The sequence below is a fragment of the Coenobita brevimanus genome, chromosome 44, assembly GCF_032717465.1.
Source record: "Coenobita brevimanus isolate Jiangsu-jjx chromosome 44, ASM3271746v2, whole genome shotgun sequence".
Classification (NCBI taxonomy): Eukaryota; Metazoa; Arthropoda; class Malacostraca; order Decapoda; family Coenobitidae; genus Coenobita; species Coenobita brevimanus.
The window spans coordinates 7,571,034-7,715,212 of NC_136997.1; the positions used below are offsets into that span (position 1 = coordinate 7,571,034).

At 45.2% G+C, this 144,179-nt stretch overlaps 1 long non-coding RNA gene across 1 annotated transcript; it reads left to right on the forward strand.

The window, feature by feature from the left end:
- Nucleotides 1-30,809: 30,809 nt before the first annotated feature.
- On the forward strand, nt 30,810-90,241 carry LOC145398125 (uncharacterized). Its single transcript, XR_013897071.1, has 3 exons — nt 30,810-30,906; nt 50,906-50,988; nt 90,226-90,241. It is a non-coding gene; the product is annotated as an uncharacterized LOC145398125 (long non-coding RNA).
- The last annotated feature ends 53,938 nt before the right edge of the window (nt 90,242-144,179 follow it).

Below are 144,179 nucleotides of genomic sequence, written 5' to 3' on the forward strand. Positions count from 1 at the left end.
CATGGGAAGTCTCTTTGGAAATTAATGCATTTTGGTCTCTGCTTTATGTGAAGAGGAAGAGATTTCATTATTTTTGGATTCTGTCTCACCAGCGAATTTAATAACGCAAGATGAGTTAGCAAGAATTTTTAGAAATAGAAGAAAAGTGACGTTTTTGGAAAACTCAGACTTAAATTTATACACAGTGGATGGTAAAGAAATACAAGTTATTGGTATGATTGAGTAAAACATGAATTTCACAGAGTCCCCAAAATCATTCACTACCACCTTTTACGTAGCAGAAAAATTATGAGTTAGAGGAGATATGCTGCTTGGACTTCACACAGTGAGAACACAAAATATAATACTGATGCCACATTTCAATGCAATTCATTATGACAGCGAATTCATAGATGAAACTTCATCTCCTGATAATACAACCAGCAACTATAGGCAAACTAGCGTCACAAGAACGATTACACACAAAACCAACATGGGGGAGTCCGACGTACAACTTCTCAAAGAAAATGGGCGCGTAGACCACCTGCCACAACCCAAACCCCACTCCTCACTCACTCGCTCACGTACAGTACAGTGCAACCGTGACTCACCCACTTACCCAGCCAACATAAATTATGATATAAATTTACCACCAAAATCATTTATGCAGGTTACTAAAATACCCGCCGCCGCCGAACCACTCACCCCGCCACCCCCCACCCCACCACCGAGCCACCACCACACCACCACCCCAGGAGGACACCACGGCGGGGTTAGTGACCCAGGACAAGAGGGTCACCAGGACACCTATCTCCAGAGCCCCTCTTCCCCGCAACTGTCACAACACCAGGTGAGCGGCAAGAGGCAATGACCATGCAGGTGGGGCAACCCTCAGCAGGTTCGGGGTGGGGCTGATCAAGAGTCAGTCCCAGACAACCCCGCGGTACGGCCACCGTACGTACCGGGGAAGGAGAGGTCACTGTACGCCCTTCAGTTGTTTCCCCCTGTGACACGGCCATCACGGCCACCGTACGTGAAGGGGGAGGGAGTGGCCACCGTACGCCCCTCCGTCACAGCCACCTCTGGGGACGGCCTCGGGGCGTTAGTTATCGAAAGCGCCCCGACTGGCGGAGAGAGGAATAGTGGAACTGCGATCACAGCCACCGTACGTGACGGGGAGGGAGTGGCCACCGTACTCCCCTCATCCACTATTACCTCCTACTATGGGAGTAATGCCTCAGTTACTTCCCAAAGGGCAGGCAGGCCCACGGCTACGGCCTTAGCGCGTACAAGGGTAGATAGACCCTTGGCTACGGCCTCAGTACGTACCGGAGAGGGCGCTGCCCCTGTGCACCCCTCTCCTGCCTTTTCCTCCTGTGGGAATAACACTGCGTTCACGGCCACCGTATGTGATGGGGAAGGAGCGGCCACCGTACGCCCTTCAGTTACTTCCCAGCAGGTGGGCAGGCACACGGCTACGGCCGCAGTGCGTGCAAGGGTAAGTAGACCCTCGGCTATGGCCTCGGCACGCACCGGAGAGGGCGCTGCCCCTGTGCACCCCTCTCCTGCCTTTTCCTCCTTTGGGAGCAGCACCGCATTCACGGCCACTGTATGTGACGGGGAAGGAGCGGCCACCGTACGCCCTTCAGCTGCAAGCCCTAGGAGTCACGAAACCGCGTTCACGGCCACCGTACGTGACGGGGAGGGAGCAGCCACCGTACGCCCCTCATTCGTGACTCTGAAGGCTCTCCCGGAGCAGGAGGTCCCTTGCGCGGCCGACCCCTTGCCTCTCGGCTGCGTGGGACGCCCTTTGTCTCCCCATAGGAGCAGTTCCCCGGAGGTGCTGTCGGAGTAGTGGCGTGGCCCAGTCCAAGCCCTACCACTTACCCTTGGGATGTCCCTGTCCCTGATGGACACCCAACGGAAGCAACACCGCAGTTCACCCCTGATGGCGTTTCTTCCCAGAGGCAGCTGCAGTCCCCGGACTCCTAGGTCTGGCCAGCAGCCCCCAGGCCCAGACAACCCAGGCTCTCTCTCTCCTCAGAGCCAGAGGCGCCAGGCCCGCCTCCTGCAGCTGTTCGGCCCTTGTCCTGAGGGCCACCTCACAGGTCAAGGCCCCCAGACCGGAGGGCCTCCCTGCACCCCACCGGCACGGCCCCAGTGTGAGGGCCACCTCCCAGGTCCAGGCCCCAAGATTGGAGGGCCTCCCTGCACCCCAGCAACGGCTACCACCCGGGCAGTGACGCCCCTACGGACAGTGCGCTGCCCCCTTCAGGAGGGCTCCCCATAGGGCCCCTCTCTCATGCCCAGGATGCGCAGGAGGTGATACCCAAGGAAAATACGGGTACGTAGTGACACTAATAAGGCAAATACAGTGGACAATCAACACAGTAGTGTCCAGTGACAAATAACAGAATAAAGGCCCAAGTGATATATAAATAACTATAGTCACACTAGTGCACAGTGACCCGATACCTGGCAGAACAGAAAAAACTGATAACTATATACAGGGGGACGTATAGAAATCGTGGGTTAGAACAGAGGCCTGCGGGGTTCATCAGAAACTTGTGACCTAGTGCTACTGTGACTCAGTAACTCTCGCGAGTGTCGCGATCCTCATCCTACCCCCTTATGGTAATATTCATTCCCCCCACTCTTCGTCACGTCCTCCCCTAGTGAAACGAACTCAGTATATAAAAAGCCATCTCTGCCAAGGAATGTTATTTGGTTACAGTAATATTAACATCAAATATTCCTGTACAAGTGAGGAGTGACCTATTGTGTGTGTAATCCTACCCATTTGTATTAAAGGCTAATTCTGTGTTTCCTGTCTCTATACATATCCAATATCTCTTTGTGTATATTGTCACGGTGTAAGAGTTAAAGTAATAGATGTGTTAAGGTGTACTTCCTGGTTTTTATGTCCTGTTCCTTTGTGGGTGCTTTACTTCCGGTCCGGAAAGAGGACCCCGCTCAGTAGCTGGTGTTCTTAGGACGAGAGGTCGGACTAAAAACACCCAGCATAACACTGGTGGCCAGCGGTGGTTCTGGATCCGAATAAAGCACGGAGGAACGATAAAAGAAAACTTGCACAATGGCAGCCAAACCTCATATCCAATTGCCAAAATTCAACCAGGAGTAATATGACATAGATGTTTACTTGGATATGGTCAAACCCCTTTTATATATCGGGTTCGACTCTGACAGAGAAGAGATAGCCATCACTCTACCTAACCTGCGAAAAATAATCGCCACTGTCGCAACAAAAGTCGTCCCAGAACTAACATGGGATCAATTTGCCCAAATTGTGAAGCAGGCTGTTATGCCTTCTATGGACAGAGTTGTCGCTCTCTCTCAGCTCGATGCTCTTGCCTATGATGGTAACTTGGACGACACTTTCGTCCAGGCACAGTGACTCATCACCGCCGCTTATCCCGACGCAACCACAAATACTTGGGATTTGCACACCTTCAATGCCCTGCTGAGAATTCTCCCTAGCACAGTCAGGGAGCATTTCACCATCTACGATCCCTCGGGGAATATGGATCAAGACCTACAACTCATCCGATGCCTCCTTGCCACCCGTCCCACACCGCAACCCATACAAGCGGTGAGCAAACTCCCCACCACCAAAACTCCACCACCAAAAATCAAACCACTGCCCCACCCACCCACCACGGACCTGTCTCCAACGATTCCCAGGGCTCACCCACAGAGAAGGCTCCCCAATCCCAGGGACCAGGGCAACCTTATCTCTATTAATCCCTGGGAATTCACGGCCTGCAGTTGCACCTGCCCCTGCACGACATTAGGGAACAACTCAAAGCAAATAGACGCAGAGCCCTTACTCAGGGGCACAGGAAGGTATCCTCTCTGGAGGACGACGCCCAGGAAGATGACGCCCCACCCCCAGTCTACCCAGGACCAGATGGTGAGGAGCATAACGACCACATCACCACTCAGCAGATGGATTTTTAGGCCCGCCCCCGCACCTCCCCACGGTGGCAGGGGCCACCTCACATCACTACAGACCCCAAGTCTATGACCAAATTTGCCTGAACAGGGTCAAGGCTAGACTACTGGTGGACACGGGAGCTGCCAGGTCATGCCTGTACTCTCACTTCTACTTCCATCACACTTCCGCTTTTGGCCCCCTTCTCCCCACCTCAGCCAACCTCGTAAACGCAGGGGATGGCCCCCTGCCTATCCGTGGGGAAACCCGGGCCCTTCGGACCGACACCCATCAACAAGTCTCCACCACTCACCCTTTTATCATATTTGACTCCACATGCTGTCACTATGACGGATACCTTGGGCTGGACCTCCTTCAAAAACTCCGCACCAAGATCGACTGTTATCAACGCCGCCTTCACTTCAGTCCAGTCCCCTCCCTCAGAAACAAAAAAGAAAACACACAAAAAAAAGTACAACAAAACAACACCAACACCAACACCACCACCCACAAACCCCACACACACACATACCTTCCACTAACACTCACGTCCCCCAACACCTCTGCACATGCAACACCACCCCAACCTCACCCGACACACCACTCCCCCACTCCCCATCCCCATCCATCCCCCCACCTATACCAACCACCTCCCCATCTTTCCCTGCCTCGATTGCCTCCACCATCACCATCCCGCCCCATCACGAAGCTTGGGTGGAACTAAACAGACCCTCCGGTACCTCCATCCTTTTCTCCCCATCCCTACCTACCAGACCGCTCTCCTCCTGTCTAGTATCCCCCACCTTCCTCCCCCCCCAGGCCCGAGCGATCCGTATCGCTAACCTCGCCACAACACCACTAACACTACCTAGAGGACTCATCATTGGCGACACAGAGGAAGCCGAGCCATGCCACGCACCACCTTCTCACCATCCAACCCTGCCGGACCTCCCCGCGCACCTATCCCCTTCCCAAACCAACAGCCTCCAACAATTACTCCTGGACTTCCAGGACCTATTCTCATCTGGCCCAACAGACCTCGGCCACACCACTTACCTCAGTCACAAGATACACATGACCGGACCACCCAATCGCCAACCATCTCACCGCAAAAACCCTAAGCAGCGAGCAGAGGAAGACCGGCAGGTCCAGGACATGCTTGATGCTGGCGTTATCTCCAACTCCACCAGCCCGTGGTCCTCCCCCGTCGTACTCGTGAGAAAAAAAGATGGAACCATGCAATTCTGCATTGATTACCGTAGAGTAAATGATGTCACCATCAAGGATGCCACACCCCTACCCCGAACTGATGACTCCCTCGACTCCCTGTATGGCTCCACCTGGTTCTCCATCCTCGACCTGCAATCGGGATACTGGCAGGTCCCCGTTCACCCAGATGACAAACAAAAGACCGCCTTCTCAACCTCAAACGGGAAACACTACGAATTCAATGTCCTCCCATTCGGACTCTGTAATGCCCTGGCCACGTTCTCCCGTCTGATGGAATCCATACTAAGCGGCTTAACCTGGGAAATCTGTCTGGCCTACCTAGACGACGTCATTATCTTTAGCCATACCTGGGTCGACCACCTCCACCGCCTCAAACAGGTGTTCCTATGTATCCGCCAGGAAGGCCTCAAACTCAAGCCCACAAAATGCGTCCTAGCTGAACGATCCGTCTCCTTCCTAGGACACGTGATCGGAGCTGAGGGCATCTCACCTGACCCCGACAAACTCCGTACCATTGCCGAAATCCCTCTACCACGAAACGTCCACGAAACCCGGGCCTTCCTAGGCCTTACGTCGTACTGCCGACAGTTCGTGAAAGGGTTTGCAGACATAGCCAAACCACTGCATGAGCTGACAAAAAAGGGCGAACCGTTTGTCTGGACCGAAACCAGAAAGACCGCATTCAGCACCCTCAAATCACTTTCCACCTAGTTCAGCAAGTTCTGCCTTATACTTGGGATTTCACCTTCCTGAGTTAATAGTATATCCACACAGTGTCACAGGCATTATTACCGCAATAGGTCATGTATATCAAATTCCCATATACAGACAGTATAGTACAGTATATCCATTCCATCAGGCGCGTGACATATATGACGGCATATATTCAAGTTTTTAAGCCTAAGGATTCGCGTGATATAGATGAGGCTCTAGCTAATACAATAGTTACGCATCACATAGAACGAGGCCCTAGCTAACCTTAGACTATGGACATGTCACATAGGACGAGAGTATATGATGATCCACTCTCGACAGGGGGGGAAGGGGGTGAGGGGATTAGTGAGTCTAGGGTGGGGTTACTCGTGTGGGGGGACCGGGGACTGGGGCCTGGGGGAAGAGAAAGAGAGAACACACTGGAAGGGATCACACTGAGGTATACTGCCCGGTGGGGGGTGGGGAGAGGCACTGCAGGGATTGTTGTCACTTTTGGGGAACCGACCCGGGGAAAGGGATGTTGAGCACTCTGCGTACAAGCTCATGGGTAGAGTCCACTATGACAAACTGAAGGGAGATAACACCGCGGTTGCAGGGAGGAGGGGGAGGTGTACGGGGGGAGTTGAAACACTGGGGAGGGTTATATAGCACTGGGGAGGCACACCGCGAGTATGGGAAGGAGGTTCACTGGGGGAGGGATCTAATAGCACTTGGGGGGAGCAGATAGTCAGTGTCTGGTACTCACAGTTCGTGCAGAGGGGAGGACACGACCCACGGGGCAGAGGGGCCTACGCTGGGAGCTTCAACTGGCGGCTGGGTGTTGGAGGTGAGCCGCCCGGCGAATCGTGTAGGGGATGGTGGTCCGTGTAGCCACCACTAGTCCGAGAGGAATGGATGGGTGGTGTGTAAGGCGGCTCCCTAGCTGCGATGGCCCAGCTGGAGGCAGGGCTTTCTGGGTTAGGGCCGAAGAGGGCCAGGAGGCGTGCTGCTTGGTGCTGGCCCTTAGTCGTTGTCGGGGTCCTGGGAGAAGACCTGGGGAGTCCTGGGCCTAGGGTTGGCCAGGAGGATGTCCTTACTGGGCTGTCATCTCGTCTGGCAGGGGTGGCCGTCAGGGAAGAACTGTGGCCCCCTGCACCGGGAAGGGTTGACCACCACAGCGGGTGTCTGGGGAGGCCCTCTGTCCCCTGGAGCTGCAGTCTCAACTGAAGGAGGCCGTCAGGGTTGGACTCCGGCCTCTCATCTGGCACAGCCTGTCAGCACCTGGGGAAGGCGAGGCTGCAAGGACTGCACACCTGGCCTCAGGGACGTCTCGCGTGGTCTGGTCTCGGGTGAGGAGCCTGTAGGGGAGCAAATCCAGGAGCCTGGGGACTGGCGGAGGGAGGGTGACTGAGGGCCGAGCATCCTGCTTGGCGGGCCTGTAGCGCCCTGCTGAAACTCAGGTCCAGGGTATGTGAGGGAGGTCCAGGGGACTCTCCCTCCATCAAGCAGCCCCGTTGGGCACTGCCTGGGCTCCTAGACTCCTAGAGGAGGCAGGAGAGCGGGGGGGAGTCAGAGGAGACTCTCCAGGATACCACCGACCCAGGCAACTGGGAGATATTGCCCGCTGGGCTCTCCCGGCCACAGCCACGGATCCGGCAGGGTCTGCACTCCAGCCGTAGGGCTTGGAACTCCTGCCCGTGACGGTGGGAAGAGATCAGACGAACTTTCACGGCTTTTACCACAGCTCCGACGGAGCGTGCCCTCCTTCCATAGTGGTCGGGATTCCTGTCCCGGCACTGATGGGAGAAGAGGTCGGACGAACTCTCTCGGTTTTTGCCACAGCTCAGACAGAGCGTGCCCTCCGTCCGGCGGGGAAGGTTTTGTCCCAGCGACGGGGAAAGAAAGATGTCAGACGAACTCTCTCGGCTTTTGCCACAGCTCCGACGGAGCATGCCCTCCTGCCATAGAGGGATAGCAACCCTTGAAGCTCCTCCTGAGTCCTCTATTAAATAGGAGGTTGATTCAGGGGACTCGTCATCCAAGGGTGTAGTTGGGAGCTTGTTAATACAAGTCTCACCCCGATTCTGGTGAGCGTTCCCACTGCTGAAGAGTAATGTACTTTCCCTGCACACTGTCGGGTGGTCTGGCTGCGGGGAAGAGGGGAGGCGGGTCACGGGAGAGATATGTCTCTTTAACCTGGACAGTGAGCCAGGTAAGCCAGCCTCTCTGTTGTCCCCTTGTGAGGTGGGTGTCACCCCCTCAATCTCTCCTCCTGGGATGGTGGTGTTGGGCTCACCCCGCCGTGCGGGGGTTTCAGTTCTAAATGGTAAAATCGTTTGGCAGCAAGAGTAAAACTGTATATCATCGGACTGAAAAAAATAGGCTTCTGACATCACTTTCTCTTTCAGAGGCTCTGAGGCTTACCTGATCATCATTTGGTACATGTTTTATGATTTATTTTACCATCCCTTCCAAAAATTGAAGGAACATGATTCTAAATGGCACTGAAGACTTGTACGACTTCTGTCTATATTACTCATTAATATCCTCTTGTACGTTAAATGATGCAAACTGTCGATATTAAAATATACAGTGCATACCCCTTACGGAATTAAAGCATCTGGCAATAGATTGTTGATGCAGTGCCAGGAAACATGGCACTCGCAGAAGTGAAGAATGCTGTGAAGCTCCATCAGGCAGAGTCTACTTGTTAATGTAAATGTAGGAGCTCGTGTCAACGAGTGGGTTTTTGGAGGATTAGATTCCCTCCCTGTAAAACTGTTAATTCATAGTTAAACATCCACCCCATATAGGATTATGGCATCTGGCTGTAGGTTAATATTGTAAAGAAGCCGTACCATCTCCTACCTTTCTAAATACACAGTGTTCCTGTGTTATCTTCTGTTATGCTCTTAATCTCTATAAGCATCAAGCTGTACACCTACTCTACTATGATCAGTAATATATTTCCTGTGACTGTCACTGTCTTACTTTACACAATAAAACTATGACCTCCTTTCTAGAGTCCTCAGACTATTTTCATGTATCCCATTTCATTTTCTAACCGGCTACTAGCAGAGTGCAAAAATATATTTTGTTTGCCTAGTATGTCTGAAGTATATACTTAGGTAAAGTTTAGGATTACCTAAAACTGTTACTTATCCTCGGACAATAAAAAAAAAAAAAAATCTTTCCACACCCCACTTTAGGATGCCACCGGGAAGGAAGTTTGTTCCGATCTGAATGTGTATTTTCTTGGGAGTATGCACTTTCAGGTTAACAGGTAGCTAGGAATAAGAAATATAGAAACTGTGGCAACTGCAAAATAATTGTGTAGTCACAATGTTAAGAGTTTATGAAAAAAGAAATGGATAAGAAAACACTTTTATCATAGAAAACAACATTCAACATTTATTCGGTTACAGCATGTAGTGCTGGTCTCGGGTGTCTGACCTTTCCTTTCCTCCTTCCTCCTTTCTTTCCCTCCTCTTCTGTCGTTCTTAACTTCATTCCTTCCTCGTCCTTTTGTCTACGGGTGACCTTAAACTCTCTCTTCTATCTTTCCTTCATTCTTTCCTCTTCCTTCTGGCTATGGATGACTTTAGACTGAGTGACAAGCCAAATGGTTTCCTTTACACATTACGTAGCAGCACATTAAGAACCTGACCCTTCGGCAACCACGTTCTTCTCCAATCATGTTTAACCTTCGTCTGTTTTTGTAAACACCAAGGAGGTTTAATGGGTGGAGGCGGCGTCAGGTGGGATGAGTGAAGCCTAGTGACCTGACCGCCCGTCAAATTGTTGTAGGCTTAAGGCGCGTCAGGGCATGTCATGGCTAGGCTCAAGGAGGTTTAGATTTAAGTTAGCTGCAGGTCAGAGAGGAGATACCTTTCCTTCTCTAGGCTGTGTGTGTGTCCGTGAAAAAGCCCTGTCTGTTGTACTGTAAATACCTGTACAGAATATTATCGTGTAGTGACGGTAAATACGTCTCATACACCTACATTTATCTTATGCGGACATCATTACACCTAACACAATCCCTACCAGCTGCATTGCATTTGGGTGTAACGAAAAAGGAAACAAGAAATCTGATCCATCCATTACCTTTCATCAGTAAGTAACGATTATGTGATATTTTAAGGTAGTTTATAGGTACTGTGATTGTTTTATGATGGTAAAAAAAATAACGTTTCCTTTCCATGCTGCTGTATTCTCAGAAACATGAATATAAACATATACATACTGTATAGAGTATATACCGATATAAAAATACAATATTACAACATATTACGGTATATATCCTAGGTTACCCTACGCCAAGCAAACAAGCACGTTTATACTCTAAACATTTTGCCCCTGAGGATTTTGATAGGACATCTTCATCAAGAGTAAGAATACGAGAGAATGTTGTCCGAAGCATATATGAGGCATTTCCTGTTCATCTGCAAAAGAAAACACCATGAAAGAAAGACTCCCAAAACTCGTAATGTTTCTGGGTCATCTTCAGCTGATGCTGTATTTTCTACCCCTACTGTGGTGGCAGAAGACAAAGAAGAAGTTACTTTAGCACCTTCTCCAATGAAAATTTTAAAAAGGAAACTAGAAGAGACCGAGGAAAAGCTTGTGAAATCCAAGAAAAAAATAAACTTTTGCAGCAAAAAACAAGAAGACTGAAAAAGAAAAATGCCGACTTGTGTTCTGTTAGTAGTGCCTTAAAGGAAAAAAAAAAAACTAATCAATGAACAAAGTTTATTTGTTTTAGAGGCCTGTGCTGGTGGAGTGGCTGACCTAATGAAAAGACAAGTTGCAAAGAACAAAGGTGAACCAATACCTGATCAATATGGCCCTGCATTGAGAAGTTTTGCTCTTACTCTAAACTTGTATTCACCACGACCATATAGGTTCGTTAGAAAAACCTTTGATACATGCTTACCACATCCACGAACACTGGAGAAATGGTATAACACAGTAGAGGTGAAACCAGGGTTTACTGAAGCAACATTCCTTGCTCTTAAGCAGAGGTCACAGGAATTCGCATAGAAAGCTGATGTTTTTTCTTTACTTATGGATGAAATGGCTATTCGTCACCATGTTGAATGAGATGACAATAAATATAGTGGTTTTATTGACATGGGGACGGAATTAGATGATGACTGCTGGCCTGTTGCTAAAGAAGCACTCACTTTAATGGTTATTTCACACAAGTCTGGTTTTAAGTTACCAATTGGATATTTTTCGATTGATGGCCTTGGAGGAACTGAACGTAGCAACTTAGTTCTTCAAACTATGAGTAAGCTTCATTCTGTTGGGGGTGCATGTTGTATCTAATTTTTGATAGTGCAGCTTGTAATTTAAGTATGATGAAAAATCTTGGTTGCAGTTTGGAGCCAGAAAATTTAAAATCATACTTTGATCTTCCTGTTACAGACAAGCCAGTCTGTGTTTTTCTTGACCCATGCCACAAGTTTAAGTTAGTAAGAAATTTCTTAGGTGATTTGGGGAAATTATTAGACTCAGATGGCAACATGATTGAGTGGCGATTCATTGTTAATCTCCACCAGTTACAAGAAAAAGAAGGTCTTCATCTCAGAAACAGGCTAAGGACATCACACATTGAATACATTAATAGAGAAAAATGAATGAAAAATTAGACGTGCAACTACTGAGTGACTCAGTTGCTGATTCTCTGCAGTTTTGTGTGGATGAGAATATACTGTACATGGATTTGAAGGTTGTCAGGGAACAATAAAATTCATTTGCACCCTTAATGCACTGTTTGATATAATGAATTCTCGGAATCTGTGTAGTTATGGCTGGAAGCGTCCTTTTACAAGCAGGTAATAATTCAGAGATAATGGGGTTCATTGCAAGTGCAAACTAGTATCATAGATCTTTAGCTGCATCTCCTGACAACGTGCCAATGGTTAAATCCAAAAGAAAGGCTGGATTGTGGGATTTCTAGTTTGTTGCGAGAGTCTCCTGAAGATTAATGAGATGCTAATAATTTCCCCAAAGCCAGTTCTGAACTATTTCTTAACTTACAGAATGAGCCATGATCACATTGAACTTTTTTGAGGCAATATCAGAAGTATGGGAGGATGCAACAATAATCCTTCAGCTCGCCAGTTCACAGCAGCCTATAAAAAAGAAATGCTTCACAATGACATTGAGGAAGTGTCACGAGGAAACTGCCTAGCTTTAGAGGATATACCAATTTTGACGGCTTCTAGTAATTATCTAAGTGATAAAAATGCCGATGTTCCTTCAAGTCTATCTATCTATCTATCTATATACCTAGGCTGCTTCCCCCAAGGAAAGGGAGGTAGCCGAGACAGGACGACTCACTCTCCATTTACTCATCCATTCAAACACATTCATTCGCATCTTAGCCCCAAAGGGGAGAACGGACAGATCCTCACTGCATCACACAGCACAAGGGTCAACTGCGCAATGCAATCAGTGACATCCACAGCAGGGCCCGACAACAGAACTGGTTTACCTCTGCCACATCATAACAGACCCATCCCCTTACCCGCACCTGACCTGACTAGCTGATCAGACCAAATGCGGGAGAATATCCCCTCAGGGCTGCGTCATCACTTATTCATTCACAATTTCTCTCCATTTATTTCTGTCACGCACAGCCACTCTTCCTTGCTCAACAGACATCCCTCTCGCATCCAGCGCTCTCTTCACACTGTCCATCCATCCTATTCGTGGTCTTCCTCTCAGCCTTACACCTCTCACATCAGATCTAGTTATCTTTTTCACCAATCGCTCATTATCCATTCTCTCCATATGCCCAAACCATTGCAACACCCTCTGCTCAACTCTACCAGCCATCTCCCGAACAACTCCAGTTCTCCTTCGCACTTCATCATTTCGCACTCGATCCATACGCGTCACTCCACACATACTCCTCAGACATCTCATCTCCATTACATTCAAACTTTTCCTCTCTGCTACACCCATATTCCATGTTTCAGCCCCATATAGTGCAGTCGGTACCACAACACCCTCATACAGCCTTCTCTTTACATCCATTCTAAGTGAACGACATTTAAACACTTTTTTCATTCCTCCCAGCACCTTTCCTACTTCATTTATTCTAAACTTCACTTCTGCATCTATTCTTCCTTCAAGTAGAGTGATTAATACCTCTGTGGACAAAAGCAGACTTCTAGATGATGATGATGAGTGTCTATGATGTATTAGGAATGAAAAATGGTGACATTGTTTCTTCTGTGCTATCACCATATTCTGCAAAAATTGTTGCACATACATAGCAGGATTTGTATCACTGAAACTTAACAGAGCTTTGAAGTGTGAACGTTGCTGCATTGCACTGTTTACCGAAAACTGTGGTAATTCTCATGCACTGATTATTAAGAAAAACAAGGGAAACCTGTCATTCCTCTCAAAAGACGTCATAGATATATGTTGCTTAAGTGAAAAGATAGAGAAAAATTCATTGCTTGCTAAACAAATACACCCCTATGCAGAGCTTTCAAGGAAAAATTATGACAAAATTGTAACTTATGTCTTATCAGAGTGCTTAGAAAAATCTGTATTTCCAAGCTTGACAGAACATGTCAGACAGTGACCCTTTAAAGAATCATATTGTGTTCTTAATCAAAGCAGTAACGGAGACATATCTCCAGGTAAGATACAACTATGCTGGCAAACAGTTTACTGCACGACAATCAACTCTGAAAGATATCAAGAGCAGAACTGCAATGATTAAGCTACTATTATTCAGTGGGTTATAGAGCTGATGTCAGTGAATTGTTCATGTTAATGTAGTCATAGCATGCAGTAAATGGATCACAGTAAGGTCATCGTTTCATTTAAACAGCTAAATGAATAATATAAATAAGTGTGGGGAGTATACTAGTAATAATAGTATGGGGTGGGTAGCTGCCTGGAGCAAGTAAGCCTACAACAATATGGCGAACACGCCAGCGGCTGGCTTCACCTGACAACGGAGCGAGCGTCTCGTGCCGCCTCCACCCTTTAAACCTCCTAGTAAACACTCTCAGTGGCCTTTTCTCAAATCCGGGACTGTCCCTCTGGTGCGCATGCGCAAATGTATTAGAGAAATGTTAAGAGGTAAAATCTACAAACTAATAAATTACAGGTAAGACAATGACTGTCATGTCAAAAATCGGTGTTAAAAATGAATAATGATCAGGACTTCATATATGTATGGGATCAGCTACAATTTCCAACAATCAAAATAGCATATATGCAAAGAGAATTTGTGAAGTACTAACATTTAAGAAGCGAGTCTACCATCGTAACTCATGAAATTGCACAAATAAATAAGATCCTTCATATTGGTTGTGAGTTTTCCAAGTAGTATTCTATTATTCACAGTGATATATGCCATTGTTATATCTCACAGTTCGACAAGGGAGTAAAAATAATCCACAAATATTACATGCATGGTAACTGGTAAGGAGCTGCCGTAGGACCAAATTAGGTAGCTGACGGTGCGCTGAAAGTTCCCCATTCCTCTGTTATTTCCCTAACTCTGTCATTAAGTATCCTACTGTAAACTTTTCCTATTACACTAATAAGATATGCCCCCATGATTACCACACACTTCTTTTTCCCCTTTCCCTTTCTACAAGGGAATAATTATACCTGACTTCCAATCCTCCGGGACTCTACCTTCCTCCCAGGCCAGTCTGCACATCTTCCACATCCATTCCACTATTATCCCCCATGCTTCAGCATTTCAGCACACACTTCATTAATCTTCCACATCCATTCTATTACTATCTCTCCCCCATGCTTCAGCATTTCACTACACACTCCATCAATTCCTGGGGCTTTCTCCATTCTGACTTTCTTCATTGCTCCCAAAACTTCCATCCTACTGATTTCTTCCTGTCTTCTCACCTCCATCCTTTTCCCAGCCATTCCCCAACCACTTATACTTGCATTACTTTCATTCTGTATGTTCAACAATTCATTAAAATGTTCTCTCCATCTGCTCACTTCTCCCTTCTGAACTAATAATCTACCATTTTAATTGTAGAGGTGCCAACTATTAATTAACTACAATGCTAAATACAGTTAGATTACATAATGATATATGCAAGGCGACTCTAACTAAAATTAATCTTAGTTTTGATTAAACTAAAGCCAAGCCAATATTCCCTTTTATCTGTGTAAATATGTATTAAATGCTCATTCGTTTTCCACGTGAGGCTTTTCATATTCGTTAAGCAGGAGCAGTTAGGTCAATGGAAATTTCCAAAACATTTACATGTATTTACAATGTAGTTGTCCACGAGGGTTAAATGCAGTAGCATTTAATTTATAATAATACGAATTATTAAAGAGAACGTAATCTCTGGGTTATAAAAGCTCTTGAATAGTTATTAACGGTCTCCAGGTTTTCTCTGCTTTAACCAGGGATGACTATTTTAAAAAGTAAAGAGCACAACTGCTCTGGGGGAAAATATTCCCCACATCCTCCTTTAATGCTTGATTTTCCTCCCTGAGTCTCCTATTTTCTTTCCTCATGTCTTTTACTTTAGTATTACATCTCATGCAATACCATATGGGTTTGCCACCAAGCCGGTCCAGCATCCCATATTATTCAAGAGACAGCTTGACATCCATAAAATGCCCGCCGTGCCCGCCGCTGGACCTCCCACCTCACCACCCCCCACCCCACCACCGGGTCGTCACCGCACCACCACCCCAGGAGGACACAACGATGAGGTTAGTGACCCCGTTCAAGAGGGTCACCAGGACATCACGATCCTGGGCCCTTGTTCCCCGCAATTGCCCCAACCCCAGGTGATCAGGGAAAGGAGACTACGTTGCGGGTGGAGCAATGGTTGTCAGAATAGGGGTGGGACTGAACCAGTTTCAGTCCCAGGTAACACCGTATTGACGGCTATGTTACACCCTCTAGGGCAGGAGGTCCAAGGGCAGGAGGCCCAAGGCTACGGCCTTACAAAGTGTACGAAGGGTAAGGCGACCCAAGGCTACGGCCTTACAAAGTGTATGAAGGGTAAGGCGACCCAAGGCTCCAGCCTTAGTACACCAGAGAGAAAGAGTTGTCCCAGTGCATCCCTCTCTTGCTGTTCTCCCCTTCAGGAGCAACTAAGCGCCGATAGTCTATATATGCGGCGGGAAAGGGACGGCCTAGTACGTCCGTCAGTTGTTCCTGATCGGATAGATCAGCTTCCAGCTACGGCCAGAGTACGGACCAGGGTAAAGAGCCCCTGCTACCGTACGTGTAGCCCTTCCCTATTACGGGAGCAACACCACGCCGACGGCCCATACACGCGGTGGGGAGGGGACGACCTAGTACGCCCTGCAGGTGTTCTCAGTAAAACGGGTAGGCACTCGGCTCCGGCCGGGGCACGTACCAGGGTAGAGAAGCCCCTGAAGGTAGTCTCAGTCCGTATTAGAGAGAGTGTGGCCTCTGTGCCCCTCGCTCCGGCTTGTCCCCTTCTACGGGAGCAACACCGCACCGACGGTCTAGATACGCAGCGAAGGGACGGCCTCGTACGCCCTGTAGGTGTTCCTTGTATGCCAGGCAAGTCCACGTCTACAGCCAGAGTACGTACCAGGGTAAGGCGACCCAAGGCTTAGGCCTCAGGACGTACTAGAGAGTACACGAGTGATGTGAGTCCTTCTCCAGCCTCTTTCCCTTGTGGGAACCCTCTGTCACCACCCGGGAAGTTAGCCCCGGAGGAGACGCTAGAGTGGTGGCAAGGCCCGATATCGGACTTACCGCCTACGCCCGGGAGTTCCTTGTTCCTGTCCGAGCCCTGTAGGAGACGTTGCCGCAGCCCAGTCCTGACGGCGCCTCTTCCCCTTGGTGCCCGCAGTCCCAGGACGCCCCAGCCAGACTCTCCAGCTCCTGACGAAGACGAACCGGGCTCCCTCACTCCACGGAGCCAAAGACGACAGGCCCGATTACTCCGGCTGTTTGGTCCCAGTCTCGAGGGCCACCTATCAGGTCGAGGCCCCCCAGACCAGAGGGCCTCCCTGCACCCCACCGACGCGGCCCTAGCACGAGGGCCGCCTCCCAGGTCGAGGCCCCTAGACGGGAGAGCCTCCCTGCACCTAACCTACGAGTGTGACCTGGAGCGAACATTACCCAGGAGATACAGGAAAACAGTGACCCCTTCCCCCCCTGAGTCAAGAACAAGTCGGGAAAAAGAACAGTGCACCGTGACTAAGTGAAGAACAGTGTAGTTGATAGTAGCCCACAAGAACTCAGTGTTGGCAGGGAAGAGAATGAACTTTGTTGCAATTATCCCAGTCCCCCCCACATAAGAGAGTTTTCTGTGAACACCTGAGGTAAGGGTGCACGGGCCAGTCAAAAGCCTGAGTGTGAGTGTCTCCGTGACAAGGTGACAATGTTGAGTGTCGCTATCTGCACCCTACCTCATTTATAGTAATATTTCCCATACAGACTCCCAATCTTGTTTATTCCCTATGTGAACAATTCCATTTATATCCTCCCCCAAAGTGACGTATAAACAATACCATAGATAATTCACGATCTCCCTGTATGAACATTGTAGTGTGTGCTAAGTGTAACTCTATTTTATGGTGCTGAATATTAACTCTGTGTCTCTGTTCCCCTGTATCTCAAATATCACTCTACGTGTATTGTTACAATTAGAATTACGGTAATAGATGTGTTAAAGTATACTGCCTGGTTTTTATGTCCTGTTCCTTTGTTGGTGCTTTACTTCCGGTCTAGAAAGAGGACCCCGCTTCAGTAGCTAGTGTTTTTACGACGAGAAGTCGCCTTAAAAACACCAGCATAGCACTGGTGGCAAGCAGTGGTTCTGGATCCGAGTAAAAGCACGGAGGAACGATAAAAAGGAAACTTGTACAATGGCAGCCAAACCGCACATCCAATTACCGAGATTCAACCCGAACCAACGCGACACAGAAGTATATTTAGATACGGTCAAACCCCTCCTAGACATAGGGTTCGACTCAGACAGAGAAAAAATTGCAGTCACATTACCTAACCTAGGAAAAATAATTGCCACTGTCGCACCAAAAATCGTCCCAGAACTGTCATGGGATCAATTCTCACAAATAGCGAGACAGGCTTTCACGCCATCAATAGACAGAGTTGTCGCCCTCTCTCAACTCGACGCCCTCACCTACGACGGGAACCTGGACGACACATTCGTCCAGGCTCGGCGCATCGTCAGCGCCGCTTATCCCGAGGCACCTACAAATGCCCGAGATATACATACATTTAATACCCTGCTGAGGATTCTCCCTAGCACAGTCAGGGAGCACTTCTCAATCAATGATCCCTCAGGGGACATGGAAAACTACCTACAACTCGTCAGACGTCTCCTCGCCCCCCGTCCCATACCACAACCACTCCACGCGGTGACACGATTCCCGACAAAACAAAGCCCTCCACCCAAACCTAAGCTACCGCCTCACCAGCCAACTACAGAGCCACCTCCTACTGTGCCCAGGGCTTACCCGCAGAAAAAGGGCCCCAACCCCAAGGAACAAGGTAATCTCATCACTATTAATCCTTGGGAGTTCACGGCTTGCAGTCGCACCTGCCCTCTGCACGACATAAGAGAACAGCTAAAGACTAGCAGGCGCAGAAACTTTCACCAAGGGCGCAAGAAAATCTCCTCCCTAGACAACGACGCCCCGGAAGACGACGCACCGCCAACACTCTACTCGGGAACGGACGACGACGACCACGACGACCCCACTCCTCAGCAGATGGATTTTTAGGCCCGCCCCCGCACCTCCCCATGGTGGCGGGGGCCACCTCACATAGCTACAGACCCCCAGTCTACAACAAGATTTGGCTGAACGGGGTCAAGGCACGATTACTGGTAGATACGGGAGCAGCCACATCGTGCCTCTACTCCCACTTCTACTCCCGCCACACCTCTGCATTCGGCCCCCTTCTCCCCACTTCAGCCAACCTCGTCAACACGGGGGATGGCCCCCTGCCTATCCGTGGGCAAACACGGGCCCTTCAAACCAACACCCACCAACGAGTATCCACTAACCACCCATTCATCATATTCGACTCAACATGCGATCAATATGATGGATATCTTGGGCTGGACCTTCTCCAAAAACTGCACGCCACCATTGACTGCCATCAGCGCCGCTTCCACTTCAGTCCAGCCCGTCCCAACCAAGCATCAATCAACAAGAAAAAAAATCTCATCGAAGAAAAGGCAAGAACACCCCCCCTCTCACCATGCAACCACACACAACCCCCAAACATTCACCTGCCCCAACCCACCTGTACATCATACCCCAACCCAACCTCACACAATGCCTCACTCCATCCCCCTCCATCACCACCCCCCACCACACATAATCTGGACCCCTCCCCATCTTTTCCTGCCACTATCGCCTCCTCAGTCACCATTCCACCCCACCATGAAGCTTGGGTAAAACTGAACAAACCTTCAGGTACCTCCATCCTCTTCTCACCATCCATCCCCACCGGACCACTCTCCTCCTGTTTAGTAAGCCCCACCTTCCTTCCCCCACATGCCCATGAAATCCGTATCGCCAACCTCACCACAACCCCACTAACCTTACCAAGAGGACTCATCATCGGCGACACAGAAGAAGCCGAACCATGCCAAGCACCACCCCCCGACCATCCCACTCTCCCCGACCTACCATCACACCTATCCCCTTCCCAAACCAACAGCCTCTGACAACTCCTCCTGGACTTTCAGGACCTGTTCTCCTCCGGCCCAACCGACCTTGGCCACACTACCTATCTCAGCCATGAGATACACACGACCGGACCTCCAATTCGCCAACCATCACGACGAAAAAATCCAAAACAACGGGCAGAAGAAGACCGGCAGGTCCAGGATATGCTCGATGCCGGCGTTATCTCCAACTCCACTAGCCCATGGTCCTCACCAGTTGTACTCGTACGGAAGAAAGATGGGACTATGCGCTTTTCCGTAGACTACCACCGAGTCAACGACGTCGCTATCAAAGATGCTACGCCCCTACCCCGAATCGACGACTCGCTTGACTCCTTACATGGGTCGACCTGGTTCTCGACCCTAGACCTACAATCGGGTTATTGGCAAGTCCCTGTACACCCCGACGACAAACACAAAACCGCCTTCTCAACATCAAACAGGAAGCATTATGAATTCAACGTTCTTCCCTTCGGACTCTGCAACGCCCCTGCCACATTCTCCCGCCTGATGGAGTCAGTTCTCAGCGGACTAACCTGGGAGACTTGTTTGGCGTATCTGGACGACGTCATCATTTTCAGTCATACCTGGGCCGACCACCTCCACCGCCTCAAACAAGTGTTCCACCGTATACGCCAGGCAGGACTAAAACTAAAACCAACAAAGTGCGTTTTGGCCGAGAGATCAGTCTCTTTCCTTGGACATCTAATTAACCCTGAAGGCATCTCCCCGGATCCAGAAAAACTACATGCAATCGCCGACATTCCCCTACCTTGTGGCGTGCACGAAACTAGAGCCTTCCTAGGCCTAACATCATACTACAGGAGGTTCATCAAAGGATTTGCAGATATCGCCAAACCCCTACATGACCTAACAAAAAAAGGCGAGCCGTTTGTATGGACCGAACCAAGAAAAACTGCATTCACCACCCTCAAGTCCAAGTTAACCTCTGCCCCAGTAGTCACTTTCCCAGATTACAACCTCCCATTCCGCCTGTATACCGACGTATCACTCATTGCCATAGGGGCTGTCCTTGCACAAGTACAAGATGGCCGTGAACATATCATCGCCTGTGCCAGCCACACCCTGAATCCTGCAGAAAGAAACTACGCGGCCACCAAATGCGAGTGCCTGGGAATCATCTGGTCCCTTGAATACTTCCGTTCCTATATCTCAGGCACCCATGTGTTAGTCATTACAGACCACTAATCCCTACAATGGTTACGTCAGTCAAACACCACCAAAGCAACAACTTATACGATAGCGAGAGACACTCGAGGAGTATGATTTCGAGATCTCATACCGACCAGGCAAACTCCACACAAACGCTGACGCCCTGTCCCGTCTACCAATCAATGCAATCTCGGCAGAGCCAGACCTAGTCCAAATGTGGCACAACAAACAACGCCCTACCTGCATCCCACCGAACACATTCGCTAAACTCCACCCACATGGCGAACACCTGTTCAATCCAAACGGACACATCGTCCTAAGCCCCACCACTGCCCACGACACCATGCTCCACCTCCATGCCCATAACGGCATCCACCTGGGAACAAAAAAACTCCTACAAGTCTTCACCGACATGTACTGGACCCCTAACCCATCCACCATCGCCAAGAATATCATACAATCCTGCCGAGCCTGTGCTTTAGGAAAGGACATCACCCGTACACCCGGTCCTTCAGGAAAATTAACAGCACAGAAACCGTGGCAACTACTTTCCTTAGACGTCATCGGCCCCCTCACACCCAAAGCAGGGTACAAATACATAATCACTTTTGTGGATGTATATTCAAAGTTTATCATCGCATGCCCCGCCAAAGATCACAGTGCGGTATCAGTTGCCGATACCCTCACCCGCCACGTCTTCCCATATTTTGGTATTCCCCAAGCACTGCACTAAGATAATGCCCCAGAATTTACTGGAAAAGTCTGGGAAGAACTGGCGAACATATTCGGATACCACATCTCCCACTCATCCCCCTACTGGCCTCAAGGTAACAGCATCTGCGAGAGAAGCCATTGCTCCCTTATGAACCAGGTCCGTACACGCATTATGCAAACAGGGAACGAAGACTGGCCTGCCCACGTCAAGATTATCCAATGGGGTTTAAACACATGCCTACGAGAAGACGGGATAACTCCACATGAAAGAGTTTTGGGGGAATCACCACTACTCCTACCACTCCGCCACCATCTACAGCCACCCACCCCACCCTCCACTACCGACCCTCTCCACCACCTCAAACGCCGCCTCCACCACCTACACTCTCAACAAGGCCTGGCACCCGACATGACCCACTCCAACCCATACAAACCTGGTCAGTCCGTAGTCGTTGCAAACCTGCCCACCCCCTCCAAAACCTCCCTCTGATTTAATGGACCCTTCAAAATTGTTTGAGTACCCAATGCATACCAAGTCATAATAGATCAACAGGGACAACACCGCACATACAGAAATTGCCACGTGCGACCCTTCCACCCACCCACCACTGACCACCCACGCGCCCGGCCTACCTGCACCCCTGACCGCACACCCGTCCATCCCGACCTTTTTCAGAATTACCCCCCAAACTCCTGCTCCTACTCCTTCTCACCCCCTCCCTCCAACTCACCAACAACCAGCCCACCCCCCAACACCCCACCACCACCGGCCGAGACCGCCACCACTTCACAACTCACAACTCACCTCTTTAACACCTGTCCACCCACCATCTCCCAACCTACACCGCCCATACCACCCACATCACCACCATCGCCCAAAGCCACCACCCCCGAAAACCTCACCACTCACCACCCCACCACCTCTACACCCACCACCCCCTCCCCCCTCCCCCTTGACCATTCTCATTATACGTGCCACACCGCACCCCCACCCGCCTCCCCCCCTAACAGCCACACGGCCTCACCATCACCACGTGCACAACGACCATCGGCACCCACACCCACCATCACTACCACCACCACCAGATCAGGATGCCTCTCACGCCCACCCTTGAGGTACACCCCAACACCTCCGCCCATCACACGCCCATCCCGGCACCCACCACCTCCACATACCCCCCCTCCCCAAACACCTCCCCCATAACCCTCCCCCTCCACCAAGCATGATGGAATCTTCCCAAGTCCCAATTCCCCAAAGGACAACGCTCCTCCCACCGAATCAGTCCCCATAAAACCACCAACCTCCCGTCACTCTCCAGCATTCAACTTTCATCTCTCCACCAGGCACCATTCCCCAAGATGAAGGCAACGAGAGTGCATTGGCCACCCTACGACCGCCCTCAGGCCAGAATCCGGAGCACCCAACACCTGCTCCAGCTCCTACGCCAGACTGACCATCCGTCCTCCCTCCGGCTCAATCTCAACCCCCATCAGGAGCCCAACACCTTCACCACCCACTGGGCCAGCCTCACCCAACACCTCACCCCGGCCCACCAGACATCCACCTCCACCACCTACCACCTCCAGTCACGGGGTCGTGACTTCTACGACGCGGAGGGTGGTAAAATGCCCGCCGTGCCTGCCGCTGGACCTCCCACCTCACCACCCCCCACCCCACCACCGGGCCGCCACCGCACCACCACCCCAGGAGGACACAATGGTGAGGTTAGTGACCCCGTTCAAGAGGGTCACCAGGACATCACGATCCTGGGCCCTTGTTCCCCGCAATTGCCCCAACCCCAGGTGATCAGGGAAAGGAGACTACATTGCGGGCGGAGCAATGGTCGTCAGAATAGGGGTGGGACTGAACCAGTTTCAGTCCCAGGTAACACCGTATTGACGGCTTTGTTACACCCTCTAGGGCAGGAGGCCCAAGGCTACGGCCTTACAAAGTGTACGAAGGGTAAGGCGACCCAAGGCTCCGGCCTTAGTACACCAGAGAGAAAGAGTTGCCCCAGTGCATCCCTCTCTTGCTGTTCTCCCCTTCAGGAGCAACTAAGCACCGACGGTCTATATATGCGGCGGGGAAGGGACGGCCTAGTACGCCTGTCAGTTGTTCCTGATCGGATAGATCAGCTTCCGGCTACGGCCAGAGTACAGACCAGGGTAAAGAGCCCCTGCTACCGTACATGTAGCCCTTCCCTATTACGGGAGCAACACCACACCGACGGTCCATACACGCAGCGGGGAGGGGACGGCCTAGTACGCCCTGCAGGTGTTCTCAGTAAAACGGGTAGGCACTCGGCTCCGGCTGGGGCACGTACCAGGGTAGAGAAGCCCCTGAAGGTAGTCTCAGTCCGTATTGGAGAGAGTGTGGCCTCTGTGCCCCTAGCTCCGGCTTGTCCCCTACTACGGGAGCAACACCGCGCCGACGGTCTAGATACGCGGCAAAGGGACGGCCTAGTATGCCCTGTAGGTGTTCCTCATACGCCAGGCAAGTCCACGGCTACAGCCAGAGTACATACCAGGGTAAAGTGACCCAAGGCTCAGGCCTCAGGACGTGCTAGAGAGGACACGAGTGAAGTGAGTCCTTGTCCAGCCTCTTTCCCTTGTGGGAGCCCTTCGTCACCACCCAGGAAGTTAGCCCCGGAGGAGACGCTAGAGTGGTGGCAAGGCCCGATATCTGACTTACCGCCTACGCCCTGGAGTTTCTTGTTCCTGTCCGAGCCCTGTAGGAGATGCTGCCGCAGCCCAGTCCTGATGGCGCCTCTCCCCCTTGGTGCCCACAGTCCCAGGACGCCCCGGCCAGACTCTCCAGCTCCTGACAAAGGCGAACTGGGCTCCCTCACTCCATGGAGCCAAAGACGACAGGCCCGATTACTCCGGCTGTTTGGTCCCAGTCCCGAGGGCCACCTATCAGGTCGAGGCCCCCCAGACCAGAGGGCCTCCCTGCACCCCACCGACGCGGCCCTAGCACGAGGGCCGCCTCCCAGGTCGAGGCCCCCAGACGGGAGAGCCTCCCTGCACCTAACCTATGAGTGTGACCTGGAGCGAACATTACCCAGGAGATACAGGAAAACAGTGACCCCTTCCCCCCCTGAGTCAAGAACAAGTCGGGAAAAAGAACAGTGCACCGTGACTAAGTGAAGGGCAGTGTAGTTGACAGTAGCCCACAAAAACTCAGTGTTGGCAGGGCAGAGAATGAACTTTGTTGCAATTATCCCAGTCCCCCCCACATAAGAGAGTTTTCTGTGAACACCTGAGGGAAGGGTGCGCGGGCCAGTCAAAAGCCTGAGTGTGAGTGTCTCCGTGACAAGGTGACAATGTCGAGTGTCGCTATCTGCTCCCTACCTCATTTATAGTAATATTTCCCATACAGACTCCCAATCTTGTTTATTCCCTATGTGAACAATTCCATTTATATCCTGCCCCAAAGTGACGTATAATCAATACTATAGATAATTCACGATCTCCCTGTATGAACATTGTAGTGTGTGCTAAGTGTAACTCTATTTTATGGTGCTGAATATTAACTCTGTGTCTCTGTTCCCCTGTATCTCAAATATCACTCTACGTGTATTGTTACGGTTAGAATTAAGGTAATAGATGTGTTAAGGTATACTGCCTGGTTTTTATGTCCTGTTCCTTTGTTGGTGCTTTACTTCCGGTCTAGAAAGAGGACCCCGCTTCAATAGCTAGTGTTTTTATGACGAGAAGTCGCCTTAAAAACACCAGCATAACAATCCATTATGGAACCATGTCCTGCAATTGTCACATTTTAAGCCATACTGGCCACCTCTCACCTTTCTGTTGCAGGTTCCATACAAATCCCCCACCTGTTCCTCAGAGTCCTCATCTGATCCGGCGTTGTTGTGTCTCCTATTTTGTGTGAGTTCCATATTTTCTTCATATCCTTGCTCTGTCCTATTTGGTCTTGGGTCTCTTCTTCCTCGATTACTCATTATCTCTTTTTTTTTTTTTTTGCAAATGTATCGATTTTCGACAGAGAAAATACCAGTGCAGCCAGAAGCAGATCCTTTGAACCTTGCACAGTTTGGTCCAAGATCAGTATTGTAATTACTGGATACAGTAGGCTGAGAATCTCAAAGGTGCATTTTCATACACACGTTATATGAAGATTAATCATATAATTCTGAAGTATATCTGAAATACCTGTGTCGCAAGGTGAGCCGGACACCACAACCCCAGGAGGAGAGTACGGGGGAGTGATACCCATCCCACTAGGAGATGACAGGGAGGCTGGCTCACCTGTCACAGCTTCCAGACTAAAGCATCTTATATCCCTCGCGCCCCGACGGCCCTCTTCCCCGCAGCCAGACCACCCAGCAGTATGCAGGAAAAGGACACTACACTCTGGCAGAGGGAACGCTCACCAGAATCAGGGTGGGACATGCAAAGGCAAGCTTCCAGGCAGACCCTCAGATGCCGTGTTCCCTGGATCGGCCTCCTATTTGATAGAGGACTCAGGAGGAGCCTCAAGGGCTGCTATCCCCCACCAGGAACAGCAGACGCGCCATTGCGTCCATTAGTGCTGTCTAAGGGACAGGAGTCCCATAACCAAAGGCCAGAGACCAGCCTCCATCGGAGCTGTGGCAAGAGCCGGGCGGATCCATCGGGCGCCTTCTCCCTGCCCTCACACCAAAGGCCAGAGAGTAGCCTCTGTCGTAGCTGTGGCAAGAGCCAGGCATATCCATCGGGCGCCTTTTCCCCGCCTTCGGGACAAGGGCCAGAGAGCAGCCTCCATCAGAGGTGTGGCCATAGCCGGGCATATCCATCGGGCACCCTCTCCCCGCCATCAGAACAACGGCTGGAGTGCAGCCTCCGTCGGAGGTGCGGCAATAGCCATACATATCCATCAGGTGCCTTCTCCCCGCCGTCAGGGCCTGTGGAGTCCGGAGAGTCAGTCCCTGACTGCTCTCCCTCAGTCCGTCCCCAGGCTTCGGTAGAGGCAGGCACCTCCTGCCACGACCACCCTTCCAGTGGCGAAGTGAGGTGTCCTCTGCCCATCTCTCTCCACCAGAGGACAACTCCTGTCTCTTTTCAGGGACCCCACCAGAGGCCAGAGCAGACGTGACATCCCCGAGGGTCGGTGTCCTGTCCCTGCAGCCCCTGGTGTTGTCGAACTCCTCCAGGGTGAAAGGCAGCAGATCACCCCTGACAGCCTCCCCCCGATGGCAAGACTGCAGCCCTGCTCAGACGGCCGCCCCGGCAGGATGCCCCAGCACCTTGCCCCGGGTGTCACCCTCTCCATGCCCGACCCCAGCCGGGGGCCTCCCCAGGTCCTCCTCCAGGACCCCGACAACGAAGAAGGGCCGGTGTTGAGCAGCGCACCTCTTGGACTTCTTCAGCCCTAGCCCTGAGAGCCCGCCCTCCTGCTGGGCCGCCGTGGCTAGAGAGCCACCCCATACACCACCCACTTTCTCCTCGAGGACTTGTGGCAACCCTGTGGAACACTCGCCCCTATACTACTCACCGGGCACCCCACCTCCCATGCTGGGCTGACACCTGAAGCTCGCGGTATAGGCCTTCCTGTCCCATGGGCCTATCCTCCACTCTGCCAGAACTGTGAGTAGTAGATTTCTGTTCGTGCCCCTCCCAAATCCTTCCCTAGTGACTTGGCCCTTATGAAGGTCCTCCCCCTGTCCCCAAGCCCTAATGATACTCTCAACCCTCCCCAGTGCGACTCACCCCAGTGTACCCTACTGCTTGTGCGGAGTGCCCGATGCCTGTATACGGGACAGTTTCCCTACAGTAACCGCCCTCCCCAGTGTTCCTTGCTCCCTCACAGAACCACAATCCCCAGTGTGATCCTCCCCAGTGTTCGTGTCCCTCCCCTGTCCTGCTCTCTCCAGTGTACTCACCCTCCCCATACCCTCCACCCCCTCTCCCATAGCGGTTAGTGCGAGGTACTGTGTCTTTCCGTCCCCTGTATCGCGTGTGTAGAATAAGGTTAGCTAGGACACTATCCAGGCCTTTCGGATGCATTATATTGTCTAGGAACTTGTGCCTGTCACACGGACACCTAGACCCAGGGGTCAGGCTACATAATCATCTCGGAGGATATACACCTGTCATACCTAACGCCTGACATTATATGGTCTCTCCCCCCATAGTGTGTTAGAACTAAGACTAGCTAGGGCCTCAAAACTGTCATGCAGATAAATTGTATTAGTTAGGATCTCGTACCTGTGACACGGATACTTAGGATTAAGGACCAGAGATATACAGTCCTACGCATCAGAGTGAGGATATACTGTGTATTGTCTGATATCCCTGTGCAGCCTAGCTTATAACACTGCATATCAGGGAGGTGTAATATCGTGTAACGGGTAAAGCCTCTGTCACACGAACGCGACTCAAGGCCCGACCGTGGCACAGCTCAAGATCATAACAGCTTTTGTCATTGGTCGTCCCTTGATTCTCTGACAAAGCCCGGACTCTTGAGGGTGGTCGTGAGCCGCTGGGATGTCTCCTTGAGCCTCACAACTTGCCAAAAGTCAGGTCACAGTTGCATCATAGTCGGGAGTGTCGTAGGTCAGTCCTGAAGCAATCTTAGCTCAATCGGATGCGTTGTGATGCATTTGTTGCGTGTCACCATGCAGTCGCTGACAAAAAAAAAACGTTACGACTGCATAACAAGTCACCGACCATGACCAGACCACGATCAGACCACAACCAGACCCTGAGTCGGGGGAGGCTCGGAGGGGGTGTTCGTGCATTTCCAGAATGCGTCACTCAGTCGTATTGCATTTTTGGGTGGTCGTGGCTGACAAAAATCCATTAAAATTTCACATTTGAAGACTCGTTGCTCTGTCGCCTTGTGGTCGCCTTGTGATCTGGTCGCGTTCTTGAGAACGTCACGACCAGTCATTAGGCAGTTATGAGCAGATTTGATTCAGGGCCAGTTGGGAGGCATGGGAGCCAACTAGGACATGACCTTGAGTCCCGTTGTGGTTGGGCCATGAGTCACGTATGTGTGACGGGCTTAAGACTTGCTGAACTAGGCAGAGAGTGATTACTGTGTAATGCTAAGTGTTTTAGGGTCAGCTTCCCGTCCCTCTAATGCCTAGAGTGCAGTTGGGTTCTCTTTCTAGACTGGAACTTAGACATATAAGAGAGAGGCAGGACACAAAAACTCAAGGCAACAACGTTACATGTGTATTGCTAAATTCTACAGTGGAATGGGCAGATGTCACAAATACAGGTATACTGGATAATTCTATTTCTAAGGCCTAGATATGGGGTGTTAGTATCACGCAGGATACTACTCAGGACAAGATCATGTAAGGTGAATAGCACTTAGGGCAGAGAGGTTATGCACTATTATTGTACGAAAGTCTAGGTTCTGTGTACTGGTGGAGGTAGTGGCAGTATTTCACTGTGGGTAGGCTAACGGGTTTGTTGGTCGGGTCGTTAATTATCACTTTTGCACTGGGACCTCCATAATTATGATCTTTCTGTGAGGCGGTGTCACCATCTGGTAGTGTGTTCACTGAGATAGACCCATATTTCAGTACCTTGCCGTGTTCACTGTTTCACTGTTATCTTGCTTATTCCACCACTCTTTTATATTATTACTGATGCTTTTCTCACTAACTTCCCCTATTCTGCTATCTCACTGCTCTGCCCTTACTTCACTGTGTCACGGACACTATGCTTTCACTATCACTCACTTTTGTGTCTAGGCGTAGTGGCGATCAGGTACAAGGGTGGCGGAGGAGACTCAGCCTCGCTACTGACAGGGCTGAGTTCCACCAGGGGCCTGTGTATTCAGGGGCCACGGAATCACACGTAGGGGCATCCGGGGCTGCTGGTGACAAAGGGTCCCGTGCTTTCAGGGTTTGGGGTGGTAGTCTGGCCCTCAGGGCTGGGGCCGAATAGCTGCCTGAACTTCTCGCTCAGGTGCCTGACGGAGGAAGAAGATCTCCAGCGTTGGGGTGTAGGGAGGTCCCGTCTGGGGGTCCTGGGGGCAGTCTGGAGGTCCCAAGGGCTGTGGTCCCCAGCGGTTGGGGACGCTGTCAGAAGGGGGCTGCGGTGTCAGCTTACATCAGGGTCCATCAGGCGAGTCCTCTCAGGAACTGGCTGCAGGGAGAAGAGCCCGGTGGTAGTAACGGGGCCTCTCCAGTACTCCTTCAGGCTGGGGGCTCCCTCTGGGTCATAGGTTGGTGGGCAGGAATCAGCACCTGATGGAGGAATGCTTACCAGCCATCTCCTATCATAGGGCCCGGCTACTGGCCCTGGCCTTCTAGGGGCGCGGCTACCGGCCGTCGCTAAGGCCCGGCTACAGGCTGACTCAGGGGCACCTTCGGAGTGGCTACTGGCCGTCTCCTGACGAAGGCGGGAGCGGCTACCGGCCATCTCCTTGTTACCTCCAGAGCGGCTGCAGGCCGTCTTCTGTAGGAGGGTCGAGCGGCTATAAGCCGTCCCTTGAGGGGCACCTTCAGAGCTGCTACTGGCCGTCTACTGACGAAGGCAGGAGCAGCTACCAGCCATCTCCTTGTTGCCTTCGGAGCGGCTGTAGGCCTTCTCCTGTAGGAGGGTTGAGCGGCTACCGGCCATCTCAGGGGTGCTGAGTGGAGCTGGAGTAACAGCTCCACCCCGTGGTTGTTGGTGGTCGGCTCGCCCGGAAGGTAGTCTCGTATTCCTGCTATGGTAGCGGCGGGTGAGCTCTTCGTCACAGGGGCGCGCGGCCCGGGCGGACATACGTTCCTGTCGTCCGGAGCCCAGGAGCGCTGTATGTGTTCCTCTGTGGGCTCCTTCTGGGGGAGTTGGGTTGCCGTCGGTGATATTACACTGCATTTTATATTGTATTTGTTATTTTGAGTCATTGCAGTTCCTTTGTTTTGATCATAGAACCTATTCGCCTTATGTTAATATATGAGAGTGCTTTTGATCCGTGGTGTTTGTATTTTCCTTCATTGCTGACACTGACCCGGTCGGGAATAAAGAGAGAACTGCACCATGTCTGGAACCGAGGAGTCGGGACCCAGGATATGTTGCATAACAATATTGATCGTTCACTTAAGGTTATTAGACATTTATATAAATGCCAGTGTCTCGTATGTAACCTTATATTAAACGATGAAGTGATAGATCATACATCGCCTGATTCGCGTTTCTCACCTGGTTTACTCACCTGGTTCAATGTATTTATATTTTTTCAGTTAATACCCACTGCTTGATGCCATATTTTACATTTATTATAAAAACAATAAACCACCATCACTTTGATAACCACATGATTCGAAAACTTGTGTACTTGCTAAATAAAGTGACATGAAAATAAATGACGGGGAATCGTCCTGACGGCGAATCGTCTTGTTATTGTTGTGACGGCGAATTGACAGTGGCAGCCGCCAGTTGTCCTGAAACCCTGACGCCTGGTGCTGGGGACTTTTCCTGGAACCAATGGGGACGTCCAGCGCCTAACGGGTACGGGGGCTGGTTGTGAATACAGTTTTTACCACTAGTAACTCACAGTTTTGGGCAGAGTACGCTTTACTTGAAGCAGCAGAAAGACCTCACCAATTCAATTCATATTCCTCCAGTTTGTTTTCTGACTATTTTCAGGGTGGTAAATTACCTTTTCCTGCTGAAAAAATTCCTGTTTTTGTCATTGGTAAATGTACGCTTTACTTGAAGCAGAAGAAAGTCGTTACCAATGTATTTAATATTCATCCAGTTTGTTTTCCATATTCTGAATGTTTTCTATTTCAGTCTATTACCAGACGCCTTGTTGCCTTAATCCCGTAAGGGGTGGCCACAAACAAATCGCCTGCATGTCGCCCTGTAGCCCGCCTTTTCATTGTCCTGTTCCCAGCTCACATCCCCCTCTCTCATGTACAGTACCTCTCCACTCCATCCCTCCATCTCATCCTTGGCCTCCCTCTCCCTCTCCCCCCCTCCACCTCACTCACATACACTCTTCTCATCAGTCTCTCACTCTCCATCCTCTCCACATGGCCAAACCACCTCAGTGTGTTTCTGAATATTTTCAGGGTGGTAAGTTACAAGTTCATGCAGAAAAATTTTCAGTAAATTTTTACAAGTTGCCAATACATCCCCCAGGTTGTGCAGTATATTTTTCTGGTAGTTTTTGATGAGATTTGAGTGATTTTGACCTTCACTTTTGTTGGAAATGCTTCATTTTGCCTCGTTTCCAATCATGAACTTTGATTGGATGAGGGGGTGAAATGAAGAATTTTCAACAGAAAACAAAGGCAAAAATAACTCAAATCGCACTAAAAACCACCAGTAAAATACGTACACTGCACAACCAATTAACCTAACCAAACAGACCTAACCTAACCAAAGACCTAACCTAACCTAACTGACAAAACACAGAAAAATCACTCAAATTGTGTAAAAAGATCCCAGAAAAATATAATGCACAACTGGTTAACCTAACCAAATAGATCTAACCTAACATAACCTAGCCTAACCTAACCTAACCAGACCTAACCTAACCTAACTGACAAAAGAACGGAAAAATCACTCAGTCGCATCAAAACCACCAGAAAAATATACTGCACAACTGGATAACCTAACCTAACACCTAACATAATCAAACCTAACCTAACAGACCTAACATAATCAAACCTAACCTAACCTAACCAACAAAACACGCAGAAAAATCACTCAAATCGCATAAAAAGACCCCAGAAATAATGTACAACCGATTAACCTAACCAAACAAATCTAACCTAACCTAACCTAAGTGTCAAAAGAACAGAAAAATCACTCAAATCGCATCAAAAACCACCAGAAAAATGTACTGCACAACTGGTTTACCAAGCCAAACAGACCTAAACTAACCAAACCTAACCTAATGTGCTGCAGCAGAATACTTACCTTAGAGAAGTGGTTCTTAACCATTTTACTACCATGTCGCCTCCAGTAGTCGTTCCTTCCCTCCACGCCCTCCTTGCATCTTCAACCTAATTGATAAAATTCCCTCCCAGATTTTAAGGGGGAAAAAAAAAAAGGGTGGTTTTAGTCTTTTTATTGGGCATGATTTCTGTGCAAACAATATACCCAGCTTACTTTCTTACCAGTTTAATGAGATACTTGACACTGCTTCTTAGTTACCAGATCTTGAATGCATGGTTCAATGCCAGAGGGTGCACAACATAAGTCCCCTTCCGCATATTCAGCCAGATTCTGTACTTCATTTCGACAGCAACGAGCATGGAAAATGCAGCTTCACAAAGATACATGGATCCAAACATTGTCAGAATCCGAAGTGCTTCATGTGAGATCAGAGGGTAAACAGGAAGGTACTTGACCCAGAACGTCTGAAGAGCCAGTTCTTTGAAGTCTTCCTCAGCTGAGGATACCCAAGAAACTCCTCTTGCACTTCATCTGAATAATCAGCTACTTCACATTGAAATGGGTTCCTGATGAATTTCCAGGCTTCACATTTCTCATCCCTATCTGGAAAGTATCTGATGAATTCTGCTTTCAAGTCAGTCAGATGAGTGATTATTATTTTTTTAAACTCAGAATCAAGGTAACTGTGATTGAGAGCAGAATCCAAGTTACGGTACCAAAACAGGCTGTATTTCCATCCTGAATTTGACATTTCCAGAGGTCAAGTTTAGCCATGAAGGGTTGAATGGTGTCATGGTGCATGATGATGTTGATGGCAATCAGCGCTTCGAAGATGTCCACAAGGTAAGCTAGAGATAGCAGAAAGCCTTCAGACTGGAAATTGTCATGGAGATCTGCCTTCTACTGTAAATCCAGAAATACTGCTAATTCTTCTCGTAGTTCATAAAGCCGTTCAAGCATGTTTTGAATTTCTTTCATAATCATCTTGATATTAACCACACTCTTGTTAAGATAATTACAAATATAATTAGAGAAATTCCTACTTTTTCCCCTTCGCTCGCACCCCCCCTGGAATTTACTCATTCCCCCCCTAGAGGGGCATGCCTCCCAGGTTAAGAACCTCTGCCTTAGAGAAACGAGTAAATTTTTACAAGTGGACAATACACTCCCCAGGTAGTACAATATATTTTTCTGACGGTTTTTGATTTGATTCAAATGTTTCTGACCTTCCGGAAATACCTCATTGTCCCTCTTTTCCAATCATGAAATTTGACTGGACAACTAGGCCTAGGTGAAATAAAGCATTTTTTGATAAAAATGAAGTAAAGAAAACTGAACTTGCATCAAATACTACCAGAAAAATATACTGCACCACCCATAAACCTAACCGAACAGACCAAACCAAACGAATCAGACCTAACAGTCTCACCGAACACACTAAAATTAACCAAACCTAACCCAATATACCTAACCTATCCTAGGGGAGTACGTAACATAACCTCACCAAACACACTAAACCTAACCTAACTTACCTAACCTATCCGAGGGGAATGCTTACCCTAGAGATACGATGGTCCAGGACGAGGGTCATCAGGGTTGTCGTCGTCTTCTGGGAGTAGGCCTAGTGGAATAGCGGCAACAGCACCAGGTTGTTCACGTGGCTGATCTGGCTGTGGTGGGTATAGTGCGGCTGCAGCAATAAGGAAGTGGTGTAATGTTTGCTAAGGGTTCGCTTGAAGAAACAGATACCTAGAGAAGTACAGGTAACTCGCACGGAACACATGGGTTTCGTTCCTACCGTGCCGTGTTAGGTGTGAAATCGCGTATATTTAAACTACTCCGTATTTTGCTCCCTAGACCCCCCAAATGTGTTGTTTTGCTGTTATCTGTCACTGGTAATCACTAGAAAGCACTTTAAGTGGTTAGAAGGTTTATTTAATGTTATAACTCACAAATACAGTACTCCAGAGCAAAACTTCAACACACAAATACTGTACGTAAACACAAGGAAACATTCCGACGCCGATCATAGGTAATCATATAAATCAGGTTAACTGGTACCAGTGCTTTAACTTACAAGTACATACCAGAACAGTACATATTTAACTTAGAAATGCAGTACTGTGATATCAAATGATTTCAGTACATAATCTGTTAGGAATGGCTGGAAAAAAAAAATGTTATGAATACATTTTCACCTTTTTAACATATGTTTATGGTAGTTTTGAGTTATTTTTTACGTTATCACTGTGCCCATGCTTGGAAAAGGGAATGAAAGAGTTGAATTTTCAGTCCTAAATGAGAAAACTGCACTTCCTCCAAGGCTAGACTCTGCCAAAGGACAATAAAGTGGAGGGTCAATCCGATGAGCAATAAGGAAGTTGTGTCACAACTTTCAGCTCCCACACCATGAGAATGGCTAAAAATAGAATCGTAATGCAGTTTCAGAACTAACAATAAGTCTAATTATTACGAATACAGATACAAAACAGAAATAAATACGTTTACAGACGGGGAAAACGACGTACTTCTTCCGTCATAACATGTTCATCTTTATCATTTTACGTTCATCTTTATCATTTTACCTTGTTATTTTCGCAATATATATTGCTGTCTCGTAAACAGGGTGGTTGTTTGTGTTTTGCAAGGGAGGAAAAAGGTTATATTTTCTGTCTGGGTCGAGATAATGGGTGTAACTATGTGTGGTTAGGCATGGCCACGAGCGAAAAAATCGTGCATCCACTCCTCACGATAGCGGGTGGTGAACTGACAGATGATACATGACTCGAGGGGGTGAAGTCAAGGTCAGTCTCATGTCCCAGATTTTCGTTCACTTCCCGAAAGTTTTCACAGTTTTCTACAAGTTGCATTGCATCAATTGATCCAAACCATTACAGCAAACCTGAGCAAATAGGTAAAGATACCAAGACAAAAATGTATTTTTCTCTTATTATAAGTCTTTAACGAACAAACAAAAAAGGCAATATTCCGACGCCAATCATGGGTAGTTATATAAATCAGGTTAACTGGTTACAAGGCTTTATTTAATGTTTTAATTGCTTACAAGTACATTCCAGAACAGTAAATATTTAACTTACAAATACAGTACTGTAGAAAAGCAGTACAGTAAGAGTTTAACGAACAAACAAAAAAGGCAGTATTCCGACGCCGATCATGGGTAATCATAAATCGGGTTAACTGGTTACAAGGCTTTATTTAATGATTTAACTTTATTTAAGTGCTTACAAGTACAATTCATACGAGAACAGTAAATATTTAACTTACAAATACTGTACAGTACTGTAGAAAAAACGAACAAATAAAAAAGGCAATATTCTGACGCCTATCAGGTAAACTGGTTATAAGACTTTATTTCTTGCTTTAACGTTATTTAATAGTACTTTAAGTTGCACATAAACTTACCAGAACAGTACAGTACTGTAAATATTTAACTTACAAATACTGTGCTACTGTACTCGGGAATGTCTCACTCACTGAATAATTTCCCGCGTAGATCGTCACGTAATCAAAACAAACCGCGCGCTGCGGTGACGTTCGAGGATTTGATCTTTCAAAGGCCTCTCCTGTGTTAATTTGTAGTTTTCATAATGGTTTTTTAATCTTACGTTGTCTTACATGTATCCCAGCCCTTACCGTGTATAATTGCGAGCGCGTTCCGTGAGATCGTGTTCCGTGCGAGTTACCTGTACTGTTCAAAATATTCAGTCCGTAGTCCAGGATGCTTAGACCACTCCTTTACATCACGCCACAGTCTTTAAGTGGTCTGCGTATTGATGGTAGGGTCGTCTGGGTCTATAAATGCCTCCTTGTGGTTAATCACACAATGCGTGTACCCCTTGTCCGCCAACCATCAATAGGCAGCCCAACTGTCACTGTTAACGATGTTACCTGACCGAATGAATTTTTTGATAATTGGCACAAGGGTTGCAGAACTCCTGTCAAGTACTTGATCCCCTTTCACTAAAAGCACCAAGAAAAACTTTTTTCCAAGCCTTTCAAACCCTCCAAAAAGCCACACATCCCTTAGGATTCTCCCACGATCATATTTTGCCCTAAAAAAAAAAATGTCTCGTCAATCTCGACGAGAACGCCAGTTCCCCCAATGAGTGGCTGGTTCTGTAGCCACGAAAGGGTCACTTCTGAGCAAAAGCTTCGCCAGTCCACACTTGTCTTTGTCGACCACTTGAAACGTGATAATAACGTCGTGGTTTCAGAACTTTTGAATCCAGTGGTTTATGAACAATATAATTTGCCAGGCAGGAAGGTGTGTGTTGTCCAAAAAAACTTCCTTTGTAGTCAAACACACAGAAACTACACTGGACCCGTTTCTTGGTTTTTGCGTACTTTTTGTACCAACCACTGTACCACTGATGTTTGTCTCTTCTAAATTTACACGGTTCCTGACAATCTGGGCAATAAACTTCAGAAGGTACTACACCGTGTCTTCTAAAAAACTCAATAGCCTCCTCAGGAGTGGAAACGCTTAATCATCCGTAAATAATCAATATCACACCCGGGACACACAGCACATCTTTCTTCTTCAGAGGCCATACCGTGAAGGATTTGAATTTTCCATCCAGACTGAATCAAAGACTGCAGTTCAAATTCATTGGCAGAATTCCATCACTTGACCTAAAGAAGGTCTATGAGTGGGTGATACAGACCTATGAGACTCATGCGTAGTCGAAGGGAAGAGAAACACACGTACGAACACACGCATTTTTTACCTGGAGTGGCTGAATGAAGATCCAAGGTAGTTTTTTTTTGGAATTTTAAATTAAATTCATTACCTCTGAAAATATCTGTTTCCGAATAGGGTTATGGGGGTTCAGTATGGTCCTTAGGGACTATACTATACATTAATGGTGCTAAAATTCCAAAACTGCGTATTGTCCACTTGTAAAATAATACCGAGAAATGATGGTCCAGGTTGTGCAGTATATTTTTCTAATGATTTTTTATTCATTTTGAGTTAGTTTTGTCTTTGTTTTCTGTCGAAACTGCTGCAATTCACCCCCTCATCCAGCCAAAGTTCATGATCAGAAAAGAGGCAAAATTAAGTATTTCTGACAAAAATGAGGGTCAAAATCACTCAAATCCCATCAAAAACTACCAGAAAAAATACACTGTGTGTTTTCAATAACTCAACAGCTTCCTCTGGTTCCAAGTGGAAACGCTTAACCCCTTCTTTACCAACCCCTCCCCCGAATGTAAACACTACCATACCGACCTGACGGCTCCCCCTCCCGTAGTGTGAGGGGTAGTGTATGTTTTATTACCACGTCCAAACTATTCACACTTTGTTATTTGTTTGTATATTGATGATCTCATAAAGCCAACGTGATATTGCCGTTGCAATGAAATGATTATAAAATAACTCATTATATAAGTTTTCATACCTTATGCTAAAGTACTGTTACCCAGGTAACTACAGTACAAATTGGCTTGAAAAGAATGTCATGCACAGATGGATGGCTTATTTATTTACCTTGTAAGTTGAGTTGATTTTGGACGATAAATAACGGTCTAATTATGTCGATAAAGTAGCGATGTGCTGTGGTGCGCTCTAAGGCAGACGCAAACTGGTGAAGCCAGGGCATATGCGAAAGATAGGAATAAAATAAAAGAAAATGGAGAAGGAAGAGGATGTAATGTATAACAAAATAAACAAAAAGGAAAGCCATAATAACAAACAAAATAAAGGAAGTGAAAAGTAAACTATGAAAGAAAAAAAAAAAAGGTAAGTGAAAGACAAGAGAATGAAGAGAAAGAAGGTAGGAAGGAGTGCATGTTGGCTACTGGCTGTGCCAGGCCTGGAAATGTTCTGGAGAACATAAGCCAGGCTGTTCATTGCATGCAGGGCAGTATTTCCTAGACCACTTTGTTCGCCCTTCAGCAGTACATACTCTGCATCTTCATTGTGGCCGACGACGTGTTGCAGTAGCAGGTATGGACATGAGTCCATGAGTTAGCTGTGGCTGTGCAGCATCAGAGGTGCTATGTTGTGCACCTGTAGGTGGGGTGTATCTTGTTCTTTTTTGTTTTTTCTTAGGAGACAGTATTTCTTCATTTGCAGTGAGCAAGGCAACATAACCCAGACTGTATTCATACAAAATTTCATGAATAACAGTTTTCAGGAAGTCATGGTACTCAATACTCCTAGTACATGCATGTAGGTTTTGGTATACAATGCGAGCATTCGGTACCATTCTAGTTACCATGTGTAATCCTAGCTTTTTGAACCATGCGAAGGATTTCATTGTGGGATCGTAGGGTTCAAGTACTTGATCCACAAAATCTACAGCTCCCATCTGCTCATTGCACCTCTGAATAGGTAGGGGCTTCTTGACCATCTTTACGTTTCCACCTCTCAGATGACGTGTGTGCTCCACATAACCAGCCTCATACTTAGTTGTGATAACTTGCACAACTTTACGATCACAGTACTTCATAACAAGAATATCCTCCTTTCTCCCAAATACACCTTGAGGCATTTGAAGTCGCTGGGATGAGATGTTCTTTGGTACCCCTCTGTTTGGACGAATTGTCCCAGTGGTTAGTGTCTTCTTACTAAGTAAAAATTCAGCAAGATGAAGAGAACTGTACCAGTTATCTAGTACTACGTGCCTCCCTTTATTGAGCAGAGACTTCATCAGATAAACAGGGACACGTTCAGACTTGCTGAGAACTGCAAGCTCAAGATCCTGCAACATTTCATCATATAGGCCAGTTGTGTAGAGACAAAAATTCCACGTATAACCTCGGGCATTTGGAGAACTTGGGCAGAGTGAAAACTGTTTCAGGCCAAAACGCTTCCTCTTGGTTTTGATATACTGGCGAAAATGCAGACGTCCTTTATACAGAATGAGAGATTCATCCACTGCAAAATTTTCCCCAGCAGAAAAATATCCCATACATTTCTCATGCAGCATCTGGAAGAACATTCCAATCCTTGACATGGGCTTTCTGGGAACAGCATCATCAGGATGTGAAAACCTAAGAAATCTGAGGATCTGAAAAAACCTGTTGCGGCTCATAACAGCTGCGGTAAAAACAGGTGGACCTCGGCACAACACAGATGAGCTCTAGTAATGAGACAAGCGAGGTAATTTGTTCAATCCCGTGGTTAGTTGTAAGGCAAAAAACACAAACAATTCATCAACTGTCACATCTGTCCATTTTTTCCCCATAAAGTTATTTGGATTCTTTGTCGGATTGTCTCTGAAAAAATGTTCTGCACGAGTATTTGTCCACACACATAGCGAGTTCATTACATCTTTACTCATAAACAGCTGGAAGCAGTCAAATGCAGTCATTGAATGTGATGCATGATGTGTAACAATTCCTGGATGCACATCCACAAAATCCTCTTCCACAGTAGGCAGAACGTTAGGTCTGGCATCTCCAAATGGATCAGACAAAAGCATGAAGTGTGTGGACACATGTGATGGTGATGGGGACCTTGACCCACTTGTTGCCGAGAGTGTGGCATCACTAAGATCCCTAATTTCCTCCTCCTCCTCACTCACATCAACTTCGCTATCATTTTCAGGTTCATAGTCATCATCACTGTCATCTGCTGACACATCAGACACAGTTGCATTATCATCTGATACATCCAAATAAGTATCATCGGGAATAAACTCGTCACTATCAGAATCCGCCAGTGACGCCATGAGAGAAAAATATCCTGTACACCCTCTCTCGTGGTCAAGTGCATGGTAACTGACTTTTTCAGGCAGGCCAAGGGGTGTAAATTTTGCCGTATGCTAGTGGAAAGTATTGTACGATATCTGTAGTAGAAATTATAAATAAAATAATAATTGGTCCAGTGGTTACATCACAGTTGAGTGAGCAAGCCATTGGTGCCATCACAACTCAGTCATGACGTATCTTATGATGTCAGAATTCGTCAGAACTTCGTCACAGTCTTTGTTGTCAAAACACAGAGCTGTTGCTAACATGAGGTCCTCAAAAACACCCTTACCGGGCTACCCTGAGGCCCATATGTTGCCATTCATTAGAGGGTGTACCAGGGTACAACGGTTGCAGTTCCGGTATCTCACGGGTGTTTACAAGTGACGTACTGGGGTACATTAAAACACATTTTCGGTAAAGAAGGGGTTAATAATGCGTAAATAATCAATATTACATCCAGGGGACAGACCACGTCATACTTCCTCGGAAGCCACAGCAAGGAGGATTTGAATTTTCCATGCAAAAGTAATGAAAGACCACGTTTCAAATTGATTGGTAGAATACCAGCACGTGATATAAAGTGTGCCTATGAGTAGGTGAAACAGACCAAGCAGACGCATGCGCAGTCGATGGAAAGAGAAACACACTTATGAACACACGCATATTTTACATGGACTGGCTGAGTCAGGACCGAAGGTATGGTTTTTTGGGAAATGTTGATTAAATTCATTATCTCTGTAAATATCAATTTCCAAGTGGGGTTATGGGGTTCATTAGCATTCTTAGGCAATATACAGTAAGCTCACCCCAAACACGTTCTTGCCGAACGCGCTCGCAATTATTCATGGTAAGTGCTGGGATATGTATAAGACAACGTAAGATTAAAGAACCGTTACGAAAACTATAATTTTACGCAAGAGAGGCCTTGGAAAGACCAAATCCTCGAACATCAGCAGATCACGCACGGTTTGTTTGGATCACGTGATAATGTGATTCGCTGTACTTCTTTTCCACAGTACTATATTTGTAAGTTAAATATTTACATTACTATTCTGGTAAACTTATGCACAAGTTAAAGTACTATTAAATAATGTTAAAGCAGGAAATAAAGCCTTATAACCAGTTAACCTGATAGGCGTCGGAATATTGCCCTTTTTATTTGTTTGTTAAAGATTTGCTGTACTGCTTTTCCACAGTACTGTATTTGTAAGTTAAATTTTTACTGTTCTGGTATGTACGTTAAAGCACTTAAATAAAGTTAAAGCATTAAATAAAGCCTTGTAACCAGTTAACCTGATTTAAATGATTACCCATGATCGGGACCAAGTCAGTTCGCCATCAGACAATTCCTCATCAAAACATGGACGATTCCCCATCAGGACAATTCGCACCCTGGAGGATTCCCTGTCATTCTAGAAATATACATATTAAGTAATCAATACTTTTATAAATACAGTATGGTTATTATTATTTAATACTTTAGTAAGTATATTCAAGGGGATCCATCAGAGTTTATGGTCAGTTGCGTAGGCTTTGGATATTATTTAGTAGGTGCATCTTTAGCGAATAATTGATTTGTTTCTTCCTCACTGTAGTCGCCTTTGAATTATATTCTAGCGTCACCCATAGCTGTCTTCATTAATGACGGCGAATTGTCTTGTTATTGTTGCGACGGCGAATTGTCCCGAAACTGATCAGTGTCGGAATGTTGCCTCGTGTGTACGTATTTGTATGTTGAAGTTTTGCTGTGCGGTACTGTATTTGTAAGTTATAACATTAAATAAACCTTCTAACCACTTACAGTGCATCATATTGATTATCAATGGCAGATAACAGCAAAACACCACATTTAGGGGGTCTAGGGAGCAAAATAAGGAATAATTAAAACTTACGCGGTTTTGTGCTGAATGCACCACGTTTGGAACGAAACCCATGCATTTGGGGCTACCTTGCTGTACTGCGCATTTATGGTGGTAATATCCCAGAACTACATATTGGCAACTTGTAAAATAATAACAAATTTTCCTTGTTATTATCATCACGTTCCTTAGCCCCTACACCGCGAGCATGTTTATCGATGTTTTGCGTGTGCCGCGGGGTTATTCGGGCTCCGACAGACTCTCAAAAAATATTTGCCAAAAATCAGTTATTAGTCCTAGAATATTAAAATTACATATGCTTATGGCACATACCTTCAGCTTTCTCCTGGAATGTTTGTTGAGCCTTCGTCAGTTACCGTAGGACTTGTGGAGACCTCTGAAGTTGGGTAACGAAGTCTCCACTTTACACTTCCCAACAACCTGTAATATGATTACCAAAGCCAGATATTAACACTATAAACACTACTCTATGATTTTCAAGTAGTTTGAGATCCATACTCCAAAAAAAAAAAACACTGTGAAAGCAATGAAAATTATGAGCGCGTCTGACCGTCGCACTTGCGCTAGTTCGCTCTTGGTACTCTGTCATTTATTATTCATAAAACCCCTCACACTTTATATTTCTATTACTATATAACACTTATATATATCTACAGTCTTTATCCATAAGTTTCCTTCAGTAGAATTAGTTTATTGTCACTGTAGGGATTCAATTTCTTTCAGTAAAATACGTAGCATTCACTTTCTCATCCTGTATACTAGCATTGAGAGTGAATGTCACTTTCATCTTCACTCTCATAACTGATAGTATTCAGACATGCTAGAGTGAAACTTTCACTTTCATTACTCCTAGGGTATATACTTGTACATGTATTCTTATAATACTACTCGTTTACATTTCTGTTTACGTTCTCTATTTTATTTAAGTTATTTACATTTCTATTTTATTTACAGTGTTATGCACTGTCACTTGAAGTAACTTATAAAACTATTTTCCATTGTTCTCGTATATTTACATTCATTACTTTCACTTGCTGTTTACACATTATTTACACATTATTTACAATTCCACTTGCACTGTTTTACTCAATAGAAAGATCGTAGTCACTCTTTTATCAATTGTCAGTCCTTTACCTCTTTCCACACGAGGTTTAGTAGGGGGTAAAGGTCACAGGGCCCTTTGGATGAGGGTGAAAAAGTCCCTGAAGTCAGCAAGAGGAAACAGATGTACCTCCACTTCGGAAGATGAGAGTGAACTGATAAGGGAGGGGTGGGGTAGAGGCCTACTTAGGGGATATTCAGTACTACCAACATTAGCTCTTGAAACAGCTATGTATAGCACTGAAATGATTGGCAGGAAATATAGACAATACTTTATAAATTAGGTAGTTCCAGGTGAATGTAAATATCACTTAGGCTTCTCCCTTCCCTCCTTATATGTATATTTATTACGAAAATAGATTATACGGCATATTTCAAGGGGAAGAAAACAGCGAAAATTAGCGAACGAGTGCACGTGCGGTGTTGTCAGGTGATAATTAGCCAATTCCAGGTGTATGGCACTCTCACTTACCTTATTTCTTTCTTGTATATATTATTTGGTATAAGAATAGGGCATAGGGCTTATTTCAATGGATGAAATCAGTGAAAAATTCCAGGGAAGATTTACTTAGCGTAGCACGGCCGAGCAGGCGAGAGGATAGGGTAATGGAGGGGGGGTAGGGAGGGGAGTCAAGAACGGGGAGAAATGGCTAAATTGTCAACAATGGATGGGAGTACAGATGAGATTAGGAGTGCTGACTAGCGTTGGACATTGGCAGTACTGATACTCGTAGATGATACAAGCCCCCACTTGGAAGCCCGGGTGAATTCAAAATAACACAGAATCACAAAAGCGACGCCCCGCAGTATGATCCCTTGCTCCCAAGCGTCACGAAAGTGACGTCCCGCGGTTAAGGGGTTAACCCTTTAACCGCGGGTGTCATCCCAGAATGACATTGCAAAAACTGGACCAAACCGCGGGTGCCATTCTCGAATGTTTGTGAATATTTTGAATACTGAGCGTTTTTTCTGTGCGCCAATTGTTTCAAGGGAGAGTAGCTATTAAGTTTTTTCACTCCAGCCGACCCCCCACCTCCCTCCTCGCACCCCCCGGGCCCCCACCTCCCACCCCCCAGGCCCCCCACCCCACCCCTGACCAAACACACATCAGTATCTGTCCAGCTGTGTGAGTGACAACACCGCTGATGTGGCAGTGAAGTGCAGGCAGTTACAGCGCCTTTTACCTGCCTCAGTGAACACAGAGTGGGTGTTTATCGTATGTGCAGTGTTCATATATGTTTATAGTATTATTATCAGAATGAGGTTGGCATTTGGTAATGGTGTGTGAGCGAAAAATAGTGATTACAACACCGCTGATGTGGCAGTGAAGTGCGGGCAATTACTGTGCCTTTTACCTGCCTCAGTGAGCACAGAGTGGGTGTTTATCGTATGTGCAGTGTTCATATTTGTTTATAGTATTATTATCAGAATGAGGTTGGCATTTGGTAATGGTGTGTGAGCGAAAAATGGTGATTTTAGATCGCTCACTTCTAATGGCACTGCCCATCCAGTGATAGTCAACGAAATCATGAAACCTACATCATTGCAAAGCCGAAGGTTAGTACTTTCCAATGGTACCTTATTTTTCGCTCTAGATTTATTCTGTGCAGAGTTATAAAGGTTTAAAGTTTGTTTACATTTTGGCTGGAACCCCCGCGGGAGAGGCCAGTCGGGGCAAAACAATGCCCGCGGTTAAAGGGTTAAGCTGTACCAACAATTGTGTCCTACTTAATGAGAGAATGATACTGGAGGTTAGGTTCGGTTGAATTATTAGGTAGCTACAGTTAAGCTAAGTTATGTTAGGTTTAATTAACCCCTTAACCGCGGGGCGTCACTTTCGTGACGCTTGGGAGTAAGGGATCATACCGCGGGGTGTTACTATTGTGATTCTGTGTTATTTTGAATTCCCCCGGGCTTTCAAGTGGTGGCCTGTATCATCTATCAGTACTGCCAATGTCCAACACTAGTCAGCACTCCTAATCTCATCTGTACTCCCATCCATTGTTGACAATTTAGCCATTTCTCCCCATTCTTGACTCCCCTCCCTACCTCCCCTCCATTACCCTATCCTCTCGCCTGCCCGGCCGTGCTACACTAAGTAAATCTTCCCCGGAATTTTTCACTTATTTTTTCATTCATTCATTGCCAGACGCCATGTATCCCAAACGGTGTGGCCAGAGGCTTAGAGTTAATTGTTTTACAGAGAGGGACACTAATCCTCCACCAGCCCCACTTGACACCATTGAAATAAACTCTATGCCCTATTTTTATACCAAATAATATATACAAGAAAGAAACAAGGTAAGTGAGAGTGCCATACATCTAGAATTGGCTAATTATCACCTGACACTTCACGTGCACTCGTTTGCTAATTTTCGTTGTTTATTTCCCCTTGAAATATGCCGTAAATCTATTTTCGTAATAAAAATATATATAAGAAAGGAAGGAAGAAGCCTAAGTGATATTTACATTCACCTGGAACTACCTAATTATTGCAGGCCACCACATTGTATTCTACGCTAAGTAAATCTTCCTTGGAATTTTTCACTGATTTCATCCATTGAAATAAGCCCTATGCCCTATTCTTTTACCAAATAATATATACAAAAAAGAAATAAGGTAAGTGATAGTGCCATACACCTGGAATTGGTTAATTATCACCTGACAACATCTCACGTGCACTCGTTCGCTAATTTTCGCTGTTTATTTCCCCTCGAAATATGCCATATAATCTATTTTCGTAATAAATATACATATAAGGAGGGAAGGGAGACGCCTAAGTGATATTTACATTCACCTGGAACTACCTAATTTATTATGTATTGTCTTGGTTTCCTGCCAATCGTTTCATTGCTATGTATTAGCAGGTCTCACAGGGCTGAAGTTGGTAGTATTGCACTCACCCTAGCCAGGCGGCAGGAGCCCACCACTATCAGTTCACTGTCGTCTTTCAAAGTGAAAGTATGTCTGATTCGCTCCTACTAACTTCCGCCGCTTTTTAGCCCCATGCAAAGAGCCCTGTGACCTTTACCCCCTACTAAACCTTGTGTGGAAAGAGGTAAAGGGCTGACAATTGATAAAGAGTGACTACGATCTATTGAGTAAAACAGTGCAAATGGAATTGTAAATAATGTGTAAACAGCAAGTGAAAGCAGTGAATGTAAATATAAGTGAACAGTGGAAAATAGTTTTATAAGTTACTTCAAGTGACAGTGCATAACACAGTGTAAATAAAATAGAAATGTAAATAATGTAAATAAAATAGAGAACGTAAATAGAAATGTAAATGAGTAGTACAGTAAAAGTCCCATTATTCGGCAGCTGATTATTCGGTAGATCCAACATTTCGGCAGTTTTGAGAAATAGTCCCATTTACGAAAATCTTTGATTGTTCGGCAGATGTCCGGAATCATCTCGGCAGTCCAGGAAGTGTTATCTGTGACTTGTAGGCCTAATGTTTCATTACACTTCTGTATGTTCACTAATTTCTATACTTTTTCAGACTCAGGTATAGTATTATATTGATTACAATATTGGATAGTATCATACAGTACAGTAACCACCCCCTCCAAATTAGCGAGGGTTACGTTCCAAGCCCCCTCTCTAATTCTTGAAATTCGTTCATTCTTGACGCATTCCTGAATGTGTCATTTACTGGTAATTGCGTAGCCCATGAACCACTGATACTGTAATGCATTACCCATAAATAATGGTGCTTGTTAAATCAGTTTCCCCATTGTTTTTAGCTGTACGGCTGTGACAGCTCTAGTATTTTTATTCCTCAGCATAATGGAGGAAGAGACTGTCCTGTTTAACTAAACCTAATCTAACCGAGTTTATCTGTACCTAATAATTTAACAATACCTAACCTAACCTAAAGTCAGAAAAATACTTAAAAATAAACTGGAGGAATATGAATTGCTAAGGTCTCTCTGATGAAAGTTAAACGTACATTTAGCGCTCATTCTTTTGTTCATTTTTGTGTTTAATGTGAAAGAGAGTACTGATGCAAACAGTAATATATCCCATTAACCCCTTAATAACCTCCGGCACTGAACAACCCTTTACAGTACTGATGTCAGTGATATCAAGTCAGTGTGAGCTATAAAGAAAATTGAACAATTATGGAGAGGGAACGAAGGTCACTGGTACGTTTACACGACTCTGTGCTAAGATTCCAAGCAGTCAGGCGGTCGGTTAATCTCAGATGTTTTCGCCCATTTGGTAAATGCCCCGTAACTTTATAAGTTTTTCTGTGACTCATAGCGAATCATAGCATGGGTTTGGAGAGCTAAATAACATTGCTAGGCGAGCCAGATGATTATCTTGACGTCTTTAAGAAAAGCAAATTGATAGAAGAATGGAAGAAACTTACTCTACGTACTCAGAGGGATTAAATTTCTTCCATTTTCTTAAAGATGTGAAGATAATCATCTGGCGCACCTAACAATGTGTTATTTAGTTTCCCAAACCCATGCTGTGATTCACAGGAGAAGTTACAAAGTTACGGTGCATTTACCAAATGGGCGAAAACATCTGAGATTAACCGACCCTCTGACTGCTTGGAATCGTATCGTAGAGTCGTGTAAACATGCCAGTGACCTTCGTTCCCTTCCCATAATTGTTCACAGTTTTTTACTGTAATGGGTTGTTCAATGCCGGAGGTTATTAAGAGGTTAATGGAATACATTACTGTTTCCATCAATACTCTCCCTTTCACATGTAAACAAAAAAAAACGAAGAAAAGAATGAATGCTAAATGTACGATTAACTTTCATCAGAAAGACCTTACCAATTCATATTCCTTCACTTTATTTTATGCAATTTTCCGACTATTTTATTTTGTGTTTGGAAAAAATACTGTATACAGCACTCACTCCAAACATATTTGTAATAACATAAGTAGTGATGAGTTCACCAATACAAGTGATGTACTGAGTTGGTAGGTAATATTACGTATCATTTCGGCCATCCAGGAAGTGTTATCTGACTTGTATGCCTACTGTGTCATTACACTTGTATATGTTCACTAATTTATATATATATATATATATATATATATATATATATATATATATATATATATTTCAGATTCAGGTACAGTACTGTATTGATTGCAGTATTGTACAGTATACTCTCTCCAAACAGGTGTAATACCATAAGTGGTGATGACAGTGTTCAACAATATAGTTAAGCTACTGAGTGGGTAGGTTTTTGATTATTCGGTAAATCCAATATCTCGGCATCATCCTGGTCCCATAGATGCCGAATAATGGGACTTTTACTGTATTATAAGAATACGAGTATATATACTAGGAGTAATGAAAGTGAAAGTTTCACTCTAGCATGTATGAATACTATGAGTTATGAGAGTGAAGGTGAAAGTGACATTCACTGTCAATGCTAGTATACAGGACGAGAAAGGGAATGCTACGTATTTTACTGAAAGAAATTGAATGCCTACAGTGACAATAAACTATTACTGAAGGAAACTTATGGATAAAGACTGTAAATATCTATAAGTGTTATATAGTAATAGAAATATAAACTGTGAGTGTTTTTATGAATAATATATGACAGAACACCAGCGGCGAACGATCACAAGTGGGATGGTCATACGCCCTCATAATTTTCATTGCTTTCACAGTGTTTTTTTTTGGGAGTATGGATTCCAAACTATTTGAGAATCATAGAATAGTGTTTCTAGTGATAATATCAGGCTGTGGTAATCATATTATGGGTTGTCGGGAAGTGTAAAGTGGAGACTTTGTTACCCAACTTCAGAGGTCTCCACAAGTCCTACGGTACTCGACGAAGGCTCAACAAACACCCCAGGAGAAAGCTGAAGGTATGTGCCATAAGCATATGTGATTTTAATATTCTAGGACTAATAACTGATTTTTGGCAAATATTTTTAGAGAGTCTGTCGGAGCGCGAATATGCCTGCAGGAGCCGCAAGAAAAAGCAAAACAAGCCCGCGGTTAAAGGGTTAAATACAAAGGTTAGGATAGTCCTTTCCACCATTACGATGACATATCAAATAATTTGTCACAGCAGAACGTGGCTGAAAACAACAGAGAAATATTTACCAACAAACCTTTAACCCCTAGGCTGCTGAGAGCTTTGAGCTAAGTCATGCCCTGGTGCGGCTGTTTTCTGTTAACATTCGTTAAGAGCCTTATGAGAGGTTTGTAGCAGTCTGTTGACCCATCCTTCTCAGATGTTTGCAGCACCCAAGGGGCTAATTAACATGCCAGAAATAATCAGAAAACTGTAACACCATTAGGAAGAAGATGAACTGATTTGGTAAGGTGCCTTTACTGCTTCAGAATTGTAAACCATGGGGCGGATTCTGAAAGCTCAAAAATCCTCGCAAATCCACCATCTTTGGGCATAAGAGCAACTTTTTCACTTAAGTGCACATTCTGGAGCCCTAGAAAACAAGCACAAACCCTATGCTGCGTTGTCAGTTCTCCTCTTAGAAGTTGCGCCATGTGAGGGGCAGTCCAGAGTACATTGTAAGCCTTATAACTCTCCTATTTTTAAAAATGTTGTAGTTCAAACGTCCCCCCAATCACGCATCAGTTAATCCTTAAGTGCATACAACTATCGCAATTCTACAAAAAATAATGAGCTCAAGTGACAGCGGAACGTCGTAGACTACGCCAATATACTACTGTACATCGGAGCAAGTACTACTTCGATGTTGGTGGTAAAACTAGCATTGTCGGCCAACATAGCCTCTACTACAAACAGATTACAGCCTAATGACATAATGTTCAGAAAAATTCGATTAAACAAGCCAGTGTCAATAAGAAACATATAAAAAATATGGTGGTTGCCTACATGACATAATGGTCAATAAATGAATCAGCGCACTTATTTCTTCCTCTGAGAAGTTCACTGCCTGTCTATACATAATATTTTGATGGTCCTTCACTGCTTCAGTACCGTTGTGGAAATTATGACTGGCGATGTGGAAACATTGTCTGCTACCACTATGGCATCATATTCTGGTGTACAGTGATTGGTTACTCAGGTTTAAACAGAGAAACCTTTCACTCCTTGATTAGCCAACACTTGCACTGGTATGGACTACAGTTTGCTGGTGTTGGTCTTAAGACTGTCGTACAACACTCTCCAGAATACCACTCGTCAAAACCTTGTATGCCTAATCACAAAAGTTCTCGCAGATTTTTTCGTAATCCAGACACCTTTCAGAATCCGTGACCACATGTTTACCTTATCATCACGTTCCTTAAACAGTACCTGCGATTGTTTGTTTCTGGCATAATGGAAGAAACTCACTCAATATACTCTAAGGTGGGTTTTTGTGTCCCAAATTCCCAAATGGAGCTTTGGTTAGGTTAAATTATTAGATGGGTACAGTTCAGCTAGGGTAGGCTTAGTTAGACACTTAGGATAGGACAGTCCCATCCGCCATTACACTGACGAATGAAACAAGGGTTATCACGGAGGAACAGCTGAAAACAACAGGGAAACAGATTTAACAAACATTTATTTCCCTGACTATAAATAATAATAATAATTTAATTGGCAATCAGGAACAAAAAAGCTGATTTGGTAAGGTGCTTGTACTGCTAAAAGTAAAGCGTATGTTTACCTAGAGTTGTTTGTGCATATCTTCTTCCTCTACCAAAATATCAGGCATTGTGTGTTTTTTTTTTTACCACTGCATAACCATATTATGCTACTTAACAAAAATGCTGTTTGGCCCAGAATTTGTAAATTCACACTTAAGTACAACTACTGTAGCTGAGGAATTGGTTACTACTGTATTTTTTCAGTAAATTTTTATGATTATGTGTCAGTCAGTGACAGAAGGTGCTGTTTAATATTAATGAGAGTTGGGAACACCTTTTTTATTTCTTTCTATACAGGGCAGAATCCAGCTTTTAAAAAAAGAGTGGGGAAGGGAGTGATTCCAAGCGGAGCCACCATGTTTGAATTCGTGCTTATTGAGGTAAGCTTCTGGGAGACACAGGACCATTTGTTTTAGAGTTTTCTTATTTTGTTTCTTTTTCTTTACCAAGGCCCCTTCATGTTTCTTTGAGTATTTTCTGGTATGTTTTGAGATCTCACTGTTTCTTATTTCCTTTATAAGTGATAAATAACATTTACAAACCTGTGCAAACCTAACCTTAACTTTTGTGACTTCAACCAGTCCACTTTATTTTAACGTACCCCATTTTTTTTTTACCAACTCAACCAAACTTATCCAAACCTAACCAAAATTATCCTTTATATAAGCATACTGGTACTGTAATTTCTTTGTGTATTGATGAATCATTTTCATACACACACCTTTTCACCATTACAAAGTCAAAATTTATTCACATATAAATAGATAGATAAATAGATAGGTAGATAAAATTGAGGCATGTCTCCTTGAAGACTACCCATTACCAGAGCCCTTGAAATTTTTCACAATCCAGTATTAATTGAAATGGTTGTATGAGAACAGTTATGTAAAATATGTATTTCATATATTGATACTGGTTTTCAGCCCATTACTGGTTGGCCTAATTATACCAAAGTTGCCTTCTCCAAGTTGATCATTTTTTTTTTTTTTTTTTTAAATAAAAAATTCCCTTTTGGTACAAAAACAAACATGCTCACAAAAATATACTGAAGTACTGAGTCAGTAACTCTCAAGAGGTTGGTCTTGAGAGCTCTGTACTGTTCATTAACACTTCCGTCCACGACTCCTGTTCAGCCAACACTCTCCTCGTCTCGCTGTACAATGCATCCCGTACTAAGTGGTTTTTCGACCTTCCTATTTTCCTCCTAGGTGCATAGGTCCTCTTTTTTCATCACCCACTCCTTGTGCACCATGTCACGTATCAATAATTGTGTTGCTGCACACATTCCTTGCTTCCTTTAACTTTAACATCCCTCACCAACCTCCTGTCAGCCCTCCTGACTAGGAAACAGTCTATCGGGGTGCTGTTTCCCCTAGACTTATACGTAATCAACCTAGTCTTTCTTTTCCTAGTATGTGTGTTGCACACATTCATGTTCATTGCCTCCCCAAACTCAAGTATCCTGTCCTCTTTCTTGTTTCTCGTACCATATGCACATCCCCCATGTAATCCTTCATATCCTTGAGCTGCTTCACCTACATGACCATTAACATCCCCTCCTAATACTACAATCTCATCATCCCCCATACCAGTCACTGCACGTATTAAGTTATCCCAACATCTCTCCTTCTTTGCTTCATCCAGGCCTGCCTGTGGAGCATATGCCGATGCAATTGCAAACACCATCCCACCGAAGAAGATTTTCACTACTATTATCCTATCACTTACTGTCATAACACTCTTGACATATTCTAACCATTTCTCTCTAACCAACACACCCACACCTCCATATCCATCTATCCTACCCTGCTAAAACAACTTATAGCAGCAATCCCTCCCAGCAGTCATTCTGCCTGATCCACTTCTATACCAGACTTCTTGCACACATCCCACATCAACCCACCTCCTACTCATTACCTCAACCACTTCCCCCGCTCTACCCCTCAAATTTCCCACATTCCATGAAGCCACTCTGATCCCTCTAGGTGATTTAATGTCCTCGTGCTTGCTTTGAATTACATTCTCTAACTTGGCTAATGATGAGATGGAGGGATGGAGTGGAGAGGTATATATATGTGTGAGGGAGGTGTGAGTTGGAAGCAGAGCAGTGAAACTGAGGGGGACAGGGCTACATGGAGAAGATTTGTTTGGGGCCACCCCTTAAGTGTCTGGCAACAGACAGATAGATAGATAGATAGAACTTGGTCATAATCAGCAAAATAAGAAGGGGAGAGACATGCCACATGCTCCACCCACTGCATAGTCCCAGGCCCAGGCAATGGATCTGGGACCTCTAGCCCACCAGCCTTGACCAGTGGCTGTGGTAGTGGCCTTGGGGCACCCTGCCAGGACAGCTGCAGGGACACCCTCCAAGCAAGGCTTGGCGCTGTAACTGTGCCGCCATTATACACCCATTGATAGGGCAGCCTCTTGGAGCGCTACTCCCAGGTTCGGGCCCCCCTCTGTTGGGCTGCAGCGGCAGCCCGGGAAGCACAGGTTTGTGCCCCGTCTTACCCCGGCCCCACGATCTATGCTGGCAGAGCCCTCATCACGCCTCCTCGTAAAAGGTCAGCCACTAGGTAGTGGGGGCAAAGTTTTCTGGCTGCATGCCCTTGCTGGTGTCAGCCCCTGTGACGTAGTGGGGTACGTTGTGTGATATGTAAAATGCATGTGGTGTAGTGTATGAGATAGTTGGAGGAAGTATTTGGAAAGTATGCTGGTCTACTCTGCATGTTAGTGTCACACTGAAAAGGGGATGGTTAGGTAGCTAGTGATACAGGAGCTCCAGCTCTCTCTATCACCAGAATTCCCATTCCTCATGGGAGTACCACCCTGATTGGGTGGTGCTACAGCCTCCTCCTACCAGATACTGTATGTTTATACACTTATACCCCACTGTTCGACAGGGATGCGTTCCATAAAAAGTTTTTGAATATCATATTGGTCAAACAACAAAATTCGGGGTACTTACACCAAGTCCGTGGCCATCACGATGAATAACCTGCCTCCTCTTAGACTCTGACAATAATAAGGTGCACTTGAAGCACTTACAGTAATCCAGTGTTGTACGGTACTGCACTTATACCTTTCCACTCTGAATTCTAATTTCTTAACAGTGCGCATTGTTCTTTACACTGCACAACACTGGAAAGTCTTGTGTGGTCTAGTGGCAAGATTTTGCTGTTAATGCACTGTCAGAGTCCGAGAGTATGTGTTGCTGGTGGCTGAAGGGTGCATCACTGGGACATGGTGATGAACTACCCACTGCAGACGACTCCAAAGACAGTGGGGATTCCACCGTGGCTGATGTGCTGTGCTGTGGCTCGGAGATGGAAGGCCTGTCTTAGGGAGGCAGCGGTGTGGAGCCAGGGCTGGACACGGCGGGGGTCAGAGGCCTGAAGAAACTGTCAATGGTTGATTGTTCTAAGGAACAGCAATTCTGGCGATTGATGATGCGCTGCCTGCAAGCGCGCACTTCCTTCACAAGTCCCAAGGGCCCCCTCTCCCTGCCACAGTCCATGTGTTCTAGGTAGTCGAGAATGAATTCACATGCTCCCGGAGTGCGCTTAGCTTGGGGATGGCTGGAGTAGTGGCACGCTGAGAGGAGTCCGCATCATCGTTGCTGTCCTTGTTGGAATCTTCAAGGTGGGTACTTGTACCGGCATCAGAAGATGCAGTCTCGATATCAGACATGATATAATTCCCAGGATTGCCCTCGTTGTCATCCAACCTCTCACCCACTTCATCCACATCAATAACTTTGCCAGCTGCACGAAGACATGCATGGAAGTCATCCACGTCAAAATTTAGAAAATCGTTCACCACACGGGCTCCAAGAAGCAGACGACGCCAATCATTTTCCAGAGTATTGACAGAGACTTCTCTCCATGCACTGACCTAGTTGTAGATGGCAGACTTGATGTTGTAATGGCAAAGGTTTTCCAAAGTCCGCTGGCCTCGTGTGTCCTGTCCCTCCCTGCGCTCGTCCTCGTCCTCGAGAACAACCATCACCTCATCCAGGAACTTCCTTCAGTACAGCTTCTTCTTTGCCACAATCACTCCTTGGTCCATTGGTTGGATGAGAGCAGTCGTATTAGGTGGCAAAAACATGCACCTAATGCGGCCATTCTCAGCCACCAACTCCTTGTCGGACAGATCCGCAGGTGCATTGTCCAGAAGAAGGAGGGCCTTTACCTGGCCATGCGGGATTCCCAGTGTCTTCGTCTAGTAATAGATGACCTTAAGGAAGTGGCAATGACCAGGCTTTGAAGATCTTGGCTGTGAACCAAGCCTTCGCAGAATGGTACCGAACGACAGGAAGGACATCCATCACTTCACAAAGACACCGAGGCTGCTTTGCACCGGCTTGAGCTGGTGCATGCCACTAGCATTGGTACAAGACAAAGCAGATAACCATTGCTTGCAAAGCTTGGGGCCAGGTAAATGCTTCTCTGTCTCCTCAGCTAGAGTGTTCGTTGGCATCGAGTGATAGAATAGACCAGTTTCGTCAGCGTTGTAGACTTGACCGAGAGTGAGGCCCTCCCTGTTGATCAAGTGCTTCACCTTCTGCCAAAACTCCTCTACTCCCTCCTCGCTGGCATCCAGAGCTTCGCCATGGGCCTTACGGTTGGTAAGGCCATGCCGTAACTTGAAAGTGAAGAGCCAACCCTCAGATGCTTTGAAGTCTGGGGTGTCGTGTAACCTTGTTAACTTCTCAGCCGCAGCCTTCAGCTCCGTACCACACACCAGCACACCAGCAGCACATTGTTGATGATACCAAGTCAGTGTGGAGCGGTCGATTTTTGCAAACCAGAGAGTGAACATAACTTTCCTCTCCACGTTGCATTTGATGTTCGATACAAAGTCAGCCGTGTACTGGGTAAGCTTGTCCTGGGATCTTTTGATATCAAACAGTGTGGAGCGGGCCAGATTGAATTCATGGAAGATGCGTGACGTCGACCATCCCACCTCCACCCTGTCCAATATCTCCCTCTTCTTCTCAAGAGTCAGAACCACTCGTTTTCTCTTCTCAGGCAGCGGGGCCATCATTGCACTAAGGAAGAAGAGGCAGGAGAGGAACATCAGTACCTGCTGCAGACAGGGCACCGCTACAAAAGCAAGCACGTGGGCAGCCATGGTGACGAGCATGCACTCATGATGATGGATGGATGGGAAATGAGGAGGAGGCAGTGGCGCCCTGCCGGACGTCGGAAAAACTACGCAGCAATACACGGCTGATCCGTGCCACACACCAAGTTCAAATTTTAGGTGAAAAAAAATCAGATTTTTTTTTATTTTTTATTTTTTATGTTTGGGGGGCAATTTTGGGGTTATGAAGTTCCGGGCCCAAAATGTCTGGGTAGTGGGGTGTCCGGATAGTGGGCTTCTGGATAATAAAGGGATAACTGTGTATGTATATATATATATATATATATATATATATATATACAGTAATCTCTCTAATATCCGAATGCCCAATATCTGAACATCCCCACTAACCGGACATAATTGTCCTGGGATCCAATATTCCCAAAATGGGCCAAAAACCACAAAAAATTCGAAAAAAATCTGTCTCTATTTTCCCTCCCGTAATTTGAAATTCCCGCCTGGCGCCGAACAGCTGTTACACCATGGTCCCTTCACCCCTTCCTTCCTTCCTCCCCCTCCCCCCTCCCCTGTTAGGGTTGCCATTTGGTATTTTTCATTACCAAGTGTGGGCCAATTTTGTAATGAAAAATTTGTTTGGTAATGAATCATAATAATGCATTACCAAATGGATTTTTTACATGTATGAGGATACACAGGATGGAGATGGTGGATTGTTTGCTCTCTCTGATTATTCTGCTACCCTACATAGTGTGAAAATAATCAACATGGTGTTAATTATAAGGTGAGTGATTACATGTATTTCCACTTGTATATATAATTAGTGAAGAATAAATGCTAGCTTTACGAATTTGGTAATGAAAAGTTAAATTTGGTAATGAAAGTTGAGGAGATTGGTAATGTGGCCGTTGCGATCTGGCAACTCTGTTACCCCGCCATCATCAACAGTCACAGTCTAACTCCGACTGAGAGCAGATGCTCATAGCATTGCAAGCCACAGGTGCTTGTTTTTTGTGAATAAACAGTAAATAAACTGCAATACCTCGCCACTAGAACACACAGGAATTTAGTGTTGTGCAGTGTTAAGAAATTAGAATTTAGAGTGCAGAGGATTAACTGTGGACTGCAAACTGGCGGTTCAAACCAGTCGAGGAGCAAGGGACTTGTAAGTACTGTACCTAGAATGTTTAATATTGTATAAACTCGCCTCTAAAACCTCATTTTATGGTTATTTTGCATTTATTTCGGTCTTTTATGTCCCTTATTGGTGTGATTTGGGTCTTAAATAGGTGCAATGCATGTCCAGAGGGAGTTGTATAGGTGTTTTTCTGAGTTAGGGTCCGTAAGTACAAGTCCATAAGCTGGGGCCCAATATCCGGACAGGACCACTATCCAGACCTGCCTATTGCTCTATTACATCGGATATTGGAGGAATTACTGTATATATATATATATATATATATCTATCTATCTATCTATTTTTCCTGACGCCTCAATCCCGTTTGGGGTGGCCACAAACAAATCGCCTCCAAGTCTCCCTGTCCCCCACCATTTCACTGCCCTGCTCCCAACTCAAACCCCCCCCTCTCTCATATACCTCTCCACCCCATCCCTCCATCTCATCCTCGGCCTCCCCCTCCCTCTTTCCCCCTCCACCTCACTCACATACACTCTCTTCGTCAGTCTTTCACCCTCCATCCTCTCCACATGGCCAAACCACCTCAGTGTGTTCCTCATAACGCTTCCTATCACATCCACATCCACACCACAACGCTCTTTTATATCCTCATTCGTCAGCCTGTCTCTCTACGTGACTCCACAGGCTCCTCTTAAGTAACTCATTTCCACTGCTCTCACTCTTGACTTGTGTCCTTCCAACAATGTCCAAGCTTCACTTCCGTACATTAGAGTTGGTATCACAATACTGTCATGTAGTAACTTTTTCACTTCCATGCTCACTTCCCTGTTTCTTATCACTGCTTTCAAAGAACCTGCAACCTTTCTTCTCTGCTGCACCCTTTCAAGCACTTCACCCTCCAAACCTCCATCCTTACTCATCACACTACCCAAATATTATATATATATATATATATATATATATATATATATATATATATATATATATATAATATATATATATATATATATCTATATCTATATATATATATATATATATATATATATATATATACAGTAGAACCTCTTTGGTCCGGACCCCTTTAATCCAGATTTCTGTCAATTCAGACAAAATTTATAAATAATAAGCTCCAAAAATATGTTGAAAGTAATTCTAAAGTCATTTTCAGTATCGCCGCGGAAAGCGATCGTCATACGTTTAGTCTCGGATCATTCTAGGTCGCAACATGGGCGCCTGTTTAAACACACGCTAGCATTCGTTCCATCAACTAGTTCACCAACCATTTATATTTTTACGCTGTATTTCAAAAGTTAATCCTCCTTATCATGCCCCTTAATGCAAGTGTAGATTCTGCAATGAATAAAGGTGTTAAAAGGAGGAGTTTGCTTACACAAAAATGGGTCAGAATATTCTGCAGTGTTTAGTGATTACTGTAGGCTATTTTTTGTACTTAAATGTGCTTTACTTGTACATCAAACATTAGCTTCTTGCCCATATGGGTATTATCAATATGCCAAAGATGACAATGTATTTTTTGCCTACATAAGTTTTATTTTTATTCCAAATATTACAGTTAATTAATTAATTAATTTTTTTGCCTACACAGGCCTTAGTCACTTACTACAATTTAAAATGTAGGCTAGTTTCTTGTCATGGCCTTACCTGTAAATTATGCAATACAAAACTATCGTACATGGTTAGTTTTGTTATTTTAGTATCCTTTCATCTTTTGCAGTTATGTAGGGTTGACATATGCCACATATGTTAATAATTAACAAACATACCATATGTAGATAGTTTTTGGTATGAACTGGAGATTACCCTGATGGTCTGGACAATCTGCTAATTCGGACAACCCTTCCCCCCTTATAGTCCAAATGAGAGAGGTTCTACTGTATATATATATATATATATATATATATATATATATATATATATATATATATATTATATATATGTATATATATAGGTATAGATATACATATATACATAAATACACTGTATATACATATACCTGTATGTGCATAAATATATATATACAGTAATCCCTCTACTTTCCGGACGCCCACTTTCCAGACATCCTCACTTACCGGACATTGTGGGCCTGGACCATCGAAACCGAAAATGGCCAAAAAAAGAAAAAAATCCCCCCCAAAATCCGAATTTTTTCCCATCCGTAATTTGAAATTGCCACGCGGCGCCAAACAGCTGCTTACACCATGGACCCTTCACCCCTTCCTTCCTCCCCCCTTCCCCCTCCCCCCTTCCCTGTCAGGGTTGCCATTTGTTATTTTTCATTACCAAATGTGGGCCAATTTGGTAATGAAAAATTCTTTTCGTAATGAATCAGACTAATCGGATTTTTCACATGTATGAGAATACACAGGATGGAGATGGCGGATTGTTTGCTCTCTCTGATTAATCTGCTACCCTACATAATGTGAAAATAATCAACATGGTGTTAATTATAAGGAGAGTGATTACATGTATTTCTACTTGTATATATAATTAGTGAAGAATAAATGCTAGCTTTACGAATTTGGTAATGAAAAGTTAAATTTGGTAATGAAAGTTGAGGAGATTGGTAATGTGGCCATTGTGATCTGGCAACTCTGTTTCTCCGACATCAACAGTTACTCTCTAACTTCGATTGTGAATAGACACAGGAAGCCACAAGTGCTCGTTTTTTGTGAATAAACAGTGAATATACTGCAATACCTCACCTCTAGACCACATGGGAATTTACAGTGTTGTGCGGTGTTAAGAAATTTGAACTTAGAGTGCAAAGGATCAACTGTGGAGTGCAAATTGGTAGTTTATCTGGCGGTTAGAACTGCAGTGGTGCAGTTAAGAACAATGTGCAGTGTTAAACAATTATAACTCACAGTGCAAAGAATTACGTGCAGCACAACACTAGATTACTGTACGTGCATCAAGAGTATTTTCACCACTGACAAAACCTTAGAAAGGCAGCCACTAACATGATGTAAGTACCTTGGCTGAGGTACAGTCACTTCTAATTCCTCATTCTTTGGTTCCTTTTCATTTACTTCATGCTTTATGTCCATTATTGGTGTGATTAGGGTCTTAAATAGGTTTAAATAGGTGCTATGCATGTCCGGTAGGGGGTTATTTAGGTGACTTTCAAAGTTAGGGTGGGTTAGGGTCTATAAGTACCAGTCCAGGAGACTGGTGCCCACTATCCGGACAGGACCACTTTCCAGACGTGCCTTTGGCTCTGTTACGTCGGATAGTGGAGGGATTAGTGTATATATATATATATATATATATATATATATATACAGTAATCCCTCTAATATCCGGACGCCCAATAACCGAACATCCCCACTAACCGAACCTTATCGTCCTGGGATCAAACATTCCCAAAATGGTCCGAAAATCCAAAAAAAATTGGAAAAAAAATCGATTTTTTGCCGCCCGTAATTTGAACTTGCCGCGCGCGCCGCGTGAGAGCATTGTTTTGGTTCGTCATTCCTCCGACGTCCGATAGAGCGCCGCTGCATCCTCCGCACTTCCCGCCTGTCTCTCACCGCGACAAGACCTACGCTCTTCGCCATGGCTGCCCACGTGCTCGCTTTTGTGGTGGTGCCGTACTTGCTGCAAGGCCTCCTGCTGCTCTCTGCCCTACTCTTAGTGTGTGTGATGATGGCCCCGCCTCCTGAGAAAAGGAAGAGAGTGGTGTTGACTCTGGAGAAGAAACGGGAGATATTGGAGAAGGTTGATGCGGGTTGGTCTTCCTCTCGCATTCTCCGCGAGTTCAACCTGGCCCGGTCGACTTTGTTTGATATCAAGCGTTCCCGAGACAAGCTCATGCAGTACACGGCTGACTTCTCGTCGAGAAGCAAACGCAACGTGGAGAGGAAGGTTATGTTTACCCCCAAGTATGCAGAGATCGACCGCTCCACGTTGATTTGGTATCGACAGCAACGTGCAGCTGGTGTGATGGTACGTGGAACGGAGCTGAAGGCTGCTGCTGAGAAGTTTGCAAGGCTTCACGACGCCCTAGACTTCAAGGCATCCGAGGGTTGGCTCTTCGCTGTTCAAGTTGCGACATGGCCTTACTAACCGTAAAGCACATGGCGAAGCATTGGACGCTAACGAGGATGGAGTGGACGAGTTTCGGCACAAGGTGAAAGGCTTGATCGACAGGGAGGGCCTCACTCTCGGTCAAGTCTATAACGCTGACGAAACTGGCCTATTCTATCGCTCGGTGCCAACGAACACTCTCGCCGATGAGACGGAGAAGCGTGTACCTGGCCGCAAGCTTTCTAAGGAACGGATATCTGCTTTGTGTTGTGCCAATGCTAACGGCATGCACCGGCTTAAGCCCGTTATTGTTGGCCGTGCAAAGCAGCCTCGGTGCCTTCGTGGGGTGATGGATGTCCTTCCTGTCGTATGGTACCATTCTTTGAAAGCATGGTTCACAGCTGTGATTTTCAAAGACTGGTTTCACCATCACTTCGTCAAGGAGGTCATACATTACCAGACGAAGACACTGGGAATTCCTCGCGACCAGGTAAAGGCTCTCCTTCTCCTCGACAATGCACCTGCCCACCCGTGCGACAAGGACTTGGTTGCTGAGAATGGCCGTATTAGGTGCATGTTTCTGCCACCTAATACGACTGCTCTCATTCAACCAATGGACCAAGGAGTGATCGTGGCAACAAAGCGCCTGTACCGTCGGAAGTTCCTGGACGAGGTGATGGTGGTTCTCGAGGACGAGGACGAGCGCAGGGAAGGACGTGACACTCGAGGCAAGCGGACTTTGGAAAACCTTCGCCGCTACAACATCAAGTCTGCGCTGTACAACTGGGCTAGTGCATGGAAGGAAGTCCCTGTGAAAACTCTTGAATATGGTTGGTCTCGTCTGCTTCTCGGAACAGATGTGGAGTACGATTTCCTAGGGTTTGACGTGGATGACTTCCATGCACGGCTACATACGCACGGCGACGATGTTGATGTGGACGATGTTCGTGAGTGGTTGGACGACGACGAGGGCGATCCTGGGTATCAGACGTTGTCTGATATCGAGATCGCATCTTCGGTTGCTGGTGTCAGTCCCGAACTTGAAGATTCTGACGATGCATTTTAAGGCGATGATGATGCAGACTCCGCCCAGCAGGACACTACTCCAGCCATCCCCAAGCTGAGCGCACTCCGGGAACATCTAGAGTTCGTCCTAGACTACCTGGAACACCTGGACTGCGACAGGGAGATGGGGCCCTTGGGACTCGTGGAGGAAGTGCGTGCTTTCCGGCAGCGCATCATCAATCGCCAGAATCGTCGGTCCTTGCGTCAGTCAACGATTGACAGTTTTTTCAGGCCCGTGACCCCCGCTGTGCCAAGCCCTGGTTCCACTCCGTTGCCTCCCCAAGACAGGCCCTCATGCTCCGAGCCACAGCCCAGCACATCAGCTACAGTGGAGTCACCGCTCGACGTGAGTTTGCGGCTGTCTTCAGAGTCTTCTGTAGTCTGTACGCCATCACCACTACCCACCGATGCACCCCTTGGACGCCTGCCAGTGATACTCTCGGGCTCTGACAGTGAATAAACAGCAAGAACTTCTCCACTAGACCACACGGGAATTTTGAGTGTTGTGCAGTGAAAAAAACGGTGTGTTGTGTTAAGGTTTTCAAGTTGGGAGAAAAGACTAAGTAGAAAAGAAATTTAACGTAACTAACCTTCTTTGTTTTGGCTTTGGAAACTTAAAAAAACTTGGGAAAAGTTAATGTGCAACGCTTAAATTTAATGGAACATTATTTGGACTAAAGTGAACACTGTGAAAAGAACGGACTTCTGTGTGTTAGTGACTAAGTTCAGTGCAAGACTTCAGGAAGAGTGTAGTGCAAGTGCTTCAGGAAATCGTTCTTACTGTCAGAGTCCGAGAGGAGGCGGTTATTCATCGAGGTGGCCAGGGACTTGCTGTAAGTAGCCAAAATGTTTCATGTTGTACTATTTTCCATACTATATTTACCAGAATGTTTCATATTGTATTTTTTCCCATACTATACTTACCAGAAAGTGTCATACTGTACTTCTTTCCATACTAAACTTACCTCATGCATGTGCAGCAGGAATGTGTTTTTCAGAGTTCGGTTAGGTTAGGTTCGGTTAGAGTCCATAAGTACCAGAATGTTTATTAATGTATGAACATACTTCTAAACCCACATTTCATGTGTCTATTGCATTTATTTCAGTCATTTATGTGCCTTATTGGTGTGATTAGGGTCTTAAATAGGTTTAAATAGGTGCTATGCATGTCCGGTAGGGAGTTGTATAGGTGACTTTCTCTGTGTTAGGGTCCGTAAGTACAAGTCCATAAGCTGGGGCCCAATATCCGGACAAAACCAATATCCGAACCTACCGATGGCTCTATTGATCCGGATATTGGAGTGATTACTGTATATATATATATATATATATATATATATCAATCAATCATTTCCTGTGGCACCCCACGGGATGCATAGGGTCTCAGTGAACTCTCTCCACCAATATTTGTCTCTTGCCATCTCCTTCAGGTCCCAGCAACACTCCTCTCCTGCTTCTTTTTTCATTGTCCTCAACCAGGTTTCCCTCGGCCTACCTCTACCTCTTCTTCCTCTAGCAATCCACTCTGGCACATCCTGTATTAAACAACCTTCTTTTCTGTATATGTGCCCCAGCCACTTCCAGCGAGACAGTCTCACATATTCATTAACTGGTTCCACTCTCGTAATATCCCTTACTCTTTCATTTGTAACTCTGTCTTGCCACTTTACCCCAAGAATCCTTCTCAGTATTTTATTCTCAAATCCTAATACTTTCTGATCTGTTGCAATTGTACTGTACCATGACTCATGCCCGTAAATTAAAATGGGTCAAACCATGGACTTGTAAATTTTCACTTTAGTATGTACCGAAAGCATATTATTATTCCAAACAGATTTCAACATTCCAACAGCTCGCCAAGCCTGTCTAATCCTCTCCTCAATTTCATTGTTTAATGATCCATTAGATGATACAATCGTTCCCAGATATTTAAAGTTTTCTACATTCTTCACCACATTATTCCCAATTACACAATCGATTTGGTTCTCCACGTTCATATTAATAATTTCAGTCTTTCCACAATTTATTACCAATCCCACTTTTTCTCCTTCCTCCACCAGACAATCGAGCACCTTCTGCATCTCGTAAATACTTCCGCAAATCAGTACAATATCATCAGCATAGTCCAAATCCATCAGCTTCTTATTTTCTTTCCAGTTAATTCTTGCACCTGTTCTCCTTACAACCTTTTTCATAACATAATCCATAACCAAAACAAACAACAATGGCGAAAGAACTCCTTCTTGAATCACTCCTGACCTAACTTGAAATGGATCACTCAAAGAACCACCCACCATTACCTTACAAAAAGTACCTTCATGCAGGCTTCTAATAATATTTACAAACTTTTCTGGTATACCATAGAATCTCATAATTTTCAACATAGCTCCACGTGAAACACTATCAAACGCCTTTTCAAAATCCACAAAACACATGTTAAGTGGCATTTTCATCTCATTAGCTTCTTGCATTAGATGCCTTACAATAAAAATCTGATCATTACAACCTCGACCCTTTCTAAATCCCGCTTGTTCTTCTCTTAAAATTTTATCAATTACTGGCTCTATTCTGTTCAAGAAGATTTTGGAAAAGCTTTTGCAACTACAGGTGTCAAAGTTATCCCCCTCCAATTGCCACACACACTTAAATCTCCCTTTTTTGGTATTTTTATAATCACTCCATTTTTCCACTCTTCTGGAATTCCACCATTATCCCAAGCCACATTAAAAAGTTTCAAAAGCGCATTCATCAACTCGTCATTTTCCACCTTAAGCATTTCAGGGAATATTCCATCCTCACCTGGAGCCTTAAAATTCTTTAACTCCTTTATAGATTTTGCTACCTCTTCCACAGTTATATCTCCTGTTTCTATCTGCAAATCTCTCTTGGCTGGCAAAATGTCCTCTTCAGCTGGGATTGGTCTATTTAGAACAGATTCAAAGTGCTCTTTCCATCTTCCTTTTATATCCAAATCTTTAGTCATCAAATTACCATTTCTATCTCGTACAGGTATTTCCTTCCTTCTCTTTTCAGTCCCAGTTAACTCCTTTATGGCCTGATACGCTGCTCTTGTGCTCTGACCGTCATTTTTCCTTAATTTAATTTCTGTCTCTGTCGCCTTTTCATCATATAGTCTCCTCTTATCACGTCTAATGAGTCTTTTTACTTCAGAATGTAAACTCAGTACTTTGCTCTAAGTTCAGTACTTCAACTACCTGGCCATCAACATGTTGTTCTTCACTTCTTAACTTAGCCACTTTCCTTTTCTGAATTACATTCCATGTTTCATCTGACATCCACTTTTTCCTTCTTGCTTTTCCCTTTTTCTTAATAGTAATCTTAGCACTCTCATGCAAAACCTCTTTTACCTCTCTCCACATTTGATTAATATCGTTGTCTTCAGATTCCATCAAAGTCTGCAGGACTAGAAACTTGTTTCTATATTCGCACCGAAACTTTTCCCTCGTGCTCTCATCACTTCTCAGCTCATCAAAATCATAATTATTACCTCCTGTACAATTACCATTAACGTTTCTCCTAAGTTTTATTTTAATATTTGACACAACAAGTTGATGATCACTACCTATATCTGCCCCCCTCCTTACACAAACATCTTGCAAATAATTCCTATGCCTTCTGCTAATTGCAATGTGGTCAATCTGGTTTCAATATTTACCACATGGTGAAATCCAAGTAGTCTTATGGATTTATCTATGCTCAAAGATAGTTCCACCAATTATAAGGTCATTTGCCAAACAAAAGCTTGCAAGTCGCACCCCATTTTCGTTTCTTATACCAACACCCTCCTTACCCATACAATCTTCAAAGCCATCCCTACTACTGCCAACAATCGCATTAAAATCACCAATGCAAACTAACACATCATGTCTTGCCACTCTATTCACTACATCCTGCAGCTTCTCATAAAAGTCATCCTTCATTTCATCAGCAGCCTCATTTGTCGGAGCGTACCCTACAACCATACTGATATTACCATAGTCAGATTTTAAGCGAGCATAAAGCAAGCGCTCATTAATTGGTTCAGACTCACATAGTGCCTTGCAAGCATCTCTGCTCAGCAGTAAGCCCACTCCTTGGTAATGATTTCCATCACTTCTGCCAGAAACCAACATAGTAATACCATCTTCCAAATTCATTTTAACTCCAAGCAACCTCGTTTCTGTAAGAGCACAAATATCCATCTTGTATTCCTTGAACACTGAAATAAGCTCTTCCATTTTACCAGCCTGATTGAGAGTTCGAACATTCCAGTTTCCTATTCTTAAGGTTCTTTTTGGATTTATGAACTTATTTTTACACCGTGGGATTCTTAGCACCCCCTGCCCACTTAAGGGCTGCACGGAACTGAGGGCCATTGCTTCGTCACCAGAGTTCATAAAGATTTCTTATATATATGTTATATATATATCTTATATGTTATATATATATATATATATATATATATATATATATATATATATATATATATATATATATATATATATATATATATATATATATGCACATATATACACACAGTAATCCCTCCACTTTCCGATGTAAAAAAGCCAAAAGCATGTCCGGATAGTGGGTCCCTTCCTCCCGGACTTGTACTTATGGACCCTAACCTACCCTGACTCAGAAAAACACCTATACAACTCTCTCTGCACATGCATAGCACCTACTGTATTTAAGACCCTTATATATATGTTATATATATATATATATATGCATAGCACCTATTTAAGACCCAAATCACACCAATAAGGGAAATAAAAGACTGAAATAAATGCAAAAGAACCAGAGAATGAGGTTTTAGAGGTGACTTTACACAATATTAAACATTCTGGGTACTTACAACAAGTCCCTGGCTCCTGGACTGGTACTTATGGACCCTAACCTACCCTAACTCAGAAAAACACCTCCCTACTGCACATGCATAACACCTAAGACCCTATTCACACCAATAAGGGACATAAAAGAGTGAAATGAGGTTTTAGAGGTAAGTATGGAAAATACAGTACAATATGAAACATTCTGGGTACTTACAAGAAGTCCCTGGCCATCTTGATGAATAACTTGCCTCCTCTCAGACTCTGAAAGTAAAAAGGAGTACCTGAAGCACCTGCAGTACACTGTACATGAAATCTTGCACTGAACTTAGTCATTTGCACTCAGAATTCCAGTCTTTCAACACTGTGCACTCTAGTCTTACTTGCGCTCCATTGCACCATAATGAAATAAGTGTTACACTCTGCACTTAAGTCTTTGCACTCATAAATCCATTTTCTTAACATTACACACACAAGTCTAATTTGCGCTCCATTGAACGTCAATGAAATCAGTGTTGCACTATGCACTTTAGTCTTTGCACTCACAATTCTAATTTCTTAACACTACGCACTGTTTTCTTCACTGGACAACACTGTAAATTCCTGTGTGGTCTAATGGAGAGTTCTTGTTGTTTAATCACTGTCAGAGTGTGAGAGTAGCTGAACCAGGTGGCTGAGGGGTGCGTCGCTGGGTCGTGGTAATGGACTGCCCACTGCAGACTACTCTGAAGACAGGCGCAAACTCACATCCAGTGGTGACTCCACCGTGCCTCATGTGCTGAGTTGTGGCTCGAAGGATGAGGGCCTGTCTTGGGGAGGCAATGGTGTGGAGCTAGGGCTGGGCACAGTGGGGGTCACAGGTCTGAAAAAGCTGTCAATGGTTGATTGATGCAAGGAACGCCGATTTTGGCGATTAATGATGCGCTGCCTGAAGGCGAGCACTTCCTCCACAAGTCCCAAGGGCTCCATCTCCCTGTCGCAGTCCGGGTGTTCCAGGTAGTCGAGAATGAACTCTACGTGTTCCCGGAGTGCACTCAGCTTGAGGATGGCTGGAGTAGTGTCACGCTGAGAGGAGTCCGCATCATCGTCGCCGTGCTCATTGGAATCTTCAAGCTGGGTACTGACACCTGCAACTGAAGATGCAATCTCGATATCAGATATGGTCTGATACCCAGGATCGCCCTCGTCGTCATCCAACCACCCATGCACTTCGTCCACGCCAACATCGTCGCCATGCACACGTAGATGTGCATGGAAGTCATCCACGTCAAAACCTAGGAAATCGTATTCGACATCCGTTCTGAGAAGCAGACGAGACCAACTATTTTCTAGAGCCTTGACAGGGACTTCCTTCCATGCACTGGCCCAGTTGTAGATTGCAGACTTGATGTTGTAGCGGCGAAGGTTTTCCAAAGTCCGCTGGCCTCCCGTGTCCCCTTCCTCCCTGCGCTCGTCCTCGTCAACAACCATCACCTCATCCAGGAACTTCCATCGGTACAGCCTCTTCGTTGCCGTGATTGCTCCTTGGTCCATTGGTTGGATGAGAGCAGTCGTAGTAGGTGGCAGAAACATGCACCTAATGCGCCCATTCTCAGCCACCAAGTCCTTGTCGCACGGGTGAGCAGGTGCATTGTCGAGGAGATGGAGGGCCTTTACCTGGTCGCGCGGGATTCTCAGTGTCTTCGTCTGGTAATGGATGACCTCCTTGATGAAATGGCGGTGGAACCAGTATTTGAAGATGTGGGCAGTGAACCATGCCTTCAAAGAATGGTACCAAACGACAAGAAGGACATCCATCTCCCCACGAAGACACTGAGGCTGCTTTGCATGGCCAACAATAACGGGCTTAAGCCGGTGCATGCTGTTAGCATTGGCACAACACAAAGCAGATATCCGTTGCTTGGAGAGCTTGCAGCCAGGTACATGCTTCTCCGTCTCCTTGGCTAGAGTGTTCGTTGGCAAAGAGCAATAGAATAAACCAGTTTCATCAGTGTTGTAGACTTGACCGAGAGTGAGGCCCTCCCTGTCGATCAAGTGCTTCACTTTGTGCTGAAACTCCTCTATTCCATCCTCGTTGGCGTCCAAAGCTTCGCCATGGGCCTTATGGTTGGTAAGGCCATATTGTAATTTGAACGCGAAGAGCCAACCCTCGGATGCCTTGAAGTCTGAGGCGTCGTGAAGCCTTGCGAACTTCTTAGCAGCAGCCTTCAGCTCCATGCCACACACCAGCACACCAGCAGCACGTTGCTGTCGATACCAAATCAACGTGGAGCGGTCGACTTCAGCATACTACGGAGTAAACATCATCTTTTTCTCCACGTTGCGTTTGTTCTTCGACGAGAAGTCAGCCGTGTACTGCATGAGTTTGTCGCGGGATCTCTTGATATCAAACAAAGTAGACCGGGCCAGGTTGAACTCATGGAGGATGCGTGAGGTTGACCATCCCGCGTCCACCTTGTCCAGTATCTCCCTCTTCTTCTCCAGAGTCAAAACCACTCTCTTCCTCTTCTCAGGCAGCGGGACCATCATCACACACACTAACAAGAGGCAGGAGAGCAGCAGCAGGGCCTGCAGCAGGTAAGGCACCACCACAAAAGCAAGCACGTGGGCGGCCATGATGACAAGTGTGCACTCACAACAAGAGACGGGCGGTAAATGGGGAGGATGCAGGGGCGCTCTAGCGGACGGCGGCGGAACTACGCACCAAAACGCAGCTGGTCTGTGCTGCGCGCGCTGAGTTCAATTTACGGGGGGAAAAAAGTAGGATTTTTTTTTAATTTTTTACGATTTTTGGGCAATTTTGGGAATATTGGATCCCAGGACCAAAATATCTGGTAAGTGGGGATGTCTGGAAAATGGGTGTCCAGATAGTACAGGGATTACTGTATACAGTATTCCCAGGACCAAAATATCTGGTGAGTGGGGATGTCTGGATAATGGGTGTCCAGATAGTACGGGGATTTCTGTATACAGTATTCCCAGGACCAAAATATCCGGGAAGTGGGGATGTCTGGAAAGTGGGTGTCCAGATAGTACGGGGATTACTGTATACAGTATTTCCTTGTAATTTGATGCAATTTACTTCGATGCCTCGTTTTTCGCGCTAGGAAAAAGTTTCCGATTGTTTCATACTTGGCTAGTTTCCCTGCACTTCGATGCTACAAGCCGGCAGCTGACACTCAGCAAATGATGTTTACCGATGCCCAGTCTAGGCACTGTCCATTTTTCTATGCAACAGTTTTCCATGATCTTTATGCAGTAGGTCCAGCGGGGCAGTAGACACACATGAGTTTATTATTGTTTATGATCATAACGTACAATCTTCAGCCGTGTCGTGAATACACAGCATGTCCATCGGGGCTGTAGACACGTGAGTTTGTTATTGTTTATGATCATACCGTGCGATCTTCAGCCGTGTTATGTTATTATTTCTTAACAAAGAATCGTTACATGTTTCTCGTAACACTATTTATTTTTGTTTTGATGGACAAATACATGAAATGGATGTAAAATAAAGCTTATCGACATTTAAGGAAGGAAAGAATAATAACTGTCCCAATGCAGAGATGGTAGACTCAGCCCACCAATTTTTTTATTCTGTTTGACTATATTACAGCCTCTCTTCCTTGTAGCAGTGAGTAAAATGTTGTTATAATTTCTCCCTTCCTTTTAGTGACAAAGAGGGCACATAAAATGACCAGGGTTTAGTTGACCGACTTTGATGTCAAAAATTAAATAATCTGGTGAAAAGTGGCAGCTTTTCCTTGGTTAGTGACATTGGGAAGTAGCCCGTCCACCCTCAGCACACCTTCACTTGCCACTCAAGCCAGTCTTCACTATATCTTGTAAGGATTTTTGGTGTTGCAGCTCTTTATAACAGTTTTAATGACATTTCAGGTACATGTTTATTGTGTTATGCTGTTTTAGCACAAGTAAACACTCTTCATTTATTTTTGGGTAGGGCCTGTTTGGTGTTATAGCCCTTTCAGATAGGGTAGGTACATGTCATACTGGAACACTCCTTAATTTTTCCCATTGATTCTTAACTTCACATTTCGACGTTTCATGGTTCGCGAGGTTTTGGCAGAACACCCAGGCAGTGAAAAATGAGGAAATACTGTTTATATATATATATATATATATATATATATATATATATATACGGTATACTGGTACAGTATATATATACCGTAAAGTGGGGTGACTTCGGACTTGGGGACGACCGGACATTCGGAAAAAAATGTAAACCAATTAAAATACAGAGAAATCAAAATCTGGTTGTGAAAAAAATATGGGTATTATTGAAGGAGAATGTTGTAGTTATAATTTAGATAAAATAATAATGTAATCCCATTTACACAGTTTGTGTAAATATTGAATACGTCATAATAAAAGGCATGCTTTTTTTGTATCGGTCAAACTTCTACTGAGCAGAAAGGATGGGAAGGTGTGAAGACATGTGACCATCACTAGAATGTCGCAAAAACATTTGCGATACCATACATACAGTTACTTTGGCCTCAGCGTTCGTAGTTCAAGGTCCACAGGCCCAACAGCAAATTTTTTTCTTTTTCCAGATTTAATGGGGTTACTTCGGACAGGGAAAGGAAAAACATATATAACTTCCAACCTGTGTGCGTGCATGCGCAGACGCACAGACGCACACAGACAGTACAGCATTTCTACCTAACTATACATAGCAAGCATCCTTTCAATCATGACAACATGTGTCACTTGCTTCATTCTTAAGAAATCTTAACTATGTAAGGCAACAGATGTTGACATGATTTGGGGAAAGCTTGCTCTGCATTACTAGGTGAAATTACTGTATATTAAAGTTGCCTTTCTTTTACAGGGGGCAAAATGCTTAGGAAATACGTCCCAAAAGTGCGAAGTGAAAAGAGGAACTATACTAGCAAAGTAAATAAAAACCGCATTAAGAAAAACAAAGATGACATTGAAAAAAAACACCTGAGTGTGTGTAAGGCAGCTACAAAATGGAACTTAAGTAAAAGTACCTTATATGAATGAATTTGGGACAGTGTGTAGGAGGAGAAATCTGAAAGTTAATGTAAACAAAAGTAAAGTTATGGTGTTTGAGAGGAATGAAGTCACAGAGTGTGCAGTGAGGTTGGATGGTGAGGATATGGAGAATGTGAGTGCATTCAAGTACTTGGGTAGTGTGATGAGTAAGGATGGAACTTTGGGGGATGAAGTGCATGAAAGGGTACAGCAGGGAAGGAAGGTTGTTGGTACACTGAAAGCAGTGATGAGAAATAGGGAGGTGAGTATGGAAGTGAAGAAGTCACTGCATGATAATATTGTGATCCCTACCCTGACGTATGGAAGCGAGGCATGGACCTTGCAAGAGGGGAACAAGTCAAGAGTGAGAGCAGTGGAAATGAGTTACTTGAGAGGAGCATGTGAAGTGACGTGGAGGGACAGGTTGACGAATGAAGAAGTGAAGGAACACTGTGGGGTGGATGTGGATGTGGTTGAGAAGATTAGGAGAAATACACTGAGGTGGTTTGGACATGTGAAGAGAATGGAGAATGAAAGACTGACTAAGAGGGTGTGTGTAGGTGAGGTGGAGGGAGGGAGAGGGAGAGGTAGACCGAGGATGAGGTGGAGGGATGGAGTTGAGAGGTATATGAGGGAGGGGGGGGTGAGCTGGGGGGAGTGTAGTCAAATGGTGGGTGACAGAGCGACTTGGAGGCGTTTTGTCTGCGGCCACCCTTTGTGGGATTAGGGCGTCGGGCTATAGATAGATAGACCTTATATGACTATCTAAAGGTAAAGCACACCGAAGCAGCTGGTGGACAGACTGTGTTGTCATCAGTAGAAGAGAAATACTATTGTGACAGAATGATTACATTGAGCGTTTTCTCAAACATGTCGGTGGAACACGTAACGTGTTCATTAACCCTGCCATAGGTGATTGCTGTGATGTTGACAAGGATGACATTGTTAAAATATTGCCAGAGCCAACATTTGACAAAAAATGTCATATGATATTCAATGTGGATGTCAATAGCTGGCCTGTGTAAGAGAGAGAGAGAGAGAGAGAAAGAGAGAGAATTATTGGGTAATGAGGCTCAACATGATCAATAAGTTTCAATTAATAGGTGTAGAGGAAGGGGATGAATAAGAAAAGTGATAATCATGTGATAAAAATATTTGTTTAATTTACAGGCTTTAATTTCGCATATCATTACTATAGCAAAATGGCACAATGAGCCATAAATTACTCAGGCTGTAATGTATTATGTCTGATGCTATTTATTCATCCATCCATCCATTGCCAGACGCCATGTATCCCAAACGGGGTGGTCAAGGGCTTAGAGTTGATTGTTTTACAGGGAGGGGCACTAATCCTCCACCAACCCCACTTGACATGTAGGGACGCCAACAGCATCTGGTGTTCCCAGGCGGTCACTTACCCAATTAAGATTTATTTGCTTTATCTCAAGAATATTACTTTTATTATTATTAGAAGTTGTGTCACAGGTGTGCCTTACATATGCAAGGTGTCATTACATGTATTTCACAAAGAAAATCATCTATTTTTTAAAGTTAGAAAAGTTCCTACACGTTCCGTGTACCAGAATTCAATTGTGATAAACACATGCGTGGCATTTCAAATACACACATGTTTATGTCTCCAGTGTGAGAAAAGGAGTGCGAAATAAATTATAATCTTAATTTAGTCCTATAGGGGTTACAAAAATATGTTTTTCACAGTTTCTTTTTCTAAAAACCTCCATCAGTGTCTGAAGTAACCTCAGCAGTGTCTGAAGCCATCGCCAAATACACGCACTCCCATTTAAAGGGCAAAACCATTGACTGTCTAAAGTCACCCCACCCCAGCCTGAAGTCACCCCACATCAATTATGACTTCGGACAGCATTATGAATATTTTTTTAAAATACAAGCAGAGACCTGAATTTTTTACACCTGCCTCACCATAAAGCTACGCTCTTAAACCACACATTCATGCAAGAAATAATCTTGTTAAAGCTTAACATGCTGAGTTACGGCTTAGAATTGATAAAAATCGTCCGAAGTCACCCCCCTTTATGGTATATATATATATATATATATATATATTGTTACGGAACAGAGAAAGATAACGTACACTTTAAGTGAGAATACTAAGAGTCACTACTGTCCCGTAAAGTTCCAGGTTCAAAACAAAAGAGTTAGGTAAAATTACAAGTTAAAGTTTAATGCTTAAATTAACAACAAAACATTCAGGACTCATAAGGATAATGTAATGGCAAAAACAGGTTAAATATATGGTTAACTGCAATAGCCTCTACTAACACGAAATTAGCAAGAGTAAATTTATCTAAGTCAGCCCTGATAAAATGAGATACCAGATAATACTCAGTGAATGCCAGATAAATAATTACAGATACAAACTATTATCAAAAATAACTAACACAACCCAACATTAATCAAAACCTCACTAGGCCTAAGAATTAACCTTATGCTACACAGTACAAGAAAAAATACAACAACAGTTATACTCAAATTACACACAGCTGCTAGATGGTTGGAGATTTCTTGAGCACTCACAATAATAATATCTGTACAGGGGAGGACAGAGATGTGAACAAAATGAGGAGCAGATCTAAGTGGCAATGAAGCAGAGACTGAGCTCATTATATAGGGGCCAGCAGAGCTTGATAAAACTTGTAAGAAGGACGCGCAAATGAAAGCCATGGGGACAAATAGCTGAAAATCCCGCACTGAATAACAGAAAGGACGACTTACTCTACTATAACGGTAGAAGGGGGGGACTGAGGCAGAACACGCTCGTGATCAAACATGCAGCAACTGTGCGTTAAAATTACACAAAGGATGATGAAATCATAGGCTATGTAACACCTCCCCACAAAGAAAAAAGAAATTTACAAAGGAAATTTCTTATTATTCTAAAACAATCTGTATATGGCATTACAGACCATGCAAAGGTCTTTCCTAATATTACAAAACATGAGATCTCCCTAGCACGTTCAGTCATAGGTACTTGCCAGTATCCCTTTAACAAATCAAACTTACTTATGTACCTAGCCTTTCCGATCTTGTCTATGCAATCTTCCACACGAGGGAGAGGGTAAGTGTCTGTTTTGGTTATCTGATTAACACGTCTGTAGTCGATGCAAAGCCTCTGTGACCCACCTGGCTTAGGGACTAGAGTGACAGGAGAACTCCACTCGCTCTGACAGGGCTCAATCATCTTGTGGTCCAACAGGTAGCCAAGCTCCTTCTGGATGAGAGGAACTTTCACTGGGTTCACACGGTAAGGAGGCAATTTAATTGGCTTTGCGTCTTCAACATCGACATCATGCATCAACACAGTGGTTTTTCCTGGAGTAGCACGGAACACTTGCGGGTACTCCTGCAGTAATGCCGAAAACTCCTGCCTTTCCTTTGGAGGTAGATGAGAAAGCTTAGTCTGGAGATCATTCATGATATCAGGATTCTTCCCCAAACTATCACTCAGGCTCATACTGCATGGGAGAGCTTCACTTGCAGACTCGGGTGGAACAGCTACAGTGCAGACTGGATTATTTTCGTCCCGCCTGTGATATAACTTTAGCATGTTGATGTGACATAGTTGCTTGCTCTTTCTACGATCTGGTGTGGCGATGACATAGCTGACATCACTGAGTTTCTTCTCCACGAAATAAGGGCCACTAAACTTGGCTTGAAGAGGTTGCCCATGAACTGGTAGCAGAATCAAAACCTGATCTCCTGGCTGAAAGTGGCGTAACCTGGACTTCATATCATACCAAGTCTTCATCTTTTCCTGAGCAGCTCCTAAATTCTCTCTCGCCAGCTGTAAAGCAGTGGACAGCCGTTCTTTGAACTTCATCACATACTCCAGCAGGTTGACGTCATCTTCCTCCGACAGCCAGCATTCCTTGAGTAACTTAAGGGGTCCTCTTACTTCATGGCCAAACAGTAGTTCAAAAGGTGAGAAGCCCAGTGATTCATTTGGAGATTCTCTTGCAGCAAACACAACGAATGGAAGACCTTTATCCCAGTCTTTCTGATGTTCCAAACAGTATTTCTTGAGCATCGATTTGAGTGTTTGATGATATCTCTCCAACGCTCCTTGGGTCTGGGGATGGTAAGCTGAAGACGTGATCTGGGTGATGCCCAACTCTTTCAGAGACTGCTTGAAAACGTTTGACATGAAATTACTTCCCCGGTCTGACTGTACCTCCTTAGGCAGACCAAACTTTGTGAAGAACCCCAGCATTTCCTTAACCACGTTCTTTGCTGAGATGTTTCTAAGTGGAATGGCTTCAGGATAACGAGTAGCCATATCAATCATGGTCAACACATAAGAAAATCCTGAAGAAGTCTTAGGAAGAGGGCCCACAATATCCACCAACACACGGGTGAAAGGCGCCTCAAAAGGAGGAATGGGAACTAGAGGTGCAACCTTTTCGGTCTGATTACACTTCCCCACAACTTGACTTACAATACCAGGAAACATCCCTGAAGATACCTGGCCAGTAGAAGTGTTTCAAAATGCGTGCCACAGTCTTCCTCACTCCAAGGTGTCCTGCCAAACTGGAATCATGAGCCACTCGAATGATATCCTGCCTACAAACACGAGGTATGACAACTTGATGTACAACCTCCCATTCACAGTCGGCTGATGCTGTTGGGGGTCTCCACTTCCTCATAAGTACTCCTGACTTTACATAATAACAAGTAGAAGCACCGGCTGACTCTTCTTCACTGTAAGCAGAGTTAGCTAGACCTTTCAACTCAGGGTCAGCAACCTGCAACTCAACCAACTCTTGACGAGACAAATTATCAAAACTACGGGGTACTGCCTCATCTGGTGAGTGGTCCAAATTAGCAAGAAAAGTGTCAGCTAGGATAACATCATCATCATCATTATCCTCTAAATCACCAGTAACTTTAGACTTAGCCCTAGTGACAGCACATGCAGGGAACACATCAGGGACATCACAATCCTGGGACGCAGCCACTGGCTCACTAGACAACTGAGGAGCTGGACACACTTGACTTCCACCAATATCATTTCCAAGTAAGAAAGTTACACCTGACATTGGGAGTGTCTCAACCAACCCAACCATAACAGAACCATTAACAAAACCAGACTCTAAATTCACTCTGCACAGAGGGACAGAGAAGTAATTATTCCCTACACCTTGTAAGATTACAGTTTCATCAGAGGAATTAACATTAGAGCCTAGAACACTGGTCAGCATAAGGGATTGGCAAGCACCTGTATCACGATATATTTGAACTGATTTCCTGTCATTACTGTCCAGAGGACTGACAAAACCATCAGACAGGAAATTAGCACATGAACTCTTGAGAGTGTCACCCACGTTACTGCTCAAAAGAGGAGCTCCATCATGAGAATTTAAGTTACCCCTCAAAGCAGGTTCAGTTAACTCAGTTAAAGAATTCTGGGAACTCTCAAGAGTGGACACTAGACCAATTGACTGAATATTTAAAGACTCCTTTTTGTTCACATCACGCTGTCTCCTGAAACATCTCTCCGTAGTATGACCAAGCTTACTACAATAAGTACATTTACTTTTCTGAAATCTAGAGGTGAAGCTGGTATTTACTTCCTGAGAAACATCATCCTTATTCTCTTTCCTGTTACCTGTACTCTGAGTAGAGGCAACGTACTTACTCTCAGCTTTCCCTTTTTCTTTAGAATATCTCTTGTGAGTGAGAACATACTCATCAGCTAAAACTGCAGCATCAGACAAATTATCTATTCTTTTCTCATCAAGATATAGGCTTACATCTTTACTAATACACCTTTTGAAGTCCTCCAGCAAAATCATCTGCTTAAATTTGTCAAAATCAGAATCCACATTCTTAGAATTTAACCACTGCTCTAACAAATCTTCTTTGATTTTTGCATACTCAACATGGGATTGCTTATCTTGCTTGTAAGTTGTCCTAAATTTTACTCTATAAGCTTCAGGAACAAGCTCATAGGCCTTAAGAATCAAGCTCTTAACTACATCATAATTATCAGATTGATCCTGAAGCAAAGATGCATAAGTTACTTGAGCTTTACCGGTGAGAACAGTTTGAAGGAGTACTGGCCAATACTCCTTAGGCCAATTAAAACCTGTAGCTACCCTCTCAAACAACTGAAAATACTTTGTTAAATCAGATTCATTAAAAGGAGGGACAAGTTTAACATTTTTAGCCACATCAAAACCGCAACGTTGGGTCTGGTTAGTACTTGGATGGGTGACCGCCTGGGAACACCAGACGCTGTTGGCATCCCTACGTGTCAAGTGGGGTTGGTGGAGGATTAGTGCCCCTCCCTGTAAAACAATTAACTCAAAGCCATTGGCCACCCCGTCTGGGATACATGGCGTCTGGCAATGAGAATGAGAATGAGAAAACCATCAGAGCTAGATGATCCAGTTCCACCTTGTTTCATGCGATACTCATGGTCTGCCTGAATCCTAGCAATTTCAACTTGTGCCTCAGCCTCCCTAGCACGGGCCTCCTGCAGGGCTAGCTGTAACTTAGCTAATTCAATCTGCGTTTGCTCATTTGGAGGAGTTACATTAAACAAGCTTTCATTAATCATGGCAACAATTTGATCTTTAGACTGATGAGAGCGAACAACAAATCCCAATTGTTGAGCAACAATCTTAAGTTCATTCTTTGTTCTGTTTTCTATATCACACACTGTTTGCACATTTGACAAAAAATCTTTGGCTTCATCAAGTGTAGAAATAGTAGCCATCATGAATATATCACAGTCACAAAATATCAAACAATATCCTTATGATAATATCCTGAATATCCTGATATGAGGTCGCCAAATTTATGTTACGGAACAGAGAAAGATAACGTACACTTTAAGTGAGAATACTAAGAGTCACTACTGTCCCGTAAAGTTCCAGGTTCAAAACAAAAGAGTTAGGTAAAATTACAAGTTAAAGTTTAATGCTTAAATTAACAACAAAACATTCAGGACTCATAAGGATAATGTAATGGCAAAAACAGGTTAAATATATGGTTAACTGCAATAGCCTCTATTAACACGAAATTAGCAAGAGTAAATTTATCTAAGTCAGCCCTGATAAAATGAGATACCAGATAATACTCAGTGAATGCCAGATAAATAATTACAGATACAAACTATTATCAAAAATAACTAACACAACCCAACATTAATCAAAACCTCACTAGGCCTAAGAATTAACCTTATGCTACACAGTACAAGAAAAAATACAACAACAGTTATACTCAAATTACACACAGCTGCTAGATGGTTGGAGATTTCTTGAGCACTCACAATAATAATATCTGTACAGGGGAGGACAGAGATGTGAACAAAATGAGGAGCAGATCTAAGTGGCAATGAAGCAGAGACTGAGCTCATTATATAGGGGCCAGCAGAGCTTGATAAAACTTGTAAGAAGGACGCGCAAATGAAAGCCATGGGGACAAATAGCTGAAAATCCCGCACTGAATAACAGAAAGGACGACTTACTCTACTATAACGGTAGAAGGGGGGGACTGAGGCAGAACACGCTCGTGATCAAACATGCAGCAACTGTGCGTTAAAATTACACAAAGGATGATGAAATCATAGGCTATGTAACAATATATATATATATATATATATATATATATGTATATACAGTGCTCGTCAGAAGTATCGAGCACCTATGGCAGGGCGCGCAGTACTTTTGGCCAAAAAAGAATAGCCCGTTTTTGGTACTAAAAATTGAGCTAGATGTTTGGGCCGCTAACATGACGTCACGGCAGCTTGAGGCCTTACTGCGCTCTGGTTGGCCCCCGCCTCAGTTGCCTACGGGCTGCGTGAGAGAGAGGAACTCCGCTGTGCCTCCCTCTCTTTTACCAAGTGTCCTGCAGTGTTTTGGCTTTCGCCACTTTGTTATGGCCCTTACCTGTGAACTTTCGAGTGAAATCATATCACAGATCATTGCTCTAAAGGAGGCAGGCCACCCCACGAAGGAAATCAGTGAATTGGTTGGTGTGGCTCGATCGACAGTGCATAGGTGGTGCGCCCGTTTTCAAGTGGAGAATAGTGGTGACGCTCCCACAAAGAAACCGCGGTCTGGTAGGCCCAGGAAAATTTCCCCGAGGTCTGTTAATGTTTTAAAACGTGCAGTGGAGTCTGATTCTCATGTGAGTGCAAGGAAAATTAAGGAGAGCAACCCAGAAGTGTTTGGTGAGGTTTCTGTGTGCACGGTGTTTCAAAGAGTCCATGAACTTGGTTTCACAAGTCATAGGCCTGTGAGAAAGCCTCTTCTTACATGTTACCAGCGACTTCGTAGGCTTGCCTTTGCTAACAAGTACCTTAACTGGGGTGAGGACCAATGGTTGTCAGTGTTGTGGTCTGATGAGGCAGCGTTTAGTGTTACCTGTAATCGAGGAGCGCGCGTGTACCGGTGCAAAGGTAGTGACCCAGTTGACCTCTGTTATGTAGAGAGCACAGTTAAACACCCCGATTCACTTAATGGTATGGGGTTGTTTCTCAGGGAATGGTTTGGGGAAGCTTGTTGTGCTTCCCAAGAACTGCAGAGTGAATCAGGACGTTTATTTGGAGCTTCTTTGTGATCATTTACCTGAATCCTTTGAGCTCACAGGTGCACGAGTGTTTCAGCAGGACGGTGCACCTGCTCATAAAGCCAAATCGGTCACCAATTGGCTTTGTGACTGCGAGATATCATTCATGAAAGACTGGTAAGGTAATAGCTCAGACCTCAACCCAATAGAAAACCTCTGGTACCTCGTAAAGGAGAATCTCCAAGGGAAGGACGTGAGCTCCCTTCCTAAGCTGGAAGCAGCCATTTGTGACTCCTGGGAAAAAATACCACTCCAGTACCTCAGGAACCTTGCCCTTTCACTTCCACGACGTCTCAGGTCTGTGAAGAAACGTAAAGGATACCCTACCAAGCATTAAAAGTAAATAAAATGCATTATTAAAATGTTTTTTCAATGTTGAAAGGTTTGTTTCGTAGGAGGGATGCAGGGCGCTCAATACTTCTGATGAGCACTGTATATATATATAGTGTGTGTGTGTGTGTGTGTGTGTGTGTGTAACTCTGTGCATAGGCCCAGTAGTCATCCTACATACCATATACATGTCACCACTTTGGTGTTAACACCCACCATCCTTATTGAATACATGCTAGGGCTGTCTCACACAGGACTGGTGTATTGATATTATCAGGGGTATTTTTACATGTCGGTGAGTCTTCTGGAGATCGGTAAAGTCTGAGTTTATGAAATTCAAACCCTTAACCCCTAAAGTACTAAGGTCGATGATTGACGTCATTTCACAATTTTTTAAATGGGCGAGGAATGTCGATCATGCAACTTCCACAAAAAACTGGTGGCAGCTTGCACCACCCCGGCTGTGGTGTAGATGGCTTCTGGCCAATCAGAACTAAGTGTTGCACATGTGGGAGGGAGGATCCAGGCCTGTACCCAGGTGGTGGGGGTGTATCCTCACCTCCCTCTTGCCACATCCCTCTGCCCCACCACATTGTTACTACCCTACCTCCCTCCATTCTTACCACCACCACCACCCCTCCCACACTCTCCTTATGCATCCTTCGTCCCTCCAATGTGGATCCCTCCCATGTCCCCCTCCCCAGTCATCTGGGAGGAGGGTATTTCCCCCCTATCCTCCCTCCATGTCCCTGTACTCCACTGAGGCCCTTTGTGTCTAATGGTGGTCTCCTCCCATCCCTCCATCCTCATACACCCCCTCCTGGCCTTACCACCCTCCCCCCCACCCCCCCACCCCCTAGCATGGAGTATCTTTACCCTTCCCCTGGCCTTGAATATTTTGCATAAATTTTACACTTTATGGAGTGTGTTTTGAATCATTACTTGTACTTTATTCGTGTCCTTGCATACAGATACGTACACCACGATTACTTTATCTATCTATCTATCTGTCTATTGCCAGATGCCTCAATCCCGTTTGGGGTGGCCACAAACAAATCGCCTCCAAGTCGCCCTGTCCCCCGCCATTTCACTGCCCTGCTCCCAACTCACACCCCCCTCTCTCATATACCTCTCCACCCCATCCCTCCATCTCATCCTCGGCCTCCCCCTCCCTCTTCCCCCCTCCACCTCACTCACATACACTCTCTTCGTCAGTCTTTCACCCTCCATCCTCTCCACATGGCCAAACCACCTCAGTGTGTTCCTCATAACGCGTCCTATCACATCCACATCAACACCACAACGCTCCTTTATATCCTCATTCGTCAGCCTGTCTCTCCACGTGACTCCACAGGCTCCTCTTAAATAACTCATTTCCACTGCTCTCACTCTTGACTTGTGTCCTTTCAACAATGTCCAAGCTTGGTATCACAATACTGTCATGTAGTAACTTTTTCACTTCCATGCTCACTTCCCTGTTTCTTATCACTGCTTTCAAAGAACCAGCAACCTTTCTTCCCTGCTGTACCCTTTCAAGAACTTCACCCTCCAAACCTCCATCCTTACTCATCGCACTACCCAAGTACTTAAATGTACTCACATTTTCCAATTCCTCACCATCCAACCTCGCTCTACATTCACTAACTTCACCTCTCTCAAAGACCATCACTTTACTCTTCTCTACATTCACCTTTAGATTCCGTTTCGTACACACTCTCTCAAACTCATCCACCAAGCCTTGCAGCTCCCCTTCATCTTCACTCAACAACACAGTATCCTCTGCAAACAACAGTACAGGGAGTTTCCAAACACTATCCTCTCTCACCAGGGCCACTCCAGCATCCACTACCCTACCTTGTACCTCTTTTATTACCCCATCCATGTACAGATTGAACAACCATGGAGACATGACACATCCCTGTTTCAAACCAACTTTCAAAGAGAAAAATTCACTTAGTTCACCATCCACACGCGCTGCAGCCTTCGCACCATCGTACATACTCTTCACAGCATTCAACAACTTTCCATCTACTCCATATATTCTTAACACTTTCCACAATCCTTGTCTATCCACCCTGTCATATGCTTTCTCCAAATCCATGAAAGCTGCATACAACTTCTTTCCCTTCCCTAGAAACTTTTCCACTAAAGATCTAAGAATGAATATCTGATCTACACAACCTCTTCTCTTCCTAAAGCCTCCCTGTTCTTCTCCAACTAATTTCTCTGTTCTTTCCCTAACTCTGTCTATAAGTATCCTACCATACACTTTTCCTATTATACTAAGAAGACAAATGCCCCTATGATTACCACACACTTCTTTTTCCCCTTTTCCTTTGTACAAGGGAATAATTATACCTGACTTCCAATCCTCCGGGACTCTACCTTCCTCCCAGGCCAATCTGCACATCTTCCACATCCATTTTACTACTATCTCTCCCCCATGCTTCAGCATTTCACCACACACTCCATCAATTCCTGGGGCTTTCCCTGATTTAACATTCTTCATTGCTTCCACAACTTCTATCCTACTGATTTCTTCCTGTCTTCTCACCTCCCTCCTCCTCCCAGCCATTCCCCAGCCACTTATACTCGCATTACTTCCATCCTCTACGTTCAACAATTCCTTAAAGTGTTCTCTCCATCTGCTCACTTTTTCTCCCTTCTCCACTAGTAATCTACCATTTTCTCTTTCACTCCCCTGCTAACTTCACTTCCACCCTGTCTTACTCTTTTCACCTCTCTCCAGAACATTATCTTACAGTCTCTCCACTTTACACTCGAATTCCTTCCAAATTCCTCATCCACTCTCTTCTTACTCTCTCTTACTAATCTTTTCACCTCTCTCTTTCTTTCTACATATAACTCTCTCTTCCGCCTCTCAACTTCTTCCACGCCCCTATTTCTCATCCATTCATTGTATGCTTTCTTCTTTTGTGCCACAGCCTGTTTCACCTCTTCAGTCCACCACACTGTTCCTTGCACCCCCCTCCGTCTTCTCTTCCACACACCACATCACATGCTGCACATATTTCTTTTGTAAATATCTTACACACACCTTCCACATCTCCCATCTGCTCCAATTCATATTTGCCCAATCGTTCCTCCACTTCTCTCTTATACTCTGCCTTTTTCTCATCCTCTTGTAACCTTTCCACTCTCTTTGCAACTACTCCTTCCTCTCGTCTTTATATTTTATTATTATTATTATTTTTTTTTTTGGGGGGGAGGGAATTCTTGTTACCTGCCTACTTTACTTGCCAGTGGATAAAATTGTGTACCTGTCAAAGATTATAGCATATTTTCTTCATTCTTATGTATTTCTTTGTACATTTTATGTGTCTGAACATACGGTAACACCCCTTATCACTTGTTTATAGATTCAGGTATACCTGCAGGTAAAGAAATAAAAATAATTTAGGTTATGTTGCTGTTACAAATTAAGATATTATTTATATCTGTGCCTTTTTTTTTTTTAGATATACATACAGTGCTCGTCAGAAGTATTCAGCGTTGTCCGCCGGGCGCGCAATACTTATGGCCCAAAAAGAATCACCCATTTTGGGGGGTAAGAATTGAGCCACAAGTTTGAGCTCCGAGCATGACGTCACGGTAGCCTGAGCCTTCTGATGCGCTGGTTGGTTCCCGCCTCAGTCGCCCACGGGCTGCCTGAGAGAGAGGAACTCCGCCGAGTGTCCCTCTCAAATTGCGCCATTTTTTACCGAGTGTCCAGCAGTGTTTTGGCCTTCAAAACTTTGTTATGGCACCTACCCGTGAACTATCGAGTGAAATCATATCCCAGATCATTGCTCTAAAGGAGGCAGGCCACCAGACAAAGGAAATTAGTGAATTGGTTGGTGTGGCACGATCGACAGTGCGTCGTTGGTGTGCGCGGTTTCGGGAGGAAAACAGTGGTGAAGTTCCCACAAAGAAACCGAGGTCTGGTAGGCCTAGGAAAACTTCCCCAAGGTCTGTTAATGTTTTAAAACGTGCAGTGGAGTTTAATCCTTGTGTGAGTGCAAGGAAAATTAAGGAGAGCAACCCAGAAGTGTTTGGTGAGGTGTCAGTGAGAACAGTGTCTCGTAGGGTGCATGAGCTTGGTTACACAAGTCACAGGCCTGTGAAAAAGCCTCTTCTCTCTAGCAGCCAGAGAATTCGTAGGCTTGCCTTTGCTAATAAATATCTAAATTGGGGTGAGGAGCAATGGTTGTCAGTGTTGTGGTCTGATGAGGCAACGTTTAGTGTTACCTGTAACAGAGGAGCATGCAAAGGTAGTGACCCACTTGACCCACGGCATGTAGAAAGCACAGTTAAACATCCTGATTCACTCATGGTATGGGGTTGTTTTTCAGGGAAGGGTTTGGGGAAGCTTGTTGTACTTCCCAAGAACCTCAGAGTGAATCAGGATGTTTACCTGGAGCTTCTGTGTGATCATTTACCAGACTCCTTCGAGCTAACAGGTGCACGAGTGTTTCAGCAGGACGGTGCACCTGCTCACAAGGCAAAATCAGTCACCAATTGGCTTCGTGACTGCGAGGTATCATTCATGACAGACTGGCCAGGAAATAGCCCAGACCTCAACCCGATTGAAAACCTCTGGTATCTCGTAAAGAAGAGTCTCCAAGGGAAGGACGTGAGCTCTTTGCCTAAGCTGGAAGCCGCCATTCGTGACTCCTGGGACAAAATACCCCTCCAGCACCTCAGGAGCCTCGCCCTTTCACTTCCAAGACGTCTCAGGTCCGTGAAGAAACGTAAAGGCTACCCTACGAAGCACTAAAGGTAAATAAAATGCATTATTTATATGTTTTTTCAATGTTGAAAGGTTTGTTTCTCAGGAGGGACGCAGGGCGCCCCATACTTCTGACGAGCACTGTAAATATTTACCTGTCTTTATTCGAAACCCACTCAAAAAAAAAAAAAAAAAGTAATCCCTCCAATATCCAACGTAATAGGGCCATAGGCAGGTCCGGATAGTGGTCCTGTCCGGATATTGGGCCTCAGTTTATGGACTTGTACTTATGGACCCTAACTCAGAGAAACACCTATACAACTCCCTCTGGACATGCATAGCACCTATTTAAGACCCAAATCACACCAATAAGGCAAATAAAAGACTGAAATAAATGCAAAAGAAGCATAAAATGAGGGTTTTGAGGTAGGTTCATACAATATTAAACATTCTGGGTACTTACAAGTGCCTGGCTCCTGGACTGGTACTTATGGACCCTAACCTAGCCTAACTCAGAAAAACACCTTCCCACTGCACATGCATAGCTCCTAACACCCAATTCACACCAATAAAGGACATTAAAGAGTGAAATGAGGTGTTTGAGGTAAGTATAGTATGGAAAAAAGTACAGTATGAAACATTCTGCCTACTTACAGCAAGTCCATGGCCATCTCGATGAATAACTGCCTCCTCTCAGACTCTGACAGTAAGAAGGATTTCCTGAAGCACTTCCAGTACACTATTCATGAAGTATTGCACTGAACCTAGTCAATCGCACTCAGAAGTCCGTTCTCTTCACAGTGCGCACTCTTTTCTAACTTATGCTCCATTGTAACTTACTAAGTGTTGCACTCTGCACTTTTAATTTTTCCCACTCTTCTAACCATTTTCTAAAGCAAAAACAAACAAGTCTATTTACATTAAGTTTTGTTCCAAAATTGTCTTCTCACTCACAACTGTAAATCCTTAACACAACACACTTTTTTTCACTGCACAACACTGTAAATTCCCATGTGGTCTAGTGGAGAAGTTCTTGCTGTTTAATCACTGTCAGAGTCCGAGAGTATCACTGGCAGGTGACCTAGGGGTGCGTCGCTGGGTCGTGGTGATGGCGTACCCACTGCAGACGACTCTGAAGATAGACGCAAACTCACGTCAAGTGGTGACTCCACCATGGCTGATGTGCTGGGCTGTGGCTCGGAGCATGAGGGCCTGTCTTGGGGAGGCAACGGAGTGGAGCCAGGGCTGGGCACAGCGGGGGTCACGGGCCTGAAAAAACTGTCAATGGTTGATTGACGCAAGGACCGACGATTCTGACGATTGTTGATGCGCTGCCTGAAAGCACGCACTTCCTCCACAAGTCCCAAGGACCCCATTTCCCTGTCACAGTCCGGGTGTTCCAGGTAGTCCAGAACGAACTCTAGGTGTTCCCGGAGTGCGCTCAGCTTGGGGATGGCTGGAGTAGTGTCATGCTGAGAGGAGTCCGCATCATCGTCGTCCTCCTCGTCGGAATCTTCAAACTGGGTACTGACACCTGCAACTGAAGATGCGATCTTGATATCAGATAATGTCTGATACCCAGGATCGCCCTCGTCGTCATCCAACCACTCACGCACATCGTCCACATCAACATCATCGCCATGCGTACGTAGCCATGCATGGAAGTCATCCACGTCAAATCCTAGAAAATCGTACTCCACATCCGTTCCGAGAAGCAGACAAGACCAACCATTTTCTAGTCTTGACAGGGACTTCCTTCCATGCACTGACCCAGTTGTAGATTGCAGAGTTGATGTTGTAACGGCAAAGGTTTTCCAAAGTCCGCTGGCCTCGCGTGTCCCGTCCCTCCCTGCGCTCATCCTCGTCCTTGAGAACAATCATCACCTCATCCAGGAACTTCCGTCGGTATAAGCACTCTGTTGCCACGATCACTCCTTGGTCCATTGGTTGGATGAGAGCAGTCGTATTAGGTGGCAGAAACATGCACCTAATCCAGCCATTCTCAGCCACCAAGTCCATGTCGCATGGATGGGCAGGTGCATTGTCGAGGAGAAGGAGGGCCTTTACCTGGTTGCACGGGATTCCCAGTGTCTTCATCTGGTAATGTATGAGCTCCTTGACGAAGTGGTGGTGGAACCAGTCTATGAAGATCTGGGCTATAAACCATGCCTTCAAAGAATGGTACCAGACGACAGGAAGGACATCCATCACCCCACGAAGACACCGAGGCTGCTTTGCATGGCCAACAATAACGGGCTTAAGCCGGTGCATGCCGTTAGCATTGGCACAACACAAAGCAGATATCCGTTGCTTGGAGAGCTTGCGGCCAGGTACACGCTTCTCCGCGTCCTCGGCTAGAGTGTTCGTTGGCAAAGAGCGATAGAATAAACCAGATTCGTCAGCATTGTAGACTTGACCGAGAGTGAGCCCTCCCTGTCGATCAAGCCCTTCACCTTGTGCCGAAACTTGTCAACTCCATCCTCGTTAGCGTCCAATGCTTCACCATGAGCTTTACGGTTGGTAAGGCCATGCTGTAACTTGAACGCGAAGAGCCAACCCTCGGATGCCTTGAAGGCTAGGGCGTCGTGAAGCCTGGCGAACTTCATGACGCCCTAGCCTTCAAGGCATCCGAGGGTTGGCTCCGTACCATGTACCATCACACCAGCAGCATGTTGCTGTCGATACCAAATCAACGTGGAGCGGTCGATTTCAGCAAACTTGGGAGTAAACATCACCTTCCTCTCCATGTTGCGTTTGCTTCTCGACGAGAAGTCAGCCGTGTACTGCATGAGTTTGTCTCGGGATCTCTTGATATCGAACAAAGTAGATCGGGCCAGGTTGAACTCGCGGAGGATGTGGGAAGAAGACCACCCCGCATCTACTTTCTCCAGTATCTCCCGTTTCTTCTCCAGAGTCAACACCACTCTCTTCCTCTTCTCAGGCGGCGGGGCCATCATCACACACACTAATAAGAGGCACGAGAGCAGCAGGTAAGGAACCACCACAAAAGCGAGCACTTGGGCAGCCATGACGATGAGTGTGCACTCGCGGGGAGAGACAGACAGAAAGTGGGGAGGATGCAGGGGCGCTCTATCAGACGTTGGAGGAATGACGTGCCACAACAAAGCTGTCCCGTGACCCGCGCGCCAAGTTCAAATTACGGACGTGAATTTTTTTTTTTTTTTTTTTTTGAAATACTGGATCCCAGGACGATTATATCCGGTTAGTGGGGATGTTCGGATAATTGAGAGATTACTATATATTTTCCCAGGTTCGATTTGACAGCTCGGAATTGAGTAGGGGAGGGGAGGTTAGGTGGGGGGAGAGGAGGGAAGGGGAGGGATAGGATGGGAGATATGGGGACGGGAGAGGAGGGGAGGGTAATTTTTACTATTTATCATATTTTTTTTTGGGGGGGGAGGGGGATGTGACCATTTTATTTTTTTCTAAGCTCTTTATAGTGGTTTATAACATACACACCAAAAAATATTGAATTTGGTGGTTTTTGTACAGTACCCTCGCGTCCAACCGGTAATATTGTCATGCACAGGTCCTGTGTTGGACCAAAACGTGTTGGACAAACAACAGAGCTTATGGGGAAAAATGAATTTTGTCAGCAACCCTAGGAAAAGTCACCCTAAATACCTACTATATACCTTTACATATATTGGTACTACTGTAATTATAATAAATGGTGCTGTACTATGAATAATAACTAACCTTTTAGGATAGTGTTGGTGGGCTTGTTGGGAATGGAAGGTGGTATCCGAGGCTGTAGGTAGTCCTACTGGGTCCCCGGAGAATGGCTGCTGGCGTCACTAGCGGGTAATGGCTGCTGCTCCTCCTCAACCTCCTTCATAAATCCTGCGAAATCACACTCAGAATCACTATCCTCATCCACATCCATGGAAAGTCCTGCTTCTGCCTGTCCTAGCACTCTGTAAGCCTTCACTGCTGCCAGGATCTTGTCTTGGTTTTTTATTATGGTCCTCACGCTGGCTTCATTCACGTCATAGGCCTTGGCGATGTCCACTTTCCTCTCCCTTTTCTTCTTCCTCTCGATGATTTCTAGCTTGGTGGCCTGATGGAGGTGCCGCCACTTCTTAGGGTTCTCAGAAGGCTTCCTAGGCATCGTGAGTGGGATAAAATGCAGTTGCAAGGGCAGAAAATACAGCGAGAAGAAAAACACCTTCCAATGCGAATTATGCGACTGAGTGGCACTGTGGCAGGAGAAATTTAAACAAAACATCCCGTGAGAGCAGAAGCTTTTTTGATTCGGGGACATCATGATCACGTCATGATTGTGGGTGGGGGAGGCAACTTGATCAGAAGTTTTGATTGGCTGTCAGCATCACAGGAACGTCCAGTATGACCGTGTTGGACCGGGGGTGATCGTGCTAGAGGCGAACTCTGTGGATTTCGCCCACTTCTCGGAGCTCCGTGCATGTTATGCTAATGCACCCATGTAACAGTAATTAAATAGTATTAAATCGTACTAATTTTTTGTTCTCCGTGCTGGACAAACACGTGTTGGACGCGAGGGTACTGTGCATATATTTGAGAAAACGGGTCCAAGCGGTGTATTTTCTTTCTTGCCCGGGCCACAACGGGTAACTATTATTGACTTTGACGGGCCATAGCTCAATAACTATTGGATCTAGGAGGGTGAGGTTTGCATTTTCAGGTATGTAAATTCAAGCTCTATAAAGTGGGGATAAAACGTTTAACCTTTCAGGAAGTCGAAAAATAGGCCTGTTTTTGTGTCCTCGGGGGTAGTCGACGCTGGAAAATTGTGTGCCAGAGGGGTTAACTGCTCTCTGCCCCAGCTGGGATTTGAACCTGGGTCCGGTAGGACTGCAGGCCACCTCCCTATTGATTGAGCCACTGCCTGTTAGTGTGGGATAGAGCTGTGGGAGAAAGCATTTTACTCCAGACACTCATATGAGGGTGAGTTCTGAGCATTGAGTGTCAGAGAGTTACCTAGGTTGCAGATTATATAAATAACTTATCTTCAAACAGCTGCAGGCCGGGAGGATGGAGGGTGTAGGTAATAGTGCATTTTATTGGCATTATAAATTGGAGAAAAGCTGTAGAAGGGAGGTGTGGGATTGTTTAGTGGATAAGGATGAATACAATGAGATGGTATGGACATATACAAAGAATGCACATAGGTAAGTTGTCAAAGAATGTTTGTGAAAGTGTGGTAGAGAGGAGTGTTCTTAAAGACAGACCTTGTGTTGTGCAGAAGAGAGTAGAACAATATTTGAGAGCAAGAGAAGTGTCTGAGAGAGTGAGAAAGGTGTGTGAGGATGAAGTAGCCTAGAGACATTTCAGTCATGAGTATCCCCTGTCTAGGGGTACCCAGTAGGGTGCAGAATGTCAGTGGTGATGATGATGATATTGATGATGACTTCCCAGGTTCATTGAGATGCTGGTCTGATGGCAGCTCTATTTCCAGGTCCACAACTGAAGTAGAATGGTGAAGCAGACACATCAAGAGTGTGGTCATCAGAAATAATAAACGGTACCTTTGAATCCTCTATTGGCCCCTTTAGAGAGTAGGGGTCCAAAACTTGGCTGCCATCATCCAGAACTTTAAATGTGGAAGACCAACGTCTGCCTCTGGTAGCATTTTACTGGTTTAAAAAAACTTCAGTTCACCTGTAGGATTTAAACCATACTGTGTAAGCGATAACATGTGCCGACATTAGAACTCTACAACCAGACCACCAGGCTCCTATCAGAAAGCTGCCTGTGCAATATTTGCTAAGTGTAGGGTGGAATGAGCTCATACATTGTATTGTTCCCTGAAAGAATATTTGCCCTTATCGTGTACCTACATCCCATAACTGTTTTTCCTTCTACGATATAAGAATCAAATTGCTGTTAAAAGACTTATACCTGGATAACTCAGCCGTTCCCATTGTTGTTTTACAAGTGTTGTGTATAAAACATATTTAGATATTATAACAATGATTATAATAGCTTTTTCAGGGTCATTATCATCAGGTAGTAATAATCTATTGCAGACTCTACGTAGACCTAATGACAGTTAATCTTTTCCATCAGATCACAGTAAATCTGCAAATTTTCTCTCTCCAATAGGGTATATTATGTCTCTCTCTTTCACTTCATATCTGAATAGCCACTTAGGTGCCCTTGATGTCCATCTTCATATGTTATTTGTTGTACAGAAGTAACTAGTCCATGTCTGTAGCTTTTTAAATTTGGTGATTACATTTGTCTTGGTTTGTCCTTTTATATAAGAAACTATTTTTTAGCCCTGCATGTGACACCTAACACAATTTTTTCCATTCCTCTTTGTCGAGACTAGCTACCCCTAAGTTACAGTGCAAGGAATCGTCATGATTCTAATGTTTAGAATCCAGAAGTTAGAACAGGGAGAACACATTGCTTTTCTACCCACCATATCTGACGTACATATGTACAGTATTCATAACCATAATGTTGCCTTCTCAACAGCCCCCCATCTCATTCCTGTTCATCGCTTGATGTCCTTGTTATGAACTGGTATTGACTGCCGGTCCCAGGTGTTAGCACATTCCAGCACGTCATATGTAATATTTTCAGCAGGTGACTAACCATTTCTTTGCATCTTTGTAATGGCTGGTGTGTAGACAGTTATTCTACTTTAATAGTAATAAATCTGTTTGATTACAACTTAGTTCTGTAATGTTGTGTGTTGACAGTGTTTGTTCAGTAGTGATAGGAACATTGTGTATATTATATAGTAGCCATGGTAAAACTGATGAGAGATTTCTAACAGTGAATTGGTGCAAATTGGAGAATACAGCAGTTGAAGTTTTGCAGACATTGATAGAGCAGTGATGGATGATGTAATGGAGTTCACTAAGGAGGGACCAGACGTGAAGTTAGAGTTTGGGGTGGATGAGACAGTTTTTGTTAGTGAGAGTGAAGTTACTCAAAACACAGCCATTCTCTCAACTGAAGTTGAGAGCTTCAAATGTTTAGAGTGCAATAAAGTGTTTACTCATAAGAAATCTCTCACCCACCACAGATTAATTCATTCTGGTGAGAAGAAGTTCAAGTGTGATGCATGTGGTAAGTTGTTTTTTACTAAATACAATCTCAATAGGCACTCTGTTGTTCATTCAAGGGTAAGGAAACACAAATGTAATGAATGTGGTAAATGGTTTCTTGAGAAAAACCATCTCACCCAGCACCAACTGATTCATTCAGGAGTGAAGAAGTTTGAGTGTAATGAATGTGGTAAACGGTTTAATAGGAAAGGCCATCTCACTGAGCACTTAATAAATCATTCAGAGGTAAAGTTTAAGTGTGAAGAGTGTGGTAAATTGTTTAATTTAAAGAGCGCCCTTACCGAGCACATACTGATTCATTCAGGAGTAAAATTCAGTTGTAATGAATGTGGTAAGGAGTTCAGTAGTAAAAGAGTCCTCACCCAGCACCGACTCATTCATTCTCAGTTGAAGCAGTTTGAGTGTGCTGAGTGTGGTAAACAGTTTGTTCGGAAAAGCTATCTCGCTCAACACCTACTGGTTCATTCAGGAGTAAAGAAGTTTGAGTGTAATGAATGTGGTAAACGGTTTACTTACAAAAGTACTCTCACTGAGCACCTACTAAATCATTTAGATGTAAAGTTCAAGTGTGAAGAGTGTGGTAAATTGTTTAGTCATAAGAGCTCCCTTACCAAGCACACAATGATTCATTTAGGAGTGAAATTCAGTTGTACTGAATGTGGTAAAGAGTTCAACAGTAAAAGGAACCACAATCGGCACCTACTCACTCATTCTCAAGTGAAATAGTTTGAGTTTGCTGAATGTTGTAAGCAGTTTCATTATGAAAGTAAATTTACCAAGCACACTACATTCAGGGATGAAGAAACTGAAATGTAATGAATGGTAAACTGTTTCTTGACAGGAGTGGTTTTATCCAGCACCATCTCATTCATTTAGGAGTGAAGATATTCAAGTATGATGTATGTAGTAGATTGTTTAGAACTAGATAGGAAATAGACTATTTTATATGTATATTTGACACTAAACCGCATGCAGTATAAAACAGTATCACATGATTCCATCCCAGTCTCCTCTATTATTCCCATCCTGACTGTATGGCGTACGTGACTGCCTGTTCCCTCAGCAGCTATGGCATATCTCTTATTTCACTAATCCAGGTGCTATATGTTTCATAAATATAAGTATTGGCTTCACTATAAAGGTAAAATACTCACATCATTTACGGGCAGGGTGAAGCAGAGTGGAAACCACGTTATAACAAACCAGACTCCTGCCTCTAGGCGTAATGGCTGATAACAGGCCTCAATGCTTTACAAACAATATATCTATGTTCCATGGACACAATCACATCACATTATAGTAAAAAACACTGTACAATCACAATTTTTCAATAATGGCTTCTGCCTCGAGTGGGAGGGGGAAAATGGCAGATTTAAAGGGACAGCTGACAGCAGCGCTACCCTTCAGCCCGGCTGGTCATGAGATACTGAGGTTTTTCTGTTGTGCATTGTCTCATCAGAGCAGTCACAGTGTTGCCAAGTACTTACCTTGGAAGAGAGATGTGCCCACTAGAACGCACCAAAATTTGACGCAAATCAGCCGATAACTTTCTTGGTGGCCTTTTTTCTGCTTAGGAATGCGACTTACATCTATGTGCATTTATTTCCCAAATCACATGGAACGCGATTCGCGTGAACTTGCGCAGGAGGGTTAACCTACTTAAAGTGTAAAAAGTAGGAAGGGGTATTACAACTTCTGTTTCAGTTTTGTAGGCTACAATATGCATTAAAAGTCTTAAGTTAGTCAGTCAGAAATAGGGAAATACGTAAATAAAATGAGGTTCAGTTTTTTTTTTAAGTCTGAAATAAGGCCTAGAAAGTGAAAAGTGAAGTCAGTATTCCAGAAAGAGAGAGGGAGATGATGCCAATTATGCATTAAGTGTCCTTTGAAGTCAAATAAGGCATAGAAAGTGAACAGTGAAGTTAATATTCCAGGGAGAAAGGGAGAGCGAGAGGATGCCAATTATGCATTAAGTTTCTTTTGAAGTCTGAAATAAGGCCTAGAAAGTGAAAAGTTAAGTCAGTATTCCAGGGAGAAAGGAGGCCAATTATGCATTAAGTTTCTTTGGAAATAAGGCCTAGAAAGTGAAAAGTGAATATTCCAGAGAGAGAGGAGGCCAATTTTGCATAATTTTGAAGCAGAAAGTAAGAGGTTAAGTTAGTTATTAATAAATTTGGTGAAGGTTATTTCATTGATAAAATATTAGCTTTTTTTTTTTTTTTTTTTAATACAAATATGAAGTGGCTCATTTGGATTCAGAAGTTTAATTTTGTGTTTTATGAAAATAAAATGTCTTTGAATAAATAAATATTTGTTTTTATCAGATCCAACCTACAAAATTTTAAGATCCTACCCTTCTGTCCGAACCATCACCACTGATAGGGATGGTTCGGACAATTTAGTCACTTGTGTTTCGTTAACTATAGCTTAAAGCTGAAAAGAGCTAAGAATTTCCTATTATCAGCTTAAAGGGCCAAATGCTGTGGCAACATTTTAACATAAACCAGATTACACTTCTGCTTAACCCGTCACGTCCCGGAGACGTGAATTCACGTCCTCACATGATGTGCACTCATATCCCGGAGACGTGAATTCACGTCCTCACATGATGTGCACTCATATCCCGGAGACGTGAATTAACGCGGCAACATTGCAAGGTCCCTAATTTGCACAATTTTCAATTTTCGCGAGTGATTTTTGGCACGTATACACGGGACACCTTCCTCTATTCCTCTACAAGATGCCAAGCAGGGACAATGCCTTACACCGCATAACTTCTCCCCCCCCTGCACGCCATTGTCTCGGCAATTCACCTGTTACCAGTGACCTGGCCAATAAAGACATTCAGGGCCAGAGTGATTCCCCAATCGATGACAATGTGGAGGACAAAGTTTACATAGCATTAGAGGAAGAAACAGTCAGAAATGATGATCAGGTAATGTGGGAAAATAAGGTCATGAATGGTGATGAGTTAGTGAGTGAAACAATGCTTATAATGCCTATATTATTGTTTGAAAACCAATATACTCTTGTACTACATATTAATTCGTACCAAGTAAATAAATAAATACTGTTTATGAGTGGATAAAATAGTTACCCTCCCATAGAACTCGTTTTCTTTGGTGCCAGCATGTTAGAAAACCCAGTCAGGTAAGGAGGTACTTGTACCTAGATCGAGTATTTTAAACCTCAGGTGAGCGATTTCTCTGTGAATTTTCGATGTTTCTCACCAAAAGCGTATGTTTGAGCCAAAGAAAAAAAGGTCCAAAAATGTCGGGACTGGGGCGTACCACTGCCCACAAAACGTCGGGATGGGGCGGGTTAAACCTGAATTTTTATATTTTGTTAAAAAGTATTCGAACCATCACCACCATCTCCTACTGGGTCTTGTGGAACTGTTAGTGCAAACAGAAAGAATTTCCCTTTATTTCCTGCAAATACTGAGAAAGGAGCCCATCTGAACATGAAATGTGGCAACGTGTTAGCCCTTCTCTGGCATGACAAGAGACGAGTTAACATGTTGTCTGCAGTACATAAGGGGGTGTTTGAGGAAACTGGAAAAATAGACCACAGGACCAGGGAACTTGTGGGAAAGCCAGATGCTGTCAACAATTATGATATCAACATGTGGCTTGTTGTTAAATCGGACATGCAAACTGATGAGGTTGATTGTGTATGTATATGCTGCAAGTGGTACAAGAAGGTATTTTTACACCTTCTTGATATTGCCATCCTGAACAGTTTCGTACTGTTCAAGGAGCTCGTCAGGAAACCTCTCTCTCTATGAGAATTTGAGAGAGAGATTGCACATAAACTCATTGAAGAATATTCAACTGCACAGGTCCCAGGTCCTAGGTGGGGGACAGCAGACGGGCTAAGCTGTGCCGAGTATTTCCAGGGGCACAGGCTAGTAGAGATCGGCTATACCACAGCAGGTCATCAGGCCTACAACCGGTGCCACGTCTGTAACACGACCAATTACCATCCCCCGCATGAAAAGAGACAGCCTACTAATGTGCAAAGTGCAAGGGCCTTCTGTGCCCCAGATGTTTTTCCGAGTATCACTCCAAGCATGATTACTAAGCAGGTGTGTGGGAAAGTGTAAACAGTAAACAAGAATGCACAAGTGTGTGTGTTTTTATAAATAAGTGAAATGTTACATATTATAAATGATTTATAATAAGTGCTATGATATAAATGTTTTATAGTAAGTTCTGCAAGTGCAGTGCAATAAGTGTTACTGTTTATTGGATTTTGGTGAAAAAATTATTGGAAATACTGTATACTGAGTTACCCTACCTGTTACCTGAAAGAAAACCACTTGTGAGCAGACCAGAAAGAAAACTACCTGGTTGGCTGTAATTAAATTATTTCAGTTAATACTCAGGAAAATTGTGCTGAATATGAGCATCATTGTATTTGTGATGTGATGGACAAAAAATGTAAGTTGTGTATAACATTTACAAGCTTTTCATGATACCCATGATTAGTACAAATCAGGCTGAATTACAGTGCAAGTAATTTCCACATACTCAACGATATTGCGTGAGACAGCCAGAGCGTTTACTTGTCAAAGTGCAATTACCCGTAATTGTGATGTCAAGTGCAGTTATAAGTGTCCTTACAAAGGGAAATTATTATAACTGACAGAAGAAGTGAGTCCAGGAAAAAAAAGAGGTATTTCCGTTCCCACACACCGACGGGGCATAGTTGCATCATGAAATGGGTGGAAACCCTTTGGGGAACCACATGGACTGGGTGATGACTCATCCTTACGATGGTGAGCAAGGAAAAGTTGAGGATAGAGTGGAATTTTCCAATTCCATCCAAAAACGCCCAGGCAGTGTTATAATCACCACTCCGGTCAGTGCTGCCAATGCTAGCCAGAGAGTCCAAGGTCACAGCCAGTGGTGCACGCTTGGATCCAGCCTGCCAAATGTGTAAAACCACTTGTCTTCAACTCATCCTTACCCATCGATGGGACCACCTAGAGACCTCAGGATACCTACATTGGAAAGAGGAAGAGATGGTGAGTCTAACGTGTTTTTATTTTATTCTCTAGCTATTATATTTTGGCAGAGATTAGGGTTTGAAGTGAGGGTATTTTTGCCAAAATCTCAGAATCCTCTATAAGGATGAGTGGGCGACGGTCAGAAACCCTCGGCAGTTAAGAGTTAAACACTTTCCATCTTATGAGGTACGAGCACCGCTCAGGAATGGTGTAGCAGTAAGCTGCCTCTAGTTGATTTCACTGCAATTTATATACCTAACAGGTACCATCCATTTACACCATGAAAGTATTCCTTCACAACGTTCCTGAAGACGTTAGTCTCTCTCTCTCTCTCAGTCTATACATAAATATACAGTATATTGTTATGCTAGGTGTCTTTAGGCTGGCTTTCCGTCCTAACAACATGTAAGGTATAGCTGGGTTCCCTTTCTAGACCAGAGCTTAGACACAGTGTGAGAGGAACAGGAAATAAAAACACAGGGCAACAACCTTACATGTATATTAACAAATTCTAGATACAGGGAAACTAGACAATCCACGAAACTCTATCCAAAGGCAAAAGCTGGAATTGGCAGGTATATAGTACTGGTACCACGCAGGATACCAGCAGTCTCGGGAACAAACGGACAGACACTGTTCTTAAGCTGGGATTACACTTTGTTCTAGGGCTGCTTGTACTTTATGATAATTATACACATGTTACATCTGAATGCAATAGGGTGGTGGAACACTGTTCATGCGTCTTATCACATTCAGTAGAGTTCGGGTAGATAACACTGTTACTGTATTCTCTACACTGACAGTCACTTTCACCTCACAGGCAGGGAAGTCACAGTCACTGTAGGGATATGGGGTAAGGGAGCAGGCCAATCAAGGAGGGGGGGGGACTGTGGCTCACAGGCGGCAGCCCAGTGTTGGCTGCGTCTCCTCAGGTGTCCTCTCGTCGAGGGGCCATGGGACTATTTATGGGGGCTTCGTCCTCTAGAACGGGCTATGGTCAGGCGTGGTGAAGGGCCCCTCACTGGAGGGGCTGGGCACAGGGGTGTGGCCCTTGGCACTGAGGCCAAATATCTTCTGAAAGCGCTCCTGCAGGTGCCCGGTGCGGGAAGAGCGTAGCTCCTCCTTGAGACTGGAGAGGTCGCACCCTGGGGTACTAGAGGTGTCGAGGAGAGCCCGTCTGCTGCGGTCTCGCACCCGCTGCTTCGTCGTCAGGGTAGGGCTGCAGTGTTGCTGGCGGCATGAGTCTGACAGTTGCTGGTCTCCCTCTGGCGCCAGCTGGATGGAGTGCAGTCCTAGGGTCAGGACAGGTCCTCTCCACCAGTCCTATAGTGGAAGGTTCTCCTGGAGGCTGCCTCGGTATGGGGAGTTAGAGGTGGGACTTACTCTGCCACCGGTGGGGCGGCATGAGCAGGAGTCTCCCTAAGGTTGTGAAGTCACAGGGGGCGAGAGGCTTTTAGGGCATCCCTCCCTGGCATGGTTACCAGCCATCGCCAAGGTCCGTTGGGCAAGGGGAGGAGGACTGCTACAGGCTGTCCGTTTCCCATTGGTGTGGCAATCGGCTGTCACCGGGGCCCGCCTTCCTGACGGGACCGCAGACGAAGTGTGCTTACCGGGTGTCATCTGTCCACTGGCGAGGATACCGGCAGTCGCTGAAGTCCCATATAAGGGGTGACTACCGGCCGTCATGGTTTCACGGCTACAGGCCATTGCTTATAGTGTGAGGCTACCGGCCATCACGGTTGCACGGCTACAGGCCATTGCTTTCAGTGTGCAACTACTGGCCATCACTGGGGTGCTGCCTGGAGCTATTTTATCACCTCCACCCCGATCCTGATGAAGGCTGGATTGGTTGGAGGGCAATGCACCCGGACTGAGATGTTCGCGCCAGGTGCACTCTGTGGAAAAGAGGTGCGCGGCTGTATGGGACATATGTCCATATCGCATGGATGTTGCGCGCACCCTACTTACCCCTCCGTTGTCGCCTCCTGGGGGTGTTGTGGTGCCCTCTGTTCCTACTATTTCAAATATATATAGATAGATAGATATACATAGATAGATGATAGGTAGATAGATATAATATATATATATATATATATATATATATATATATATATAGGTGTTTAAGGGGCGGCTTCCTGACCCCAGAACGCCTAGAGTGCAGCTGGGTTCCCTTTCCAGACTGGAGCTTAGACACAGTAAGAGAGGAACAGGGCATAAAAACACAGGGCAACAACCCTACACGTGTACTGACAAATTCTCTACTGTGGAACAGGAAGACTCGTACACAATACACTAATCAAAATTACAGTAATACATAGGCTGGCAGGAGAGTTTGGATTATCACGCAGGATACTAGATAGACTTGAGTCTTAATTCGGGTCTGGGCAATACCCAACTTTTACAGTTTCTGCACAAGAGGCTCTTTTTCCACAAAGGAGGCAAAGCACAGGTTTTACGAGTCCAAGGGAATTGTTCTGGCGCTGACTCTGGCTCTAGTTTTTTCGATAGTTGTGAGTTATATCACTGTTTTCTGTTTCTGGACTTAAACAGGATGGCTGGACACTGACACTTGAGTTATAATTGTAATACTGAGTGTTTGCCTCTCGTCTTATACAAAATAGGTATGCACTGTTTCTGGTGTTTTCCATATTTCGCTGATTCACACTTCTCACTTATATTACAGTCTTGGTCTCTCGTTGTTAGTCTGTAAGAACCATATATCACTGTCACTTGGGGAATGTCACTGATCAGGCTAGGGGGAAGGGGGCAGCCTGGGGACTCACAGTCGTCTGCCTGAGATAGGAGGAGTCCTGTCAGGCGTCCCTTCGTCCTCTGGCCACGGGACCACTCTCAGGGGCGTCGTCTCTCGTCAAGCAATTGGGCTGGGCATGGTGAAGGGCCCCTCACTGTTGGGGCTGGGGACTGGGGTCTGGCCCTTGGGATTTGGGCCAAATAAGTCTTGGAAGCGCTCCCTCAGGTGCCTCGTGGAGGAAGGGTGTCGCATTCATCAGGGAGGGGTGAGGTCTTGCCCCGGGGTCCTGGGGGTGCCTTCAGAGGCCCGTAGATTGAGGTCTTATTGTGGCGGTGCCGTCTGGTTGGGGCTGCGGTGTCATTCCTGGCCAGAGTCCATCAGGTGGATGTCCTCCTCGGGGGCTGATTGGAAGGAGAAGAGTCCCGGGGATAACACCGGGCCTCTCCACCAGTCCTCAAGGCAGAAGTCCTCCTCCTGGAGGTTGCCTCGGTCTGGGAGAACAGAGGGGAGGCTTGCACTCCTACAGGTATGCAGGGCTGACCACAGGTCACCCTCGCGTCGCAGGGTCACGGGGAGCGAGGGGCTTTGGTGTCCCTCCCTGGTGCGGCTATGGGCCGTCGCTGGGTTCCCTTGAGCAACAGACGGAGGGCGGCTATGGGCCGTCCCTTCGCTGTCGGTGAGACTTTGGGTTGTCACCAGGGCCTGACTCCCTGACGGGAACACAGACAAAGTGCAGATATGGCCATCACTTGCCTGTTGGCGCAGCAGTGGGCCATCACCAAAATACCGTATGGAGGGAGACGTGCAGGCGAAGAGCGGCCATGGGCCGTCTCCTACCTACGGGCTCGGCTATGGGCCATCGCCTGTGTTGTGCCCTCTGAGGCAACTGTAGAAGGAGAGGGGGCATACGTGTCTCTCCCTGCCGCAGCTATGGGCCATCACTGGTTCTGCAGGGGGCATGGGCAGCACCTGGCGGAGTTGCTATGGGCCATCTCCTTGTTGACAGCCCGGCTATAACCCGTGGCCTTTTTTGTGTGTGGCTTTTGGCCATCACTGGGGCCCAGCTATAGGCCGTGGGCCTTTGGTGGGATCGGCTATATGCCGTCTCCTTATTTGAAAAGCGGATATGGGCAGTCTCTTTATTTGTGTGTTTGGGCCGTCGCTGGGGTGATGCCTGGAGCTGTAAGGTCAGCTCCACGCTAATCCTGGCGAGGGCTAGCTTGCACGAGAGGTAGTGCACTCAGTCTGGGGTGCTCTTGTCGAGCACATTCCAGGGAATTGGAGCTCACGGCCCAGGTGAACCTATGTCCGTATAGACTGGACATGCCGCGCGCTCTGTCTACTCTGTAGTCTTCTCCTGGGGGTGTGGTGCTGACCTGGGTTGCCATGGCTGATATATATATATATATATATATATATATATATATATATATATATATATGAGGCGTCTAGAACCAAAGGGGCATCGGCGCCAAAATGTACTTTTGAGTTATGATGCTTTAAAGTTGTGTTTATGGCGACGTCATAACCAGAAGGCAATAAACAAACCTTTTATACATCAAAATGATCATCAGCGCCTATGCTGTACATGTAAAGCCAAAAAAACAAAACAATAATAACCGTAACCACAAAATAGGCAGTAAACCAAACCCCCAATTTATAAGTGGGCATAATAACATATTGTAGGGATTTAAAAACATAGCAGAAAAAACATCAACGAATGTATTAATGTACAAAACTTTATTAACTGAAGATTCCAGTTAACTTAATAATAATAAACGAATAATTATTACTGTAATTTCACGTTTTTGACAACTAAAACTGAATCAATGCAGTTATTATTTTTCCTCTACCATAATACATTGAAATAATAACACTAAAAAAAAAAAAAGTAGTGTAGTGCTTAAGTAAATTGAGAAGGGGTAGTGGGGGGTTAAATGGTGGGGTCGTCATCTAGGAGATCAACATCCAACTCTGCCTCCTCGGTGCCATGCCCCCTCCCGCTGTCTCCCCTCACCACTCTCTTTTCCTCTTCCTTTCTATTTTTTTCCAATTCTCCACACACTTCTGACACTTACGAGAGGTTATAGGCACCACCTCCTCACTGTAACTATGTGATGAACTCATCTTGTCACCCCCCCTTCAACCCCAATAACAACAGCTCATCTTGTCACCGATAATCCACGATAAATGGGGTAAAAATCCAATACGTAATAATTATACACCTCAGTGAACACGGGAAAGAAGCCTCACCGGCACACCGGGCGGGCCACACGCTTGCTGATTGGCTGCTCTGGGGGAGTGGCAGAGAGTGAGAATGCTGATTGGTTTGGGCTGTGTGGCTTAGATGCCTGCCTGCTCTGATTTGTTCGCCCAGCAGCATGGACAAACCCACGTGACTTTGAGCCCCTCTACCACTGTCCAGAAGGCCGAATCTTGTATGGCAACCAGTGCTGTCACTGAGAAGAGGGTTAAGCCTGTTGTCTCCCCTACCTACTCAAAACCAGTATATTGGTGGGGATGCCCCTTTGGCTCTAGATGCCAAAGGGACATCCCCACCAATATATATATATATATATATATATATATATATATATATATATATATATTAAAATGTAGTATAGTGCCACAGGGGGTGACCTAACATCCCCAGAAGGAGCCCACAGAGGAGCAACGACAGTGCGCCGGAACTCAGGGTGACAAGGACATAAGTCTGCCCGGGCCGCACGTCCCTATGACTCGGAGCTCGCCCGCTGCCACCATAGCAGGAATACAAGACTACCTTCCGGGTGAGCTTTCCCCAACCAACATTGGGGTAGGGCTGTTACTCCAACTCCAGTCAGCACCCCTGAGACGGCCAGTAGCTGCGTAACCCCCCTGAAGGAGATGGCCTGTAGGTGCTCTGAGGGAAAACAGGAGACGGCTTGCAGCCGCTCTGAAGGTGTCCTTTCCAAGATGGCCTATGGCCGCTCTGAGGGAAATCAGGAGAAAGCCTGTAGCCGCTCCCACCTTTGTCAGGAGACAGCCTGTAGCTGCTCTGAAGGTGCCCTTCCCGAGACGGCCTGTGGCCGCTGAGAGGGAAATCAGGAGATGGCCTGTAGCCATTTCCGCCTTCACCAGGACATGGCCTGTAGCCGCTCTGAAGGTGCCCCTGAGTCGGCTTGTAGCTACTCCCTTCACCAGGCCACGGCCAGCAGCCGGGCCTTAGCGACTGCCTGTAGCTGTGCCCCTAGAAGGCCACGGCCAGTAGCTGGGCCCTACGGCAGGACACAGCCTGTAGCCGCTCTTCCATCAGGTGCTGACTCCTGTTCACCAACCTACGACTCAGAGGGAGTCCCCAGACTGGAGGAGTACCGGAGAGGCCCCGTGACTTCCCCTGGCCTCTTCTCGCTCCAGCCAGATCTGGAGAGGACTCACATGATTGACTCTGATGTAGGCCAGCACCGCAGCCCCTTCCTGACGGCACCACCGGGGACCGCAACCCTCAGGACCCCCGAGCACCGGGGACCGCAATCCTCAGGACCTCCACACTGCTCCCAGGATCCGCAGGCGGGTCCTACCTACACCCAGATGCCAGAGATCTTCATCCTCCGTCAGGCACCTGAGCAGTTATTCAGCCCCAGTCTTGACGGCTGTACTCCTGCCCCAAGCCCCGAAAGCACGGGGCACTTCGTCACCCACAGCCCCGGACGAAAGAGGACGCCCCTACACGTGATCCCGTGGCCCCTGAACACAGAGGCCCCCGGCAGAACCCAGCCCCATCAGTGGTGAGGCTGGGTCACCTTCGCCGCCCTTGTACCTGACCACCATGACGCCCAGACCCGAAAGGAGTGACAGTGAAAGCACAGTGTCCGTGACTTAGTGACGTGAAGGCAGAGCAGTGAATTAACCATATAAAGGAAGTCAGAGAGAAAAGCACCAGTGACAATATAAAAGTGGTGGAGTGAATATAAGAAACAGTGAAACTGTGAACATGGCCAAGCAGTGAAATATGGGTCTATTACAGTGAATATGCTACCATCTGACAATGCCGCATCATACTAAAATCATACACAGACCCCAGTGTTAAAGTAATAATTGCCAACAGTGAAATAGTACCACCCACTGCATAAATATATTAAACTTTGACTTCTTGCAATAATAGTATATAAACCTCTGCCCTAGGTGCTATTCACCTTGCCCGACCTTGACCTGGGTAGTATCCTGCATGATACTAATAACCCATATCTAGGCCTAATAATTATAATTGTCCAGTGCTTCTGTATTCATGACACCTATCTGTTCCATTGTAGAATTTAGTAATACACGTGTAAGGTTGTTGCCTTGAGTTTTTGTGTCCAGCGTCTCTCTTATTTGTCTAAGCTCCAGTCTAGAAAGAGAGCCCAGCTACACACTAGGTGTTAGAGGGACAGGAAGCCAACCCTAAAACACCTAGCATTACACTGGTGGACAGCGGTGGTTCTTGACGCGGGCATACGAGAGAGGTAATCAGGAAATACTGGAAAAATGGCAACCAAACCGCATGTGCAATTAAGGTACCTGAATTCGACCCCGAACAGTATGATGTTCACACATACCTGGCAATTATTAAACCTTTCCTAGATATCATTTTCGAGGATGACAAGCAGAAAATTGCTGTCACACTCCCGCTACTGGGCAAAGCGACATCTAATATAGCACCCAAGATCGTCCTGGGGCTCACCTGGCAGAATTTCATGAAACTCGTGATTCAAGCCATCACCCCATCACTAGGTAAAGTGGTGGCGCTATCCCAACTGGATAGTTTAATTTTGATGGCAACTTGCATGATACTTTAATCCATGCTAGACGCCTGGTCACTGATGCCTACCCGGAGGCAGATGATGAAACCCAGGAGGAACACACCTTTAATACTCTTCTGAGAGTGTTCCCCAGCATGGTCAAGGAGCACTTTACGATCCATGACCTGGCCGGAGACATGGATAAGGACGTTCAACTGATATGCTACCTCCTGACCTCCCGCCCTGCACTCTAGCAAATCAACGTGGTAAAAATGTTTCCCACAAATATTCTGGCTCCCCCAGTCAAGCCATGTCCACCTATGCCCCACGCCAGCCCCACCCCATCACCCGGCCCACCGAGGGCACACCCCACCCACCAGCGCCCCAGCCACAGGGAGAACCCCAACCTCATCCTAGTGAATCCCTGGAAGTTCTCCGCGTGCAGCTCCAGGTGCCCACTGCGTGATATCAGAGATCAATTGAAAGCTGCACGATGGAAAACCACCACCCCAGGCCAACGTAAAGTTTCCTCTCTAGAGAATGAGGCAACAGAGGACGAACCCGCACACGGAGGAGACCGAACCCAGGGAACAGAAGTCGGAGGAAGAAGGAGGCCTCAGACCGTTGGATTTTTAGGACCGACCCCGCACTTTCCCACGGTGGCGGGGGCCACTTCCCCCAAATATTGCCCCCCAGTTTACCACAAGATGAAGCTGAACGGGGTGAAAGGCAGACTTCTGGTCGATACAGGAGCGGCCAGATCCTGCCTGTATAGCCACTACATCTCCCATCACAAATCGACCTTTGGCCTGTTATTCCCAACGGCTACTCACCTTGTGGTTGAGGGGGATGGCCCCCTGCCAATCTGTGGGGAAACGCAGGCCCTGCGTGTCGACACCCATCAGCCAGTGTCAACCCAGCATAAGTTCATAGTATTCAACTCTTCCTGCCACAATTATGATGGATACCTGGGGTTGGACCTGTTGCAGAAGTTAGGAGCCTCCATTGATTGCCACAATAGACAGCTCCAGTTCCAAAAATCACCTGACCCCCCCCTCCCCCTCGGGCTGGCTGCACCTGCACGCCATGGCCCTGGCTGGAAGACTCTGCACCCCTCCTCCTTCCCTCCTCCCTCCCCCAGACTGCCCCCCCTCCCCGCCTTCTTTTCCTTCCACCATTTTCTCTGCCGTCATCATTCCCCCCCACCATGAAGCCTGGGTGCCCCTCAACTGGCCCTCAGGCACCTCTGTCCTATTCTTCCCACTCCTGCAACCCAGAACCTTCTCGGCCTGCCTTCTGCCCCCAACCTTCCTTCTCCCTCACCACACGGCAGTCCGGATTGCCAACCTCGCCCCTCACCCTTCCTAAAGGGCTCATAATTGGAGAGATGGAGGAAGCCGAGCCCTGCATCCCCTCCCCCTCCTACTCCTCCACCCCCCTACCCCCCATCCCCGACCATCTCTCCGCTCACCAATCAGACACCCTCCGCTGCCTCCTCCTGGATTTCCAGAATCTGTTTGCGGCGGGACCAGATGACATTGGACTCACCACCTACCTGGCTCACGAGATCCATACAACAGGCCCACCAATCCGGCAGCCATCCTGGCAGAAGAACCCCAAACAGTGGGAAGAGGAAGATCACCAGGTACAGGAGATGATCGAAGTCAGAGTCGTCTCCCCCTCCACCAGCCCCTGGTCCTCCCCCGTCGTCCTCGTGAAGAAAAAGGATGGCACGATGTGGTTCTGCATCGATTACCACCGGCTTAATGACATAACCACCAAGGATGCCACTCCATTCTCGCACATTGACGACTCCCTGGATTCCCTATACTGCGCCTCCTGGTTCTCTACCCTCCACCTCCAGTCAGGATATTGGCAGGTCCCGGTGTGTCCGGAGGACAGAGGGAAAACTGTCTTCTCGACCAGCATCGGGAAACAGTATGAATTTAATGTTTTGCCTTTTGGCCTCTGTAACGTCCCCGTCACTTTCTCCAGATTAATGGAATCCGTCCTCAGCGGCCTCACGTGGGAGATCTGTCTCACGTACTTGGATGACGTCATAGTCTTCAGCCAGACCTGGGCCGACCACCTGCGCACCTCCGCTGGGTTTTCATCAGGATCCGACTGGCAGGCCTCAAACTCCAGCCCACCAAGTGTGTCCTGGTTGCCAGAACCATCTCATTCCTGGGGCATATCATCTCCCAGGCTGGCATATCTCCCAACCCGGACAAACTCTGCACCATCGCGGACATACCCCCCACCACAAGACTTTCACGGGATTCAAGCCTTCCTCGGCCTGACATCCTATTACCGTCATTTTGTGAAGGGGTTCGCCCACATTGCCAAGCCACTCCACGACCTGACCCGTAAGGGAGAGCCATTCATCTGGATGGACGAGAGACGAGCCACTTTCCAACAACTTAAGGATAAGCTCGTTCCATCCCCATTGTGCCCTTTCCCTATTATGCCCTCCCATTTCGGCTCTACACAGAAGTTTCCCTAATTGCGATTGGCGCTGTGCTGGCGCAAGTCCAAGAGGGCTGCGAGCACATCATCGCCTATGCCAGCTGTACCCTTAATCAGGCGGAAAAAATTATGCCGCCACCAAGAGGGAGTGCATGGGCTTTATCTGGGCACTTGAGCACTTCCGGGTGTATCTATCAGGGACCCAAGCTACCATCATCACTGATCACCAGTCCCTTCAGTGGCTGCAGCAGTCCAACACCCACAATGCCCAGCTCATCCGATGGCGCGAGACCCTGGAAAAATTCAACTAAAAAAATCTCGTACCGCCCCGGCAAACTCCGCACCAACACGGACGCTCTCTCTCAGCTCCTCATCAATGCCACCCAGCCGGAGCCAGATCTCCTTCAGCACTGGCATCACAAGGAGCGACCCCCCTGGATCCCCCAGCACCTTTTCAAGAAACTGTATCGCCAGGGCGACCACCTGCTTACCCCATCTGGGCATATCCTCCTAGCCCCCGATGTCACCCTCAACGCCCTCCGACATCTGCACACCCACAATGGCATTCACCTGGGCATGAAAAAACTCTTGCAGGTCTTTAACGACACCTACTGGGTGCCGAATCCTTCCGTCCTCGCCAAGGAAATGATCCAATCCTGCCAAGCATGCGCCCTCAGTAAAAACATCTCTTGTACCGCTGGTTCATTGGGCCAGATTACTGCCCACAAACCTTGGAAGCTATTGGCGATCGATGTAGTGGGACCTTTACCCCTGAAATCGGCTATAGGTACATGATCACGTTCATCGACGCTTACTCCAAATTCGTTGTAGCCTGCCCAGCAAAGGAACATCACGCTGTTACAGTGGCCGACGCCCTGATTCGGCACATATTCCCGTACTTTGGTATCCCACAAGCGATCCACTCAGATAATGCACCTGAGTTCACCAGTAAGATCTGGGAGGAGCTGGCCCACATATTCGTCTATAATGTCTCCCACCTTCCCCTTACTGGCCCCAAGGAAATGCTATATGTGAGCGAAGCCATCATACGCTGATGAATCAACCCTGCACACGGAGAGAAGCCACCAAAGACGACGACTGGTCCGCCCATATAAAAATCGTGCAATGGGGCATCAACTCCTGCCCTCGAGAAGACGGAATTTCACTGTACGAACGAGTGTTTGGGGAAACGCCTCTCCTCCTGCCCCTTCAGCAGCATTTCCAACCCCCCACTTCAACCCCCACGTCAGATCCATTACACCATCTCAAATGTCGGCTAACTTACCTTCAAAACAGCCTGGACCTACGTCCCCAACACTGCCTCCAACCCCTACAAGCCGGGTGACACTGTTATGACAGCACAACTCCCCACCCCCCACAAGCTTGCGCCACACTTCACGGGGCCCCACACCATCATCCACGTCCCTAACCCCTATCAGGTGATCGTCGAGTACCACGGCACTCCCCGCACTCTATGAAACCGGCATGTGCACCCTTTTTGCACTCCTGCCCCCATCGCCCCGGCCCTGCGCCCCATCGCACCCACTACCCCCGCGCCACTTCCCTCTACCTCCTACAATTGCTACATCACCCCCTCGCCATCACTCTCTCCCTCCCCCTCCCTCACCACCTCCACCTCACCTTCCGTCACGCCGTATCACATCTCACCTAACAACCCACCGACACCACCAACTCCCCGCCACTCCCCCACCTCTTCACCACCTGCCGCCTCCTCTCCCACGCCCAGCACTGTGTGTCCTGCCCACACCCCTGCCCCAGCCGTCGCCCACCACTGCCACTACATCTCCCAGCCCGCTGCCCGCACACACACCCTCGACTCCGCCCGCCCTGTCCCCTGCCCCCAACTCCACCTGCGACACCCATGCCCCCACGACGCTACCACTAACTCACCCTACACCCCACTTCTCGCGCCATGCCACCCACATTCCTACCACCCCACAGCCGCCCTCGCATGTGCTGTGCACCTCATACACACGCCGACACTGCACACCCACATCACCACCCACACCCACCCCTAAAACAACCATCACACGCTCCGGCTGCCTCTCCCACCCACCTGCTCAATACACCCACTCTCCCACCCCACCCTCCTCGCCACAAAATCACACCCCTACTCCTGCCCTAAATCATCTCACACTCATGATACACCAGGCACAAATCCTGGCCACCTACACTCCCCAGAGACGCCACGCTGCATTACCCCAGCATAAAACCCCACACTCACTGTCCATCTCCAGCATTCAACACAGCCGTACACAGAGGATAACACCTAGCGCCATGAGGATTTGATGAGCCATATGAGCACCGCCCTTTGGACGGAATCAATGAGTCCAAGGACCTCACCACCTCCAACGACTCCTTCACTCCTCCACCGACTCATCCACCCTCTTCATCACCTGTGACAAGCAGCTAGATGAGAGCTCAGCCACCACAGTCCGCCGTGCCCTTCTTCAACATATACAACCAGTCCACCACACCTACGACACCAAAGTTTACCATCTCCAGTCACAGGGATGTGACTTTTTCCCAGCAGACGGTGGTAATATGCAGTATACAGTAGTGCCACAGGGAGTGACCTAACACCTCCAGAAGGAGCCCAAAGAGGAGCAACGACAGCGCGCTGGGACTCAGGGCGACAACAACATAAGTCCCCCCAGGCCACGCGCCCCTATGACCTGGAGCTTGCCCACAGCCAATTTCTGGGCGAGCCTTCCTCAACCAACATTGGGATGGAGCTGTTACTCCAGCTCCAGTCAGCACCCCTGAGACAGCCGGTAGCCGTTCAGTCCTCCTGAAGGAGACGGCCTGTAGCCGCTCCGAGGGAAAACAGGAGATGGCCGCAGCTGCTCCCTCTTTCGTCAGAAGATGGCTTGTAGCCGCTCTGAAGGTGTCCTTTCTGAGACGGCCTGTAGTTGCTCAACCCTCCTGGAGACGGCCTGTAGCCGGTCTGAGAGAAATCAGAAGACGGCCTGTAACCACTCCCGCCATCATCAGGAGACAGCCTGTAGCCGCTCTTAAGGTGCCCCTGAGTTGGCTTAAAGCTGCTCCCTTCCCCAGGCCATGGCCAGCAGCTGGGACTTAGCAACAGCCTGTAGCCATGCCCCTAGAAGGCCACGGTCAGTAGCCGGGCCCTACGGCACGAGACAGCCTGTAGCCGCTCCTCCGTCAGGTATTGACTCCTGTTCACCAACCCACGACTCAGAGGGAGTCCCCAGCCTGGAGGAGAACCGGAGATGCCCCATGACTTCCCCTGGCCTCTTCTCTCTGCAGCTGGATCTGGAGAGGACTCACCTGATGGACCCCGACGTAGGCCGGCACTGCAGCCCCTTCCTGAAGGCGCCACTGAGCACCAGGGACCGTAGCCCTCTGGACCCCCAGACCGCCCCCAGGACCCCCAGGCGGGATCTCCCTACACCCAGATGTCGGAGACCTTCGTCCTCCGTCAGGCGCGTGAGCGAGAAGTTCAGGTAGTTATTCGGCCCCAGCCCTGAGGGCCGTACTCCCGCCCCAAGCCCCGAAAGCGCGGGGCCCTTCACCTCCCACAGCCCCAGACAAGAGAGGACGCCCCTACGCGTGATCCCATGGCCCCTAAACACAGAGGTCCCCGGCGGAACCCAGCCCCGTCAGTAGTGAGGCTGGGTCACCTCCGCCGCCCTTGTACCTGACCGCCACGATGCTCAGACACGAAAGGAATGACAGTGAAAGCACAGTGTCCGTGACTTAGTGACGTGAAGGCAGAGCAGTGAATTAACCAAACAAAGGAAGTCAGTGAGAGAAGCACCAGTGACAATATAAAAGTGGTGGAGTGAATAAAAGTAACAGTGAAACCGTGAACATGGCCAAGTGGTGAAATACTGGTCTATTACAGTGAATAAGCTACCATCTGATAACGCCGCATCATACTAAAATCATACACAGACACCAGTGTTAAAGTAATAATTGCCAACAGCGAAATAGTGCCACCCACTCCACAGATATATAAAACTTGGACTTCCTGCAGTAACTGTATATAAACCTCTGCCCTAAGTAATCACCTTGCCCGACCTTGACCTGGGTAGTATCCTGCGCGATACTAATAACCCATATCTAGGCCCAATAATTATATTTGTTCAGTGCATCTGTATTTGTGACATCTACCCGTTCCACTATAGAATTTAGTAATATTCGTGTAAGGTTGTTGCCTTGAGTTTTTGTGTCTTGCCTTTCTCCTGTTTGTTTAAGCTCGTCTAGAATGAGAGTCCAGCTACACACTAGGCGTTAGAGGGACGCAAAGCCGACCCTAAAACACCTAGCATTACACACACACACACACACACACACACACACACACACACATATATATATATATATATATATATATATATATATATATATATACATATATATATATATATATATATGTGTGTATGTATATATATATATATATATATTCCCTCCTCGGGGAGGGGGGATAGAATACTTCCACAGTATTCCCTGCTTGTCATAAGAGGCGACTAAAAAGGAACACTTTTCTTTACATTCTTTTTGCTGCCTCTCTTTCCCTTGTACTTTGTCTGTCCTAACCCTCTGCATTTTATTTTCTTTTAGTTAATTTCCTCTTTCCACTGTCTGGTTCTTGCAAGCCACTGGCATTGGCTCCAGGGTAAAACATATTTTTGCCTAAGAAATCTTGACCTCTGGTTATGAAGCAATGGCCCCCAGTTCCGTGCAGCCCTGAAGTGGGCAGGGGGTGCTAAGAATCCCACGGTGTAGGAGTAAGTTTATACATCCAAAAAGAACCTTAAGAATAGGAAATTGAAATGTTCGAACTCTCAATCAGGCTGGTAAAAGGGAAGAACTTATTTTAGTGTTCAAGGAATACGATATAGATATTTGTGCTCTTACAGAAACGAGGTTGCTTGGAGTTGATAAAATGAATTTGGAAGATGGTATTACTTTGTTGGTTTCTGGTAGGAGTGATGGAAATCATTACCAAGGAGTAGGCTTATTGTTGAGTAGAGATGCTTGCAAGGCACTATGTGAGTTTGAGCCAATTAATGAGCGCTTGCTTTATGCTCGTTTAAAATCTGATCATGGTAATTTCAGTATGGTGGTAGGGTACGCTCCAACAAATAAAGCTACTGTTGAAATGAAGGATGGCTTTTATGAGAAGTAGGATGTAGTGAACTGAGTGGCAAGATATGATGTGTTAGTTTGCATTGGTGATTTTAATGCGATTGTTGGTAGTAGTAGGGATGGCTTTGAAGATTGTATGGGTAAGGAGGGTGTTGGAATAAGAAACGAAAATGGGGTGCGACTTGGAAGCTTTTGTTTGGCAAATGACCTTATGATTGGTGGAACTATCTTTGAGCTTAGAAAAATACATAAAACTATGTATTTGGATATCACCGTGTGGCAAATATTGTAACCAGGCTAACCACATTGCAATTAGCAGAAGGCATAGGAGTTATCTGCAAGATGTTTGCGTAAGGAGGGGAGCAGATTATAGTGATCATCAACTTGTCAAAGATTAAAACAGAACTTAAGAGAAACGTTAACGGTAATTGTACAGGAGGTAATAAATATGATTTTGATGAGCTGAGAAATTATGAGAACATGAAGGAAAAGTTTCGGTGGGAATGCAGGAACAGGTTTCTAGTCCTGCAGACTTTGATGGAATCTGAAGACAATGATATTAATCAAATGTGGAGAGGCGTAAAAGAGGTTTTGCATGAGAGTGCTAAAGTTACTGGTAAGAAAAAGGGAGAAGCGAGAAGGAAAAAGTGGATGTCAGATGAAACATGGAATGCAATTGAGAAGAGGAAAGAGGTGAAGATAAGAAGTGAAGAACAACATGTTGATGGCCAGGTAGTTGAAGTACTTAGAGCAAAGTACTGGAGTTTTTATTCTGAAGTAAAAAGACTCGTTAGACGTGATAAGAGGAGGCTATATGATGAAAAGGCAACAGAGACGGAAATTAAGTAAAAATGATGGTCAGAACGTAAGAGCAGCGTATCAGACCATAAAGGAGTTGACTGGGACTGAAAAGAGAAGGCAGGAAATACCTGTACGAGATAGAAATGGTAACTTGATGAGTAAAGATTTGGATATAAAAGGAAGATGGAAAGAGCATTTTGAAGCTGTTCTGAATAGACCAATCCCAGCTGAAGAGGACATTTTGCCAGCCGAGAGAGATTTGCAGATAGAAACGGGGGATATAACCTTGGAAGAGGTAGCAAAATCTATAAAGGAATTAAAGAATTTTAAGGCCCCAGGAGAGGATGGAATATTTTCCGAAATGCTTAAGGTGGAAAATGATGAGTTGATGAATGCGCTTTCGAAACTTTGTAATGTGGCTTGGGATAATGGTGGTTTAAATACCAATAAAGGGAGATTTAAGTGTGTGTGGAAATTGGAGGGGGATAACTCTGACACCTGTAGTTGCAAAAGTCTTTTCCAAAATCTTGTTGAACATTATTGGGCCAGTAATTGATAAAATTTTAAAAGAACAAGCGGGATTTAGAAAGGGTCGAGGTTGTAATGATCAGATTTTTATTGTAGGGCATCTAATGCAACAAGCTAATGAGACGAAAATGCCACTTAGTATGTGTTTTGTTGATTTTGAAAAGGCGTTTGATAATGTTTCACGTGGAGCTATGTTGAAAATTATGAGATTCTATGGCATACCAGAAGAGTTTATAAATATTATAAGAAGCATGCATGAAGGTACTTTTTGTAAGGTAATCGTGGGTGGTTCTTTGAGTGATCCATTTGAGGTTAGGTCAGGAGTGATTCAAGGAGGAGTTCATTTGCCTTTACCGTTTGTTTTGGTTATGGATTATGTTGTGAGAAAGGTTGTACGGAGGACAGGTACATGAATTAACTGGAAAGAAAATAAGAGGCTGATGGATTTGGACTATGCTGATGATATTGTACTGATTTGCGGAAGTATTTACGAGATGCAGAGGGTGCTTGATTGTCTGGTGGAGTAAGGAGAAAAAGTGGGCTTGGTAATAAATTGTGGAGACTGAAATTATTAATATGAACGTGGTGAACCAAATCGATTGTGTAATTGGGAATAATATGGTGAAGAATGTAGAAAATTTTAAATATCTGGGAACGATTGTATCACCTAACGGATCATTAAACAGTGAAATTGAGGAGAGGATTAGAGAGGCTTGGCAAGCTCTTGGAATTCTGAAATTTGTTTGGAATAACAATATGCTTTCGGTACACACTAAAGTAAAAATTTACAAGTCCATGGTTAGACCAATTTTAATTTATGGGCATGAGTCATTGTACAGTACAATTGCAACAGATTAGAAAGTATTAGGATTTGAGAATAAAATACTGAGAAGGATTCTTCGGGTAAAGTGGCAAGACAGAGTTACAAATGAAAGAGTAAGTGATATTACGAGAATGGAACCAGTTGATGAATATGTGAGACTGTCTCGCTGGAAATGGCTGGGGCACATATGTAGAAAAGAAGGCAGTTTAATACAGGATGTGCCAGAGTGGACTGCTAGAGGAAAAAGAGGCAGAGGTAGGCCGAGGGAAACCTGGTTGAGGAGAATGAAAAGAGAAGTAGGAGAGGAGTGTTGGTGGGACCTGAAGGAGATGGCAAGAGACAAATATTGGTGGAGAGAGTTCATCGAGGCCCTATGCATCCCGTGGGGTGCCACAGGAAATGATTCATTGATTGCATATATATATATAGATAGACAGATAGATAGATAGATATAGATGTAGATATAGATATGTGTATGTATATATATAGATATATAGATAGATACAGTATCTACTCACTCAGTGTTGAGATGCCATATAATCTCTACACTGAGTGACAAGTCAAATGGTTTCCTGTACCCAGGAAACCATTTACTACCCTGGGTTGTAACCATATAACCGGGGATACTGGCAGGGTTAAGTGTCCCCCAGATTCCCCTATCTAAAATCACTTAATCATGGCAGTCGTTTCAGAGAGCCTCAGAGGGCCCAATACCTGCCCAGGGCCCCAAACAAATTGGCAGACTCGCGTGGCCATATGGAATGTGAGGGGTGTGAATGATGAGAGCAAGAGGGTGGAAGTGGTGAATGTGTTTAAGAGTGCGAGATATGCCGTGATGACATTGTGTGAAACAAAAATGAAAGGGTGGGAAGTGGAGGAGTGGGAGGGTGTGAAATGTGTAAAAGGGGAATGAATGGGCGAGGAAGATGTAAGGAAGGAGTTGCTTTGTTGATGAATGAGGTGTGGCAGAGTGGAATGAGAGACTACAAATGTGTCAGCTCGAGGTTTATGTATGTCAAGTTCAAGTTTGAGAAGGTGAAAGTGGCAGTGATTGTAGCGTATGCACCGTGTGAGGACAGGAGTGAGAGAGAGAAAGAAGGTTTTGGGATGAGCTGGGTGAAGTAGTTGGAGAAATGCCCAGGAGCTATAAAATGATTGTTGTCACGGGGTTTTGTTTTTTTTCAATATTAAAAAATACTTTAAATGTTACTTGAGAATATGGACAATAAACTGACTTGTGAAAATCAAGCAATGATTACTTTACGCCGGCTTACTTCGCCGATTCTCTAAGGACGAGAATTTATAAACTTTCTCAACAGTACACAGCAGAGACTAATTACTCACACGTGCTGTTCTTTAGTACTGTTGGCCTCTGGAGAAAGTGACTCCATCCCTGACAATCAAAGACTAATACTAACAGTAATAAGCAGGTTCTTCCTGGATCAATAACTTCTGGTTGCACAACGGATTTTAAGTTAAATGCAAAAGGGTTGGCCTAAGTACCAGTTATGAATAATGCAAAGCGTTTATGCAAACTAGGAGCTATAAGAACAATAAACTCAATGTGGAGAAATAAAACACAAGTTTACATTACATTAACCTCAAGAGAAATGAACTAAAAATTTATTAATTCCAGTGAGATAAATTTACGTGACATGTTTCAAAATGAATTCAAAATAACAAAGAGAATACACTCACTTGCTCACTCAAAAGCTAAACTCTTAAGCCTAGGAAAAAAGAAAGGAAAATACTTGTCAGAAAAGGGATTAGGCGGGATGAACTGGGCGTCATTGCTGAGGAAGGACGCTGCCACACACGCTGAACCTCTACACCGGATCACACTGAGTGGAGATTTCAGGAACCCACTGAAGGACGACCTGCTCTCATGGCTCATAAAGTCTGACTGAATTCAAACAAGCAGGCGAGGGCTGAGACCAGCCGCTAACTGCTAACGGAGAGTGAGCGAAACATGCCCATAATAAATCACTCAAAGAAAGCGCTAATGTCACGCACAAGGACAATCACTTATGAAACAGTGAAAAATGTTCTGAAAACACTCCCGATTGGGTGAATACGTGGCGGTTGACTGAGTGATACTTATGGGAATTCACTAGAATTGGCGGTTTCCCACTAAAGCTCAATGTCACGAGTTTATTTAGATAGAGAACGCGCCAATTCATGACATTACGCCCCATCAAAATCAAAAAAAAATTTTCTCAGGAAATTTTTTTTTTTCAATATACATACATATAAATCCTAACTCAGTTACACAAATTTCACACTGTGGTGTGTATGCTATCCTGCTACAGGAGAAAATCACAGTCGCCCATGAGCGTAAAAACCTCGTATTTACGTTAATAGTAGCAAGCTTGAGGAAAAAATTCTGTGACGATGGTGAAAAATCCTGTACTCAGGTCAAACTGAGTGAAAAGTTCACTACATTTATATTAACAACTAACTGTTATGTAGCGTGATGTATGTAATACACGGTGTAGGTGTGACAGTTGTGGTGTAACTGTGCCTACGTGTAAAATCATGTAATACAAATTTATAGTAAATAATGACGACGAGGCAGAAGAGAAGAGGTGGCAGCATGCGTCTGGGACGATCAGCTGAACTGCACAACAATGCTGCACCCACCAGCTGCACCTGCAAAAGCAATCAGGGTGGAGCATCAAAAGTGTCATTTCTCTCTCTCTGCTTAGCAATCAGTACTTATGTTATTAACCCGCCCCATCCCAACCACTTTTCCACCACTGACTCCCCCCAATCCCGACCATTTTAGGATTTTTTTTTTTTTTTTGGCTCAAACCTTCGCTTTTGGTGAGAAACATCGAAAATTCATAGAGAAATCGCTCACCTGAGGTTTAAAATACTCATTACAGGTAGGAGTGCCTCCTTACCTTACTGGGTTTTCTATCAGGCTGGCACCAAAGAAAACGAGTTCTATGGGAGGATAACTATTTCACACCACTCATAAACGGTATTTATTTATTTACTGTTAAGAATTTATATGTAGTACAAGAGTATATTGGTTTTCAAGCAGTAATATAGGCATTATAAGCACTGTTTCAGCAGAGGGTGTTGCGATGGTTTGGGCATATGGAGAGAATGGATAATGAGCGATTGGTGAAAAAGATAACTAGATCTGATGTGAGAGGTGTAAGGCTGAGAGGAAGACCACGAATAGGATGGATGGATAGTGTGAAGAGAGCGCTGGATGCGAGAGGGATGTCTGTCGAGCAAGGAAGAGTGGCTGTGCGTGACAGAAATAAATGGAGAGAAATTGTGAATAAATAAGTGATGACGCAGCCCTGAGGGGATATTCTCCCGCATTTGGTCTGATCAGCAAGTCAGGTCAGGTGCGGGTAAGGGGATGGGTACGGTATGTTATGATGTGGCAGGGTTAAACCAGCTCTGCTGTCGGGCCCTGCTGCGGATGTCACTGATTGCATTGCAGTTGACCCTCGTGCGGTGTGGTGCGGTGAGGATCTGTCCGTTCTCCCCTTTGGGGCTAAGATGTGAATGAATGTGTTTAAATGCATGAGTAAATGGAGAGTGTGTCGTCCTGTCTCGGCTACCTCCCTTTCCTTGGGGGAAGCAGCCTAGGTATATAGATAGATAGATAGTTTCACTCACTAATACCTGACCTTTTTTTGCCACATTACCTGATCATCATTTCTAACTGTTTCTTCCTCTAATGCTATGTAAAGTTTGTCCTCCACATTGTCGTTGATTGGGGAATCACTCTGGCCCTGATTTCGTACCGTGGCATGACATGGCTATACTGGCCAGGTCACTGATAACAGGTGAATTGCTGAGACAATGGCATGCAGGGGGGGGGGGGAGGTCATGCTGAGTATGCATATAATGGCATACACATAATGAATATGACATTTACATGGCTCCCCTAAATTGTGCGAGCAATGTACCTTATATTCTAATGAGAATAAAGTAAAAAATTAATACTAATATAAAAGTAGAAAATTAATACTAATACTATGAGGAAGAAAACACTTTGGCACAGTTTTGACACTGAAGTAGGCTCTTTGGTGGGGATACCCCGGTCTCACTCTGCTTCAGCTAACAAAATGAGTTTGTGAATTGGTCTCTCAATAAAGGTGATGGCTTGAGTACGTTTACCTTGGTTATCTAACTCTGAGTCTGACATCGTTACCTTGACCTTTCTTACATGACCATCTTCATCAGGAAGGGCTTCTACTATTTTTCCCAACTTCCAATTATTTCTTGCCAAAGTCTCTTCTTTTACAATCACTATGTCATTTACTTGCAAATTTCTATGTGGCTTTACCCATTTGTTTCTCAGTTGGAGAGACTGCAAGAACTCCCTTTTCCATCTAGACCAAAACTCATTTGCTAAGTACTGCACCCTACGCCAGCGCTTCCTTGAATACACATCTACCCTGTCATAGCTGCCTGGAGGAGGTAGTACAACTTTATATTTCATGGTCAATAACATATTGGGTGTCAGTGGTTCTATGTGCTCAGGAGAGTTCTGTGTGTCTACAGTTAGAGGACGACCATTTACTATAGACTCAGTTTCTATCATGAAAGTTCTTAAAGATTCATCATCTACCTGAGACCCATGCTGATCGAGCAATACGGAAAGTACATTTCTCACTGTACGTATTTGTCTCTCCCATACGCCACCCATATGACTTGCATGTGGTACATTCATTTTAAATTCTATCCAGTCACAATGATCTTTCAACAGTTCTGTTCTTATTTTCTCTTGGTCCATTTCATTTAAACATGTTAACGACTCTTTCCTAGCACCAACAAAGTTTGTACCCTGATCAGATCTCAACTGAAGTACAGGTCCCCTCCGTCCTATGAAGCGACGGTAGGCATTGATGAATGAGTCTGTGTTCATAGTGTTGGCTGTTTCTAAGTGAATTGCACGCGAAGTCATGCAAGTAAACAATACACCATACCTTTTCAGTTCCTTACGTCCTTCCTTAAAAAAAAAGGGTCCAAAGAAAACAACATGAGAGTAAGTAAATGGAGCATTAGGTTCTAACCTATCTGTAGGAAGATCTGCCATCTTTTGTTCCTGTGTACTTCCTCTAACCTTTCTACAAATGGTACACCTGGAAATGTGCTTAGTTACTAGAGAAGATCCTCCTATAATCCAATACCCAGATCCTCTAATCTCATTTAGTGTGATGCCTCTACCTTCATGTTGTACTTTTTTATGGTAGTAACAAATCAACAAATCAGTTATGTGAGATTTCTTTGGTAATATGGCTGGGTGCTGTCTGTCTTTGTGCATATTTGCTCTTCTGATCCTTCCACCTACTCTGATGATCCCATCTTCATCCATAAATGGATCAAGCTTATACATCTGACTTGATTTCTTTAAGACATTTTTCTTGTTTCTTCCAACACCACAAATTAACTCTTCCTTGTTAACTTTGTTCATCAATGCTCCTTTTTCTTCTGGGAATGCTTGTGCCTGAAGTTGTTTTAGTATCTCATTTTCAGCTTCTTTCAGTTCTGCTGCAGTCACAGGAATATACTCAGACTTGACAAAGTTTTGTTTAACTGTTTTTACGTTTTGCTTACTTTGCTCTTTGCCTTTGAATTTTTTCTGAAGTCTGAGGCATACTGCAGTAGCTCTGGTTGCACGCTGCCAATCTGAGAAATACTTCAGTCTGTCTAGGAATGATGATGGCTCTTGAGCTTCTGTGAGACATGATACAAATTTCTTCACTTCAGGATCATCTTCTGCAACAATGTAGTCTTCTACTGATGCTTGAGGTGTGTCAAGCGATTGCCAAAGAAAGTCTGGTCCATTCCACCACTTAGAACTGTGAATCATGGCTTGTACTGGCATGCCTCGTGATGCGTAGTCAGGTGGGTTATTTTCTGTTTCAACATGCTTCCAATGTGCTGGTGATGTTTCATCTCGTATCTGTTGAACTCTGTTTGCAACATACACATGGAATTTCTTAGCATCATTACAGATATAGCCTAGTACTACTTTACTATCAGTCCAAAATACTTCCTTGACATCTTGGTAATTCAGCTGTCTTCCCAGAATTGTGTGAACTCTTACTGACACAACTGCTGCTGGAAGCTCTTACCTTGGAATAGTGATGGCTTTAAGTGGTGCTACTCTTGATTTTGCCATTACAAGTGCACAGTGCATCTGACCTTTGTCATTAATCAATCTAATGTAAAAGCACTGTCCATAGCCTTCCTGACTACCATCTGAGAAATGATGAAACTCAACTGCTTTAATTTCTCCGAATGCTTCAGGTTTGTAACATCTTGGTATTTTCACTCGTTGCAGCAAGTGCAGCTCATTTCTCCACTGTTCCCACCTGGACTTCATGGTTTCTGGTACAGCATCGTCCCAACTTACCCCATCTTTACACAGATCCTGGAGTATTTTTTTTCCATTTAGAATGAAGGGAGACACTAAACCTATGGGATCAAATATGGAACTTACAGTTGATAAAATACGTCTTCTTGTTACAGGCTTACTACTTAAATTGATTCTAAACTGAAATGAGTCAGATTCAACACACCACTCTACTCCAAGTGTTCTCTCAATGGGCCGTGAGTTCTTGCTGAGATTTAAGCTCTTGATGCTTCCTGCCATTTCATCTGCACTGATGGCTGCCAGTACCTCCTTGCTGTTGGACAAGAACTTATGAAGCTTGAAGCCTCCTTTCATGCACATTGCCTTACTGCTATTAATCAGTTGGATAGCTTCAGTTGCAGTAGGTACAGACTTTAACCCATCATCTACATAAAAATCATTTTTGACAAACTTAGCTGCATCAGATCCAAACTCAAGCTCATTATCATCAGCTGTTTTCATTAATGTGAAAATTGCAACACTTGGTGATGAAGTAGCTCCAAACAAATGTACAGTCATTCTATATTAAATCACTTCTTTGTCCAGATCTCCGTTTTTCCACCACAAAAAGCGTAGCAAGTCCTTGTGTTCAGGAGACACATCCACCTGATGATACACTGCAGAAATATCACATACAAATGCTACCTCTTCTTGGCGAAATCTGCATAACACTCCAATGAGACTGTTTGTGAGGTCTGGTCCTTGTAATAAGTGACTATTTAGTGACTGTTTCTTGTAGCTAGCACTGCAGTCAAATACCGGTACTACTCTTAACTTCCCTGGTTTCTTTGGGTGATACACCCGATGATGAGGTACGTACCACACAAACCCATCTGCTCTTGCTAACTCCTTGGCTGGAACCGCTTCTGCGTACCCATGTGTTATCATGTCTTGCACAGACTTCACATAATCTTGATAATATTTCTTGTCGTTTTTGGGCTTTCTTTTCAGTCTATCTAGTCTGTAAACAGCTAAGTCTCTGTTGTTTTCAAACCTGACATTTTCATTCTTGAGAGGAGGTGGCATCTCATAATGTTCTTCTTGTAGCTTGTATACTCCCTCTTTCATTTTTGTCATGAATGGTTTGTCTTCATATGAGATGGGAACATCATCTGTCTGTCTGTCATTAAAGTCCAGCTCAAACGTATTCTTGATTTGCTGTGGGTTGATAACCTCCTTTACTTGAGTTGGAACAAGTAGGAAGCTAACTTTCCTTTCATTTTTGATGACGACTTCTTGGGCCGTAGTTCTGTGTACCTGTACAATGCTATCTTCTGTGCTTCTGTCGCTACAGACCTTTTCAATTATACCCCATCCTAACTCTGTCCTTCTAGCAAAGGGATCGTTTTCATTTCCTGGGATAATTTCCTTTGGCTTCAGTGCTTTAGTACAGCTGAGTCCTATGAGGAGACCAATTTCTATGTTAAGAGTCATATGGCATCAGTTTGTCTGCTATTCATTTCCAATGAGGCCAATTGTTTGTAGTCTCGGGTCTTGGTATCTGATCTCGTCTTGCTGGTAGATGTTCTCAAGAGTATGTATTGGGAAGGAACATTGCTTTCTGTTCATAAACTCCCTTTACCACAAGCCCTTGTACTTTGGTACAAAGTACAGTATCTTCTCCCATCACAGTAGCCAACTGCAGGTGTACTTGTGGTCCAGTTACTTTAACTTTATCTAGAGTAGTCCCTTTAATAAAGCAAACATCAGACTGATCATCTAATAAAGCATAAACCAAGACTCTGTTTGATGCATCACTGCTGTGGTGCAGCCACACTGGAACAATCATGCTGTGTGTATCTCCTACAAATGACCTGTTGATTTTAATTCTATCTGAGACAGCATTGTCCTCTGTTGTCTTGGACTGTTGTGATTTCTCAGCTTCCTTCTCTTTGATTCTTTCAAGTATGGCTTCATGAAGAGATGTTGGATGACGTCTCTTACATACTGTACACACCTTCCTTCTTTTGCAGTTTTTCATTATATGTCCATACTTTAGACAACCCTTGCAGATAAATGACTTCTGTACATATTCTACCTTTTCCGTATTGCTAAGCTCACTGAACCTTTTACATGTGTCCAGTTCATGTTCTTCTTTGCAGTAGATACACTGTGGCCTTTTGATGTTTTGATTATTGTCATCCTTGTCCTTTTGAGTCCTTTGTTTCTTGTCACCCTTGTCCCGTGGATCCTTTTGTGCCTCTGTTTCTTTCACTCCAGTTGTGTTAGCTAAAAGACTTTTTACCCCAAATCTGTTTGTTTCTGCTTTACCTTCCTTCTTTCCCTTTGAAGCAGCTATGTTATGCCTTTGACTCATTGCCATTACTGCACTATAGGATGATACTGGATGACAAGCTTTCTTTGCCTCATCTGCTATGAATTGACAAAAGGCATAAAATGGAGGGTACTCTACACGTGTGGAGAACCAGGTGTGGACTACTGAATTCCATCTATCAATTAAAGGTGGGGGTAACTTCTGTAAGATTTTGCTATTTTCTTGATCATTTAGAATATTAAGGAAATTTGTTGAGTCCATTATTGTCAAACAGTTCTGCAAGAAGTCAGATAATTTCTGTAGTGCTTGACCATCACTATTTGAGATCTTTGGCCACTCATTCAGTTTTCTTTTGTACGCATTTGCAACTGTGAACCCATTGCCAAATCTGTCTTTCAGTATACTTTTAGCCTTACTGAAATCTTCTTCATTATGGATACACACAAGTCCTCTAATAGCTTCCTTGGCTTCCCCATCCGTGTATCTTCCTAGGTAGAAAAGTTTCTCTGCTGGATTGGTGACTCGTGACTCTATGTATATTTAAACATTCTTTATCCGGGATGGAAACTAATAAATCTCCTTTGAAAATCTCTGGCTCAGGGCGAGGCAGTTCACTTGTGGTGTTTTTGGATGACAAAACATCTACCATAGTTTTTAATATATTCATGTCCACTGACTGACTTGGTGTATCATGCATACCTGATGCCTGTGACTGTTTTAATTCTGATTCTGGTTCAAAACTCTTAGCATGTGGGTTGAGCTTTGGACTCACCTGCAAGAAAGTCTGATTTAGTTTGGACACTTCGCTCTCTAATTCACCCATGGCAGAAACAGATGAATCTTTGACAGTCACTTTTGGTTCCGATACGCTAGGTTTGATTGTCTCGCCTTCTGTCAGTCCTTGTGATTCGAAGAATTTTTGAAGATGCTGTTCTTTACTATCTAGCTCATCATCACTCTCGGGCAAATCTAAAGGATCTTCCACTGAATTTACAGCATTTAGCTCAGCTTGATTTGCAGCTAGAACTTTACTTAGAAGTAGTTTCTTATACTCCATTTCCTTTTCATGCAAGAATTTCTGATATTCTATTTCCCTGTCTTGAAACTGCTCCTCAACTTTTAGCCTAGCTAGTTTAGCATTTAACTGTTCTCTTTTTGTGGTGATTGACCAAGATCTACTAGTGCAATGAGAGTGCCTTGAAGTTTTAGTACTTTGTGACCTAACACACTGTGAGCACATGGATGCTTTACTAATTTGTGACCTAACAGACTGTGAATCCTTGGGTGCTTTACTTACTGATTCTGTGTTCTGCATCAATTCATTTAGTTTGCTGTCGATTCTCATTATATAGGTGGTGTGCACTTCTCTTTCTTCCACTAACTCCTATGACAACTGTACTTGTAAGCTTGGATCTGTTTCCATTAGCTTATGAAATGCATTTACTACTTCATTAAACTGCACCTGTTCTGCATTTGCATGATCTTTAAACTGATCCAAACTTACATCATTCATATCTGACAATATTTCCTTTACTACTTTTGTCCATGCTTGCTTGGACAAAAGTAGTAACCTCTTTGAACACTGTGTTATTTGGTACTCATGCCCTTTCTCTGTTAAAGACCTTTGTCTGGTACTCTTCACTTCCTCATTTGCCTCAGTAGACTGGAGCAGGTCACTTACAGCTTGTTCAGTATAACTCATTTTGCAACTGTTATTATACTGTACCGGTACCTAATATGAACTCAAGACTAACATTCAATGTATACTTATTTGTAGTCGAAAGTTCTCTCTGGCTGTAGGTGAAGCTTGGAGAATGAAGAGTTTTCAGTGGTGAGCACAGACCAGTTCTGCAGTGTCAGCAACTTGCACACAGAAGTTCTAGAAGTCACTGTCAGCCAGCCAGGGATGTTTTATTCATCAGAGATTGGAACATTCATCATGGAAATCTTGTGCATCCATCTGTTGCTTTTGTTGATTGAAGGAATTCTTGTGGTCGCCTCATTCTTTGTGCTGTGCTTGCAATTTATGGTTATGAGAGACGAGTTTTTTACTATGAGGGACGAGTTTTACTGTCTCAGAGGGCCAAGTCAAGGGGCTTTACAGGGAAACTACAAGGATTCTTTCTTGGCATTTTTATTTCTTGTATTCTGTTCAATCCCAGTCATTCCCGTAAAACTGAAAAGTAATAATTTCTTTGTCTAAGAAACAAGTTCAAACATTTAACTTCTTATAACTGCATAAATCAGTAATCAAACAGAATAGGTCTTCTTCAACTAGGTCTTAATATTATGATACATCATTCACATACTGTACTACAAGCATACATATAACAGAATACTTTAGATATACTGAAATATGATACTGTACCTCGGTCACCTGTCATCTTGGCCTTGAGTCTGGTTGTTTACAAGTTCAAACGATTGAAGAAGTGACGCCTTTTGCTCGGGGTTACTAAACTACAAATGAAGATACAGTTTTTAACACTAATATATACTGAGTATGCATATAATGGCATGCACATAATGAATATGACATTTACAGCAAGTCTAGGCTGGTCAGAGAAGACATCAGCATACTGACAGAGCAGTGACCTTGTGGCATTGTGATCACCTAATGCTAAGTCAGTGTTAAGTAAAACATCTCCGACAGTCTCTTCCTGACGGGACTGAATGGTTAAGGGCTTGTCATCATGGTCATCAGCTGGGATCACCGCGGCTGCCCCGGTTTCTTCCAGTGGCTGATCACTATCATCAGGTACTCGTAGGCCAGTCTTCTCGGGTTTTGACTCATGATAAGCCTTCAGCATGTTAACGTGGAACCTTTTGCGAAGATTCCCCATCTGAATTATGTAGTTGAGGTCTGAAATGCGCTCTACTACATCAAATGGACCCTTCCACTGTGCCAATAACTTGTTCTGGGCAGTGGGGAGTAACACGAAGCACTTATCGCCTGGACTAAACTTCCGAAGTTTTGCCTTCTTATCATAATAGCCTTTCTGAACTTCCCGCGCCTTGATCAATTCTTCCTTACCTAACTCGCACGTCGACTGGAGGTGGTCAGCTAGATCAAGGATGTAGGTGTAGGTGGTCTTGACTTCAGGGTCGGGTTCTTCATCGTCCCATAACTCGCGAAGGACTTGAAGTGGTCCACGGACCGACCTTCCATTCACCAGTTCAAAGGGTGAGAACTTCAAGGAATGCTGTGGGGCTTCTCGATAAGCAAACAGAAGAGGAGCAATGAACCGCAGCCATTCCTTCAGCTGTTCGGCGGCCATGCGCTTTAACATCTTCTTGAGAGTCCCTCTGAACCTCTCACACAATCTGTTACACATGGGATGATAAGGTGTAGTTTGCAGGCCTCGGATGGACAGTCTGAATGCTTTGTTCATCATTGCAGAGGTGGACTGCAAACCTTGGTCGCTTAAGACCTCTCTGGGGATACCTACGTGACAGAACACTTCAATCAATGCCTCAGCAACAGTGACGGCCTCTATATTCTTAAGGGCCATGGCTTCAGGCCACCGTGTGCTGAAATCAACAATAGTGAGGATATACCTTGATCCGTCACTTGTCTTAGGGGAAATTGGCCCAACAATGTCAACTGCTACTCTCTCAAACGGTTCAGAGATTACAGGCATTGGTTTCAATGGCGCAGGACGGACACGTCCCTGGTCAGTGGTATGCTGACACACATCACAGGGATGCACTAGCCTTTTTATTTCCTGTCCCATACCTGGCCAGAGAAAGTCAGCATGGGTGCAGAGGTTTTCTTTTGGCCCATGTGACCTCCCACCATCGAACAATGACCTAATTCCAACACTGCCCAGTGATACTTCGCGGGAACTATGAACTGCAGTCGAACCTCGCCCTGGGGTGCTTGTGACTCACGGTATAGCCGTCCTCGCTTGCAAAGGACCCTGGCTTGACCTCTCCGTGAATACTTAATCACTTTACCATCCGGCTTCTTACACACTGAGGCAAGTGTCAGGTCAGACTGTTGTTCTTGGACAACATCTTGACTACGAATCAAATCTTGCAGCGTTGCGACGGTCAACGGGGTGACAAGATTCGGAGCCTTGGCCATGGCTCGTGTTACTGCAACAGCCGAAGTCTGAGTAGCAACATCTATGGTGCAACTGTTTTTGACGCCCGGTATGTTGCCGATAATGAGGTTAAACAAGGGTTCTGGCATGACAACAGCAACTGTCAAGCCAGTGTAGAAAGATGCCACCTGGATACGTGCCTCAGGGAACAATGTCACTGACCCATCAATAAGTCTAACTTGGATCTGCTTGCCCGTGTACTCGTCGGGCCGAACTAAACTTTGCTTGACAGAGCAACCTGAGGAACCATTATCTCTCAGGACATTTACAGAAACACCTCCCACAAACCCTGGCTAAACAAGAAAGGCAGTGTTACTGGTGGAAGGGTCTGAGGAGGTAGCAGCCAGTCATTGGTGAGACTGCGGAACAAACGATGCAGCAAATGTGGCGCCCTGAGAACTTGATGCCTGAGGGGTCGTGCTCACCATCTGAGAAGCTGGAGCATTGACCACCTGAGATGGAGGGTTCACTGTCGCTGGGGAGCTAGTGAACTGTGGGGAAGTACCTGTACTGGTAGGGTTGGCACCACCGTGTGCTTGTTGGGGAATGAAGGCTGCATTTGCATCCTGCCTCCTATACACTAAAGTCGATTATCTCCTCGCGCTTGGAAGGAGTTTCATCTTTCTCCATCCACTCATCTAAGTAAGCAATCAACCGGTCAAGAAACTGAACGGTAGTCTCTTTTTCATGTAAACGCGCCCTCATGAACTGACTCTTGGCGTCGTCAATTGTGAGACCATACGCTTTGACGAGTGCGGCCTTCATCATCTCATATGTGAGATTGTCTCCACGAATTCTGTGGAGAATATCGAGAGCAGAGCCCTCAAACAGGCTAAGAAACTGAAGCCGCTTAGCTGCATCATCCAGCTGGTAAAGCTGAGCCATTTCTTCAAAACGAGCTATGTATGGCTCGATTCGCTCGCCTTCCTTGTATGGAGGAAGCTTGATGTGTGGGGTCGCCAGAACATGTGCAGGGAGAGCGCTCATGGAGCTTGGGCCAGCTGCACCAGATGTGTCTGAAGCCAAGGAATCTCGCTTTAGCTTTGACATTTCAAATTCATGTTTTTCACGTGCCTCGCGCTCGGCACGTTCGTGTTCTCGTTGTCTCTTTCGTTGTTCTAGCTCGTATTGATGTTCTCTCTCGCGTTCCTCGCACTGTTCACGCTCATGTTCTAACTCGAGTTCGCGTTGTTTTCGCTCATGTTCACGTTCTCTCTCGTGTTTCTTACGCTGAATTCAGCGCTTTTTGCGAGCATCATTCTCACGTTGCTGCTCCTAATTAAACCGAGAGAGGACGTAATTCTTTACCTCTTTGGGGTCGGTAAGCCCCATATCTTTGGCTTCCTGTACATAGACGCTGGTAGACATGATGATAGCATCGAAATCTAAGTGAACTAGATACTAATCACTGACTGCTGTTTTGCAGAGAAAGATGCCAATAATCGAGAATAAAGAATAAAGGCACAGGTTAGTGGTGACCAGTTTTATATAGTTAAACTGATAAAGAAAAAATTAAACAAACAACTGACTATGAAAACTATTATGTAAAATTAATAGAACTGAATCAATAATCACCAGTAAGATAGTGCCTATAGACTTTAATAATAAATACCTAAGTATGAGTGAGTGAGTATTATCTCGTGAATAACTTTAGAGCTAAAAGTTAATATCCTGGAATGAGATTGCCAGATATCACGTTTTTTTTTTTTAATATAAAAAAAAATACTTTAAATTTTACTTGAGAATATGGGCAATAAATTGACATGGAAATCAAGCAATGATTACTTTATGGTGGCTTCGCCGATTCTCTAAAGACGAGAATTTATGAACTTTCTCAACAGTACACAGCAGAGACTAATTACTCACACGTGCTGTTTACTAGTACTGTTGGCCTCTGGAGAGAGTGACTTCACCCCTGACAATCAATAACTAATACTAATAGTAATAAGCAGGTTCTTGCCGGTGCATTAATTCTTGGTTGCACAACGGATTTTAAGTTAAATGCAAAAAAGCTGCCCTAAGTACCAGTTATGAATAATGCAAAGTGTTTATGCAAACTAGGAGCTATAAGAAAAATAAACTTAATGTGGAGAAGTAAAACACAAGTTTACATTATATTAACCTCAAGAGATATGAACCGAAAATTTATTAATTACAGTGAGAAATTTACGTGACATGTTTCAATATGAATTCAAAATAACAAAGAGAATACACTCACTCGCTCACTCAAAAGCTAAACTCTTAAGCCTAGAAAAAAAGAAAGGAAAGTACTGGTCAGAAAAGGGGTTAGGCGGGATGAACTGGGCGTCATTGCTGAGGAAGGACGCTGCCACACACGCTGAACCTCTACACCGGATCACACTGAGTGGAGATTTCAGGAACCCACTGAAGAGCGACCTGCTTTCACGGCGCATAAAGTCTGACTGAATTTAAACAGGCAAGGCGAGGGCTGAGGCCAGCCGCTAACTGCTAACGGAAAGAGAGTGAGTGAAACACGTCCATAATAAATCACTCAGAGAAAGCGTTAATGTCGCGCGCAAGGACAATCACTTATGAAACAATGAAAAATGTTCTGAAAACATTCCCTATTGAGTGAATACGTGGCGGTTGACTGAGTGATACTTATGGGAATTCACTAGAATTGGCGGTTTCGCACCAATGTTCAATGTCACGAGTTTATTTAGATAGAGAACGCGCCAATTCGTGACAATTGCGATGGGGGATATGAACGGAAGAGTAAGCACTGGTCCTGAGGATGACATAATGGGTTGCTATGGAGTACCAGGAGAAAATGATAATGAAAAGAGATTGAAGGATATGTGTCAGGAGAGGAGGTTTTGCATTTGTAAGTCGTATTTCAAACACAGAGATGCACATAAATATGCATGGTATAGAGGGAGTGGGGATCGTGTTGAAAGATGCCTGATTGATTACGTGCTCGTAGAGAGGTCGATGTTGGCAATGGTTGCTGATACGAGGGCTGTGAGAGGACAAAGTGGAGGTCTGTCAGATCATATGATTGTGGTAGGCAAGATCAAGCTGAGAGGAGTGAGGTGGATCAGGAGAGAGAGGAGCAGTCAGGGAGAAAGACTGAAAGTTGAGAAGCTGAAGATCAAAGAAATGGCAGATGAATACAGGACCAAAGTAGAGGACGAGTTAGAATTACTGAATTGGAATGAAATGGATCTGGACAGACTGTGGAATGCATATAGGGATTGCTTAGTTAGGAATGCTAAAGCGGTGTGTGGTGTGGCAAAAGTAACAACAAAGAAGAAAGGTACGGCATGGTGGGATGAGGAGGTAAAGAGAGCGGTGGAGGAAAAGAGGAAGAAGTGGCTAAAGTGGTTACAGGATAGGGGTTCAGTTGAAATAAGAACTGAATATGTTGAGAGCAAGAAGCACGTAAAGAGACTAGTGAAGAGGAAAAAGCAGGAGGTAAATGAGGATCTAGAATGAAAAATGAATGCGAACTACTCTGAAAATAGAAAGTTATTCTGGAAAGAGGTGCGGAAATGTATAAGTGAAAGCGGAAAGAAATCGGATGGTGTGAGGAATGCAGGTGGTAGATTATTAACCCATGAAGATGAAGCAAGGACCAGATGGAAAGAATATTTTGAGAGCCTGATGAATGGGAATTATCTGTCACTCACAATCCCGTTCACTCATATGCGGATGACTCAACACTACATGGTTCATTCACACTCGGACATCCATTTACAAAGTCTAATATCTCTGCCTCTCAGCTCAGTGCAGCCATCTCCATAAATCGGGATCTAGCTACAATCAGTGAACAACCTTGTCTCTTTTAATGCTAGTAAAACTAAATATATACAGTTTACTAATAGACAGATATTGCCAGATTCGTACATTACCTTCAGTGCTACTAATATTCCCATCTCCAAAAGTATTGAAATTCTTGGTGTCTCACTTAACAGTGCCCTCAACTGGACCTCTCATGTCAGATCACTTGCTAAGGCCGCCTCAAAGAAACTTGGATTATTGTACAGAGTCCGTAACTTCTTCACCGATGAGCAGTTAGCTATAATTTATAAGAGTCATGTGCGCTCTCAGCTTGAATATTGCTCACCCTTGTGGAATGGTTGTGGAGAGGTTGCATTGAGACAACTGGACAAAATTCAGAATAAAGCTGTTAGAATTATTAACAACCCTGCCATTACATATAAACTACCTCCCCTGCAAGTAAGAAGGAATGTTGCCTCCCTTGCATTATTTTACAGATATTTTTTTGGCAAGTGCTCAGACAAGGTTGCGTCCATGGTGCCGCCTCTCCATGCCTTCCCTCGTGCTGCACGGGCATCTGGTAGCGCTCATGACTGAAATGTCACTCAACCATGTTGCAGAATTTCTGCCTATCACAATTCTTTTATTCCCCGAACTGCATCTCTCTGGAACTCGCTTCCCCAGAGTTGTTTTCCTCCAGGTTTCAACCCACAACTGTTCAAGTCTAACTGTTACAGATATTTTATGAATGGAGGACACCAGTAGTCTGGTGTATGGATTTTTTTTTTTCCCCCATTTGTTTTTCCTTCCTCCTTCTGTTATTTAAAAAAAAAAAAAAGATAGATGTATATATATATATATATATATATATATATATATATATATATATATATAGGTAGATAGATAGATAGGTGTATATATATATATATATATATATATATATATATATATATATATATATATATATATAGATATTGATATGTATGTACCCCCTCCACAATATGTCTACCCCCGATGTATATATGTTCCCCGCCAATGCATACATGCCCCCACTAAATTTGCTAGGTCAGCATGCTCTCCCACGCCTGAAGACGGCGTTATTGCATCAGTTCTTAGCAGACATTCAACAAGGGCAGACTGTTTTACTGTGAGCTTGTAATAAACTCCTTATCTAGCTGTTTGTACACAGAGTTTCTATCACCAAAGTATTGCAAGTTACATTTGGTAGCAGCGGTGTTTCGAACCATCACATTCTGACCGCCTCCTTGGATTTTTAGTGTTACAACAAGATAAACGACGCCTCGCATCTGCCAGCCTCGCCCCTCGTCCGTGCCTCTATACCTTGGCTGTGCTTTTCGAGTGTACCATTTTTCTCACCAGTGCTCACCTCTCAAACAACCGCACCCATACGTCTTGTTCCTGACCACATGTGTCGCCGTCGCCGACCTACGCACCTGTTGCACCTGTTCCCAGCACCTGTTCCGGACTCATCATAGCTCCTGCCCCCACGGTGCCACTTATCACTGTCTGCCCGCTGTCTGCCCACCACCATTCTCTGCATTTGCAATTCACCAGCTCTACACCTGCCTTGCGCCGACATCTGCCTCACCACCCACCACCGGCCTCCGCCGTCGCCCGCATCTGGTCTGCATTACAGAGCTTCCTAAGACCGCCGCTCCCTGCCGGTGATTCATTGCGGCGTCTCCTCTCCTCTCCGCCCAGCTGTCTCTACCCCGCAGCCCAGCCCCGCCCAGCCCCGCCCCCCCCCAGCCCAGCTACGCCCAGCCACCCTGCACGTCATACCTCTCGACGCTCCCGTTTCTACTGTGTAACTATAGTATATCTTTCCTTTCTATAGAGATTATCCTCGATTTTCTCTACAGATTGGTTATTGTAAGTATTCCATCTCATTTTCATTACCCCGTTTTCATCTTCACCTACGTTATTTATATTCCATCTCATCCTTCGCATTTTATTTAATCCATTCATCCCCGCACCTTCATTCATATTTTCACACCTAGTGTATTCCATTCTCCCATTGTTATTTATACATTTCCACCTACGTATCCTTTCATCTTCCATTGCCGCATTAAATGTCATACTTTCCACGTCAACCGCTTACCGCCAGCCCTCTCGACCCGGAAACATCACCTGCTCATACCCCGTCTACTGACTCTAACACAATCACTCATTTACGAAGTGGCAAAGAGTACCACCGCCCTGTACCTGAGACTCCCGTTTCACTTCCCGCAGAATCACTTACTACCCGTCCTCCTCTCGTAAATCCAGATACCTCCTCCTCTACTCCTGCCTCTACACTCCCTTCTTCTTTCTCTACTCCTTCCCTTGTCGTTCCCTCTCCTGCCTCCCTTCCTACCCTGTCTTCCTCGCCCTTAACTGCCACTGCCTTCTCTCTCTCCCACACCTCTCCTCCCGCCACTTCTGCACTTCCAGCCATGGCCAACCCTCCACAGTCTATCTATCTCGACGATGCCAATCGTCCCAAATTTACCGGCCAGGACCCAACTTGGTCTGTCTATGATTTCCTCAGAGAAGTCGAAACGGAAATAAATAATAGACAAATTACCGAGGAATCGCTCAAAGTAGCTTACCTCCTCGGTTGCTTGCATCACGATAAATCAGACATCGGATCCGCGATCCGTGCAGGACATTTCGATAGCATTCGTACCTTTGCTGATTTTCGTACGGAACTCATCAGCCTTTGTTGCCAGCATTCAAATACCGCGTCTCTCATGGGATTCATTAATCTCCTAAACCAACTAGATGAGGACTTGCGCGTCCCAGCGCAATATGCCAAGCTCCGCGAAGCTGCCGCCGCCATGAAAGCAACTAGTAGCGAGATGCTGCAATTACTGGTAGGCACGAAATGGTTAGAAGACAAGAATGGCGTTCCAATGCTTTCACTCACCAACTTTGCTGACTTAATTGGTTACCTCAGATTCCTTCACTGGCTTACTCCTAAACAGCGAGAGCTAGCCTTGGAAATCGGTTTCAATCCTGGAGATAAAATTATTCAGGTCACTAAAGCCATTCATGGAAGAACAGGTTCGAACTACACGTGTCAGGGCACCACCCAACCCTTGGCCTCCTCAGTCTGTCACACCTCCACTACCCCAAACCAATCTCGCTCCCATCCCACCACACGCGACAGACCTGCCACACATCGCTCTCCTACTGCAGGCCGTGATCAATCTAGCACCCGACGGAACAGACAATCTTCGATTCTTTGCTGGTACTGTGGTCATCCTGGACATCGAGCATCCAGTTGCGTCCGTACGTACAGACGTCCTCACTCCCCAACCAGACAGCGTACGCCTTCCCGCTCACGTCGTCCACACTGCAAATACCACAAATCAAGCACGACTCACACCACTGAGGAATGTCGTTACCTCAACCGCCCACAGTCGGGGGAAGCGCCGCGCCCGTATTGGACCAATATCACGTAGAACCAGAAACCCAACTCCCCATCCGCCATGTAGGTCCCATAACATCCTCGGGTTTAGTCATTCTCGGAAGCAGTCATGACATACCAACGTCATTCTTCTTGGACACAGGATCTATAGTAAATCTCATCTCCGAAAATTCCTTACAAATTATTCATCGCCATCACAGCCACGTCAGTTTCCGAGAACCACCAGACATTCGCCTATGTGGTGTTAACGGCTCAGAGTTTAAGGTTAAGGGAAGAGTCACCCTTGAAGTCAAACTCCACAGAGCTTTGCCCCCTATCCTCATTGAATTTCATGTCACTAATGACTTGCAGTATCCCACAGATGCCCTTATTGGTTTCTCCACCATGGCACAACATTCCATTGCATTATTACCTGCTTGTGGTAGTACAGACATTTCTGGATTCCCGGTTTACACTATGGAATGTCCCCGTCCTGTTCTTACGATCAAATCAGTCCTTCAATTACCTCTGTCCTTATCACTACCAAAAAGTCCAACCCAGCCCAAACCACCACTATCTTCATCTGAGAATACAGAGATCATTCCTTTACTGACTGTGAGCAAGGACATAAATTCCTCAATGTCCCCTGATACATCATCTCAGCCCTCAAACATGGCTCTTACATCCTTTCCCGACAAGACTATCGCTGACTCAGACATGTCTCAGTTACCTACCTCACACAGTCTGAATGATCTTCTCCAACACGCAGAGACGAAACGTGCAGTAACGAATACGTGCACAATTTTGTTACCGCATGAGTTCACCAAAGTCTCTGTTTGTGTTGCCGGTGTGAAAGAAGGAGTGGATGTACTAACCCTACCTGAGACGTGTTGTGTGAATGGCTTGACTTATGAGTCAGCGTGGTGTACAGTCTTAGAGGACAGTTTATGCTACCTGTACTTGCTCAATGTCACAAATGCTCCACTAAAACTTAAAAGTGGTGTAAAGATTGGAGACTTCCTAGTATACCCAGCGGCCGTAAAGGTGTGCCAGGATTCCTCAATTCCTACTATTCAGACTGATGATACGCCAATCGGTGTATGTACTATTAACTCTACGGGATCTGCGCCGACGCATTCACCCGATATGCTCTCACATCTCACTTGCACAGATTTCCCTGAACATACGCCTCAACTCCTCGATCTTCTGACCTCGTACAGAAACGTGGTTGTCTTACCCGGTGAACCGATGGGTAGAACAGACCTTGTCAAACATACGATTGAACTACTCCCAGGAACTCAGCCGATTTACATACCAGCGTATCAATTGCCTCACAGCCAGAGAAAGCAAACAGATCAAATGGTACAGAACATGTTAGACCAGGACATTATTGAACCCTCCGTCAGTCCATGGAATAGCCCACTTTTCTTAGTACCAAAGAAGGACGGCAACCTTAGACCAGTAGTCGACTATCGTAAGGTCAATTGTCACCGTTCCAGACCGTTTCCCGCTACCTGTCCTCACTGATTTGCTAGAATCCCTTGGTGAAAATAACGTAGTCTTTTCATCTTTAGACCTCCTCAGCGGGTACTGGCAGGTCGAAATGGAAGAGTCCTCTCGCCCAGTTACAGCCTTTAGCACCCCTTCCGGACATTTTCAGTTTAAAAGACTCCCTTTTGGTCTGAGAAATGCTCCTTCCGTGTTCATGCGACTTATCCATTCAGTCTTCAGCGGTATGATGGGACACTCTCTTTTTGCTTACCTAGATGATATCATTGTTGTGAGTAAATCCATCCCTGATCATTTTACCAAACTCCAGCAAGTCTTTGAACGCCTCAAGCTCGCAGGCCTAAAAATCAATCTCAGTAAATGTGACTTCCTGCGAAAGAAAATCAAATTCCTAGGCCATGTCGTAGATGCACAAGGCATTCATACTAATGAGGATAAAACTAAGGCGATCATTAACTTCCCGGAACCTACCACTACCGACGCTGTACGAAGTTTCCTGGGCCTCAGTGGCTATTATCGTCGCTTTATCCGCGATTACGCGAAGATCGCCGCTCCTCTGACCCACTTACTCAAGCAGAATGTGCCCTTTGTTTGGACTAACGACCAGTCATAGGCTTTCCAAAAGCTAAAGACAGCTCTTGTAAATGCCCCTGTTCTAGCGTTCCCTGATTATACCACACCCTTCCTTCTCTGCACAGACGCCTCAGGCACTGGACTTGGTGCCGTTTTGATGCAACTCGATGAAGCATCAAGGAAGCGCGTAATAGCGTATGCTAGTCGCACCCTTACAACCGCTGAACGTAACTACAGTGTCACAGATCTCGAAGCGCTAGCGGTAATCTGGTCCTTGAAACATTTCAGAGATATAGTCTATGGTTATCCAGTGCATATCCAAACAGACCACCTTCCACTATGTGATTTGTTCAAAAATCGCAACCTAACAGGTAGGTTAGCTAGATGGTCTGTCATCATCTAGGACTTTAATCCCACTTTTCAATATGTACCAGGCAAGTTGAATGTCGTCGCAGACGCACTCTCACGTCACGTAGCAGCAGCTATAACATCACTGCAGCCTGAAGTAACTGAAAACACTACACTAACGTCAGACGTTGTTCGAAACGTTCAACGCCAAGACCCCACGTGGTCCAAAGTCATTTATTTCCTAGAATCTGGCGATGCCTCAACCTTACCTACTCTGCCACTATCACTAGATGAGTTCATGCTAGATGATGATCTCTTGTACAGGAAAACACTGCTAACCGGCAAAGATATGCCCAATCGCGAAGTACGCCAACTTGTTGTCCCCACTGCCCTGATACCAAAGGTTCTTCATATTGTTCATAATACTCCTCAAGCTTCCCATCCAGGTAAAGACCGATGCTTGCGCCAAGCACGTCTCAAATACTATTGGCCAACCATGCGCCGCGATATCAATGCCCACTGTGACTCTTGCCTCTCCTGCCACCGCCACAAAAGATCAACCGGCTTACCAGCACCTCTCTTACAATACCCAATCCCGTCACGACCATGGGAAACTGTCTCAATCGATCTCTTAAAACTACCTCTCACAGAATCTGGCGCAGAGTACTCGTTCGTAGCGGTCGACCACTTCTCCCGCTACTGTGTCCTCGTACCCCTCTCCGACAAGACCGCGAAGAGCGTTGCACGTGCCCTTGTAGATCAGGTAATTTGCCCGTTCAGTACCCCTCATACCATTCTTACTGACAACGGCACAGAGTTCAACAATAGCCTTCTCGATGAGATCTGTCGCCACTTTCATATCAGTAAGTGCAATGTCGTGCCTAACCATCCGGCTTCCAATGTCCTTGTAGAACGCCACAACCGAAAAATCTTAGAGTGCCTCAGACATCTAGGCTCCCATAGTTCGTCCTGGGATGACTGGATTCCCCAAGTGGCATCCTCCATCAATAGTTCCATCAATGCATCCATTGCTGAATCTCCCTTCTTCGTCCTCTTTGGTTTTGACAAGGACCTCCCATACTCTCTCTTATCCTCAAAGCCAGAACCCATCTACAACATGGATGATTATGTTAAACTAAAATTGGCCAACTTCCAGACAATCCACCAGTATGTCCAATCCACTTTGGCTTCCTCTCAGGAGGACATGCTGCAGCGCCAACATAAGTCCGCCTCTCCTATCACTATCAATGTAGGCGATCTTGTCTTTGCTCATTCCCATACGCGTCCCTCTAAGTTGGATGACAAATTTACAGGGCCCTACCGCGCCCTCACTCAACAAGGCAACAAATTTCACCTCCAGGACCTGTCCACTAGGGACACCAGATGGGTCCACGTCGATGACTTAAAGCGAGCACCCCATGGCCTCGTGTTGGAAGAGTCACTTACACAACCTCCTGCCCCCTCTTCCCCTCCTCCCATCCCTCAGTCTACCTTGTCTCCACCTATCCCTCAGTCTCCTTCCTCTCCACCTCCACCTGCTCATTCGTCAATCAATCAATATCGGTCCAAACTGCGCTCTGCCCATCAACCTCTTCACGACCTCCCCCATTAACTCTACCCTGATTTTCTAGGTACGATGTTAGCGATCTCCCTGCTGGCAGTGCTGACCCTCCTGGGGTCTGGGTCAGGTCAGGACGATGGTGGAGTACGTCCCGGGGCCTTGGTCGGCTCAGGAGGCGAGATCTCCTTGCGCTACGATCTTGCGCCCCTGGCCGACGTAGCCATTGCCCTACCTGCCTATGCGCACCAGCTCCACGGAATCAGGAACCATCTCACGACCCTCTTGGGGACACAACCCGAATGAGTATCTCTATAACCTTTTCCTCCCACTCTTCTGGCAGTTGCAATGCATAAGTAACACATTCACTGAGCTCATTGACACATTTTCTTCTTCTACCTCAAACTCAACATGGATAATCTCCAACTGGCCGTTGACTCTCTCCTGTCTCAGGTCTCTACCTTGGTTCGTATCCTGGTCGATGCTATCACTGGACGTGTCATTGCCGACTTAGTACCTGTCTCAGCTCTCCGTTCTGTCCTGGAATGAGCCCACTCCACCTTCGGTCTCTCCCCAGTCCTCCCTTCCTCCTCCCTTGAATATTATTATCCTGTTCTCGAAGCCACTCTTCTCACTACATACGTCGTCGTCCATATTCCTCTCCGTTCTGCCATAACCTTTAACCTTTTCCACATCATTCCCTTCCCTTTCCGTCTCAACAACTCCTTGTTACAGGTCTCTGTTCCTTCAGAATATTTCCTCTTCTCCCATGATCATCTTTCCGTTGCCTTCCTTTCTTCCACAGACCTCCAGCAATGTTCCTCCCCTACTCCGACCTCTCGTCTCTGTGCTGCCCACCTTCTCGCTATCTTCCCTAGCAGTGCTACACCCTGTGAGTCTGCTTTAGTTCGCAACCATTCCCTCTACTTGGCCTGTTCTTTTGTCCCAGCTCCTGACCTCCCAGTCCACCATGCTCACCTCAACCATGTCCAGTACTTCTTCTTTGCTGTTCCCATCTCTGTCACAATCATGTGTCCTGGTTCTTCCATTCGCTCCGTCCCCGCTAGTGGTCTCTACAAAGCACCTGACTATTGTACCGTCAAATCAGAGTCCGTCCTCACTTACGCCACTCGCTATCACCAAGCTGTTCGTAAACACTCCTATGACATCTTTCAACCAATCGACATGCCTTCAACCCTACCATCTGCCAACATTACCATCACCTCCCATCACTTGCGCATGCTCACCTTCCTCAATGCCAGTGATTTCATTATGGATCAATTTTCTCTGGCCTTCAGCCGTTCATGGGTTCATCCAACAGTTGTGTTTCCCCTGTGGTTATCGTTTTCATAGGTTTTCTACTCATCATCTGTGCAGTGCATTGTTGTGTCAGAAAAATGGACCGTCGACTCCAGGAAATCAGAGTCGCTACAGGCATAGTACGCCCTACACACGACGTTGAAACTCCCCGTACTTAGTGCCCTAGCTTTCCGTGACTACCATTGCCATCTAACAATTACCCAAACTGTGAACAGCACTCTGCCTACTAGAAAATGATGGTATTTCTTTCATGCATTACTGAGTGACAGTGTATCCTACAGAAAATACAAAAAAATAATAATAATAATAATAATGGAAGAACAACAATAGAACTCTCATATCTACTCCTTGTTTCTCATGTATCAAACTATTATTGTGTACTTCCCATTATGTTTATATATCCCTTCGACCCTTACTGGATTTGTACCTATTATTCCTTGTATATCTTATATGTATATATATCCTTCTAATTCCCTCCCCTCAACATGGCCATGTCTCCCCTACTGCCCCTGTATCATCCTTATCCCTTGTACAAACCTCCCGGTCCTGCCTTACTCCTATAATCACACACCATTTAACTCCCGGTGTCAGGAGACACCGTCTCAGCTACCCGGGGGAGTAGTGTACCCCCTCCACAATATGTCTACCCCCGATGTATATATGTCCCCCCCCAATGCATACATGCCCCCACTAAATTTGCTAGGTCAGCATGCTCTCCCACGCCTGAAGACGGCGTTATTGCATCAGTTCTTAGCAGACAGCCGAGAAGGGCAGACTGTTTTACTGTGAGCTTGTAATAAACTCCTTATCTAGCTGTTTGTACACGGAGTTTCTATCACCAAAGTATTGCAAGTTACATATATATAGATAGATAGATAGATAGATAGACATATATATATATATATATATATATATAGATAGATAGATAGATAGATGTATATACATATACATATATATATATATATATATATATATATATATATATATATATATATATATACATAGATAGATAGACATATATATATATATATATATATATATATATATATATATATATATATATATATATATATTATAAATGCCCGATTTTGCTGCTCCTTTCCTCCACAGCAAAAGAAGGCATCTCTAAGAGCATCAGAAAATGACTGAAAATAAAGGGGGGGAGGAGGGTACCTAACTGTCACCCCATGACCCCCCTCGATATTACACATCCAGGTCACCACAAAACCTAGCCTTGAAAGTCACTACCAATCAAGAGTGAGAGAAGTGGAAGTGAATTATTTGGAAGGAACATTTAGTGATATCTGGTGATGACTATAATCCACTCACTTGATAGAATGCTGCATTCTCCATCCTTCACGAATATCATTAATTTTCTGTGTCTGCTCTTCTCTCTTCCTATTTCTCCCATCTTTCCTGTCACTTTTTATTGCAGTAAACTCTCAGTTATCCGTTGTAATTCAGCCAAGCCCTATGCTAAATAATGAGAAATGCTGGATATTGCATAGTACCTTCTCCCATCAGCTCGTTATTTGGCACTGAGCCGGATATTGTTTTACTATCCAACTTGACTGTCTATCCTAAAAACTTTCCCATGAGTTAAAGATGAAAATAAAGCATGAAATACAATAAAATAAGGACACAGTATAGTAATACAGTGTCGGTTGGCTACTAATTATGAGCCGGTTGACACGCCTTAACACCAGGTATTGCATACAAGTGGCAGTTACGTCCCATTTCGGCAAAAAAATATTGCAGAATTTTGTCGGATATTGTTTAATATAGCCGAGCCAGCAGAGCCGGATAATTGAGAGTTTACTGTACCTTTCCTTCCTTTTCAGGTGGCTTTACATTGAGTGACAAGCCAAATATTTTCCTGTAAGCCAGGAATCCATTTACAATGGTGGGTGATTATCATTACCTATGCATACGTGTTACCTGTGTGTCAACGAGTAGGTAGGTGGAGGGTTAATGCCCCACCCCATAAAATAACTAACTCAAAGACAACGGCCACCCCATATGGGATTATGACGTGTGACTATAGACAGATAGACAGATGTGGAGTTACAGACTGATGTGGAGAGACAGACTGAAAAATGAGTGGGGAAGTGATGGTGTGATGTGGTGTGGATGTGGATGAGATAGAAAATGTTCAGAGAAATACACTGAGGTGGTTTGGCCATGTGGAGAAGATTGAGAGTGACAGACTAACTGGGAGAGCATATGTGAGTGAGGTAGAGAGGGGGACGGGGAGATCGAGGATGAGATGAAGGGTGTCACGGGGTTTTTAAAATAAATGCAAATATTATTTAAAATGATAGAGTTCAATAATACTGAACAGCAGGAACAAGAATTGTCTTGCTAAATCAAGCAGTGATTACTTTATACCGGCTTGCTTCGCCAATTTTCTCAGAACGAGAATTTATAAACTTTCTCAACAGTACACAGCAGAGACTAATTACTCACAAATGCTGATTATTAGTACTGTTAGCCTCTGGAGAAAGTTACTTCACCCCTGACAATAAATAACTAATACTAATAATAATATCAATTCCTGCCGATGCTTAACTCCTAGAAGGCACAACGGATTTTAAGCTTAATACAACAAGACTGGCCTAAGTACCAGTTATGAATGGTAAACGTTTATGCAAGCTAGGAGCTATAAGAGAAATAAGCTTAACTGTGGAGAAATGAAACACGAGTTTACATTACATTAAGCTCAAGAAAAAGAACTGTTAAATTTATTGATTACAAAGAAATAAATTTAACGTTACCTCTCAAAATGAATTCAAATAAAGAGATCGTACTCACTCACTCACTCAAAAGCTAAATTCTTACGCCTAAAAAACAACATGCAGCGCAGCCGGCCAGCATGTAAGGAAACAGCACACTTAACTAAACTCTTAAGTCTAGGAAAACGAAAAGAAAATACTGGTCAATGAATGTGGTGTATCACCAAGAAGGGTGGGAGCATGGAGAACTGTAGTCTAGTGGAGTCTGGGTGCTAGCTGACCTCTCACTGCTGGAGCACAGTACCTCACTCCGTCACGACAGACACTTGACTGCCAACTCATGGGAAAGAAAGGGAGCGCTATGGCTGCATTTTTTTTTAACGGTCGAGGCAGGCAAGGGCGAACAATAAAGAAACAATAATATCGCTCAGTAGAGCACTTAGTGACGTGCATTAGATCGGTCACTTTTGAAACAGTGACGAATGATTTGAAAAGTATACCACCGAAATGGAGAGAGAAACGGTTAACTGAGCGATACACAGTGAGTTTTCCACTAATAGTTCGTGGTTTCTCACAAAAGGGAAATGTCGCGAATTTGATTCGTGACATTACGCCCCTACAAAATGAATTTTTTCCTTATGGGAAAAAATTTGTGGATATGTATCTATATATATACACATCCTAACTCATTCACACAAGATTCACACTGTGGTGTATGTGCTATCCTGCTACAGGAGAAAATCACTATCGCCAATGAGCTTAAAAACCTCGTATTTACGTTAATAGAGGCAAGCTTGAGGGAAAAAACTCCGTGACGACGGTGAAAATCCTGTACTCAGGTCAAACTGAGCGAAAGTTTGCTACATTTACACTGAGAACTAATTGTTGTGTAGCGTGGTGTATGTAATACACGGTGTAGGTGTGACAGTTGTAGTGTAACTGTATCTACATGTAAAATGACAGTAATATTAATAATATGGTGACGACGAAGGCAGAGGAAAAGAGGCAGCAGCGTGCGGCAGACGATCAGGTGGCCTGGACAGCAAAACTGCTACACCCATCGCTGTACCTGCAAAATCAATTAAGGTGGAGCATCAAAAGTGTCCATGAGACAAAAATTCTTATTACGTTACAATTACTTTCTCTGCCTAGCAATCAGTACATGCTACGAAAGGTACGCTCTAGCTGAAAAATATGAGTGACAGCCTAAGCTTCGTACATTCGAGGTCGCCATTAATTTATTAGATACATTATTAACTAGGAAACGTAGTCGTAAGGGTTCTTAGTGGGGAAACTCTAACCTGGCATGCACCTCGCTCAACATGAGGCGCAGCCGGCCAGCATGTGAGGGAACAGCACCTTAACAACATC